This window comes from Seriola dumerili, unplaced genomic scaffold (assembly GCF_002260705.1).
Source record: "Seriola dumerili isolate Sdu_G_001 unplaced genomic scaffold, Sdu_1.0 BDQW01000723.1, whole genome shotgun sequence".
Taxonomy (NCBI): Eukaryota; Metazoa; Chordata; class Actinopteri; order Carangiformes; family Carangidae; genus Seriola; species Seriola dumerili.
The window spans coordinates 833170-960955 of NW_019174978.1; the positions used below are offsets into that span (position 1 = coordinate 833170).

Below are 127786 nucleotides of genomic sequence, written 5' to 3' on the forward strand. Positions count from 1 at the left end.
AACAAAACTATTTATTAGTAACCATCACCATATGCGTGTGTTTACTTGTTGATTCAGTTATTTGTGCAAGCGTGGCAATAGGTGAGTCAAAACAGGAAGGGGGCCCACTGTGCTGTGGCACTGATATCTCCTCCCTTTTTTCTGTTTTGTTTTGTTTTGTTTGAGTGGGGGTGAGTGGGGAGCCCTTATTTATTTTTAAATGCTATCATCCATTTTTACTGTGGTGTGCTGCACAATATTGCACTGTGCAGAGTCTCCTGTAAGGTGATGGCGGTGTACTCTACAATAAACAACCAGTAAGCAGTTAAGGAGTCATGTGCTCTGTTTGGAAATAATGTCAGACACACCTCCTTACTTCAGCCCTTTCAGTGGCTAATTGAGATCCCCTTCAATGTCTCTGGTAGAATAGACATTGTTGCTCATCACTGAACATGACTTTGATTTGCCAGTAATCTCGTTCTCTGAAGACATTTTTACATGTTGGAAAAACGTGCAAATAATAAAATGAATGGTGGCAGTTTCAAGGTGCTGGTGTTGTGCACACTGGCTCACTGTCACACTCTTAATGGTTTACTGGGATAACTGAATAGAACAGAGCCATTGTTAATGTTTTTAGTAACAAGTATGAATGTCTGCTGTGAAAAAGACTCTAGCCTGTGTCCAAAGTCACTCCCTATTTACTATTTAGTGCACTTTATTTACCCTTTTTAGAGAGTCTGCATTCTGAGTGTGAATTCTATGAGCTATATAATGTCATATATAGTACATTACTTTCTGCTAACAATCTCATATTGTATAGATGCTAAAAAGGGCATCACTACTTCTGTCAGTGATGACACAAAATGACTATGACGTATAAGTGTCCTACACTTTAATTGTGATATAAAATTACATATAGAGAAATAAAAAATATTATTCATATTTCTCTCACATAGGATCATATATAAGGAGGTTTTTTCCAGCAAAGAACAATATAATTAAGTGACTAAATAAGATATAATGTCCAGTCTGGTTTGATTTATTGTCAATTTGATTCTAACCTGCTGTTTTAGGAAAACATAAGCACAATTTTTAATTTTTTGCCTGTTGAATGGAGTCAGTCATTAGAGAGAGAACAGGCTGCAGTGGCTGCTGCAACTCTAATGCAGTATTGATGCAAGATTAAACAGTTCTCCAGCAGTGTTCACTAAAGTGCTGCTGTAGGACAGATGCAGGGCTGAAGTACTGGGCTGTAGTAGCCTGCTCATTAATTTCATCAAGAAATGCTAACAACAAGGCAAAGACTCCTTCTGTTGTAAAGTTTCTGTTCTCTGAGCTTTGTCAAGGCATTTAAGACATTTTAATAACTTGACTAACAAACATTTTTCCAGTTGAATAAAGTAGAGCCTGCAATTATGTGTGCACAAGTTTTTTTTTTCAACTGAATCTGTGATGGCAGCTACAGTATATTCAGAAAGTATTCAGACCCTTTACTCAGTACTTAGTTGAAGCACCTTTGGGAGCGATTACAGTCTTCAATCTTCTTGGGTATGCACACCTGGATTTGGGGATTTCCTGCAGTTATTCTCTGCAGATCCTCTCAAGCTCTGTCAGGTTGAATGGGGGCCATCAGTGGACGGCCATTTTCAGGTCTCTCCAGAGATGTTTGATTGGGTTCAAGTCTGGGTTCAAGTCTGGGCTCTGCCTGCGCCACTCAAGGACATTCACAGAGTTGTCCTTAAGCAACTCCCGTGTTATTTTGGCTGTGTGCTCAGGGTCATCGCCTTTTTGCAAGGTGAACCTTCAGCCCAGTCTGAGGTCCTGAGCCTCTGGACCAGATTTTCATGAAGCAATTCTCTGTGTTTTGCTCCGTTCAGCTTTCCATAAACCCTGATCAGTCTCCCTGTGCCTGTGCCACCACCATGGGATGTTTCTCCCATCTCCACACAAGATTTCTGGAGCTGAGCCAGAGTGATCAGTGACTTCTCCCGTGATTGCTCAGTTTAGCCTGGTGGCCACTTCTAGGAAGAGTCCTGGTTGTTCCAAACTTCTTCCATTTAAGAATTATGGAGGCCTCTGTGCTCTTGGGAACCTTCAAAGCAGTTTTTGTATCCTTTCCCAGATCTGTGTCTTGACAAAGTCTTGTCTCTGAGCTTTGCAGGCAGTTTCTTTGGACATCATGGCTGGGTTTTTGCTCTGATATGCATCATCAGCTTTGAGACTTTATATAGACAGATGTGTGCCTTTCCAAATCATATTCAGTCATGAATTTACCACAGGTGGAAAAGGGTAAAAAAGTCAGTACTTTCTGAATGCAGTGTATATACTGTAATGCTGCAGATGCTGGATAGGGGATTTCCAGAGAGACACAGAGGTGCATGGTTGTATGGTGTTTTTATCCCGGTTACACAGATAATCACATCAGCACCACAGTAATTCAACAGGCCTGAGCTGAACTCCAGCAACAAGAGTCCCAGTCAACAGTGTCTGTGTGATTCTGTGTGTGTGGGGGTGGATGGATGTGTGCGTGTGTGTATATAAATGTGTGTGTGTGTGTGTGTGTGTGTCAGCGCGCAAGTGGTTGGCGCTATTAAACATTCACCGGCTCACTCAGCTGCTGCTGCTGCTGCTGCTGTTAGGCTCCCAATCTGGGTCAAGTCTCCCTCCTCTCCTCCCTGAGCTACCTCTATCCCTCCATCCTCTCCTCCTCCTCTCGCTCTCTCTCTCTTGCCCACTCACTCTCTGTTTCTCTCTTTCTACTCAACTCCCTATGTGCTCTCACTCTCTGTCTCATTTCCTTTACTCCCCCCCCTTCTCTTTTCCCAAATTCTCTCCCTCCTCTCCTCTCCTCTTTCTTTCTTTCTTTCTCTGTCTGTCTGTCTCTCTCTCTCTCTCTCTCTCTCTCTCTTTCTCTCTCTCTGAGGGAGTATTTGCTTAGCTACAGAGCTCAGAGGCAGCCCCGTGTTCTCATCCGGTGTCCAAGTCAAATAAAGATGCCTATAAATTTTTGAGAGACATGATGAATAATTTCTGTTATTTTCTTGTGTGTGTGTGTGTGTGTGTGTGTGTGTGTGTGTGTGTGTGTGTGTGTGTGTGTGTGTGTGTGTGTGTGTGTGTGTGTGTGTGTGTGTGTGTGTGTGTGTGTGTGTGTGTGTGTGTGTGTGTGTGTGTGTAAGTGTAAGTAATGTAAGTAATGTAATGACCTATAATGGTGGTTTTGGTGACAGCATCACCGTGTTGGTAGTGAAGATGAACATGAAGAGAAGGAGAGGAAATGGGAGGGCATTGATGAAGCTAATGGTGATAATTTAATTTTCCCATGAACACAAAGTTAAAAGAAATTACACATCAAATTATTATTGGAAACACCATATTAGCATCATTATTTTAATCAAACAGAAGCAGCCTCAGAAACTGAGACAAGAGGAGACAAAAGCTGTTTCAATGTGCCATCTGTTTTCAGTGGTTCAGTTAGTGTTGGAATAATCAATGAAAATTCATCTGCTCTGCACATACTTTAGTTTGAATTGAGAACATCAGAGACTATAGATTTTTTTCTTTATAGGTTTCTGTAACTGAATGAAGGAAACTTCACAATAGGCCATGAAATAATAAATAAAACATATAAACGTCTCCTGTCACTGTAAGCGCAGGTACCACTGCTGCTGACACTTCAAATCTGCTGCCTGCAGTGCACCACAGAAGTATCAAATTAGGAGCTACAAATAACACAATTTATGATGTGCGTCTACATGTCTGTGTGTGGACCTTTAGTCCACCATATCCTTTTTTTTTTCTCTTTTATTTTCTCTTTTATCTTGCCTACTGAAGAATGAAATCATTTGATTGACACTATAGGACAAATAATGCGGTCTTGCTTTTTCGATTCCGTCTATTTCCCGGCCCTGCAGCCGGCCTTGGAGGGATTATGTCTTACTGCTAAAACAGTGAATCATCAGCTGTAGGTGAGCTGTATCACCTTTAGGCAAACAGTGATGAACACACATGGTTGCATGTGTGCAGAATACACACACATTTGAACACACACGTGTATATGCAATTAGAGCGTTCATACTTAAACGCATATCTTATCATATTTGGTGTCGCGGTGCCATAACTGGTAACAGACTGAAGAGAAACCAGTAACTCCACAGTACAAGCCACTGTGGCGGCTGTTGTGCATACAGCTTTGACATCTTTTAATTCATTCTTTGGCTGTTAGGTTTCTTTTCTGCAACTATGCAGATTCCTCCTGCAAATATTCTTCTGTAAAAAAAAAAAAATTTCTGTGAATGTTGTTGTTTTCTGACAACAAGTATTACTGGAATAAATGTGTGACTCTACCATCGCAGTATGTTAGCTGTCTGGAAAAAGTAAAAATGTTATCTGTTTGAGACGGTGTGTGTGAGAAAAAGAGAGTGAAAGAACAAAAGAAAGAGAAACAAAGAAAGGAATTAATTGTTCTCCAGTTGCCATCTTGTTATTATTGCAGTCAATATCATGTCTTGTAGTACATGCATATTTGCACATTTCATATTGAGCAAGCAGTCCCAGACAAATGCATTTTTCAGCTTTACATTTCATTAATTACACAATGATAAATGTTAATTGAGAGGCCAATCACTGAGAAATCTGCATGTTTATCTACCAGCTCGACATCTCTCCCCTTCATTCCACACCTGCACCTACCAGAGTTGTGAACAGCACTTGTCTTCAGCCTGTTGATATTTCTCATGACAGCTGCCATTTCTACAAATAGCATGGGATGTGGTGAGAACATTCACAGCCCTGTCCTACACTGCTTCGCTTTCAACATCATCCCCGTCTGGAGTGAGAGTAGAAGATGTGGCTACATTGATACAGATATGGTACCGTTTGTTGTTTGTCAGAAGACAAAGAAAGTTACTTTTTTAATATATGCAGTAGATGCACATACTGTTCATTTATCATAACAAGCTGGTGCAAAACCACCTTCTTCATAATGGTGGGACGAATACAATCAGGGGCCACTTTATTAGGAACACCTATAGAGTCCAATGCAATCCGATATTTCTACTAATATGTTGCCTATATTTTTCAGTTTAATTCAGACATATGTTTTAGCACTGAGGTCATAGCTTGTGATGGCATTGTACTGGACTGTGTTTAATTCAGAGGTGTGTCTTATATTCTCCACCCCTCATGTATGTAAACAGAAAACACTAATCTCAATATAATGTTGTCCAGTACAGCACCAATTTTATTTTTCCCCTTGGTTATAAGAATTTAGATTTTCAACAATGTCAGCAAAACCTGAACATTGTGAGCTTCGTAAAGACTGATGTTAGGACAGGACTGTTGTATTGAATTGCATCAGATTGTACAGGTGTACCTAATAAAGTTGGCACTGAATGTACATGCTGTCTGTGTTACTTTTAAAACTTAGGGTTTGATACAAAAATACAAATGCACGTGTTAATATTTGTTAATTGTTAATTTTAATGTTTAGATGAGGAGGAAGAGCGGTGGTGCTAAAGTGCTGTAAATCTTTCCTCCCTTGTTGTCCATAGTATATACAGTGATAAGTGGGTCTGTTCTTGTTTTCTGTTAACCTTAATTAGCAATGTATCACATTCAAAAGAGTTAGTTTTGGCTTCAGTAAAGACTGATGTTTCAATATGAGAAAATAAAGTGAATGCTATGCACAGTATCAGTACAGTAAATTGAAAACATTATTACAGAAGAATGTTTTGGTTTAATATAAATCAAATTCAAACATGTTCATTATTTAAAGCGTTGTTTAAATTGCTAGGCGCTATTCCAGCACAGCATGGCACGACTTAGCTCATAAAGCACATAATGATGCCTGCTTTAACAGATGACATCACAGAACCCAGAGGAAGCCGGACTTATTAGTGCTCTGCCTAATATAACAGAGGTTGGGTGGAAGGGGAGTGACATGAATGAGAGGAGACACAATGAGAGAGCAGGGAAGGGGAGGAAAGAGAGGGAGAGGATGAGTGATGTGCTCATTAAATTTCTGCTTTCTTAACCTGCAGAACATTTCCCACAGCTGATCACAGACAAATCTGAGGTCATCTTTATTAGCCATGACATCACTACCTCTCATTATTACACCTTTCTCAAGGAAACTTGATGTGACGGGGGACAGCCAGCTTAGCCATGGTTAAATTGCAGAGTTTTTCTTTCTTTAACTCAGGAGGATTTACAAATCCTCACTTTCATCATAAAGACACTTACACTGTGTTTATTTGGGTCTCAGTTACACTTCACTATAATCCTCTGCTGCTTCACTGATCTTTTAACTCCTTATGAGCTGCCCCTCACTCTTCTTCAGATCATCATCTGGATCTTTTCTGGTAAATTTGCAAACAACTCTCAAAAACTAAAGGCTGTCCAGGCTTTCTCCCGTCAGAAAATTACACCTTATTACACCTTACCAGAGATTTAAAATCACAGTGTTACACTTGCTTTCACAGAGTATAGAGACATCATTTTACTTTTTTTTACATGAGTTTTCCCTTTTGAAGTTTTATCACTTGAATTCATGTCTATTCCTCTCATTACAGTAAGTATCAACAAGTGCTAGCTAGTGATTAAGTAAAATGCTAATAATGAAGCGTGAGTTCGATATGATATGAGAGGAGGAGGTGAGAGTGAAAGTGCAGGAAGGGGCAGGTTTCTGTGGGACTATCAAAGCTGATCAAAATTCAAGTCAGCACGAGGTTAACTAAAGAGGCTAATGTCACACTTGTGGACACTTAAATTTTAACTGTTGAACTATTTCAACAATTAGACCTGTTAACTATTGGAAAGCAACCTTTGCTGTTTTTATTTTATTTTGCACCCTCAGCATTCCCTCGCTCCCTATTATGAGTAGTCATTCATACACACACACACACACACACACACACACACACACACAGTGTTAATTTGACTTGCCAGGAAGGAAATAGTGTGATTCGCTTGAGTAGGTCCCTGGACATGAATCTAAAGACAGCAGGGAGCGTGCAGAGCAATCAAGTGATAAAGCTTATTATCTGAGAGGAGCTATATTCTAAGACTTATTATCTACCAGGAGTTAAATGACTTTCAGGTCCTCAAAGGCCTGATGGCCTGGTTTGACTTGGCAGGAGAGAGAAAGAAGAGGTGGTTGGAGGAAAAAGGGGTGGATGAGAGAACGCAGAGAGAAGGAAGAGAGACGGGAGGAGATGGAGACAGAGGGAAGATGAGAAGAGAGGGGAGATAGGAGGACAGAGGAGAGGAGAGGAGAGAACATCTGGTGAGGACAGGGAGAGAGAACCTCCTCTCCCTGTTTTCTCACATCTGGTGAAAAGAATATGAAAAGAATATGAAAGAGAGAAGAGAAAGGTGATGAGAAGAGGAAGACAGGAGGGAGGGAGGGGAAGGTGATTCATAGGCGTGGGCAGTCACTTTTCTGTCTTTTTGCAACTGCTGTGAAACCAATTTTCTGGTTAAGGTTTGCGAGATACACTGTACTTCATAAAACTGCAGAATGCTGCATTGTGTCTTTGTTGAGGCAGTTCAGATAGTTTACTACTATAGATACTGTAGATAGTTTATTGCCTTGGATCCCACAAGTGTTGGCATAGCAACAATAGATTTGGACTGTCTTACTTGGAGCTAACAGCGAGAATCATCTAATACACCGCTAATACACCATATGAACGACAGCACTAAACGTTGGCATGGTGACGACGAAATAAAAAGAGAGGAAAAGAAAAGAGGCAACATTAGTTACAGGTTGTGTGCTTTTCCAGAAATGTAAGTGATTGTTGTAAGCCTTCTACCATGAGGCTCTCCAAAGTGCCATTCACACCAAAAGTTGTCACTTTGAGGTGAGATCCAGTTGAAACGGTGCCTAATCAGGTCACCTTTAATTCAAAGTCACTGCAAGATAAACATTAGTTGGTCAGTTTCCCACATTTTCTGCAATGTAAGAGGAAGCCCACACAGCCACAGCCCCATAGAGCACCTGTAGCACTGGATCACAACAACAATGTGACCCTCAGCCACTACACAGAAACATCATCAGGTCCTTCTCTTTTTCTGTCATCATTGATGTCTTGAGGAAAAATTTAAGTTTGAATTTCACTCTGTCATTCCAGCTCTCCATCAGTTTTTGTCAATTTCCATCTTCCTGCAAGAGGAGTATTAAATTATATCTCTGCAGCTCTTCACACTTAGAGAGAGGAAACCCTTAAAAATTGAGTTTCTAATCCTAAAATCTAGTGAACACGCAGGATTTGTGCCTCCACACATGAAAGTAATGAAGAACAAAATTTCCATTTCCAATTTCTTTTCCGTGTTATCTCATTCTTTGGCTCTGTCCATCACTTTGTTTTCAGTGAGAATGCGACTGTCTTATTATCCATTATTAGACAGCAATGATGGTGTAGGACCTCGATTTTTATCTTTGTAATTGTAAGAATTGCTTAATAACTTCATATTAAAGAAACAAATTTGATTAAAATATGAGAGAAAATCCTAAAATAGGACCGAAGAACATTATGGTGGTGAATTGAACCCTCTCGTTTGTTTCATGTTAATGGTAGTCATAATGTTATATTCACAATTTAAGGCAAAATCGGCCACTGTCTCACACATATGAGCATGTGACCTGTTGTTAGCTGCTAACTGTTGCCTAGGTAATTGCTACTGGCTTGAATGTGACGTTTTAAGGCCCTAAAACCTACTTTCTAAAGCCTCTTAACTGTAAATGTACACCTGCCTGTTCTGTTCTTATTGGTTTAATATGGGTACTTCTGACCACTAGTCAGGATTTGGAAAATTTGGATCAAAATTTGATGACAGCTGGTGACTTTTCTTATGTTACTGGCACACTGTCAACTAAACTTAAAGATACTTTTTCTGAACACTAACTTTAATTATTCCATAATTAAGTTTACAGAGAAATACAGCAGATATGAAGTTTTCAGGGCTACTTAAGCTACTTAACACTTCTAAAAGTCCAAATATGGAATTAACAAACTGCTGTATTTAGCCATCCAGGCAGCCCATTACTGGTAGATAGCTTCCAGCCTAAAGAGTGCTAATGAGCGTGCTGTGCACCAGTGTTAACCCAGTCCCTCTTTAAACATACAGTATTGACAAAGCTAATGCAAAGTGTGGACTGTTGAGTCCAGAGTGAGTGCTACTCTCTGTAAAGCACTCTTCTGACTTTAAGGTAAACTTACTTTATTTGCATGAATTAAGTTAAAAGCTGCTTAAACAGTGGAGAAATTATATGGACAAAAGGGTTTAAATGGGATGAAAAACAGGCATTACTCACTACTCAACCACAACTTAGCAGCCATGCTAGTTCGTGTGTGTTTATCATGATAGACAGAAGACAAGACACAAAACTACAACAAACTTCCTCAGTTCGTTAAGATTATTCTTTATTATGAAGTGCCACAAAATGCTTTGTGTTCATTGTGCTTACATTGTCTGAATACTGGCTCAAAAAAAACCCCAGGAGATTGTCTCTCTGCAACAGAGATCCAAACCTCCTGAGATAAGGTCTGTCAGATAATCGCTATACAGCAGTAAAAATGTATCAATCCAAAGGATTCTTTACAAACCCTCTTGCAATAAATGATTATTTAGGTTATCATCATTCTTTAACTTGGAAATACAAAAAAAGAAGAGAGGTCAAGCTAGTACAAGGTTTTTAATTCTTCTCTACCTGAATTCTAGTTAGTTTCATTGTGCTACTTTCTTTAAGGTGGAAATGACTAGAATGGAAGTGCTTAGAGAGATCAGATCTGGAGCTCACCCAGAGACAGACATTCAGACAAACAGATGCACAAACTCAGCTTTTCTGCCTTAAAACCAGTCACCGGCAATACATCAACTACTTAATCCAAATACCTTTAAGACATTTAGACTGCAGTGCAAAGATGCAAAGACTTTTAATACACAATGAAACAATCTGTGACATGTAAACCAACACCTGGAGACGTCGCAGTCAGAGATACTGTAAGCGGTATGTTTTGTACCCGTCACATTGTTATCAGTCGCTACAGTAGCAATGGTGTTTATACTGTTTTCTTTTTCAGACAAAAGTGAGGAATAATATTTTAGAATCAGTTGTTAGAATAATGGCATATTGTTATTTCCGTCTCTATCTCTGTTTTGATTATTGTGGCCAAGGCTTAAAAATCACAGATAAAAAGACAAAAACAAAAATGTAAGCCCTAACAAGTTGGAACTCTGTGACTAATCGTCTGATACAATTCAAGTAATTGCAGCTCAAATCTAGTTCACACATCAGGGAGAGAGATAAGACCTGCAGTTTGCTGACTCACATACTGATTGCTCCAGTCACAACAAAAACTCCTTCCTTATTACTGACTTGTGAGCTAAATTTTTCAAAAAAGGTTCTTTGTAAAAGACGTTAAAGATTGCATCATCTTATTATGCAAGGAAACACTTATCACAAAATTGTAGTTTTTTTTTTTTTTTTTTTTACTTCAGGACACTGTCAGATGTGGTCGCCTTTTGCTGTTGTGCACAGGTCCTATAGCTTTATCTCTCAGATGTAAATGACGTTACTACTGTTTGTCTCTATAACCCTAAATGATGTTGGGTATCAGTCAACCCCAGCTGTGACAAAGTGATGTCATGCATGAGGAAGCACTGCAGTTATCAAAACTTTGTCAGAGATCTACATCTGAATATTAAACCCATTTTCTTTTCAGTTGTTAAAAGCTTGACCGTAGACACAGATTGTGTCACCTCCAAGAGCTTGTCGGCAGGCACTGTGTTCTTGATGCAAGGTTACAATGTGGACAAACAGTATGGCATATGAACATAAACAAACGCTTAATTTTTTGTGCAGATCTGTGTGTCCTCAGTCTGTCTCTCAGGAAGCTCCATGAATCTGTAGAAAAGGTTTCTGAGCTGCAGAGAACTGGGTTCAGCAACACTGGTATTGGCCAGCTAGATCAAATGTTAAACGATCTATGCGTCCGGGATGATTAGAGTTAGCCTGTCTGTAGGTATATCACTCATAGAGTTAGCCTATGGTCGGCCCGGTGGGGATGAAAGGGGCCTACTGCAGAATAATCAGGACTCTTGTCGTGTGCATCTACAGTATGGGACTGTAACAGTTAAGCTGCAATCAGACCATCCATCTTAAGTGCATGCTTTTTTCTGTGGTTTAAGAATGCACGCTGTAGGGTTTGGAAGTGCACTGGAAGGGTAGCTGAATAATGCATTGCATTTAAAGTTGACCTCGTCCAACTTCAACAATGCACCAAACTCTGAATTGGTATTCTATTGAAAGTATACTGAGATTTTGCTAAATACTATGTAAGCTACCTATCATTTTGGGTCCGTGCACATTTCAGTGCATAATTCTCCAGTTTGATTGCTATATTAACTTAATTTTAGTTTTTGTTTGTATCAAGAGAAATATATGATGTCCCTTAGCCTTATTAAAAGGTTCTCAAAGACCTGTTGTTACATTATTTGGCTGCAGGACAGGAGGGATGTTTTCCAACATTCGAATGCTATTTTAACATCCCAAAACTTAAAAAATAACCACTGCACTGTCATGAATGGTCAATGATCCAATCTGAGTAAAATGTTGAGAGGCCTCTCCTGCTTATTGTTAGCAGGCTTATTTCATGCTGGAGTTAGCCTCAAGCAGGTCTGTCGGGGTTATAGTTATCCTACAATAGGCCTCACACCCAGCAGGCAGCTGATCCCAGCCTCTCTAGCCTACATCCTACATTAGTTCTACTCACTAAGAGGCAGGCAGTGCATAACAAGAGAGGAAAGACAGGACTTTTCTTTTTGATACTCTAACACTACATTGGCATGTTCCCTGATGTCTGTAATATTAGTATTTTTCTGTTTATGACTATAGGTGAAGTAAAACATACCTGATTTTTAAACTGCTATACAGTAGTAGGTAATACTTCATAACTTCATCATAAAATACCATGCATTAGGTGATTATTGCTTTTAAAGAGTCCTACGGAGGCTCCAAGAGAAAAAATATTGCCCTCAGGTTCTATCTATTGGATTTTGGCAAAAATCATAAGCTTTTTATGATGTTGGCATAGATTTCATTTTTTTTTTTTTTTTTTTTTTTTTTTTTTTTTTGCATGCAATAACGTTAATAAGAAAAAGGTAAACAACATAATAGGAAAAAATAGTACTCAAAAAAGTGACATATGCTTTGGCCTGTAGTGATAAAAAGAGGTTGGCAAATATCCTACATACATACACAGAAATTAAAGTGCAACAAATAAATAATGGTATCACTTCATTGTTATCAAATCAAGTATAAACTTACAATAAATTAAAAAAGAAAAAAAATGCTGAAATAAGTAAATAAATAAATAAGTAAATAAATAAATAAATAAATAGTATTTTTACCTCAGTAGTGGAGAGAATATGGTCACTTGGTGCAGCAGAACATTATTATTATCATTATTATTACTATTATTCCCCAAAAAAACAAAATCTGAAGGAAAAACTTTCACTGCATTTTAGTGCAGGGAGGAACCCAGTGGCTATAGGCTTACTATTGTCTTTGTCGTCATCCTCATCATCATCTGTGTCCCAAAATATATGGTGTCATATTGTATCTAGATGCCAGAATGAAGCCGAGTTAGTTTTATTGTCTCTATCCAGGACAACCAGAGGAAGAGGAGGTGAGGAGTTTTTTGAGGAAGTGCATGCGTAGATCAGTTAAATCCTTAAGTGGGCAAATCTCAAGGAGAAAAATTGTGCTATCTTCATCATCTTCATCATCATGAATAGGCTCCAATGGAAAGCAAGGTGGGGGGAGGAGTGAGAGAGGGGGAGGAGGGAAAGCAAGGTCATATTGTGACCAAAAAATAGATTGTTTGTGCCTGCAGTTCATTCTGTAAGGATAATGGTAATTTATGTCTGCAGTTTTGTCTGTTGTTTTATCTATGCAGGGGGTCATGCATCTAGGGGGCCAAGAGGAGAGAAGGGGCCTTTGAAGCAGGCAGACTCATAGTGCTTGTTCAGGTAACTCTTCAGCGCGAAGGTCTTGTTGCAGCGTTTACATTTGAAGTGCTTGAAGGCCGAGTGGGTCTGCATGTGAGCGCGCAGGTTTGAGCGGTCTGCGAAGGCCTTCCCGCAGTGGGCACACCCAAAAGGCTTCTCGCCTGTGTGGGAGCGCATGTGACCCTGTAAAAGCCAAGGTCGACTGAACGCTTTCCCACACACATCACACTTGTGCTTGAGGTCGTGAGTGAGCAGGTGCATGGCCATGGCAGGCATGGACACGTACACCTTTCCGCAGGTTGGACATTTCTTTGCCAGCTTGCTGTCCAGCGAGCGGTGTGTCTGTTTGTGCCGGCTCAGGTTGGAAGACGTGGCGTAAGTTTTGCCGCACTCGTTGCAGGTGTGCCTCTGAATGGTCCTGGGGCTGCCGAGGGCTTTCCTCCTCGAACGGCCATCGGTGATGAAGAAGGCATCCACTGTGTAACCCTCACTCACTGCAGCATCTCCATTGATGTAGCCGTCAGTGATTTCTGAGCCAGGGCTGTCAGGAGACTCAGAGTCAGGGGCCCCGTAGTCACTGTGGATACCATCATAGAGCGGGTCAGGAGAGGGCACCTTGATCCCACTGTCACTCTCACCATCGTACACAACAGGGCTGATGTAGTCACTGATGTAACCAGCTGATATAGAAAAAAGAAAACAGTATTAGGTTAAAGGACAGTGTGGTGGAAGTTATAATAAAAAAGGGAATTAGAGATACAGTATACAAAATCAGACAAATGGTAATTGTCCCTGCAGCAGCCACAACATGGTTTGATAGGTAGTAAAGAATGCAACTTTCATATTAAAAAAAATCTCAAGAGGCACAGAGAAGCACAGGCGCAAACATTTTCACCCACCACGCCAGAGACCGTTCATAGCAAAAGCAATGCACATGATGCACATGCAGAAGAAGTGTGTATCTATCTGACAACAGGGGAAACATTTGGATTGACACCATTAGACTGGCGTAGCCAGATGAACAGGAAGAACAGAGTGAAATCAGATAGTCCCCCTTCCTCAGCTGTATCTTTCCTCACAGAGACAATAGTGACTGAGATACAGTGTACTGACCAGCATTACACAGTCTGAATTTGTGGAATTAAATAAGTGCTTCTTCCAACTATATTAGTAAACAACTATATTAGTGAGCATCACACTATTAGTGACATACAGCCGGCATATAAAGCTGTGTGGTGTTTTTTCTGCCTCTGCATCCCACTTGAGTGCATTTATCATAATACAGACACAGAGACATAAGTATTCCAGACAGGTGGTTCATTCAAGCAGTAACTTGTTTCTAACATGTTGTTGTATGTAACGCGTTAGATCAGTATGTTGTATGTAGAAACACCATTAAGCTGTTCACTGAGTGCTACGGATGGACACAAATGCTGACATGACAGGCGGTGCTACAATGTATGTGTTGAGAAGCCAGATGCTGTATTTCCTTGAAGCTGAAAGAGCAGAAAACCAAATATGGCAACACAGTAGGTGAAACAGAAGGTTCCAGTAAGATCTGATCCTCGGTCAGCTATTTTACATGTAATTCCAGGACATCTAAACCACAACATTATCTATGGTTATATGCAGTATTTTTTTTTAATAAAATCATTTTGTTCCTCCTCTCACTCTAAATGCACTGAAAAAAATGGCATCTTTCAGTTGTAAAAGTACACAGGATATAGTGGTAGTTGCACTCCCTCAAGTACGTATCTGCCCCATAGTGATACTGCAGCAACTATAGCCACGGCCAAGTCCCATTCCGTGAGTTTGCCCCGCACAAGTGATAAGGGAAGGTTGTCATCTCACCATCAGTACTGCAGCAGCAACTACTACTTTAAACTGCAAACATACAGTATGTGAAAGACTGAATTGGCGTATTGTAGGACAGAATGTATGTTTATCTCCTGCACACCTGTTGCCCGTGTGAAAAGAGCCTGCAGTGTTAGTCCAGAGATAATTCAGCAATATAATTCCCCTCAGCCCTCAAAGGTTGCAGTTAAAACAGTTCCTCTGTGGAAGATAAATGCGTACCGGCTGACCCTGAACTTGAGAAAGCTGATTTAGCGTGTGAAAATGAGCATCAGCACCACGGACAGATCCAGTGCAGTGCAGGTCAATGGACAGTAACAGCAAGGCTGCTGTACAGGCTCAGTGTGTGCAGTCAACACTTTAGAGGTTTCTTACAGATCAGGGGGTTGGAGACTTGCACTGCAAGCCTTATGAGAAAACACAGATATCGAAACTCATTCTAAAGCAGTATAGATAAACTGTATATGAGCAGGTTGGATGATGCTACTACCTTTTGATACATGCATAGCTGACAAAATGCCAGTTATTTACAATTTAATGTGTATTTTTCATGTGAATGTGTCTACATAACAGGCTAAATACAGAAATGAATAATTACATAAAGTACAGTAATGTACTTACAGTACATACATACATTCTGACGAGCTTATGTGCAAGCACACACATTATAAGATACCTTTAGATCCAGCTGACAGACAGACAGTCTAAATACATTGTTTCTTAGTGTGGATGTACACATGTTGTTTTCTGCTCATTTACTACGTTCATAGGGACAAAGATGCAATCGGTCACACAGGCATTTTTGCTAAACACACATTTATAAACACACTGGGTAGTTTTTGTGGCAATCTATCCATAGTGTGACAACATAGGTTTGATTTGGTGATTTGAAGGAACACAAATGATTGGTTAAAAGCTTAAATACAGACTTAACTGCTCCTGAACACAGGTATCTATAAACACAACCTGTGATGCAGTACATATTAATAGTAACAAAGGCTACTTTTTTATACTTCAAATACAACTAATAAATACCCAGTGCCTACCCATTATTTACCTTAAGAAGTTACATCTCCATTGAGCCAACCCAAAAGCAACATAACAAAACAAAACATAAAAAAAGAAAGTAAGAGGATGTAAGGTCTACAAATCAAGATTATTTCTATTATGGCTATTTTTAAGTCGGCCCACTAAATGTCAGCTTCATATCAATAAGATGAAAACTTGTTGTGATCAATTGGATGTGGCATATTTTTGCAACATATTTGTCATATTAGAAGTTTTCAAGAAGACAGGTGTGATTTACTGCATGCATCGCCATCATATGCTGCAAACAGCCTGATCCTGCATCCTTTGAAATGCCTGGTATTATTATTCATCCATCCAGTCTCTCTGGGGATTTCTGAGTAAGCCGCAGACGCAACAAGCCCCATGTGACACCGCATATCTGTCTACATATGATAGGCCTAACAGCTCCTGCTAGCACATCTGCCATGGCGTCCCGTCTGAAAACACAGTCCCATTACACACAGCACAGGGAACACGAGTGGAACATGAATTATTCTAAAAGCCGGTTCGTTCAAGCAGAAAGTTGTTCCTAACATGGTGCGCTTTTGTGGTAAGAGCCAGTATTGTACTGTCTGTAGAAGCCGCATTAAGCTGTTTCCATCATATGTTAGGGATGGAGACAAAAGGTGGCCGGTGCAGGCAGCGTTGCATGGTGCTGCTGAGGCGGCAGATCGCGTGTCAAGCCGAGCAGGGCTTGTTAACCTCGACATTATGAATACACCACTGACAGCTTTTTGCTTTATGAGCAGAGAAGTACAGAGAGAGTGCACGGGATACACATGTTGATGTGCATCAACGTGTCAGTGACATTGAGGTGGAAGCAGAGCAGTGGCTTCATTTACATGACAAGGACATCTCTGGTTTTTGGTGTGGGCTAAGATGTGACGCACACAGTTGCAGGGTGTGGGGAAGTTCACAGCTTCAGAGGAGCAGAGGGCAGCACCAAACAATGAATAACACTGTCGCTTCAGGATAACTGCAATGGGACCTGCCCCGCTACGCCTAAAGACTAAATCTAGTGAAATATTATTCATTTTCAACGCTTACACCAAGACAAGACAATAAGATCCAGATCAAGACAATCAATCCCCTTGGATAGAAACTGTTACTCAGATTAAGAATCTGTTAACTTACTGTACATTCAACAGTTCATCAGTGGCCGTAAAGTCAGATAAGAATGGTCAGGCAGGTCAATTCTGTTCCTCTTTTGTATCTTAGTGATAATCATCAAAGTGTAGGCTTGTGGCTGCTGTTGTTAGCACACAGGGAGTTATACGTTTATTAAAAATCTCCTGTCTAGGTGAAGAATTGTCGTGCAAAAATCTGCTAACACTGCAGAAACACAGGACAGGCACACCTGGACACAGAGCACAGTCAAACCCCTCATGCAGAATGTGGGATAGGAGCCTGTGATGGGGGTTATTCTGTGTGCAACCAAGAAGAGCAAATCGGGAAAACACCTGTCCAATGGTGGTGACGTTTTTCATCACCGCGTTGCAGCATGAAAAATAACTAAACCGCTGCTTATTTGTGTTGCACCTGCGGGTGGACGATTTTGTCAGTGGTATGTTTAAACGATACATGAACTATTGTCCAATGTTTTATGAAATCAATGTCTGTATAAGACACCCACAGCCAGTCTATGGGATAGTGTGAGTGTCGGTTTCATGCATCATCAAAAACATCATTAGCATCACACTGACCTTGCAGACACTTGTCCACATGAGACCAGGTTTGTGAATTAATGAACATTTAGACATTGGCTGAGCTTTGCCCTGTGAAATTCCACAAAACCAAGTGAAAATGGACCAGATATTAATAACCTCTATCCAGTCTTTATCTCTTTTAACCTTACTTAGCCGGCGGGGGGGGGTGGGGGGGGTCCCTGCTGACGATGAGCCCAAATCAATGAAACATGGGACGCGCTGGATTTAGTTGATTTCTCAAGTGACCTTTCCGCTTCGGTGGCAGCTCAACTCTTACAACCGACCGACCGCTTAAAAGCAAGCCTGCTTTAGCTGTTATACTCTCAGTAAATAAAGTGCTAGATTATGTGGTGTGGTAACACTCACTGAGCAGGCAGTATTGGTTATTGAGATTGTCAGTCCTTCAGTCTTTTACCGTGTCCCTCTCATCCTGCGCTCCCCTGTGCTCTGAAGTGCACGTGTAGCTCTTACAGTCGACACTAATAATCCTTTGAAGTCATGAAGAATTGCTTATTTTGCAATGCACTGCTTAGTGCGTGGCTTTGAAGCTTTTATTACCCACGAGAAAGGGCATAACTATGTGATAACTCTCTGCTGTCAATTATAGGCTACTTATCTGCCTTGAGTACACCCACATCAGCCTACAGGTAGCACACAACCCTTAAATGCTACAGATTAATTACAGAAATATTACAGGGTATTCATAAGAACAGGTGATGCCATAGGAGATAAATGCACACATGAAAGAGGCTACGCTCATTATAAACACTGAGTGCTATTGACACAGTAAGAGTTATCCTTTATTAAGAGTTGCATGTCTGCACCGATGTGGCAGCCCCTGAATGGGGTCGATCTTAAAGAAGAGTCACAGTGAGGGAATCCTTCCTTGACACAACAGGTAAATCCACCTCATGATCACACACATACAGCCTTATTTAGGAAACAGCATCGTTATACTCCCTGCCTGTCCTCCTCCTCCTCTTAGAGACCGACTTGTGTTTGAGACACCTGTTAGTGCTCGTTGTGTAGGCAGCCTGACCTACCTTTGTCATGGAGCCGCAGGCTTAGGTCTGTCCTGTGCCGGTAGGCGTTCTCCAGATCCGCTCCGGTGGAGAAATCATCCAGTTTCACCTTTTTCACCAGGAAAGACCTTGGCATGGTGGTGCGACACCGACTCACACTCTCACAAACACAACGACACACACTCACAGAAACAGCCGATCGCCGACGGCCTGGCCAGCGTGGTGATTCGCCCGTTACACACCAACAAGACAGGCGAACCAGAGAAAGATTGTCCTCAGATTCAGAGGAAGCGAGAGCCGTGGACTGATCCTGTGAAAGACTTCTCCGTTCCACCGCCGCTTATTTATAATTTCTTCTCTGTTTGAGTCTCTGACCGTCTTCCGTCTCCCTGCTTAGGTCCTCGTGCACAGAAGAAGAGAAATGCAACTTCAGCACCGGACAGCTCCCTCCGGGGGGTGCCTCGCGCTCTCAGAGCTCGCGGGCAGGCGGCAGACCGGGGGACAGAGGCTCGTGAGCAGTCAAAAAAGAAAAGAAAAAAAAACAAAAAAAACAAAATAAGAGGCGGTGGAAGGTACCCTGCAGCGTGTGCGGTGGCTCTCGGGCCTCTTTAAAGAAGAGGAAGAAGAGATGGAGGAGGAAGAGGAGGAGGAGGAGGAGGAGGAGGGAGGGATGCGAAGAAAATAAGAGAGGGTGAAAAAAATGGAAGGACGATTTTGGAAGCTTTTCAAAATAAATGTCGGACACCTTGTCCTTCCCTCTTTGCCGCAGAAATAGTCCTTAATTCCGGTTAACAGCGACTACTCAGGTCGGTAAAAAATCACAATAAGACTCCCTGCGGCCGAATGGATCAACAGCATCCCCTCTTTCTCTTTCTGTATCCCTCTCTCTTCTCTCTCTCTTCCCCTCGGTCTCTCTCTTTCTGCAGCTTCCGCGAGGTGTTCTGTGTGCCGTCTCGCGATCAGCTGTTGGCATTTATACGGCGCAGAGAGTGAGAGAGAGAGAGAGAGAGGGAGAGAGAGAGGGAGAGAGGATGGAGGGATGGATAGACACACGAGTAGAGGGAGTGCTTAATTTAATCCATCCCACATCCCCGGGGAGCAGCGACTGGTCCGGATGATTTATTGAAGCTGTTATCACCCCCCTCTTTCTCTTTTTCTCTGTCTTTCATTCTCCTTCTCCCTCCTTCCTCCCTTTCTCTTCATATTTTGAGCGTGTGTGTGTGTGTGTGTGTGTGTGTGTGTGTGTGTGTGTGTGTGTGTGTGTGTGTGTGTGTGTTAGTTTCTCTGTGTGTGAGGCGAGGCGCCATGTTTTGGGGAGATAAGAATGGAAATTATTGTTATGTTTTTTTTTAAGTACTCATCGATTTGATTCAGCTATTGCAGCGTGTAACATGAATTTAAATATTGTCCCGTTGTGAAAGATTTTTGAGAGTCCATATACTTTTTTTGTTTTCCCACTCATTTTATCACCTGCTAAGCATATTCTGTTTTAGCTTTTTTGCGCGATGACATGGATTTTATGGGGGAATATTAACTAGCATGCTGAGAACCTCGTAATTATCATTAATGTGGCCCTGAAGGCAGATGGGTGTAGACCAAATGGAGTGTTTTACAGTGACTGCCGGATTAATATGGGACTAGAGTAATATCTGCTCCGGGGTCAAACCAGGTTCACTGACAAGTTTTACTGCAAGAACGAGGAGCGACTGTCTTTGCTCTGATATTATGTAACAACAACAAAGATCATTTGAGAGATTAATGAATCATCTGCTGACTCTTGATTTTGTTCACCTCTCTCTAAGATTCTCTTTCTGTCCCAAAGTAAAAGAGTAATAATTACATCAATTTAAAAAAGAAAAGGAAAATATGATTCTGATATGTTTGTACATGTCACAACTTAGAGGACATGTCAACAAGTTTGATTTAACTATTCCAGTAAACCTAATTTTAAAAGTCATGCACCATCTTGATATCTACATAAACTACAAACTGGGACCTAAACATGAACACTGGTGGGTTTTAAGTGCTTCATAATCTGAGGGGCCACACTTTTTCAGTTTGACACCTGGAATGAATATAAATATGTTTTAATTAGTCCCAGGGTGAGAAAGTACACATTACTGAGTCTGTGTTCTTACACTATTAAAAGTATGGCCGTGTTTTAATGAGGCAGGTGTAGTGTAGGACACACTGACTCAGGTTTGTGGGCTGTTGGAAAGTTGCTGAACATCTGTTAAAGGTTAGAGGAGACTCAGTGGATGAGTCAGATCTACAGAGAAACCACCTAAAGATTGGGTATTCACAGTAATGGGAGAGTTTGTCGTAACAACTCTGGCACTGGAGTTTATTGGAGTTAATAGAGTCTGGAGCTGCAGAGTTGTTAAGTTGATACCAGCAAACTGAACTTGGATAATGGCTCAGAATCTGTGGGAAATTAGACTGTGTGGAGAAATTATGTTGGACAAAATAAAATACATTCAACTGTGAACTGCATCATGAATAACCTCAAAGATTAAACAAGCTTTGAAATCTCATCACATATAAATACATTTATCTTTCATATAAACATTTTATTAGAATATTTAATCTTTTATAATATTTCATGACACAATTATGTTAATTTACTGTATTTGTAATATTTATCTATACATTTATTCCAAGGTGTGGACATCATATAAGTACATTCAGTGGGTCTATATTATACATCAAGCACATGGAGAGGAAAGATTGTTTTGTTTCTGTTTTCTTATTTCTTTCTGTGTGTCTCTTTCTAAGAAAATTTGCACTTGCAATATTACTATTATGTAAATGGTACTGTTAAGGTTATGTGCTTCAGAGACATTTTGGTCAAAGACCATCAGTGTGTGTTTGTGTGTTCTTGTGCTTGATTTTTCTGTGGGAAGTGACTCACAAATTAAGAATTAAGAATATTTATAAAGTTGCTGTCGTTGTCAAATGCTCATTTGGCAAAAGTAAAGGCAATTTCTGTGCCAGTCACATAGTTAGTTTTCGCTCACATTTTTCCTGAATGAGATTTTTTGTAATCTTTTAGCCTCACTGGCTAAAATAAATGAACTCTGTCTCTGTCAGTCAAAGAGATGGAGAAGGACAGTGGCGATGTCGACTTAAAGAGGCAGCATGAGGATGATTTGCAAGAGGATGAGGCTGATACTGAGTTTTACTTGCGTAGTTGACCATGATGATGAGGAAGGTGATAATGATGTAGATTGTACAAACTGAGGCATCTGGGTCATTTGAGTATGATGCATGGATATCTATGGGCCAGAAGAGTCAGATGTGTGTGTGCATTTACTATTGATTACAGGCCACGTGATTTGTATAATGTGTGTGTTCAGTGTGTTTGATGATGAATCGTGTGTGTGCGTGCATGTGTGTGTGTGCAAGCGCGCGTGCGTGCGTCCGTCTGTGTGTGCGTGTGTGTGTGTTTTGCTACCAGTCCATCTGTTGTCCTTAATCAGGGGAAGAGCAGATGAGTTCCGTCACCTGGAGACTGGCTCAGGGAGGTCCAATTAAACACACACACACACACACCCTCATGCACACACGCTCGACACGCAATGCACAACCACCTCTACAACTGTCAGTAGACTAAAATAACCTACAACATTAACAACACATTTCATCATTTCAGGCCATGTGGACACACACACACACACACCCACACACACGCAACCTAACAGCGAGGCATGGACATAAATAAACATGCACACTTGTTTACACAGACTTGACACACACACAGGTCTCAGAATACACACACACAGGCCTATACCTACACACATGTAGATGTTCATCCAGTGATGGTTTTTCAGAGCAAAGTGAAGAGCTGATCAAGTCCACACACACGTCAATTATTCTATTATTCATGCACAATATTTGAGAAACCACTCGTCTGATTTTGACTGAACAAAGGCATGACGTTTTTTTCATCGCTGACATCTGGCAATTTCAAAATTAGATCTACTGTATATATTCTACCAACAATGACTAAGTGCCAAAGTGACAGCGAGTCACTCACTGTGTCTGTACCAGACTGGGGATGTGAGAGTAATTTCTAGGGATGGAAGGGACAATATTTCACTGCAGCGCACATGAGTGTGAACTGCAGCCAAAAGTGGAAAGCTCTGGGTGTTCTCTCGTTGGTGTCATCCTCACACTTCACTAACAGCACCACACTTTATTTTTGGGAGAGATGGGAGATTTTTTATTTTGTCAGCAGGCCATGTGAGCATACCAAAAAGAACGGCAATATAAATACAGATTTGCCACTGGTGTTATTTAATATGGCCAGTTTGTCAATGTTTGAGTTGAGAAAGACAGGAAACACACATGTCAAATGTTCTCATATACAGACATGTTGCTTTTTGCAGTATGTCAACTGCAATTGTGGAAATTTTTACATGAGCAGTTATTTTTATTTTTAGTTTTGCTTCCTTTTACTCCTGATAGTGTGGACTTGAAACAAAAGTCAATCCTACTTTGTCCATCATCATCAAACTGAGCTCTCAAAGCTATACTGTGTAACAAACAATGACTGAAGAGCAAATGTAAATGAAAGACATAACATTCAGCACCTTCTACAAAACGTAAATGTGTCAGTGTCTGAATCATGCCATGAGAGTAATTATTGCAAGATTTTATGTATTTAATCTGTAGATGAAGTGTGAGATGTATGTTTGTTTAATATAGCCGGACGTTTCAACCGCTTCAGTGAAGGAAGCTTTTACAAAATAAAAATGGTGAGCTGGTGCATATGCGTGTCGTTACAAAGGTAAGTATAGTTGTATTTAATTGAATTGATGCCATAAGACCTCACAGCAACGACTCAATATTTTACAGAGCTTGAAAAAAGTTTAAGCATGATTCAGTGAACAAAGGATATCATAACTTTTTAAAGAATGTTTTATTTAACTACTTATAGAGGAAATCTAGTAAGTAATCTCTTCCCTTCCACATGTTTCTCTATTAAAGGATTTTTCCAGGGAGGGTTTCTGTGTCTGAATCGAGGGGCTGGAGTAAAGGGTGTTGTGTGCTCTACTCCTCTGTACTTAAAACTTGATTTGATACATACAATACATTGTACTCATGTTTGAGAGGAATGTGGGAGAGATGTTTATGTGCTCTGTTTGTTTGTATGTGTCTGTGCGTGTGTGTGTGTGTGTGTGTGTGTGTGTGTGTGTGTGTGTGTGTGTCTCAGATATTTCGCAGAGGTTAGCTGTGATAGATGTCCTGTTTGGTTTAATTGATGCAGCGCCCGTCGAAGGCCAACACATGTGTTGTGCACCAAACTCCGAGCTGCTGCCCAGCTGGTCTGTGCACATTTGTGTGCATGTGTGTGTAGGTGGATGTGGGTGTGTGCATGGTGCATGTGACAGGCAGGCAGCTGCTGCAGGCCCTCCTGTCTTATACCCCAATATGAACACATGCATTCACACACACACAAATGTCTGTTAGTCCACTGGAATAGCATGTAATGCTTTTAGAGTTATGACTCATTATTACACATCAGCCCTCACCCTAACCAACACACACACACACACACACACACACACACACACACACACACACACACACAGTGAGTCATTTAATTAACTTAACATGCATTGACTTAGAGGACTCATTAACTAATGTCTACAGTTTCCTATCACCTCTCTTTGTTTCTCTCTCAGGGGTGAGAACACTTGTGAGGAAATGCAGGTGGTTTTAGTGTTTGGCATGAGATTTTTTTCCTCTTACTTAAAGCAAAATGTTTCATCAAGGAGCATCAAACGTCAGAATATATGTCTGTCTCTTTCCCTCTCTCTGTCCCTCTCTTTGCCTCTCATTTCGTCTTTTCTGAAGGTGAGCCTTGTTCTGTTCTGTCCTAAAGCTGTTCTGTCGCAGTAACGCTAAATATTGCTGAGCAGCTCTTCTCATCAGGCACGCACACACACACACACACACACACACACACACACTCATGCACACATGCACACTTGCAGACACATGCAGAAGTGCTGGGCTAGGGGAGAAATGTGGCCTGTTTCTTTGCAGTTTTTGATGACTCCCGCTGTACTGGTGAAACAGAATGCAGCGTACATTAGCACAGGATAGTGTCCCAAAACAGAGGAGAGGAGAGAAGAAGAGATGAGAGGAGAGGAGAGGAGATACAAAATACATACTGCAACTGCCTTTACATCAGGAAAATAATAATAATAATAATGTCGGCTGCCTAAGATGTTTTCGTTTACAGTTTCAAGAAGATAACAAAATCAGATCTGCTGTAGGTGAACTGTAGGTGAAAGATCAGGAACCACTCACTTGTTCTGGAGCTTTTGACTGTATCACCCACCTTCATCAGCAGCTGAAGATCTCAGTTGTCATTGAACTGTAGGTGTTTAAACTTTTCATTTACTCCAAGCAGTTTTAAGACTTTTTGTCCAAATTGGTGATTAACATTTGATAACTGGCCTTAGAAACAGCAGTTAACAAAACAATCACCACTCAAGCTCCACTTACACCCATTACAGAGCTTTTGACTGTATCATGCGATACCAGCGAAGTGGACCTTGAGTGGGAAGTGTTTTGTCAACTTCAGACTCAACAGTAAAGAATGAACCATCAAGCTCAGTCAGGAACCATGTTTCTTTATCAAGTACTGTACATATAAATACAGATCACATAGAAAGAGAAACCAGTTTTGGTGGTGTAATATAGAATATGTAGTAATTGAATTGCAACTGTAAATATGTTACAATATCTTAACTATATATATTTATTTAATATGGCAAGAGGAAAATTGCCTCCTATTGTAGGAAGCCTGATCAGTTTTCATACAAATGAATATTATATATACAATATGAATTGTAATTGCTGTCATTGGATGACTCAGAGAGCATGCTACATTACTCACTGTGGGAGACACATACACATTTTTGTTGTTGTTGTTTTTTTCATTCTCAGTGTTTGGTCTTTACAGCCTGATCTAGAAAACCAATGTAATGCTTCATTAGTTAAATGAATCTAGAAGACATATGGGATTGATGAGCTCCAGTTATGAAAGTATAATGCAACTGTGTAATGTTCATAATGAATCCATAACAGAAGATTTCACAGTCTGCAAAGTAGAGTATAGATTAATGTCTTTGACATTTATTTCTGTTGTAGGAGATCATCACCACAAATATTCACTCTATGCAAACTAACAACCCTTGTGCAAACTGCTGCTCTGGTTGGAAAAGCAGCAAAGCAGCCTTTCCCCTCGTTCTCTATGTATTTCCCTAAACTCTCTCTGACCCACAATGCTATTGCGAGAGATATTTCTCTTTCTGTCTCTATCTTGGGGTAATTGTGTGAATCAGGAGAGATTGCATTTACCCAGACAGCTGAGTGGCGAGCTGGCAGGGTAATAAATGGCCCGATAACCAGCACTACTCTGATCCCTCTCAACACAGAAATAAGAACAAAAAAATCATTACCTGCCTCAGACAGGCCTTTCCTGCGATGTCACATGTGATAAAGAGAGACATATTTCGGAAACACAGAGAGGGGAAGAGGTGGGAATGAAGGATGGAAAAATGAAAAGAGGGATGAGAAACAGAGCAATGAGTTAAATAAAAGAGCTATGAAAACATTCCAGGTAACATTTTTATTTGTTTTACAGATTGGGCCATTTATTCAGTGACTTTGGAGCATAGAAGAAAAAACTGGTCGATAGAGTCAGAAAAAACAATAAACTGAAATACTGTCAGCGAATAGCGAGGTGTTATGTCTTTATCCTCAATCTCCAACACTTCAGCCATGATTTCAGAGGGCAGATGGTCGAGAAGGGTCAGAGACCATCAATTTAACCAGAGAGTTGTAACAACACATCAAAGGATGTAGAATTTAATTCATATTCTTTTTGTTTTCTGTCCATTCTGACTCTTAAAAGGTTAGATCAAGCAAATTCAACAAATAATCAAATATTTGGAAGCACATTACACCAGTGCGCGCGCGTATACACACACACACACACACACACACACACACACAGACACACATATAAAGTCTCAGCAGTGTATGCAAATGCAAGCTTTGGCTTTGAAACTGACATTACTTATTTAGCTTGCATTGAGGTACAGTACAAAGGCAGTCACTGCAGCATCAGGTTGATGTTTTTAGGTTTTGTTTGTTATAGGACTGGATCACATGATCACACAGCACGAGTGAGTTTGCCCTTCATATCAAATCAGGGCTCATCTGTCAGTAGCTCAAGATTCATCGGGAATAAAAATAGGCTTCAAATGAATCACATTCTGGACTTAAAGCTTTTATAATTCTTTTTTTTTTTTGTATTAACACTGGATCAAATTACTACCTGTACGCCTCAAACTGATGAGCCCACAGAGAGTTATTACTTGGCTCTGCAGTTATTCTCAACTTTTAGCTCATTGTTTTGGTTTTACAGCCTGAGACTATTCTGTTTTGATTTTATCCACTATACCTGCCCCAGCACCAAACTGCAGACAGACACAGATAGACACTAGCCGGTGAACATAGTGGAGCATTTAGTAGGTAAAGAGCCAGATACACATACAGGAGTTGGTGGAGAACAAAACTGAGGTAAAAATTCAGCTTCCAATCATCAGGTGGACAGAAACACAACTTCAAATGAATGCTGATGTTCTTCTGTGCCTGCTCAATGTGTAAATAGAAAAACAGAAATTGTTGACATAAAAGATAACAATATGTCAGTGATTTGTTCACAGCTTGCTTTGTTGCGCCCAGAAAATTGCAGGTTTAATTAAATATTGTAGGTTTAACTAATAATAATGCAAAGCACCACTGAAAAACAACAACCTTGCCATTTGTTAAAATATTGTTTAACGTCCTCCACTCGATGTTTAAACAATAAACTATTCACAGCTCTCAGCACGGGTAGTAAAATGAATCAGATGTTTCTCTATTGAAAGAATAGAGAGGAAGCCAGCATTGTGCAGAAAACTCCTCAGTGGATACACAGGCTCAGTGCTCTTCCTCTTCCTCCCCTCCCTCCTCCTCTTCATCTCTGACCGTTTCCAATATTATCAGAGGTTTCATTCCTTTATTCCATCCACACCACTATTGCTTCTTGGATTTTTTTTTTCATCTCACACACAAGCAATCTGTCTCTCAGACACACACACAAACACAGATACAGTTACTCACACACAGACACACACACACACACACACAGACACAGTTACTCACACACACACAGACACAGTTACTCACACACACATGTCCACACACAGATAAACATCCTCACATGATTACAGATACACATAACCACCCTGCAGGGCGCATGCACGACACAAATTCAGGCTCAAACACTCACACTCACAGCCTGTATGTACTACATGTACCCCTGAGGCAGTGCTGTAGCATCAGTAGCCGCCTGATGTTCCATCAGCAGGACAACACATTACTGATCTAACACGCCACTGTTCAAATGTTCTAATGTTTTGTCAATATTGCTAAATCAACTTTATTTGCCCCCAGAGGCCAAACAGTTTACAAACACACTTCTGTTATGAAGACATGATATGAACTTTGAATGAACCCATTACATGATCATATTTTTTTTATTCTCGTAATAATGTGTTTTTTAAAATAAGTGTTAGGCCTTTGCCCATTTTCTGAGATTATTTTTTATTATGAAACAATACAGTCAGGATAGCTTGTGCGTGAGCCTTCTGAGGCACCACAATGCTCTGTACCGCCGTATTTAACTTGACCGTGGATTTGATTCAAGTTTCACAATACAAACACATTATGTACAGCCATTGTATGTACAACCTCAGGGTGATGTGAAAAGAATTGACAGTTTAGAAATGTAAAAGGAAAAATACATTCACATAAATGAAGTGTGGAAAGCTATGAGAAGGTGAACTGTAGAGGTGAGAACTTGACTGTTTCTAATTCTGGGACACAGGCAGTCTGGTCTGTCTCCAGGGTTTCCCTGCAGTGTTTGGAGAGTGTTACGTGAAAATGTCGCAGATGTAGTGCGTTTTGTGTGGCAGTGACCTTTTATGGATCACAAAGATGCAGGAGCTCCACTGCGCAAAGGAGCAACACTATTGCAAGTAAATTCTGTTTATGTTTTATGCAGTGAAAAATGCAAACTATCCTGTATAGGTTGTTTCATATTTTCCCTCAGGAGGTCAGTGGAAAAAGATGATGTGAGTATCACTGCTTCTGTGATGGTTTATCTAGAATGTGAACAGTTCAGTGTCCTTTAGAGATGTGGAGTCACTCGGGTTGCATTGTGACTATGAGAAGACTCTAATCTCTTTGAATGAGGAGGCCTGTATGTCGTATGTCTAAAGTTCTGATATCAATCTTGTATTTTCATTTTCACATGCAAGTCCATGTTTTTGTCATATTTTTTAACTGTAAAACTGATAACATCTACAAATATTATGTTATTGAAAATGGAATTTGTAAATGTATGTTGTTGCTGGAGTGATATTTTGATAATAAAAAAGACGGATAAACTACAAACAGTGGGGCTAATTGTAGGTATCATATTGCAAAATCTATAATTTGTGATATAAATTGTGTTAATTAGATTGTATTGTTCCCTACAAACAAAAACAGCTCTCACTTGCTGTGGTGTCTAGATTAGCTTTTTTTATTTTTAAAAAAACTAAACAGTAATTGGGAATGGAACATATACTATGAATTTGCAACATGTGTGTTGTATACTCGAGAAACTGAGTCTCTAAAAGTGACTTATTAGATGCTAAAGATGAATATAGTGTGTGATCTGTGAGGGCAGCCACACTGTTGTGTGAATGCAGAAGTTAACTGGTGGTTGGACTACTCATAACATATGGAAAATTAAACAATTTAAGAAGATGTCTGAAAACTTTTTGAATGATATTGAGTGATTATTAAGACCAGGTCCTGAACAGGAAGAAGATTTCTGCTGAAATCGCTCTTTTGTATTGTTTTTTTTACTGACTCGAATGACTAAAAGTTATTTGTGAATCAACCACCACATTCTCTTGTCTGGTTTTATGCAAGCTTGTTCTCTATTTTAAAATAGTGCTAATTATAAAATGACCATATGATCATCCATATGGCTCATTCTAATTGCGTCTCTTCTCATCTGTCATTACACACTGATAATAAGCCACAGCGTTCCCTGTGTTTATACCTGTTCTTTTTCAGTCCACTGTCTCTATGCTCAAACCTCTGAGTTAATGGAGGAATCTGAGAAACAAATAAAAATATCACCTGGACTCGTTCCACCTTCCCCTCTCTGTCCCACTCCTTATCATCTATTTGCCAACTTCTCTATTATTACCTTTCTTTTTATGCTCGTTTGTTTGTTTACTTTCTGTCTTTCTTTCTGCTCCGTGTCTCTGAAGAGACAGGTAGGTTGGCTGCCAAGACATTCATGTCCCCTATAACATCACCATGAACAGATGCCAGAAAACCTGCAGAGATAAATTACAGTGTATTCTTTGCTAGCTGCCATCAGTGGGAGGGCTAACATTGCACTGCAAACTGCTTTATATACTGTATACATCTATTCTCTTTTTTCCAATGGTTCTTAGCTGGTGCCTAGAGATGGCTAGCTTAGCTTAGCATAAAGACTGCAAGTAGAGGGTAACAGCTACCCTGGCTCTGTCCACCCTCTAAATCTCACTATAAGATGATATATATGTTTAATCGTAACATAAACGATGTAAAAACAACAAATTGTGTTTGAGTTTTGTGCTCTTGTTTCTTGGTGAACAACAGCCAGGGGATGTGACTTTGCACAGTATTGCTGTCACTACCATCTCCACAACCAGTGGAGATGTTGCACAGAAGTGCTGGACCAATGGATAAACTGCACCACATACAAGAGTGCTGGCAGGTGCATTCTTAACTTTAGGACAGGCTAGCTGTTTCCCCCTTCTTACAGTCTTACAGTCTTCATGCTAAACTAAGATGAACCTGTTTCTAGCTTCATATGTAATATGAGAGACCTGAGAGTGATATCAATCTAACTCTCAGAAAGAAAGTGAACGAGCATATTTACCAAAGGTCACCGGGACTCTGAGATGCATTTGAATACTAACTTTTCGTACACTTTTCTTACTATTTGACTATTCAGCGTTTATTGTAACACACTGATTACTCTATAGTAATATTCATAATGAACTCACAATGTGCTAATAATGTGCAGATTATCTATAATATTTTATGAGTACCACTTCAAATACAGCTGCTGCAGTCGAGGAAAGCAGTAGGAATGGATAGCAGACAGAAGCTGGGTGGGCAGTTGGTTTTTACTGAATTATTAGTATTAGCAGTAAAATAACAGCCTGGCTATAAAACCACTGTAACTCCCTATTTATTTATTTAGCTGTAGCTTCAGGCAACAGCAAACTGGTCCACTGTTAGCTACAACGACCAGTGGAAAAACCTCTCGCTCTCTCTCGCTCGCTCTCTCTCTCTCTATGTGTGCGTGTGTATGGTCCGTCTGATTGTTTATAACCACACCAGACAGAAGCACAGCTAATGCAGAAGAGAGCAATAATAATTCTCCTCTACTCTCCCTCTCCTCACTTCACTCTCCACACACACACACACACACACACACACACACTAACTTTGTCCCCCTCTCTCTCTGTCTCTCAGTCTCTCTGCTGTCCTTCCCCTCTTACTCTCTCTGCACCTCTCTCACTCCCCATCTGTCGCTCCTTCTCTCTTCCCTCCTCTCACTTTGCTCGGTCAGTGAAGATGGATCACTCTGTGTCTGTCAGCAGTAGTATCACAGAATGAGAATGTATTGTCTGCTGTCTCAGATAATAAATGCTGCTATCTACGCTACTGTTCCCAGTCATAATAGATGGCCCGTATCTACACAGCTTCTGTTTATGAGATTATCACAGCCCTCTGCTGTCCCCCAAACCACCGACAGGAGAGATGGAGAAATTACTTTATCGCTAGGGGGCCTGAAAGTTATCATTTGTGAGGAATTCGTCGAGTGGGAGCTTTGTGAATTGGCAGTTACTGCCACTTCTGCTGTGGCGTCACATGTGCTCAGAGTGTGAGCACAGAAGCAGGAGAGGTTAAATTGTTCTGTGATTGCTCTTTTATGCTGCTTGAATCTGTGATGTGTTATTGAGAGAGGCCACTTGAAGGAGGGAGAAAAAGATTAGCATCAAACCAAACTCCCTCCTCTCGTCTTTATGGTACATCACCATTTATCATTTTTTTATCTTGTGTTGATTTCGGTGTGCATGTTCTTGGTTCATGTAAGTTATCACATATAGATCTCATACTGTGGGGTTTATACACTTACAAAGACCTTGGTGCTGAGTGCTTTATTGAGATGTTTGGAGCTTTTTTTCTAGCTGCGCATTGAAATCAGTGCAGATCATGTGATAAATGAAGGTCTGGGCAGCAGAGAGAATTAGTCACAGTCACTGGTCACTGTTGGACAGGGTTGCCAGTCATTAGAGTGTGTATGTGTATTCATGTGTGTATGCGGCATTTATTACTGCTGGTCACTGAGGGAGTCTGTTGACATTTGACCCCAGTCTTGACCACCTGACCCCGGCCTGACCTCTCTGTCTGGCTGCGACTGCAGAGCAGAGGGTCTCATTGGCTCAAGCTGCTGACTGATGGCTCTCCTCTTCTCTTTTGGCTAAAAGCCTCGACCTGAGCCTGTCCACAACAGGACCAGGCAGCATGAGCCAACAGGGGTAGTTCAACATGACCATCATGTACAGATACACACAGACACTGTGCACTTTGTGAGAGACTGCTGATCTACTTGTAATGTTCCTCTCTGTTGTCAGTAATAAAATGAAGTCTCAGTGGTTGGTGTGAAAAATGTCATGCTACAGTGTCACAAAGTGAACAATAAAGTAAATACAGGTTGTAAATCCTTTCACTTCTTACAGTATGTTAAGTCAAACAAAAACTTTATGTGTTCAAAGCAGAAAGCAAAAAATGCTCTGATTCGCTAATATAAATAATGAGCAGTCTAACTATGTTAAGTCCAAACCGGACTTTTCGGCTAAAAGCGCTGACCAATACTTCATACTTGCCCAGTGCTCTGACCGATGGCTCTAATTGGCCGAAGACCTGAACAAGAGCTTTAATTGGCTGTTGGCCCTGTCCGTATGAGCAGAAGGGACAGTTGGCTCTGAGCCGTGCCGCCTGCTCTGCTGCACATGGCTATTAATCTGAACCACTGTTGAGTTTTGCTTGAATTTCATCTTGACACAGAGCACAAGTCTAGTTTTTTAAAAACAAGAATTTGCACATATTACTTCTACATTCTTGTTGTAATACATATCTGATAACATTTTTTCCAGCGCTACAAGATGGGAACCAGGACCTTCATAAATTATGTCATGATGAGAAAAAGAGACAATGTTTTGGAAATCAACAATGTGTCAGAACTTTCCTGTGACAGTTTCCATGTAAAAAAAAATTACTCTTTTTCCACATGTTTATACCATTATATTATGGCCGTCCTATAAAAAAAGCTGTGTCCATAGCTCCAAAATAAGACTTCAATTATTGTCAAAAGTTACATCGGAGTTTAACTTGTAAAGGTCATCTGTGCTGCATCTGGCTTCCTGCCATGCAAATCTAAGAAGAAAGGATTCTTATCTACAGTAGATAGCAGCCAGAGAGATTATATTTAAAAATACAAACTTTTTAAGTGCTCTGTTTAATCTTTTAAAGCCCAGTGAAGATGAGTGTATAAAATTCAGATGATATAAAATATAGACAAAAAAATGTCATTTGTGTAAATGGACTACTTTATGGGACAAAGCAACATAAGGGCTTTAAAAGGAGGGATGTTTTCCCAATAAAGACCTTATATTAAGTTTCAATACAATAAGAAATAGAACCCTTTGAATGAAGAAGTTGTCTTTTGAATCAACAAGAGATGTATCAAATTTGACAAACATCAGCATTACAATCAGCCTGAGATGGAGGCTGGAAGCATTTCAGCCATATACGAACGTATCAAAAGTCATTTGATAATTATATTCTGATGCTTAAAATTGCTACATGCATCAGTTTACCATATTCCTGTGGGATGTTATTCTGCAGCCACAAATGGAGAAAAAAGCACAAGGAAATATCAAAGAAAGAAAATGAATATACACAATGGATAACATTAATAGAACATTTTAATATTGTTTAACTGCATGACTTAAAAGGGAATATTGCAGCAGCAAATTATAACAGAAGTATTATAACGAAACTAATGCATGTACAACACATCTATAAATTATTTACTGTATGTCTAAATATATATATATATATAATAGATCGCTAAATGGGCATATGAGAGAAAGTAGTATATGATATTACCGCACTCAATAAGAACTAATATTCATATTGTAAAATAGCGTTATATAATCGCGTTATATAAATAGTACTGACATGAACTGGTCTACAGTGGCTCACATATGCACTGAAGTCATCATGTCATGCATGATAAAAAAAAACCTGCTGTTTAAACTTTGTAAAGTTGCACAAGGAGCTCTCAACTTAAGAATAATTTGGAGGGCTACATAACTAGTTGTCTCCCATTTCAGAGTTTCCAGATGGAACACCATATGTAGAGGAAGAAATCCTTGTTGGTGTGGAGAAGCTCTTTTGGTAATTACGATCTGTTGTCCAGTCACAACATTCAGTAAGTTTAGTTACAAGGGGCAGTTCATCACTTGCGACTTTTCTTTGAAAGAAGTTTGTTCCCTAATAATGTCGACTTTAGATGAAGTGTTTATTTTCACTTATATTCTAAGTTCAATCATTGATTTTTGTGTCTAATTGGCCAACTGTTCACATCAGAGCACAGATTCAAGCTTCAGAAAGGCCAACATTTTCAATACTTACCTCAGCCAAAACAAACTTTTGCAAAACAGATTGCAGTTAAGACATACATGTGAAGTAATTCCATTTTGTGTGACAAAATATACACTTAACCCTGTACTTCTCAATTTTTCCTTTTGTCATCTTGATCTGTATTTCCTCATTGCTTAAACAGTCCAGAAAGGTCAAAGTATTCAGTTATGAGGTTGAGTCAGGATTTTCAGAAGCTTTTAACCTCATCTTTTAAAGAGCGGAACAGTGTGCTGATATGGTCCAAAAAATATAGTTCCCCAGTTGCACATCTCCTGCTTTCGAGGATAAAAACATCCCTGTTCCGGAGATCTTATTTGTAGACCTCGATAAATGTCAGACCAGGACGGGTTCAAAGCAGACAGCTTTACATTGTCATCTACTGTATATATTTGTTTACACAGGAGAAAACACAACAATGAAATGGCACCACATGTTCTGACACATGGTCATTCAGCTCTGTTCAGTCATCGTATGTTTTGACTGTGTGTGTAGAAATCAGCTGGTGTTTGAGGGGAACATCCATCTAACTGTCACACTGCAGTCCATAGGGAGAGACAGGCCAACAGTGGGACTAGACACACACACACACACACACATGCACACACACACCTTATCTCTGTCTGGCAGACCATTGGTTACTCATTAGATACAGAGGGTAAAGAGACAGACTGGAGACAAAGAGCGGCTATGCTAATGCTCTTTGATTTTTGTCTCCCCTCTCCTTTCTTAGCAGCTTGAAAATCTATTCTTCTCCTTTATCTATATCACTTTCATTTTTACACTCTGTACACTTGATTGTATAGTATTGAAACAGTATGAAAGACAAAATTTATGTGATGTATTAACATCAGTCTTTGTTGTTACTGACAAACTTAAAATATTAAGTTTATATCACATTGCGTGCCCCAAATCAAGACATTAACAACAACTCCATAGCACTTTTGGCACTGAGTCACTTCGTGTGTTAGTCAGGTTTTGATGTAATGCAAATATTGTGTGGATTAATGTACTGGACATTTATTACCTATTTGACAGCAAGTCAAATAATCAGCCACTGTTGCATCTGGTATTGTAGATGAAAAAAAAAGACATTTTTCAGCCACTTGAGATATGGATCCCTACACTCTTCACATCTTATGGACTATTTGATGTTAGCAGTTCAGAGTGCGAACAACCTCAGTATAATTTTTGACTATGAGTTGCTCATGCAACTTCTGATGAAGAGAATATTAGTAATGAAAAGAGCACTTAGAAATAATGGTGACTTTTAATTATGCCAGAAACGGCCTATATTTTGATGATTCTAATTAGGCGCCTGTGGCAGGCAACATAGCGAATATTCATCTACTGATGCTAGTCCTGTCTAATATACTGTAATTGGTTGACCTTACCAGTGCACCTGCCTTTATTAAAGCACTAATTAAGAATCCAGTTAGGATCTGGGAGTTTTCCAATTAATAGGACCTTGAAATACAAAGATCTATGAGATGAAGACGATGATGGCAAAGAAAAGGTAGATTAGTATTTCACTACATTACTTTAAGTCTTGAACCATTTTGAAGAACCAAACATCATCAGAACTGCGGGAGGAATCTTTTGGACAGTATCCTGCTGATGTGCGTGAAATACCTGTTATCATTATTTGATCCATCGCTCAATGCAACCATAAAACTGCTTCCTATATGGAATGATATATGTATATGTAAAGTTAAGTATCAGACCTATCACCAGACAAGACCATTGTTAGTGGACGATTCTGCATGACAAGGTTATTTAAATTGCAGCCTTGTGATGGGATGTGAACTTTGACCTCCATAAAAGTCAAATCATAAAATTCAGAAGTGCTACACTTCTTCGTGCTACAGTGCTTCGTGATCTGACACTTAATACTGGCCCTGGACATAAAATTGTGAGGTGCAGAAACATCCAATATGGGCACTCGGTCACTGGGATGAAAGCACCCATGTTTACCATCTTGTTGTTTACCTGCGCAGTGTTTAAATCTGTTATTTGCAACTTGTATATTGTTAATGTGTTTGATCCAGTTACAGTTTATGCACAACACAATCAGACTTCATTCACCTCCACTCATAAAAGTTTACTTGAGTGTAGTGTTAAGTAAAGTTGATGAGAGAAAAATAAGTCAGGATGTGAGAATTTATAGATCTGCCACAGGCATAGCACTGAGTCAACCAGTCTAAAACCAGATGAATGAACATGGGATATTTTTCATTTATCTTTTTATGTCAGTGTTGCGAGACTCACCTTCAGCCAAGAGCACAAGAAAAAACTATCTCCAGTCCGGATGGCAGTTCCACTTCAGATCACTAAATTCTACCAGTCACTTAAATCTGACCTTCGTGTTTCCAAAGAGCACAGAGTCCTGCATCTTGTCTTGCTCGACATGTCTCTACTTCTTTGTTTTTCTTCGGCCCTCGTGTCATATCCGTTCCACGTGCTGCAGTGCACCTGTCTGCCTTCCTCATAAATCCTACAACATCTCACCATATTCTCTCTCCAGTTTACAGTCAGAGCTAGCCTCGGGGCAGACGAGCTAAACTGATATAGTGGCCGGTGAGACTGTCCTGTTTAGTGTTTCCTTTAGTGACAAGATTTCTAATAAAAATGAAAAACAAGCACAAAACCAGGCACACACCTTGTGCTTGATGTAGCCAGTTTACTTCCTGTATCATTAAACTGAATGGGGGCTACAATTGTGTGTCGTCACCTCTGTATTCAGTGATTGTGTTATAATAATATCACTGTTTAACCAACAGGTTGGATTTACTGTATTTGAACTTAATTTACATATAATGACCAGATTACACAAGATGCCGACAACATGAGAAATCTGCATTCAGGTGCATCATGTATACATCAAGACAAGCACTGTCTATGTGCTTTGTGATTGGACGAACGCTGTTCACCTACAGTCCATGAGTGAGTCAGCTGGGGGTTGATCTGAAGGCTTGTGCAGTAGTGGGATATGCAATGGCCTGATTTTATATTATTTTGCCCCTCTCGCAAATACTCATGTTGGCTGGTTGACAAAGGAAGGAAACTTGTTTTGTTTTCACCAGGAAACTGTTACTTGGACTATACCATTTTATGATTTGCTGAAATGTATTGTTTTTAGTGAGATGGTTCTTCATTAACACTTGAGTCATTCAGTGACAATTTATTAATTGATGCATTGAATAAAATCTAATCAATGCACTGATCTGATTAATGTGTATGAATATTATTAATTCATATGTAGAATTAAATATTTTTTTATTTGTATTTAGAAGTTTCGGTTTTTCATATCAACTCAATATTTTGTTTAGGTTTTAACTAGTTTGAACTATTTTTTATTTTAATCTGATTATATTATATGGATAACTATAAAGGGTCTCATTAAATTACATTAAGTCAATATCAAAACTAGTTGTTTTTTATTAATAATATTGCTTCTAATCTGTTGCCTCAATTTTAGACATGGTGTTGCTTTTGTTACAGTGAATTCTACTAGGGTTTGCGTTTGTAAAATCTGATGCATTTTACTACATTTTGCACTAAACAAGAAAATGTCTAGCCTGTGTTTTGAGTTGGAATTTTACTTTGGCCATGATATAGTGTATGCTGTGTAAGTCACAAATGTTGTTTAAAAACAGGCAGGTATTCAAATTAAGGATTTTAGAACTTGGAGATTCTTGTCGTCACATCAATTTTATGATATTATATAAAGTACTATAACCAAAGACTTTGAAATTTATTTTGAAAATGGTTTAAAAATAATAAGCAATCCTCATATCTTAAATCAAACTAAAAGTGAAACCGACCTTCACACCAGCATGCGAATAAAATCATTTTGGTTAAAATAATCACTTACTTGTTTGTTTGTTTTTTAAAAGGATCAACGCTTGGATATGATATATTGCCTTTGTTGCTTCAGACTACTGAAAAAATTATATGAATGACTAACTGGTTTATTATTTCTTTAATATCAGTTTCATTGTATTTAAATGAGTGGATTGCCTTCAGCAGGATCACTGGTATAATTGAGAGACTACAGGGGGTCAAACACAATGGCAAGACATACATAGACCTTCTGCTCTGAACCACACACACGCACACACACACACACACATACACACAAACACACTCAACCCATGTGGAGGTTTAAGGAGGTTTGGTGAATGGAAATTGTGGGATTAACATGTAAACAATAGTGTGGAAAATGCTATATTCACACATGAGCACGTGTGCACATACACAAAAACACACTCACTCATGAACACATTGAAACCAATCTGTTTGTGTGTGTGCGTCTGAATGTGCATGTGTATGCTTTTTCAGGAGGAACAATGTGGTGCCCCTCTCATTTTCATGTAGATGACGAAAGGCAACCCCCCCACCCCCAACCACACATACACGCACATTTGCAGTCCATTATTGCCCAGCAAAGAGGAGAATGTGATACTGTGCATTAACTAAGGTCAAGATCAGCATGTATAAGAACTGATTACTTATGTTTCTTGTTCAGCTACAACTGGTAAAATGCTATCAAGAGTCATTTAATTTATGTGAATTAATTTAATAACTCCATCAATGCACAATTTAGTGTTTCTATGCCCTTTGTGACTCTATTCATACCCTGACTATGGATGTCTACTTGTCTAGCCTTCTGCATGTATCAGGCTCTCATCACAGTCATCTCACTAGTCATCCTTAAAGTATAAGCATCTGTTTCACCTCCTAGTATAAGTCGGATCTGGTATTGATTTTAAAAGCAAACATCCCAGCTGTGGCCCTTTCTCTTGAAAGTGCTCCCGAACAAGTCTCTGGATTATAGTAATGTCATTACTGAGTGTACAAGGGAACCCCTGCCTCTAGGCTGCCACTGGTGCATCCTCCTGTGTTTCTTTGTGCGTCCTGAAAAATGTTCTTTCAAACATAAATCACACTTCCAAGCCGTGATGAATTCTGAAGTGCTCTCATGATCAAGGTTATTGTCCTCGAGTGTCTATGCTGCCTCAGACTGTGTCCTTCTATAAGCTAAGCCCTCTCTTGCCTTGGGACTTCACTAAATTAAAGGCATGCTGGCATCTCTTTCAAGACCTCAGATCTCTGTGAGTACCGCTGAGCAAACTTTCAGTGTCTGTACAGCTCCTGTGAATTACAATTTTTTTCATGATCCTGCGCATACTGCCAGACATCCATTAACTTTTTGTTTGTCTGTGAAGATACTGTTGTCAGAGGGCTTTCAAATGCCAGAGGAAAAGAAAAATTGTATGATGAGTGTATGATTTGATTGATTTGACCATGAGTCTACGGAGAGAGGGTAAAATGTTAAGCACTTCAAGATAGATTTGTGATAAACCTGTAATTTTGGGCTATATAAATAAAATTGAGGTAGGTTATCAATAGCATGCCCAATTTCTTCTTCATTAATTTCTTGTTCCAGATCTTTTTTATTCATTTGGGATATGTGGTGTAGGTAGTTCATCTAAGAACCTATTTAGGTTTTGTAAATAATTAAATTTTTTGTATCATATAATTGTGTACAGTAGTGTGTAAAGGCATTATTAATTTCTGTATGATCCACAACAACATCACCATTGGATATAGTGGTTGTGATTGATGTTTCAGTGTCTTATTGTTTAATCTGCCATGTTATTAATTTACCCAATTTATCGCCTTGTTCATAAAATGTTTGCTTTAGTCTGGATAGAGGCCACTCTGACAGCAGACAACTGATCATATTCAGCTTGTTATTATATTATTACTATAAAAATACATTTTTCAGCGGCATCTGTATGGTCTAGTGGTCTAAGGGATGTAAATATAACCATGACTCCCCTGGTTTCAGACCTTTCTTGCATGTCATCACAGTTTCATGCCTGTCTCTCAACTATTGAATAAAGGCCAAAAGTGAAAGAAAAATAGAAGAAAAAAAAAAACAATGAAAAAATAGATTTAGCAGTTGTGTCTTACAAAAACCACAAAGTGAGAGTGTTTGTTTGTGGTTCTGAAACCTACAAACACACATACTGTACATTGACACACACCCCCAAGCATGTAACAGAGCTGAGAACACAGGTGTGAGATGTAGGCTATGATTATGGTTAGTAATGAACAAATAAATCTGTGTGTGTGTGTGTGTGTGTTTGTGTGTGTGTGTTCCTTGGGGTCCACTATACTTGTGGGGTCCGTGGTGCTTCATGGGGACCTAAATGCTGGACCCTACAAGACTGTTTGAGAGATAGGACTTGGTTTTAGGGTTAGAATTAGAATAAGTTATAGGTTAGAGATTGGGTAGGGGTTGAGGCATTTAGGCATTTAGTTGCGATGGTTAAGGTTAGAGTTAAGGGCCAGGGAATGCATAATGTCAATGACGGGTCCCCACAAAGATAGCTGTACTAACGTGAGTGTGTGTTGCTGCTTGAGGGGGATGTTAGAATGTGTCTGTGTTTTCGGAGGACCCCCTCTGTGTCGCAACATGCTCGTGCACACTCTCCTATACTCCAGATGGTGTAGGTGACTCTCTCTCTCTCTCTCTCTCTCTCTCTCACACACACACACACACACACACACACACACACACACACACCAAACACACACCCACACACACACATTCAAACTGCCAGACAGACATATAGTAAGTAGCGGAGATGTAAATGATTACAGATTGGTGACAGGATTTGATTAATTACTCCTGATAGAGGGTGAGTGTGCACTGATGTTCAGCAAAATGCATAATGATCCACATTATAGGCAAAGACACACATACTTCTGCTCATATGCAAATATTGAACACACAAACCTAGTCTGAGAGCCGCAGTGAGGCTTCACTTATTAAAGTGTTCCTGTGGATTTGTGTGTGTTTCTGTGAGTGTTTTGTGATACTCGCTCATTATGCCCCCGGGGCAATTGGTGGAAAGAAAAAGAGAAATAGAAAAGAATAACAAAAATGTAAAAACATTTATATTGGAAGATGATGACAACAAAGGCCGTGGTAGATGAAGAGAGTACATCTGAATAAGTTAATGAGAAAGAAAGGCTTTAGAGAGTATTTTAAACAAATGGTTCAACATGTTGGGAAATACACCTGTTTGCTGTGTTTCCAAGAGTTAGATGAGAGACCGATACCTCTCTCATATTTGTGGGTGAAGTATGGAAATAGAGCTATACTAGAGCTAAAGAAATAATCTTAATTCGGTTTTGGTGTTTGTTTTGTTTGTTTTGGTGCTTTTTTTTTTAAATCTTTGGACTGATCCAACCTATTTGTTTCCCCCAGGTTTTATGCTAAGCTAGGCTAATTGCCTCTTGGCTTCAGCTCAGGCATGAGAGTGGTATGGTGGAAAGAAGGCACATCAGCCTATTTTAGAAAATGTCTAACTTTACAAGTAATAGGCATGTATCCAAAAGAGAAAGGTATTATTCTGATTTCCTACAATAAATGATCTTGTTTCATAATTTCTGATGAAATATTTGACTCTTACTAATCCTAAATTGTCTCATTGTGAGTTACAGTTACTAAGGGGAAAAAATGCTTCATTAGCTGAGGAAAGCAGCTGTGCCAATCAGAGTTGGTGTATTTATTTGACATATTTAGCCCATTAAAGTTTTCTTAATCTTAATCAATGTCTTGACTGCCAGGAATTACATTTTTATAATGTACCATTCTGCTGATGGACATATAGGCATCTTTTTCCTATAAAGTAAACATCTGGGGATAAATGAACTTTAAATGCGGAAATGTTTTCCCTCATTGTGCCCCGTGAATGAAAGCAACCAATCTTAGATTGAAAATGCCAACATATCCCTTTAACAAGGCAGATGCAATCACACTTCGTGTACACTTCGTGTTCAGCAGAGCAGACATTAGGGATTCCTGAGGATTACATGAAAGGCCACAGAGTGGGAACTCTAATCACGTCGCTCCAAGAACTTCAACTACAACTCTCCACAATGCTGAAAATCCAACAAATGTGCACAAAGAAAGAACTTCTGTGGCCTTGATTTGTTGGATTGAGTGAGTAAATGGGTCCCTTAAGGCCGAGCTATGTGACCATCGAGACAATGGGGTATTTTACAACTCCCTCCAGCCATTTAGGCGGCTATTTCTAAAGCAGTGGCAGCCACTTTAGCCGGGGTCCCACATGGTGCTGTGGGCGGATATGGATGGACAGGGCAATTACACTGGATTTTTCATACACACACACACACACACACACACACACACACACACACACACACACATACTTACATGCACTTCTAATAGCACTGTGATTCCAAACACCTTGGGAGGTGACTGTGAGACACACACACTCACACACCCGGCTGCCCTTTGTCTCAGCTGTAAACCTTCTTGTGTCATCTAATGTGGTAATCTATGGCATCATTAACAGCGGTAATTAACATATGTTATCCATGAACATCTGATACCAAAAATTAACCAATCAGTCTGTCTCTGTCTCCCTCTCTCTTTGTCTCTCTCTGCCTGTTTCTCCTTTAATCATTTAAGAACATTAGACTTTAGCATCAATCCCACCTCTTTAGCAGCTCAACGCCTCCTCAGGAATATACAGTTTAATCTGAAAACTCCTAAATCCTGATTCTACTTCCCTGGGTCATAGGAAGAAAATCTGAGATTGAGTGGTATGCCACTTAAAAAATTGCAGCTAAAGATAGCACTGTAGCTGGCAGGACCTTCCTCTGTGCGTATCTGTGGGTGGTTTAGAGGCTCCTTTGAACCCCTGCTGTTACTCTGTAAAGAACCGAACAACCTGCAGCCCGATAATGGCTCAGCTGAATTGCTGCATGATTATACCTCCCCCCTTCTGCATTTTTGTCTGCATTGCTCCTCTTTGTCTATTTCTCTCTTTCAGCTTTTATTCCTATTATTTTCTCCCTTTCTCTGTTGCTTCTTCCTCTTTTTATTGTCTGTGCTCCAGCCCCTCTTCTTCCTTATTGACAGAGTCTAGAGTTCATTACCCACAGATTTTACCAGCTCCACCTCTCTGTATTTCTACAGCATTCTGGTAAACACAGATGCTAAAGTAGTGGAAGAGGCATGACTTTGTTATAGAGCCACAAAACCTTGTAGTGTAGAGGCCAGGGTGAAAGGAGGGGTTAACATACTGTAACTTGCAAACATAACGCTCTGTGTTCTTTTTTCCATTTTTCACACACAGTCATGGTTGTTTTGTTGTTGATTTTTTTTAATATGAATGGGATCATTTCATAATTCTAACCCAGTAGATTTTTTTATTTCACCTAAACCATGATCTTTTTCCTCTCCAAGTATTTCATGCTAACTGTGCAATCTCTCACAGTTGGCCGGGGGTGCAGATTCTCTCGAGCTTTCTTTTTTCACTCTTCATGTATGCAAACAAGTGCAACATTATAAATGAAGAACTATCGGAAACTGTGCACCCTTATGCCGTTACTTGAACAACTGTAACCAATTCTACCTTATACATGATCTGACGACAAGTTTCGTAGACTGGATCAATTCAAGCATACCCCTGCCTTTAAAATAAATCAAAAAAAAAATCGAAGTCTTTTTTGTAGTGGTCATATATAACAGTTCTCAAAGACACTGACAAATTATCTTGTTCTATGAGGCCAATGTGTTAATGTTCAGTTTTGTAGATTTTTTAGTTGACCTTCTTGTAGCATGTGAGGAAATGACATGTCCTTTGCCAGATAACCTTGTGAGTGTGAGTGTGTGTGTGTGTGTGTGTGTGTGTGTGTGTGTGTGTGTGTGTGTGTGTGTGTGTGTGTGTGTGTGTGTGTGTGTGTGTGTGTGTGTGTGTGTGTTTGTGTGTGATTGCTGCATCAGTGCCTGCTGTAACTAATGCATGCTGCTACACACTCTGTTAAACCCCTCACCTGGTACAGCCTCCATCCTCCCTCTGTCAGTGTCTTCAGTAACCTTCTATTGTCTCTCTCTGCATCATCTGCTAATGCATGCTCCTACACACCACCGCCACATACATCAACACACAGGTCCCTACACACCACCTACACACACACACACACACACACACACACACACACACACACACACACAGAACAGTCACGGGCCTTAACGTACACTTCTGTTCATTGCACACTCACACACATATGCATCCAGTCCTCTAACACACTCTCATAATGCATGCTATGGCATTATTATAACTTAATGCTAATCTTACAGCATCGCATTATTAGCTGTTAATGTATTCTGGGACACTATTAGCTGCTAACACTAATGCTAGGGCACTATTAATGCTTAATGCTAATGCGGTAACAGTGAGAGTCCTGAGCCAGCCCGCCCATCCAGGATTATGTGGAGCTTTATAATCCCTTGTTAGCTAGCAGCGGAGGCAGACATCACACCTCCAAGCTGATCTGAGCGCTGTGACAGCTATACACCTCGGCATGTCCTCATCTACTCCCATAATCTACTCCTTCTGGGATAGTCGCTCCATCAGCTACTTTGGTGATGATATGTACACACCACAATTGTTAGGACCATCTCCCTTCAGTCTAAAGCAAACTACAGAATTATTGTACAAACTATAAAGTGTGTGTCCTGGTACTAGCCATTTTCCCATTGCCAGAGGGGGTCAAAAGCTGTTATGGGTACAATATCCACTTGATGTTATGTTGTATAATATTTGGAGTTTCTCTAGTATTTAAATGTCTCTGGAAAATGGGAGTTCAGACAAACCTTGTGTGACTCAGTGGATGGATGGTTATTTCCTCCTTTCACTCTCAGATCTGTTCTCTATTATTGTCAAAGTCGCCCCCGTTAGGAGAACCAAGTGCTTGAGTTGAGTTACATACTAATGTAGACAGGTGAAACACGGCTCAAGGCCATTATTCTCAATGGAAAAAGCTGTTGTTCTTTCAGCTGTGCGAGCTGTATAGCAGCATGTACTACACTGATTTTCCAGCAGGTTTTTCTTCGAGGAGATAATATGCATCCAATAGGATTCTGGACGCGTTGGGTTAGACAGCAAAAGCTTTACTGTAGTTTTAAAAAATGTAGCTTTACTTTCTGGGATTTCAGTGGAAAAAAAAAATCTCCAGCATAGCAGAAAATATTAGCAAAGAGGAGGATACCAGTTTAGAAAATTCATCTTGTGATTTCCTTTATCCTGATGCAGTTCTTAGCATCCTAGCTCTGTGCTGTTCTTCACTTTGCGCTCTGCCTCGCACTAAACTAATATGCTTTGCATTAAAACCACCACAAGGCTGTGTTCAAAACTGATGTTAGCACTGCGTAGCTCTCTCATATACTTTAATGAGGATACAGTGCTGGCACAAAGAGAGAGCTCTGCCAAAATAATGCAGGACTGAACCTGGCTCAACTTTTGAAATGTTGCTTCATCCATCAATGCCGTCGAATCCCTGAGTCAATATGTGAAAGAACACACTGATGGTAGATTGCCTTGTAACATGTAACATGAATTAATTGTGGAACTTCTTCATTTGCAATACAATCGTTGAGGAGGAGGATAACATGAAAAATCAATGTGATAAACCTCCAAGGTCGTAAATCCTCTCTCATAGTATTATAAACTACTGCGCAGTATTTTTATATCTGATAAGGCTTCAAACTCGTTGGTCTATTACTTTAACTGGTCCTTCTGACTGGATCACAGCCGCTTGCATAATACTGTTTTTGGTGTGAATGCCCATGTGGGACAGCCTGCTTGGTTGGCTGTGTCGTCTCTGTGGGAAAAAAAAATCCAAATTATAGCCATTTGCAAAAATTTTGTCTACATCATTTTAGCTTTGGAAACATTTCCTAAAAGAGCCAGTTTAGTTTAATTTGATCTAAGTTTTAGTTTTGTCCGTTCTGGCAAAATTCAACAACCCAGACGGTTTCTCTCTTCCGTAGAAAAATGATGGTGGGTTCTGTCATACATTTCTCCCATATTGGTGCAGCAGAGATGTAGTAGGGAGATCCAGCCATCCATCTATTTTCTGTACTCGCTTATCCTGTTCAGGGTCGAGGGGGTCTGGAACCTATCCCAGCATGTGCTGAGCAAGAGGCAGGGTACACTCTGCACCAAACTATTACAGTCTATCATATGGACATAGTCTGGCAGCTGGAGATTAAGACAAACCAAAGACATCTCAGTCCAGTCAAACTAAAACCAAAATTAAGATAAATATTTGCTTGTCTGGACTTCTGCTCTTTCCCTTGCCCTCTGTTTGGTCAAACACTGTTTAATTTTTTTTATCTCTTCATACTGTAAGTGCTATATTAAAGTTGCTGTCTCACTCGTATGACTGGCAGATAAACAGATAGACAATGTATCTCGATAGCCAGACGTTCAGGTAGGCAACATACATACTTAATAATGCCCTTTTCTCTTCTGGTTATCACACCATGATAAGAAAACAGTGGATGGAGAGCTGAGAAGCATGATAGGAGGGGAGGAAGAACAGAGGGGGTGGAGGAGAGAAAGGGGGGTAAAGACAGGCAACGGAGGGGAGAAAAGAGAGGTGAAAGAGGGGCGATAGGGATGAGAGGAAGACCAGGAGGCAAAAAAAAGGGGGGAGAGGGGGACAGGAGAGGAGTGGGGAGATAATGTACTGTAGCCTGATTAATGTCAAAGGCGCTGAGTCCTGAATACTTATGAAGCAGATGTCAATGGAGCTTTACCCTGCAAGGTTACACAGAGGGAGGGGTGAGATGGGAAGGCGAAGGGGGGTCAGAATCACAGGCGGTAGAAGGAGATGAGGAAATGAAGGTGAGAATGAAACAGAGGAAAAAGTTGAATGAGAAAGAAAAGAGAAACAAACAAAGCAGGGATTGTGACAAGCAGGGAGGTGATAGAGGCCATGTCCACAATTTGAAAACGCCACTCAAAAGTTTTCCAACTGCACAAGCCGTTTTAGATTTTTTTTTTTTTTTTCTGAAAAAGTTTTTCGTCTACAAAGAAACTTCAAGACAGCAGAAAAACACTCTTCTTCTTGTTGGGTATGTACGGGCCACTTGAGCCAGCAACCATACACCATCTGCATGCTAGCAGCTTTCTGCGCTCTCTCAAGCTTTGTTTGTTGTTTAAGGAGCGAACATGAAGAGCAGATTGCGCCAAAGAGCCATTTTGGATGTGTGGTTGGACCGTGGATCACATGATAATCAGTCACCTCAGATTAAATGACACTCATACGTCAGCATATTTGAAAAGCCCTGTTTCTCCAGCCACATAAAAAAGGCAAAATCAGCTTTTTCAGAATTATTCATCTTGAGGAACATTTTTGAAAAGATTTGTGTTCGATGGATGGGATGCCAAAAAATAAGAAGAAACAGGATTATTCATGGAGGACATGAGGCAGTGAAAGCAAGTGATCCAGACAGTAAAGATGTGTATTTACCCAGGTGTATACTGTATGTGTGTGTTTGTGTGAGCCTGTGCAAAACAAGAAACCTGTGGACTGAATCTGCAAAGCCTGTATGCATGGCCTGAAAAAGCTACCACATCTGACTGAACTCCACAAAGCGAACATTCATCTTAAGCGAGTGGATTCAACAGTAAAAGGGCAACACATAGTGCAGCTGTAGTGCATAATGTATTCTGCATTTAAAAAAACTGTCACACGCAAACAAACAGAAGCTGAGCTACTGATGTGCCTCTGTGGGACCAGACCCCTCCATCTCTACCTGTCACTACTTGTAGACAACAATAGACCTTACACCCTGTTTGTTATTGATGACAGAGCAGTGACCTTTGACCTCTGACCCTCCAGGAGCAGCCTTGACCTCAGGTTTGACCTCTTGGGACAGTTGTAATGATACTGGGATACATCTAATGACGCCTGGGCAGGAGAGAGGTCATTGATGAAAGGTCAAGAGCAGATGTCGCACAGCCACGGTGACCTCAAGAAGGGACTGGACCTACTGATTAACTGACTGGACAGTCAATTGAGGGAAAGAGAAGCAGCACAAGGAGGAATAACTGGGGGTCTGTGATCAAAGATATCAGGCTGGCGCTGAACCCTTTGTGTCTGACAGAGGCTTTGCCCTCCCCAACACTATAGCATATTATCCAGGTTTAATAGTAAAAGCCTTAGACTACTAGACCATAGTAACACCCCCTGAGTGCAAGAGGTGTGGAAGCAAGAAAAAAAAATTCTATTCCTTGTTTGTTTTTTTGGTGTTTTTTTCAATTACTCATTTATCATAGTATACTATCTATTACTGTGCATGCTAACCGTCATCTTTGTTCTTAAAACATGAATCATGATACTTATATCATATCTAGGACAACTGGCTTGTTGTCCTAGGTTTCAGGGAGAGATGCTGTTAGGTTGCAGCAGGACATGGATAAAAGTGTTCAGGCAAAAATAAACTGCTCTGAGATGTTTGCCAGCTCTGTGCTTTGGACCTATGAGCAGGGCAACTACCAGGCGCGACGACAAAAAGATGCATGAAAGGGTTTAACCATCACACTTCTGAAAGCTCCAGTAAGTTTAACTTTGCTGCCACAGGTGTGACACGGGAGAGGTTCCTCTCGTGTTCGGCCAAATGCGGAGGTAGAATGTGGCTCTGCTGACATTACTATTCCTCTCTCATCTCCTTCTTCCTCCTCTTCTCTTTCATATCTCTCCTCTACTGTCCTCTCCTCCACTCTTCTAATCTCTCTCTCTATTAGTAGTCTATTTACAGCGTATTCAGTCTGGAGTCTGCCAACACTTACCACTCTCCAGAGCTTTATCAAACCACTGATAAACTCCACGCACACACATTTACATACAGACACACGTGCATGCACACGATTTTATGGAGAGATTTTATGGAGTGTGAGTGTGTGTGTGTGTGTTTGTGTGTGTGTGTGTGTGTCTGTGTCTGTGTGTCTGTGTGTGTTTGCAGGCATGCATTTACAGCACATTCATGTTTGTGTGTGAGTGTGTACGTGAATTTGTAGATCTATGTGTGGAGCCTGACTGTCTCTGCATTGTGGTTATATATGTAAACGTGTGCATATGTGTGTTTGTATACGTCCATTTTGCGTGTGTCCGTGCACGTGTGTATATGTTATCAGCAGTGTCCCAGTGTGCTCGCCGAGGGCCAGTCTATTTAGTGTTCATAACAAAGCCTTTTACTGAGGCTCCAATCAGGATTAAACCCTTATCAGCACACACAGACCACAGGACACAGCCAGCGAGCGTGTGTGTGTGTGTGTGTGTGTGTGTGTGTGTATGTCTGTGTGAGGGAGACAGTGGAGTGGGAGGGGGGGTAAAGGGGATTATTTGCACAAGTGTGTATTGTGTGTGTGTACGTGTGTGTATCTGCATGTGTGTTTAATTTATACATGAAGCATCTGATGTGTGTGTCTGCTTCTGTAGTTCTGTGTGTGTGTATACAGGTATGTTTGTGTTTTCGAGCTCACGGATGAATCTGTGTCTGACTGGGATTTTGTGTGCAATTGTGTGTGTGTGTTTTTATGTGTCTGTAGTAAATATGAAACTTTGAAACCAGATTCAAATCTAGCAACCCCCCCTTTGGGCTAGACGATTATCTTCAGTGTGTGTGTGTGTGTGTGTGTGTGTGTGTGTGTGTGTGTGTGTGTGTGTGTGTGTGTGTGAGGGGTCGGGGGGGGTTCTAGACAAAATGATAGTGATGGAGATGGCACAGAGTAAGAAAGAAAGAAAGAAAGAAAGAAAGAAGTTAATTAGTATAAAAAAATTCTTACTGAAGCACATACTCTAAGAATTGTATTACAATCTGCCCCATGCAACAGTTCTTCTGTAACACACTATGTATACAGTATATTTTAACATTTATGTTTATAGAGAAAAGCTCAGCTCAAAGACAACTTTGTGTCCTGCGTACAGAGACAATAAAGTTTCGTGCGTCTGCGCCTCTCGTTGCCCACAGCTGCAGATCCAAAGAGGGATCTTGGCAAACAGTCATCTTTGTTCTTTTCTGGGTCAAAGCTCAAAGATTTGATCTGAGGTCTAGGATCCTTTTAGAGATACAATATACTGTAGGCCTTTATTATTATGATAACACTGCATCTAATTATGCAGATTTACACCATTGATATTCATGAGCTACGCTGCCGCCAGGGAGGGGCCTGCAACAGACACAACAATGAGCCGGCAAAATTGGAGTAAACTGAATCTATGAATAAAAATGGCAGGCCGCAGAGGATTATTTACACCCGTCTGTCTGCTTACTGTGCTACTGTACAATGAAGCTACGTGAGCCACTATTAAAAACACTAAAAAGTGTTAAATCTCTGTAGCTCGCTTGGCATATTTTATGTCTTTTAATTTTCATTTAATGGAATTTATAGATCAATTTAAGTCACACTAAATCATTTCATCCTTGTTGTCTCTCTTTTGTCTCTTTGTGGATTTTATTCTAAACTAGAGATACTGTATATTAATCTTATATTTTAAACTGTCCTTCTTGTGCTTATTATACATCTGTGTTAGTGTTTTGCTGCTACACTGAGGCACAACAGGAGCTTTAAAAAAAATTCCACTGAGGACAATTTAATATTGTCTATCTCCTTTTGAATCTACTGTATACCAAAAGTGTGTTTACCTCTAATTAATTAAAACAGAAAAAATAAAAACTTGAGAGAATCCCCGAAGAAGACAATCACTCAATTTAAAAATCCTCCCCAAGGCTTTTGCTTTAAATAAGGAATAGTTTATAGTGAACTTGCTTGATTGACTAAGCACTAAATTTCAGAAAAGTCTAAAAAGAAAAACACAAGATAGAGTGTCTTTCTCTTTCTATCTAAAGCTGTAGAAACAGTCCCATTTATAATTATTCATAGATCACAATCTATGAGTTTTGTATTGCTCTAAAGTTTAAAAAAATTATAAATCAAATTGTACATAAAGTGAAAGATAAACACACCTTGTATAAAATGGAACAGTTAAAAGTTGTAATTCTTCATGGTGGGAAATATTATTATATTCAGGAGATCAGTGATGAACTGAATCTATCAATATCTCAGTCTCAACAAAAATCACCATGTTCTTCATGTTTTTCTGCACATAAATACATCTGTACAATAAAGCAAGAAGCTTCAATTCTAAAACGATGATGAGGATTTAATATGACACTTTCTGTCTGCGTGCTGTGCCTGATATACAGTAAAGGTACATCAAAACACAGTAAAAATTGGGTGGGCCATCATGGTGCATTTGGATATAGGAACAGCATTAGGCTGAAGTGAATCCATGAATAAATATCAGAGTCCTTAGAGGATCATTAACACCTGTCTGCCTGCTCATTTCCACTATTGTATGCTAATGCACTGTACATTTATGACCTGCTGGTATCTTTTAAATGGAGAATAATGAAACTCAGGTGTATTGTGAAGATGCACAGACTGGATCAAAAGTCTGAAGAATATTTCTAGTCACATTCAGTCATAAGATGATAGCCAAAAATCCTTATCACATTAAACATTGATGAAGTGAATCTATGAATAAATATATCTGCCTCTGTGGAGAATAATGCTCATGTCTTCCTCTGTGCTCACTGTTGCTATTGTGTTGTAAAGAGCCTGTATATTTAGAACAAATGAAGTACTTGACTAAAATTGTGCTTTTTAGAAAAAAAACAACAACCTATGTCTTGTATACTGTACAAAGAAAAAAATGCTTGTATCTCTTTAACCTAGAATACAAGGTCAGTGACAGAAGAGAAGATTAAACTTTTATAATCTCCATGGAGAAAAACTGGGACATTGCAGCACCAATTGTAACAAAACATAACACATTTTACCAAAGAAATAATATGAAAATAAGCACAAATATTCCTCCGGGACATATTTATATCACAATTAAACCAACAATTTCAGCAGGAGAAGCGTTGTTGAAAAGTGTGAATCAAAAGTATGAAAAATGAATTAACGACGCAGAAAGCAAACAATATGTGTCAAATTATATTAATTCTTCTGGGAGCCACAGTTGTGAGTTGTGGGTGTGAGAGTTAAAGAGGTGGTTCTACCAAACACCCTGTCTGATTATTGGTTGTAAATTTCTGGTAATAATCACAAAATAAACATCAAACCAAACATCAAACTCATCAAAACAGTTTCACAAAACAGTTTAAACTTATTCTCCACACACTGTCCATGTCACACTTTGTCAAAAGACAGCTTGGTATTCACATTTTATTATTTTTTTGTTTTTAGCAGGAAGTATAAATCCTTAATGAATTGGGTTTTAAGATGAAAATGTGTGCTCTTAAAGGCATGAGTGATTCTTCATTCTCATCTGAACAGCTTCAAGAGACCTAACACTCAAAGACAGAGAGAAGGCTGAACCATTGAAGTGAGGAAACCATCAAGTTATTGGCTCTGCGTGTGTGTGCTTGTTTGTGCGCGTGCATGTGTGCTTGTTTGTTCTAATGAGCATCTGTCAGTACAGACCTGATAACCATGGTAACACCCAGGGTGATTTTCTGCCCATGTTCACAGCAGCTCTAAGGCTCTACAGCGAGGTCAACATCTGGGCTGAAAGAACAACCCTCACACCCTGCAACACTTTTATCACTGCTGTCATAAAATGTTGTAACAGAGCTGCACCCGTATGATCTGTAGCACTGCTCAACCATGTCTCCTAGAAATTACACTTATAGGGTTTAGCCAAATGCATTTTGCAGGAAATGTATTTGCTGGATGAATTATGTTCATTTGTTTTTCTAGTATCACACGGAAGTTGTACAGAGATGGTCAGGGTGGACGGTAGCTGTACAAATCATAGGACTTTGACACCAGAGACTAGGGTCCTGCATGTGGCCTGTTTGTGGTCAGGTTTTAGGCAACTAAAACTGGTCTGGTACTTCAAGTCGGCATTAACTCTTTCAATATTTACCCAAGGTAACAATCTTTGCCTCTTTTAATTACATTTTGTTATGAACTATTTTTCTGCAATGGTTTAGTGGCATTCAAGCTGTTTATCTTGAAAACCCAATTCCTGACATTCGCGTAACAGTAGTGGATGGAAATGCGCATGAACTCACATTTTCTTTTGCCTATTTTCTTGAACTTCGGTTAAAATTTGCATTAAATTTCGAGTAAAACCTGACTATTATAGAAAAACAAATAAAATACTGTACATTGTCACAGAATGTTCCATGAATCGTTCTTTACGAACATCATGCAACTTTGCAGGTACCTACATTAAACCTGCAGTGCAGGAATACTTGAGAGTGGTGAGAGTAATTACACAAACTATTGTTCAAACTATTGTTCTTTTTTAGAGTGTAATTTAGACTATAGTATGTCCTCTGAACACCAAGTTTCTTTTGTATCTGGAGCATCCAAAACATTTCTTGGACACTTCCTAGGTTTTTCCCCTATACACTCCACCATACTCCTAGTTGTTCTAGCTCTGTCGCCGTGGCTACAGCTCATTTGGCAAGGGCTTGAATGTAATAGATCTTCATTAAAAAAGTCCCACACATCTTTAAAAACATTCCAAAAAGATTTTGCTGTTTCAGATTAGTAGTATAAAAACATTTTTTCATTGCTTTCATGTCTCTGAATGCTGATCACTAACCCAACATGGAATTTGAGCATTTTGCTTTAAAAGCTGTGCTAATGAAGAATAGTGTCAGTTCAGGCAGAGCACTGAAGTCACCCTTGCATTAGCTGACTGGCAGCAGCTGTCTCATTAAAGCAATATCCAATCATCTTTACTCAGGTGTGCAGCACAGCAACTATAACCTGACACTTCTCACTATTACTTTGCTAATACACTCAATGCTGTTTGCTACCACAATAATGGGGTATTTTATTACTACATTCAATTAAACTACATACATACCATACTAATAAATATACAAAATCAGCTTTTGCACTTTTCACACAAATGAACACAGTCATTCAAAAAATACTAAATTTTGGATGTACGACATATTTAACACAGTGTACCAATGGCAGAAAACAGTACAGATAATATAGTACAGATGCACAGATGATAAATGATTGTATTGCCTAGTGAGTAATGCACAAGGTGTTCTCATCATTAGATTAAACGGTGCTGAACTGTACTTTCAGCGCATACAGGTCTGAAAAAGTCATACTTTTGAGTTAAGATGTGTGTGTGAGTGTGTGTATGTGTGTGTGTGGGTGTGTGTGTGTGTGTGTGGGTGTGTGTGTGTGTGTGTGTGTGTGTGTGCGCGCGTACAGTTCATGTAAAATCTGTATGAGTGTGGATTCTCCAGTGGAAGGTGGCTGTCTTTATTTGGACACCTGTGTGACCAGCACTAGCTAAAGCCCCTGGAGATGGAAATGGATGCGTGTGTGTAGGACCGTGTGTGTGTTGGGAAGGTAATATGTAGTGGTTTTGTATGTGTTCATGTGTGTAAATGTGGTAGTTTGTGTTTCTATTGGTCCATTAAAGTGAACAACACAGGATGTCTGTCAGTTTGAAACATTGCAGGGGACAGAGTGTGTTATCCTGAGGCCGCAAAGGTATGTGCGTGTATTTGTGTAAGTGTGTGTGTGTGTTTGTCTGTGTGTGTGGTGCACAGAAGCGTGACTGAGCCAGAGGCAAAGGAAGGTCACCTCACGTGCACGGCTCAGTGGAACAGCGCCTGGCGACTGTGCACGAGAAGCCAAGCACCAGCAGTCTCCCAAGGACAACAAAGTGCTTATCCAGGGGAAAAAAAAAGAAGAAGGCTGTAGAGCTCTTTGATCACACACACACACACACACACACAAACCTCGGTATTCAGTATATACTATACGCTTGTGCTTGCATCTTGTTTAAATCTCTCTTTGTCTCAAAATATCTGTCATTCTGTCTCTGTCACTCACACATTTACTGCATTTACTTCATCTCACTATTTAAAAATATAATCTACCTGTGCTATGTGTCTCTGCTGCAATGTCAACAACACAATTACTTTGTACATTCAATACAATTAAAATGATTTTGATGAAGGTCCATTACAGATTCACGGGACATTTCAAATAAATAAAGTAAAAAATATTGTAAAATTAACAATGGCTCAGTTCCATTTATCTGCTTTAGTTCAGGGTCCTGGTGCTGTTCAAGTTGGCTCACTGTCACACTGTACCACTGTTACATCTTATTAGGACACTTGAACTGAGAACTGAGCCATTGTTAATGTTGTTAGTAACATCTGTGCTTTTCCTATAATGACAAGTCAAAATGTCTGTTGTGGAAAAGGTCTATTGACTCAAGGCTACCATTTCTTTGCTTGCAGCGTTAGTCTTCCAACTGTTTCCTTCTTATCCTTTACTTTTTCATTATTAAAAGTTCACACATAACAGAAATACATGCATTTCTTGTAATATTTTCAGCGTTTGAACACCATTAATCTCCAGCCTATCGACACACAGCAATATCTCAACAAATAAATAAATAATACAAATAATAATGGGTATATATTAATTAATTAAATTAGAAAAGAAAACAGATGCTTTACTGCGTGAAATAAAACCATAGATGCATCATCTGTTTGTTTTATTATAAGTAAAAACAGTGCTGACCTAAAAGTAGCAAAACTTCAATATTCAATATCATCATGTTTTTGTTTTCCTGTTCACTGTAGGATATAAACTCCACACAGGTTGCTGAACCCCCAAATTCTGTGTCCTTGACAGTAACAGGTCCTGTGACTCTAAATATAACTTGTTCATAACTGGCGATATCAGAGTTGGGGAACCCCGGCAGCTCTCAAATGACGAAGGTGTAACTGATTTCAATTGTCCCACAATATTTCTGTCTTATTAGCTTTTCCACATGGCTCTGAAGTTTGTTAAAATGATGCATCAGTAAATTGTCGGTTATAAATTTGCCAGGTTTTTTGTCAGGGACTCATTACACATGTTATTTCCATACCTTTTTCTGTAAGTACAGGTATCATATAGCAACTTTCTGTTTCCATGCAGAACCTTGTTTTGTACAGTAAGTGGAGCTGTCCATTGCCTGCAACCCTCAACACTCTCCTCTCTGCCATCGGTGGTTCAGCTGTTGTTTCTCATTATAAAAACCACCTTATTGTGTTTCTTATTATCCCAAGCTGCTCCAAGCAACCAGTATACTCTGCATCAGTGTGTGTGTGTGTGTGTGTGAGTGAGTGTGTGTGAGTGCAAGTGTGTGTGTGTGTGTATACAGTAGCTGCCAAATGGAGTCTTTATTTGCCTCCAACCTTCTCTCTCTCTCGTTCTCTACTCAGGTGTTTGTCTCTTCTGTCCCCTCATTATAAAAATCACCTCACCCCCATCTCCCCCCTCTCTCCTTCCCATCTCTTTTCTTTCTCTCCTGCCACCCTTTCCTACCCCTCCCTCCCCCTTTCTCTTTACCTTTCTCTCACTCATTATCCAACAGCTTGAAGCAACCAGTCAGCCATATGTGAGTGAAAACTGCCACCTCACACTGTTAGCTTGTATTATATCGAGTCTGCACTTAGCCTTAAACTTTGCCCTAAACCTTTGGCTATTTCTGTTCTTTTTAACAGTCAAACTAATTAAGCGGGCAGCTCATAGCCAGCATCCAGCCATATGTGAATCTATCTCACAATTCAAGCTGGTTTTGAATTCATGTTTGCCTTAAAATATTTTCTAACATGTTTTTTTCTCAGCTAACTGTAACTAATTAGTGAAGGAGCTCACCATCAGCCATGTGTGAAGCTTGTTTGATAGCCTTGTTTGTACTAAAACCATGATAGCCATAAGCTGATCTCTTCTCTCCTTCATTAAGGGATTTTAAATTATGCATTCTAACATTTAAGCACATTTCATTTTTATTTCTCTTAAAGTTGCTCTAATCAGTATTTATGTGTTTTGATTTTCTAAACATAGTGGAGCATTAAGTGACTAAAGTGCAAATGATTTCTGTAAGGAGTTGGTGGACAGCAAAAGCAGAGATAAAACGAGGGTGTCTCTGTGTCTGTGTGTATGTTGTCATGTTCCCCATAAGAACTTTATGAGGTGGTAATATATCAGTGTCCCCAAGTCCCCAAAAATCATCATGCAAATTGAACAATATATTTCTAGTATTAAATATGTCAAATATTACACTATTTTGTCTCTTCATGCTTCTTAATGTGGCAGTGCATTGGCAGTGCCGTGCTTTACCCTGAAAGCTGATTTTATGTACTGGAAAACACCATTGTGTCAGCTCTCAATCAGCCATTTAGGAATTGTCGACAAAAACAGACTTCTATACAATTGATTGCTGTTTAATTCAGATTTGACAGTTTGTCCTCTGACAGAGTCACTCAAGTGAAACTGTCATTCACTTCACTTCTATGCAGGTTAACAAGATGGTTCTATTTCTTAAACAAGCAAGTCAGCAGTCTTTGTGAAAGTCCTCTCCACAACGATGACAACGCTATAATTCACTTCCTGTGTCCCAGAGGGTCAAGCGTGACTCGATCCAATCAGAACCATGCCAATTAGACGCCTCAACTGGCACTTAATTACCACTCCGAAGAGGCTGATGGACCATTAATTAGCAGGACATTAACAGGGCTGATTGTTCATTAACAGCAGAGCATATTAGAGGAGATAAGACCTGATTGTAATGGACTCTGGTGGTGGAGAGAAAGGCTAAAGCTGCTTCCAGTAGAATTAGGTGACCTGCTACAGCAGTCAAGTCTGGGATAATAATGTTAACAATGGCCATTAAAGGGGAATACCACTTACTTTTAATGTAGGAGTATGTCACTCATATGGCTGAGGTCCGATCCCAGCGGACAATTCCAGGGTGACTCATTTTTCCCCACTGCACTGCTACACTGGATCCTAGGGTTCCCCCAACTGCCAAATCACACTTTAACCCCTTGATACAACCCATAGGAACATCTCCTGAATCAGCACCTCAAAATTTGAAAAATAACCAACTATATAACTAATAATGTGACAATGCTAAAGTAAAGGTGTGGTTAGGTTTAAGCGCAAAAACAACTTTATTAGATTTAGGGAAAGATCATTTGGGTTAAAGTAAATACTTCTTTAAGGTTAGAGGATCTTCGGTCCACAGTCAGTGACCAAACAGCAGTCTCTCCCGTGTTTAAGTACAGTGTTTTGTTGACCTATCCATTCACCCAACCTTCTTCCTATGCGGACTTTGTCGCTCTATAATGACATCAGCTGACTTACTCCTTCACTTCTGTCCATGACACTGGCCTGAATCTCTGGAAATCTGAGGTTATTTTCCCAAGTCCACCCTCATCTGCCTGTCATGTCCAGCACATGACAAGGAAGCCTGCTTTGGCTTTCAGTTGGAGATTTGGATGTTCTCCAGCTCTCACAATCGTGATTCTGTGTGGTGGTCTGAGACACTTAATTTGGTTAATGGTGCTACAGATGAACTCACTGATTACCTTCAGCACTTGGTTGTGGTAACAGCAATAGTGACTCTCCCCTAGTGCTTTAGGAGGGCTGCCAAGGATATGCCAAAGTGTTCCTCTTCCTTGCCACAAGGGACATGTTGGTGCTTCAACCTTGTCCCAACAAAAGAGGTTAGATGGGCTCGACAGAATATCATACCTAGACTGGATGAGAAGTTTGATGTGAAATGGTTCCGTCCTCCACAACTTGGACCATGAAATCTTTCAGTCCATTGCTTGTTCCGATCTTTTCAATGCACCCTGTTGCCCCATCTGCTACAATCTGGCTTGCATGTAGCTCCTCAACCCCAGCTCTTACTTGCTTCTGGACTAGATCCCATCCCTCTTTGCCCCTGAATTTGTTGAAGTGGATTGTTGGAATGCTGCCTAAACCTCCTCCGCCAACTGCCCCAGATCCCACCAGTGCTCTGAGTTTTACGGACGATGCTGCTCAAGCTTCTTGGTAGTCCCAACCACCTACAGAGATGACAGCTTATCCTCCTTTCAAACCCCTGGACAGCGGGAATTCATACACCAGCAGTGGCCAAAAGCCCCAAAGGACCCATCTGCTTCATGGGACTGACATTGTTGTAACTGTCAGGTCATCCATAAAGGCTCTGATGAAGGGCTGCTGGACTCCAGACCTGGTTATTGGGCTTCTACACTCCACCTTGGCTGACTTGACCCGCATGTTAATGGCCACGGCAAAAAGGGTCACTGAGATGGTGCATCCAGTGATGAAACCTTTCAACTGACTGGCACAGATGTCCTTGATGTTACTGGGGACATGATGCCACTCTAATGCCTTTCCCACCAGATCATGGGTATGGAACCATTGCATTGGTTGAGCTGATCAGCTGTGTTATCCGTCAACTGTTATCTAGGCATCCAAGCAATCCCTGGGAGTTCTCCTCCCTTGGAACCTATACACCTTCTGCAAATCTCCATTGTTGGGCTACCTTACCCTTCCTCCAGATCACCCTCAGGATTTTCCAGTCAGTGCATGAGCTTGGGACACCTCTTGTACACCAGGTAAGGCACCCCACAACAGATTGAATTTCTTTCCAACTCCAAAGTCTCCCCCTTGTGCTGAATCACTATAGGTGTTTTGAAGATGGTTGTCTATCTCCCCTTTCACTTAGCCAACTTAATCCACAGGTGGTGCTGTGCAATGCATGGTTCTTAGGCTTCTGGAGCTTGTAGGCTCTGGACACTGTGGGGCAACTCATGCTCTGGTTCCTCTTGCATCTCACCAAGGTTGCTCCATCTGCATTGCTCCAGCTCCTCCCCCACCAAACATTTCATCTTAGCCTTGTAGATCTTCAGGCCCTGCAGATTTTTTCAGGTCTTGCATGTGGAAAGCCATATTGCCCTCGTCATTGATTGTCCAAATACATGGGTCGTTGCCTGTTTGTCTTGGGTTCCTCCTCACAAAAGATGCACAGTTATGCTGCTGGCCCTTCCTGTCCCAATTGTCATCTTTCCAAGCCAGGTTCACATGATAGTTATATACAACTAGTGATTCACTTGGACACGTCATCAGTGATAGAAATAGCAACTGTTAAGAAGTCACAGTCACAAAGGGTTTTGGAAATTTGAAAAATGTCACACTGTTCCCACCAGGGGGCATTCTGATTCAGTGAGATTGAAGGTTTGGTTTTGGCTGTCCTGATCTATCTTGGCCTGGTCTGTGTCAGTCCGCTGTACAGGTTCCCTGGGGAAGGAACGTTCTCTGACTCTTCATTTCACGCTTCATTTACCATCACACTCTCCCAAAACACTAACTGTGCATCAGAGTGTGAGTTTGTGTATGTGCATGCTCCAGGTCGTTCTTCCTGTTCATATATGTCTCTTTGTCTTGCTTTTCTATTACACATGCACACGCACATATGCATATACAAACACAAAGCATATACACAGATAGTGATAGTGTGTGAGACCTGCTGGAGTCAATGGATGCTGTATTGTTCTCCAAGGGCAAGCAGAACATAAGGCAGAATGGGAATGGACTAGTACTCTTATGCACAGTGATATGGATGGATGAAAGGTTTAAACACACACTGCACAAACACGCACACACTAAGCCTGTAACTGTTGTTTTACTTCTAAAGTCAATCCAATTACCTCTTTACTCTCTCTGAGGTGTATCCAGTGTATGAATATGGCTTAGAAACATGAAAGTGTGTGTGTGTGTGTGTGTGTGTGTGTGTGTGTGTGTGTGTGTGTATGTGTGTGTGTGTGTGTGTGTGTGTGTGTGTGTGTGTGTGTGTGTGTGTGTGTTTGATGTTTGTGTGTGTGTGTGTGTGTGTGTGTGTGTGTGTGTGTGAGTGAGAGGGGGGAGTAGTTATTGGAGACACTGTAGCTCATAAAGCCTCTGCAGTATCAATATAAACTTTCTCTACAGCTACAGGGTGGAGGAATTTATAGCAAAGCGTTGACTTTTATTTTCATTTTGCAAAACTACTCTTACTTTTGCAATATATAAATAAAAAAGGGGAGTTGTGACGGTCCCGTTTATGTATTGCTGTAATGTGTGGATTCATTTAAAATGTTATGGTTTCAAAATCAGCATTATACACTCCCAGGGGAAACAGAACATTTACAAGTTCATTCAAAGTCATCCAAGATTATTTCTCCAGTCTGCGATTGAAATTCACACAACAGCCATCAGACAGTAAATTGGCTTTTGGAGCAGAGCTGGTGATAAAACATCAGGTCTTAGACACAGGTCCAAAGATACACACACACACACACACACACACACACACACACACACACACACACCTGAATGCACACAAATCCAGTCCTGACATGTAATAGCTTTTAAGCACAGTGAAGCATTGAGTTGCTTCACCAGCAGCAGTGTGAATGGATGGGCACTATCATTACACACACACACACACACACACACACACACACACACACACACACACAAACAAACACACTATGGTAGGTAGGTATGAATAGATGGTCTGTCTCGAATTGGTGAGATTGGTTCCATCTGACATGGAGAGGGTTGCAGGGTCACATCCCTCCTATTACCTCTCTCTCTGTCCAATGACACTTTATTCACCTGAATGTAGGTCCGCAATGGATGGAGCTAATCTGAGCAACAGAGAGAGACACTGGGGCAAGTAAAAGTAGGAGATCATATAGATAGATAGATAGATAGATAGATAGATAGATAGATAGATAGATAGATAGATAGATAGATAGATTTTTCACTCCCCTGTTGATATAATGTGTTTGTGTGGAAAAAAAACACATCCAATTTATCATTGTTAGATTTTTTAATACTATCAAATATTGATATATAAGTTAAGTATGAAATATGATGCTGCTCTATTACAAAAAAAAGTCAAACCATGTAGTAGAATTAATCTAACCCAAATACTATACATAAAATAGAATTCAATTCTAACTCAATTCATAAACTTGGCAGTTTAATGTTGCCTTGCTACAGTAGGTGGTAAAATTGCTTTTCTGACCTTTTCTGAAAGATCTGATAAATTTGTCCTATTTAATCCAGTTATCCAGTTCATAAAACTGCTTGTAACAGTCTTTTAACTGGCCATTTAATTGCTGTACATATTTAAAGTGAATGTTGTTTCCTGAGGGTATTAGCCCCAGGCTACATGTGGTTCCAGAAATATAGTATGAATGTGCCAGGGAAAGAACTTTCTGAACCTCAAACAGGCTTAGCTGAAGCTCAATAGATAATTTTTTATATTCACACGGCAGTCACAGTACATGACAGACTTTCACACATAGAAACAGGCCTGATCCAGTACTTCTACTTCTGCTCTCTACAGATATACAGCATGTATGTGAGTGATGGGCAAAGAGAGAGGACAGGGGATGATACAAACATACAAGGTGAGAGATAGATAGACAGGGAGAGATAGACTGACAGAAGACTTATCAATCAAAGACCAAAGCAGAGTGCTAATCCTCTAGCCAGAAGAGACACAAGGAAAGCCAGGTGAGGAGAGAGAAGACAGGAAAGGAGAGGAGGGGAGATAGGAGCAGACAGGACAGGAAACCGAAGAGAAGGACGGAGAGGAGACGGTGAATGTAGCCCGTTGAAGGACAATCATTGTCTATCAACATGAAGAATTACCTTTCTCTCTGTCCCTTATGCCTTCATATGGGCGCACATACACACACGGAGGAACAAGCTGACCTGTAAGGGAACACTGATTGAATCTTCAGTGGGATTAACAGGGATTTAGCCCAGTGTAATGATATCTGAATGAGTTGATTAGCTATCTGATGACACTTTGCTGTTTGACCTCTAAAGCCCAATAACAACTGGTAACCCGTCAAATTTTCTCAGGCTGCATTTAAACTAGGAGAGAAATAAACTAATATGCAACCTCCTTGAGGCAGCGGTCGGTGTTTTTTCTCAGCGAAATGAACCATGAAACTGTGTGACTGTGTGGGCAGCCACAGCATGATCAGTTATGGTTAAAAATCGGTTTTCACATGGTTTGTCCCTGTTAAGAGAGTGACAAATCTCACAAGCAGTGACAAAGTGCAACCATGAAGGCAATGAAGGGCAAAGGTTTCCCAAGAAGGCAAAAATACGAGAACAAATATAGCTGCAAGCAGCGATTAAAGATAGCCACACACACACACATGAAGAAATTGTGATGATGTTGAACGAAAAAGAGGCAGGAAAGGAGTTTTGGGAGAAATAGCTGCCTAAGCACCACTGGTGCCTGGCCTCATAATACAGTACAAGGAAGAGAAAACCTTTAAAGGAATAGTTTGACATTTGGGAAATAGACTTGCATCCTTGCTGAGAGTTAAATCAGAAGATCAATACCACACTCTTAGCAGCTGGTTAGTTTAGCTTAGCATAAAGACTGGAAACAGCTAACCTGGCTCTCTCCAAAGGTAACAAAATCTGCCCACAAGCACCTTTAAAGCTCAGTGTTTCTTAAAAGTTTTAGTTTTTGTCAGGGGTCATGTACCAGACTGACTTTTGGCTGGGCACCGTAACTCCCCAGAGTCTCTGCTGGTCAACTGGCAACTTCAAGGTGACCAAAGTATTCCTTTAATGGAAGAAGGAAAACATGCTATATTGATAATAAAACAATTTAAAGACAGTACAGATTGTGAAAATGGTTATCCACTGCATGTAGTATATTTTGATTTGTAGCTTTGCTATGCCTGAGGGGTTAGGGTTAGTTTTGCAGCACGTTAAAATACAGATCACACAAAAACATAACGAAATACACAGGTGTTATAAATGTATTAAAAATGCTGAAACCTGTATGTATGTAAAATGACAGCATATAAAACCTGGAGTATATCAAGCCTTCACCATACATATAACACTGACAGCATGAGAGATTAAAGAATGGTTTGCCCTGCTAGACCAGCCTTTAGTATTCTAAATCCACATCCAGAGGGGAGAGGCTGTCCCTGCTGTGTGAAACTTAGAATCAGAGTAAATATAGTCTGAACAAGTTCTAACAAAGTGAATTATAAAGTGGAAGCAGTCCTTGGTACAAGAGATCCATAAACAGAACTACAGAAGTTAAAATATTCATATTACACGGATAGTCCAGTGGTTGCCACAGTTCCTGGTGTGAGTTGAAGACCAGCTGTGATTCAGAAACATGGAGTGGGGTTGCCGGGAGGTTCTTTCTGTCGTCTCTAGATAGTTGTTAAGAAGTTGATTCAGATTTCAGCTGTGTTCCTCCCACCTCTAACAGAGAGGTTATGTGAGGACTGTGGAGACTTGAGTTTGAGAGCACTTGGAGATCTGCCCACTTTTCACATCTACCTGCACATTGCCATTTGCTGCAAAAAAGGAATGTGACTGGTGTGGCAGCTGGTTTCAGGAAGTTACAAAAACATGAGAAGCTGGACTTTTTTTGTCACTTTCTGACTGTCCACACTTCAGTGGAAGTGTTGTGCTATAGTTCTCTTTGGTGTCTTTGCCTGGAGAGAAATTAAAGTTCCAAATCTGATCATTCCAAATATGTCTAAAGCTGATCCCTGTCTTTGACTTGGTGTTCAGTGTCATGTTGAAGCTTCTGCAGAGCTGGAGTCCATCATAAACATTGTGCCTCAACCGCTGTAGAAAAAAAATTCATACAATGAAGTAGCATCCAACAGATTCATAGTGTTATATCTTTGTTAACAGGCAGTAAAGAAGTTCACTGTGCTACTTGTGCTGTTCCAATAGGTCAAAAACATAAATATGAAAGTTCCCCTGCTGGCTCAGCAGGCACTGAAGCTGGTCTATCGATCAGCTTACCAGAGCTGGTGGTGCAGTCCATTTCTCCGACCTGACATTTTAGAGTAGTTCTCATTTTTCTTTTCATGTAAGACATGTCAGATGTGTAATACAAGATGGATTCTGTCAATGGTGTTTCCCCAACGTGTTGTCAAAGTAGCTGCTTCTCCCTGGCTGTGATGGCACACCAAGCCATGTTGGATAATGAAATCATGGATTTGATCTGGTCATTTAGCAAAAACTTTAATCAAAACCGAATGTGCATCAAATATGACCTGCTTGTCCCCCAAATACCTCTGCAAAAGTTAAATTTGTCATATATTCATAAGTCCAGGGACACAGGTGAAAGCAGTCCTGGAAGAACTGCATGTACTGGGAAGTGAGAGAAGCTATATAATTACTGTCTGTAGGCATTATACAGCACAGATGCCATCTCCATCATCACTAAAATGTGACAGTGACAAAAACCCGAGGGCAGACAGGACCTGAATGAGCACCAAGATGACATTTGTTCACAGAGTGCATCTCCCTGGTGTAGCAGAAACTTGCCAGCAGAAGTTCTGCAAAGTATAAACATGAAAACAAAATCAACAGAGGAGCCACTCGTTGATTTCAGCTATTGGTGTGCGCGCCCGCTGAAAACACACATCCTGTGCAATGCTGCAGGTGCCAAATCCTCCATCAAAGGAAAATGAGTCATTTTATGCACACCACAATCAATTTCTTAATGATGGTTATTATATGATTGAGCTGTAGTCCTAAATTGCTTACATCCATTTCCGTGCCCATACTAAAATTAGTAATGATTGTCATCAGCCTGTTTAAATCAGTGTGCTCATGTTTTTATTATTGTTTATTATGAATACTATATTCACTGCTATCAGTATGCACTGTCACTTCTATGAATGTTTAACTGTAGCAGTAATATTCATAATATTTATGATGTCATTTATATTAATCATATTACTATTTGGTGTGCTTACCTGATTTATGGCAGCCTTTCACTCGTTGGTAGTATTTGGCAGTCTGACCTGTGATTGAATAAGTATAAGTTCTCCTGCATCAGTACATGTTTATAAATCCTAGACTGTGAACAGAAATGGACACACTTGTGTGATCTCACTGACTCATGGTAGGACACCAAACACATTCAGCAAGGCTGGATGGCAGAATGAGCAGAGCTCTGCCGCTCCCAAGTGGTGATAAAGTGTGACTGCAAAAGACAGGTGTACCTGCAGGATTTGTGGGCTGCATGTTGGCACCAAGTGAAAAACAACTCATATACTGTATGTTCCTCTATTTTTCCATTTCTATTTTCATAGCCCTAAACAAACAGATAAACTGACACTACTACTTTCTTGGGTGGACACAAGGCAGAGAGGTCCAAAAATGTGAAAGCACATACTGTATACACACATGCTTGCAGACGCTCACACACACACACAAACACTCTATTGGATCGTGTGCTTGGGTAGCAGAAAGCCCTGGTGCTGTTCATTAATCACAATGTTGAGGTTTTGATGCCACAGCAGGAATGGAAATGCTGGTGTGACTCTCATAGATATACTATACTGCCTTCATCAGCTTCACTGAAGTCCAGAGCTGGGAGAAGTTACACTCAGACATGAGTAAGAGTGGTCATTTGTAGAAATGCTAATAATTCTATATTTCTGGAACCATGTGTAACTGTGTCACTCATTTATGCTTCTGAAAAACAATGGAGGTCTTGAGGAATAACATATATCAGGCTTCGGCCATACTTGTGAGTATGATCAATTCATTGATAGTTTTTAGCTTACATTTCATGGCATTTGTTGGTATGAAGACAAATATAGAATATTACCAGGCTTATTCTTAAATGCTAACACATTGCGTTATTATCCTTTATTGCAACGTGTATCCACAGGCCTATGTAAACTGTGTTCAATTATTATGTAGATTGATGAGTCACCAACTCAACAGGTAAGGACTTATAGCTCAGTGGTTAGAGCAGGGGACTTAAAAGGGTTGCAAGTTTGATTTTCTTCTAAGGGCTTTTGTCATTTTCACAAGCCTTGATCCCCAGTGACTGTGCAGGTGCCTTTATTCTTAGTATTTGCATAATAGGGATCATTCACATGAGAAATACATTCAACCTCATTTGTCAAGTTTTTGAAAAATAGCATGAAATATACCATGGGAATGATCCTGGATACCTGCCATGTGTGATGAATGAGACATCCTCACTCTACCAGTTGGATAGCAAATCATACATCAAATGTAGCTGTGGAATTAAAACCATGTGGAACCAATTCTACATTTACATATGACATATGTTAAATTAGGCCTGCTTGCTGAATCTTGGCTTATGAAAAGACAGTCTTGGCTCTGCTACATTTGCATAGCTTACATACATGCAGGCTGCTGCATAAAACAGAAGAGCCAAGGTGCAGCTAAGTACCGTAGCAGGTGTGGATGTTTCGGTTAAGGCTCATTATAAAGAGTGTATAAAAGTGTTTTATATCAATGTCCAACAAGTGTGATTACAGATTGTCATATAAGCAAAATAGGAAACAACCAAGTTAAGTCACAAATTTAGTCTATCTCCATTTTCCACTGAAAAATTTACACAAATGATGGAAAAGAGACGCACTCACTTTTAATAGGTACATTATAGAAAAGTAACTGACAGTCAGTCTAAAATGGACGAACTCCTTCCAACAGCTGTGCAACATCTTTGTCTACAAGTTTTCTCTACACCAATCAGATTGAACTTCCACTAATAGATATTCACATTTTTTGTGTAGAAGACATAAGAAACTTGCACCACTGGAAACAGATGTTCTACCACAAGGGGGCAGACAGCATCCTAGCCAGTGATGCTTTTTATTCAGTACTTGTTCCACAGTGATTTAGAAGGTCCAAACTTGCTCAAGGGTTTGTAGAACACTTAATTAGAAAATATATTCCAGGACTCTGAGAAATACAATTTTACAAATAAGCAAAATAATAGCCTATTCTCTCTTTTCAGTTATATTTAACTATGTATTAAATTTCTTAACTTTAAGGAATAAAACATATCCAGTTTTGTCCATTTCAGAATTGTCCAGTTCACTGGATGTTCTCTGATAGTGACATTATAACTTCCAGCTATTGATAACAACACTATCCAATAGAAACACGTCTCACAAACAGAGCAATAAGGCAAATCATTTAAAGTTTTTTCTTCTTTCTAAATGGAAAAAAAAAATCACACTTTTTCAATTTATTTTGTCATAGTAACATTTATGATTGAGATCACCTTCTTAATAACAGCAGTGCAGATGTTTTTTTTAGAGGTCAGCAAAAACGTTTGCAGTGGTATTCACATCTGGGTTGCCTCTCTGTGAGCTCTCAGAGTCTCCTGGCCTCCCCAAAAGGCTACTACACTGACATGAGTTCAGTTCTGGTTTGAAACCGTCTCAGGTTCCAGGTATCTCTCTGCTGTCAAGGTACGATGCATGTTGCCTTTCGAAGGGCCAAGTAGCCCGTTACAACATCAGTGGGGAGGAGACGGATGTAGGAGAACTCTTCAGAGGATGTGAAGCGTAGTTTTGTCTGAGGGTCTGTGTAGTTTGCCTGAGGAAAGACAACAGATTATTCAGTGTTTTCAGTGTTTTACACAAGACTTAGCGAAAGTCATGCTGTTTCTTGTTCGATCACATTTTTAGCAGACTAATTACTCACTGGGAGTCCAGAGATGTCAGAGTATTTCTTAGCTGGCTTCAGGGAGGGAGGGGCGTCGATGTTGTAGTCTGTAAACACAGAAAAATCATGCATTAAAATATTATTAAATATATTATATATATTAAATACGTTATCTAATACTATGAGATATGTTATATTATTAAAACTGTACCATTATGGCTATTTCTTCTGACTTATCACTGCAGGCTTATGTTTAATATAATAATATACTACAGCTTAAACATACAGTATACTATAAAGAACAGCAAAGAGAAAAATTTAAGCCTCTTTTTGCACAAAACTCAATTTCAAACTCATTTTGAAACTAAACTAACTTTTAAAACTAGCTAACTTTACCTAAGCAAACTAAACATATAAGTCTCTTGACCCAACTTGCTATTAATGAGATTCAGTTCCTAAATGTACCTCGGTAGAATAAAGACAAATGGCAAGAATACCTTAAAAAATTATAAATGTTAGGTAAAAAGGATTCGTGTCTTAGCCATTATTCTGTATTAATATAAAAATAGAAGTGGTAGAATTTTGAATAAACAAATAGGACCCTAATTATTTAGAGCTAAGAAATATACAACATGTAGCAGGTAAAATAAGATACAAACACTCACAATTGGGATCATTGAGCTTCCAGGGTAACGTCCGCTCCAATGCCAGAATCTGTTTGAGATTCTTCCAGGTCCGGTTCTTTTTGCCTGCTGCCGCTCCACCAATCCCAGAATGCTGCCAAGATTGAAACAGGGAAAAAAGGACAGAAATTGAGGAAGAAGCAACAGAAGCAGATAAACTTAAACCAAGACAGGCACAGACACTCACCATAAATGAGGGGTCTTTGAATGGTGGAGGCTTTGCTGTGGACTCTGCGGTGGCCGTTGGACCGCTGTCTACTGATCCCGCCGGCTTCACCTCTGACACCGTCTCTACCACTGTCATCTAAAGATACATGAAGCAGTACTCACATTTGATTTCAAGCTACTAGTTTACATGTTTTGAATGTAAACAAAGTTTCAGGTGGGTAGTGTAACCCGAAACCTAAAGATATATTTAACTGTTATCTATACCTAAGATGAAACTTAATTAGCATTTGAAAATTGTTATATAAAAACCATGTGTACAACTCTAATCATGTCATTGTGTGTATTTGCACTAAGAATGCAAACGACACACACTATAGTAGACCTATATACATACTTATATTGCACTGTGTGTGTGTGTTTGTGTGTGTGTGTGTGCGTGTGTGTGTGTCTGTGTCTGTGTCTGTGTCTGTGTGTCTACCGTCACCTGTGTCTGTGCTGTCGGTGTCGCTGTCTGCGGGGCTTTCTTCTTCTTGCTGCCGCTCCCGGTGGCCTGCTGGACGGCTGACACCGCCGGACTCCCGGCACGTTTCTTCCCCCGGAGAGCGGCAGAGCTGGCGGCTGTCGGTTGAGCCCTGATGGTTATTGGGATCTGAGATGCCATTTATAGCGATACGGCATCAAGGTCGTTGTGATATACGAAGTAAATGCAACCTTCTCGCTCGACATTAGCCGTCCATCATCCGGCTTGTAAACATCACTCCACCCGGATGTGGAATTGTTTCACTTCCGGTATATCAATCGTGTGAAATTATTTTAGAAATCTTCGAAATAATATGTATTAATCATATATTATCTTTATTAAAATGTGTTACTATAATCAAAATAAAAACTCAAAGTCATTTGAAGTCATTTTTGAGTGAAAACTCATATCCAAAACCTTAAAGAAATTGAACTGAGTAGCCTATATTACACGCACAGCATGTGTTATGGTTTGATCTATAAACCACTGGAATCAAAGCCACAGGTAAATATTTCATATATCATTTTTTATGAGAAGCATGAGCTCTGAAATCAAAACATTGATGCATTATTTACAGTAAGTGCAGTTATTGTTTATTGCATTTTGGCTCACTTGGCCAGCTTTCCATGGACCCTGAAGCCGTACAGACAGGAGTAGACAGGATGGCCCCAGTTGCTCTCAACTTGCAGCTTTATGTAGTTAAAGACACCTTGTTTGTTATCCTTAGGGAAGAGAAGAGAAATGAGCAGAGAGAGTTAGTTGAGTGGTCAAAAATGAGTGTCCCTAAAAAAGATAAAATGCCATCAGGGATATAGTGAATACAGCAAGGAAGGCAAACTGCAACCCCTTGTATTAGCTTGTGGGTGAAATTTAAAAATACATGTGCATATGTTTGGTGGTGGTCATGGTGTAATACTCACAGATGTTTTGAAAGTCTGAACTGGATCCAAATCCTGATCATAAAGAAAAGTTCCTAGATGGGTTCCCTCGTCGTCTAAATTTTCCATTCCCTGATAGAAAGAAAGATATAGACATCCAGTTGAACACCTTGTTGTTCTCTATGTATGTAACAGTTTTAAATCAAATTGAGTGGATGTCTGTATTGTAACAATGATAATTTTGTGAACTTACGTAGATGGTAAACTCCTTGGGGGCACTGGTGATGGTGCCAGTTGGGGCCACACTCTTTGAAATGTGTTCCAGTGTCACATGACTGATGGTGACTGGGTGGGAGAGGGCGATGAGCAAGTGACCCTTCCCACCTGCAAATGCCCAGCAGCGACCTGGAAGAGGCGAGTGTCCCTGAGGAGAGAAAGCGTGAAAAGCAGTGTGTTGCATGTATGAAAAAGAACAGGCAGTAAAAAAAAAAAAATCACAACTATAACATCATAGTCATACTGTATAGCATTCTGTTTCGTGTGTGTATGCCCCACCTGAATAACAGTCCTTTGGTGAACGGGTGGTCGCATTAAAGGTATTCCGAGGAGTGTTGTGAATGTCTCTTTTGTCTGGTGCGCTTCAGATGAGAGATGGAGTACAACTTTTGCTCCTGCACACAACAACACACACACACAAAGAAAGTGAGACAGCAGTCTCTTTTTTTTTTTAAGTACATGCGTGAATTACAATCTGGCAAATGAAGATAATGAAGATGGTTTAGATGTCTCACCTAGCGATTCTAGAGCAAAGTTGGGTAAACTGTCTGCTGTTAGAAAATGAGAATTAATCTCCTGCTTTAACCTCAGCAGTTCGTTACGCAGCTCTCTCACTTGCTCCTCCATCTCCTTGCATCGTGCAGTTGGGTCCTATTGGTGAGAATAGATTAATTTAACATTGCATGTTGACAGATTTGAGATATTGAAATGCCTACATCAATATGTGTTTTGCACAAAGACAAGAATATCTTTGCTTGTGTGCAGGAAGAATAAAACAAAGTTTCTATTCAAAAGAGAAAGTCAAGCTGCTTTTGTGGGTCAGACCGTCGTATTGATTATAGGTGAGATGGGTGATTCCAAAACTCCTGGATTCAGGAAGTTGCTGTTCAGTGTAATAATTGAGTATGCTAATCCTGATGGATGGAGAAACACAATCAGCAGGTCAGGGTTGTTTTATCCAAAAGACAGACACTCTACAAAAACCACAGGCTTCAGTACTAGGTTTAATTGTTTATGGAAGAAGAGGTCACTTACCAAAACACAGGGGGAGTATGAGGAATATAAAGTGTCTGTTGCCATTCCTATTGCTGCTGGTCTCTATTGCTTCAGGCTGAATATGGCGATTAGTCTTACGCCTTCTGAAAATCCTGGATGTTATGAAAATGCGAAAAGAGCTTTGAAGATATATGAAGAAGAACAGGTCACTGTGTTAAACACATACATACTGTGGTTACCATGTGTGCATATACAGCATGACAGTGACACACACAAATACACACACATACACTCCAACGTACCTGTGCAGGGTCTCCCTATATGAAATTAACGGTTCTCTGTCAATGCCGTAGTATCCTGAGTCCTCCAGCCGAGAGCTTCGTCGTGACATGACTGTTAACCAAAAGAGAAATGAGGTCGGTCATTTTCTGACACAAGGCATGTCATGCACTTATTCTAACTGTTACTATAACTAACCTGTTAATATTTAAGGGCTTGCATTCCTTTATCTTTATCCCTGTCATTCCAGTGGCAGTTTACAAAAGGAGTTCTGACTCTTGTGTCAACAGTATAGTTTTGCGCTGAATTCACTGTGCGTTCAGGTAATGAAGCCAGAAGTGAGATCTAAACCACACTTGATGTGATTGTTGCGTTAACGTTCTATTCGCGTCATGACTGTAGAGCAAGAGGCAGAATGTTAGACACACACCCACGTGCACGCGCACGCACACACACAAGCACACGCAAACACAAACACACACAAAGCCTGGTTTATGGCTTTAAGGTGAATCGAAAGTGCTTTACATAAGGCACAGAGATGTACTAAAACGGCATTAAAGAGAAAAATCAATGAATAAAAAAATAAAACAAAATTGTGTACAAAAAATGAAAAAATATAAAAATCAACACTATAAAAGTGATAATACAGTAACCATAATCTTCAGGCTCAGCATGACACAGAAACACATTCCTAACAGTGGAGTGTTGCTGCCACCATGTGTTTGAGTACGGTTTCTGCACACAGAAATCTGTGAACACTCTACTGTTCAAATAAACAAAACAGGAGGGGGAGGGGGTCATATAATGGATGAGCCCTCAAACTGGAGACAATTAGCTCCTTAGTGGACTTAAATGATAAAGCTGCTAACATTCCTCTAAAGATACATAGTGCACTTGAGTTTTTAATTACCTGATTGCATTTTGTTTGCTGCCTGTTATTGATCGCCTATATAACTTATTAAAGAAATAACTAAGGGGAAAATTTCTTTCCAATTCTCTTCAGTCCAAGTTTTAGCCTTAAAATTTATAGCTAAATATAGCAGCTACAGGCACTTAGCTGCTTCTGAGGCCTTATTGGATTGATGGTAGCCTATTTTTGTAAGTAGTGACCCATAAAACAGGCTACAGTTATGGCCCTCTGTTCCAGTTCCAGTTGTGCTTTGGGATTTATACATGCTGTATATCAACACAATATTTCCAATTATCTTAAATTAATAACTTGTAACTAACCACAACCTTATACACAAAAATGAAGTATACTGTCAGAAATTCATTTTTTGTTCTGTCTGTATGATAAGGTTTTGTTACAAAGATTTCTGTCAGACGACTGATTTAACTCTATTTCCACAAATAAAAGATGTATAATCAGAACTATGTTCTCCTTGTTGCTTTAGTCACAAAAGAAAAATAACATGAAAACAAATAGAACTGTAAGAAGTGCATTTAAACGAAACACACAATATATACAATACAACATACAATACAATATTGACTTGTCTAAACACCAAAGGACAATTTGGTGAAAATATTTCAGAGGTACATCCCACCTCCTGTTTCCTGCAACCTTCATTTCAGCCTAATCTTCTTTGACAAATGATGATAGAAGTGAAATGTGAAACTATTCACTCACTCCTGTAAGAGCTTCTTCAGATGACTTGCACTGCGACTCAGAAGCAGGTCAGTTATTGTAAACTCTCCCTTCAGAGTACAGTGAAAATTATCCACCATCCAATGGCTTGCAACCTGTTATCCTAAGATTGTAGATCCAGTCTTTTTAACCAAAATCAGATTTTCCCCTGTTAACCTTAAATATTTTTTTTATCTTAATCTGAAAGTGTTAGAGCCCTAAAGAGAAAAAAAACTGTCTGGTATTTTATCCAGTTCAGAGAGTTGTCAATTGCAGGGCCAAAACCCCCAGGTGAGGAAGCGCTGCAGTAGAATATTAGTTAGCCTGTATGTGATCATGACCAAATACTGTTAAGATAAAGATAAAGTCCTATTTCAGCGAGCAAAGAAACTTAGTTGGTCCTGACGTGGAAGTGAAAAACCTTCTCTTACAGGAGCCTGTAAAGTAGTTCAGGTAAAATTAAACAAGCTTAGGTGTCAGCATAACTCTGCAGGCTGAAGTGGCCTGCGGTTATCTGATGGCTGATTAGAGTAGGATGCCATGCCTTGGGAGGTACATGGTTATTCTCTTGTCCCTAAGTCACAGTGTTTCGCACAAACACCTTTGAGGGGAGAGTGCCTCCAGCATATCCATCAATCTATGCAGGCCCACCAGGGAGGGCCCTGTCAGCATCCACACATCTCCACACAACAAAGACATATCATATCCAAATTCAACACACTGCCCTCTGAGCTGCCGCGGAGACCATGATGAACTGAGGGATGCTGATGTAATACTTGTATGTGCGGAGATGTATTTGAGACACACACAGGGAAGCTTTACTGCTACTTTTCTGTCCTTGTCCCATCTTATAGTGACTAGAGGACCACACTCGCAGGGGAAATGCTGATTCAGAGGAAGGTCTTTCCAAATGTCTCATTCATATTTCAGCACCGGCATACTGCTGCTGCCAGCTACATGAATAAAGTATATCTAGAGACTCTGTGTGAGCTCAATTGCAAACAGATATGAATGTTTTATGGGTGAAGTTAAACTATGAGCTGTAACTGTGGGGCATTGGACCCACACACCCGATTTCTTATGAACACATCACCTATACTGTATGAGCCAGACAGCAGGCTGGAGCAGCATGCTGGAACCAGCAACATCAAAGTAAAAGATTTTGCACCAGCTGGACTCAAACTTATAGTCTAAACACACCTGTGCTACACAGAGCTCTTCTGTCAAACAAGAGAAGCTGTTCTCAGCTGTCTGTTACGCTCTTGAAATTGTCCTGTTGCTACAAAAACCATAGAAAAAGCATTTTCACCATGAAGTTGATTTTCAAGTTGACACACGGATATACAGTATGAATATATGCTCCTAGGGATCTAATTTAAAAGCATATTGCGTAAGCTGTTTTCTGCTCTAGTGATTCTGGGTGGTATGGAAGCCAAACATGTAAGCCACAGCCTGAAGCACCACTTATTGATCAGCAGGCCATTGACTGGTGCTGGATATGTGACAATGTTTGTAATGGGAATGGATAGCTCTCACGTGTGTGAATGCATGCATGTGTGTGTAGGCATATCCTGCCTAGTTTGAGGACATTTGTATACATGGAAAGATTGTTTGAATATGTATGAGTCTGTGTGGTGAATAAGAGCAAATGTACACGAGAAACAGTGTGCTTGTAATCTTTTGGCTGTAGTAACATTTGAAATACTTCAAGCTTATGCAAACTATATATTTGCAATTGTAAATACAGTTATCAACAGAAAGATAAGTGGTATTTTTCAGTTTAGCCTTACATCACAGTTAAACACATTTGTATGGCTCTGATAAATTATGGGATGTCTAGTGCCTTGCTCAAGGGTGTATCAGTGGTGGTTTGGCAAGGAGGACAGAGCCCTCCCTTTGTCCTACCTGGTCTGTGTTTAAAACTACAACTTTTCAATCCCAAGCCTGTGTCTTTAATCTATATTCATTCAAAAGATAAATATTTATTTTGAAAGAATAACAGAAATCAAACTGCTTTATCAAATTAAAGCCCTCGCAGCTTTAAAGAGGATTTGATGCAGCTGACAGTAGGTTTTCTCTTCCAAATGAAAGACATAATTAGAGATGACAAAAAAAAAACCCAGGTTGTGAGTGCCTTTTGCAGATGTATAATGACTAATACAAGATGGCAAGCTTGTTGAGGGAGAATGCAAATAAGCTGTGTGTATCACATATTTAATCATTCACTGCACTGAATCTCGCTTCCTGAATACATTCTGCATGACCTGACCTAGAAGTGAAGCTGTATTGCTATTCACATCTCATCAAGTCCAAGCAGAATGTTTTGTGTCTGTGCAGGTAGAACGTTGAGTCATAAAAATGAGACACGGCTCCTCACTGACTTCATTATGTGCAACAAGAGTTTGGCGGCGATGCTGATGCAAACCAATTTGCACATGTAACTCTGAGAAAGTGGGCCGACACCATATCTTGCCCATCATATATTGGCCACTCAGAATTACATCTTTCTCAGAATTACACCCAGGACTGCATTGCCAATCAGAAACAGAATTTACCATCCCTGTGAAAGAGCAGTCCATAAATTGGTATCAACTGAAGAAAATGAACTCACTGAGTCAGGCTGCTAGCTCTGCCTGGCACTGGCAACTGTCTGAGCACTCCCAAGTGCTTCTCTTATTCTGGTAATAAATTGTGACGAAAAAAAGGTTACGCCTGCAGTGAAGACATTTAAACACTCCCTTGATGGAACAGGTAATAGTGAGCAATACTGTTGACATCTTATTTATAGCGTCTTGTAACCCAGAGTATCCCATTTGCCATAAACAGTTCTCCTTTCCCTTGTAGTGGAAAACAGGTGACAGTTTTCTTTTTCTACTCTCTTTTCTCTGTTTTTTTTTTTTCTTGTTCAGATAGTAGTATGACAAGCCCTTAACTGCATCAGAGGTCTCACTGGATATATTGTATGTTTGCAAGTAGGGGGCAATAAAAACAGGCAAACATTGTAGTGTTTATTATTTTGACATATTCCACCACACAGATCAGCCTATATTTTAAATGAAACATAAATGCTTATAGGAACATGCGTACATCTTCCTGTTGGAGCTAACAGGCAAATGTTTCTGTAAACAATGTTGAAGTCTCCCAAGTAATTAAGATGTAAAACTTTTCAAAATTACCAAGGATGTATCATCTAATGATGTGATAAGGATTTTGGGAGGCAGCTTTGATTAAAACAGTTATAAGTTCAGGAGATGGATAGCTGGATCACTAAGAGTAGAAAAAAAAAATAGGACTAGGATGTTGGATACAGGAGCCACTTTTTCATATCCTGTATTTGTAGGCAGTGAAATATTCCACTTTCTCCAAAATGTGAGTTGCCATGACCTCAAATTTAGAAAGAAGCCTCCATTTCAAAAACAGACATTTAACGCATACATTTTTGGATAAAACAGGATAAAATAGGCCTTCTGGCCACTATATAATCCAATGGACGTCTTTACTAATACTTACTACTGACTGACTCATGGATCTTTGTTTCACTTGGATATAGCTACGCTTTGCTCACCACTTAGGCCAGATCACTATCATTTTGAACAGTGATTCTGTCTACACTTTCTTTCTTTTTCTCATATCTGAAAATGCTAGTTGAAATTCCTGTCTTGTAAATGTGGAGCAGCAGCTTCCCTGAGGGTCATATGGTATGGCTGCAACTGAAGCTGTTCCCACTTAGATAAACTATGAGGTTTACCCTCTGATGAATTACAATGTGTGATTTATAAGTAGGTCTATATATATTCTGACTTGGCCCTTGGTATGATTTGTGTTTAGTTATTAGCCCATATATTACTGTTATTCGTGCAGTTCATCTGCAGCTACATCACTCTCCTCTTGTACAGCTTTTCTGTCAAATAGTTTAATGAATCAAATAATGTATAAATACATATGTTTATTGTGCTCTGTGGCTCCTTCGATATCCTGGAATTCAGTTGGCCAAGAGTAATTTATCTTGGAGCACGATGCAGCTCTAGACACTTTTGAATGCAGTTGTAACACTTCTAGACTATGTATGGGATCAGTTATAGTATTTCTTCCGGGTTGAGGTAGTGACGGGAGGGATGAGCAGTGATGCTGCCTGTGTTTGCTCCGCACATCAGCAGCCAACCTCCTCTCCCTCAGTCAGACAGACCGAGGCAGAGGCAGCACGTCCGTCGGTAAAGAGGGAGCTCAAACGGCATAGCGTTGCTGCCGACTGAACCGACAGTCATATTCACGGTCTTTCCAAATGGATGACTCCTCTCACACAGCCTTTTGACACCGGACAATGCTCTTGTAGCCGCGTTCAACGTGAGAAAAACCTCATTCCCGTCTCGGTTTTTAAGGTAACTGGTTTGTTTCGACGACACGGAGAGGACCACACTCCCCCCACCACCACCACCACCATCACCGTTAGCTCGCTAAGCTAGCTAGCCTGCTAACTTAGCTGTGACACTTTGAACCGTTCGGCGTCAGTTTTCTGCCTCGCAGCTAGCCTGCGGTCTCTTGCGCCACAGCGGCGGATTGAGGTGACCTGTCTCTCTAGGTAAGCGAATATTATGTGAAAAACCTTGTATCATTGTTGTTTTTTTCTGGCCACATTTTCAACCGCAGGCTTGTTTCTGGCCGGTGAAGCAGTAACGTTATCTAGGAGCAGCGGACTGGCGCTATGGCAGAGTGGTTCTTGTTGACAGAAGCAGCCAAGCAACGGAGATGTGATGCGACTCTGTTAAACACACAAATTGTCACTTTACGTCGCAGCTAACTGGCCGGCAATTGCTGTTTCACAACCACTCTGCAACACGCTTGAGGAAAGAATAGCTGTTTTTTCGATAAGGAAGCCCTTAAATACTTTTCACCAAATGTTAGCGTTCACTCTTGACTGTCGATTTGTGGTGAATGGGCCACTGCCAGATTAACATTATCTTACACTTGCCGCATTTGACTGCAGCCAGTTTTCCTAATGGTTTATTTAAATTGAGAGTGTGTTCAGACAGTTAACAGATAGCCTGCCTTGACTTAACGGTCAGGATATCACCAATGCAAAGAATTATAAAGCAGTTGATGTTTAAAGTTGGCCCTAATTTTCATAAGGGACTGTAGATGTAGACTTCCTCATTTCTCTCCACACATTTCACAACCTGGAAAGATGAGCTGTACACTAGGAATTTAACCCCTGGTTCGTACTTGTCTCCTGTGTCCTGATAGAGGTCAGATGATTTAGTTTAGCTTGATACAAACAGGGAGAAAAAAAGGCTGGTGACCACAATTAACCCCTTCCCTTCCTCTGGTGGACTGCAGATTTTTACCCCACCACCCCCCCACCCCCCCCCCACCACCACACCCCCCACGTTTACACCGGATATACGTTTCACCTAATTCAATCAATAAGAGACATTTTATAGGGTTTGTTTGAAGCATGTGGTGCCTGACCTGTGTGTGTCTGTCTGCGGAGGAGGAGAGACTCACTGAGTGAGTGAAAGAAGAGAGAATGAGCATGCATGAGTGAGCATGCATTAAGAATGCTGTAATTATCTCCAGTGATAAGAAAATGGATTCACTATCAATCCTGCAAGAGGCGGCAGTTGCTGAGCAGAGCAGATGAAGATGTAGGATCGACAGAGAACCAGTTCAATTTATCTGTCATGTTCCTTAAAGGGAGAGAAAAGAGGAGCATGTATTATTTATCGTGTGTGTGTATGTGTGTGTGTGTGTGTGTTGCGTTGCTTGTGTGTTTGCAGTAGGAGAATAAGTTGCTGTACCTTTGTGCTACCTGTAGCATTGGTTCTTCGGTGCCTGAACCTGAGTTGATGACCTTGGTCATGTTTTGAGCATGAATACCTGTGGTACAGCTGAACCACATAAAAGGAGAACTGACATGACCATGTAGGACAGTATGGCAAAATATGAATAATATAATATTTGCATTCAGTACATGTGGCTTCTCAGCACATGCAGTTTTCTGACCTGTGTTGTATGTGTCATGTTTAGGACCTTGCCTCAAAGCTATATTTCTGAACTCAGCCCTGTGTTAAGGCATGACTGTCTACCACTGAAAGGAAATGAATCATGTTCCTCATTTCAAGGCCGTGGATTTGGCATGATGCATTTCCTGACCTGTGTGTTGAATGTGTGTTCAGGCCTCAGCAGATGTGCCTGCTTTTGTGAATGTGTACCTCATTTTCTATATTTGTGAGGGCTGATTTAAGATATTTGTAAACTGGAAACATTTTGGCCACCCTTCAGGATCATTTTATTAGTGTTGAATATTTGGACTATGATAAAATTAGGTTATTTGTCTAAGAAGTGAATGACATAAATCAGGGCTGTCAACATATATAATGATAAAAAATTGCATGTGTGTGTATTGGTAATACAGGTGGTAATAATCATAATAATAGCATGCTTTGGAATGTAATTAGTCTAATATTTACAAAACTCCAATTTATAAAGCATGTGCTCAAACGCAACCAAAAGGTTTTACCATTCTCTGTGTTTTAAATCGTGGTAAGAAATTTGACTGTTTTTTTCGCTTGATTTTGCTGATCACTATGTGAAATTGAAAGTGAAAGATATTCACTCTGTTTGTAAGTGTATTGGTATTTGTGAGTGTCTGTGTTTGTCATGGAGGGTGGCTGTGGTGCATTTATTGCTCTGAGCTGGTCTGGAACAATAGCTCTATTCTGGCCCATGTCTCCGGAGGGAGCCAGCAGCATTCGGCGTTCTCGGCACTCTGTGTGCCAGCAAGGCTTGGTTTGGGATTGGGTTTCCACAGCCACCTGGAGCTCAGAGCACAGGAATGCCATTGTTCCTCTTTCCAGACTACGGCCAGATCAGGCACACATGCAGACACACATTCACATAAACAAACACATGCATGTACACACATTAATTACACAATATGCAAGAGGAGCTCATACCAGCTTTCCTGTCCCTCAAAACTAAGGTCACCCTGATTTCTTACATTGTCATTGCTTACATGACTAGACAGTGACCTGTGCCAGCACACCCTCTGAGAGCTGATATTAGCAGCAGAGCAATATGCTTGTCTGCATGGCTGGTTAGTATTTTTAGCTGCAAAGCACAGTAAATATGAGCTGAACATATTGTAGTTCCACTTTTTGTTCTGTTGATATACTCACTTGATAATCTACACCCTGCTTAAGACTTATCACAGGCATGTGAAGTGAGTGAGTTGCTGAAAATGTCACTTGTGTTAATTAATTAATCAACAGCAAAGATGAAAAGAAGTTAATTGGTTTAGTACTTTATCAAGCTAAAATGGCAAACAAAGTTTTGGTTGTTTTCCAGACAAAACAAGTAATTTGAAAACCTCACCTTGGGTGATGTAAATTTTTAATGAACAATTTTCACTGTTTTCTACACCAAACATTTAACTGATTAATCAAAAAGATCATGAACAAAAAATAATTGATCATGAAAATAATAGTTGCTTGCAGACAAAGTGCAGCCAAACATGAAGAACTATGACCTTGAAATTAAATTTTAACTTGGTAATATGGATACATATTGTCATAGAGCCTAGAGCAAGCTTGGCGACACCTCTGCTGTTCTAGATGGTGAAATGTCAATTTGACTTTATTTACTTCAAAGTCATCTCTTTAATCAAATCCCCCTCTCTCAAGAAAACATTGATGAGTGATTACTTTCCAGACACATCAGACAGACTTATCTCCACACTTTGCATCAATTTGTTGTTATAATGTGGCAGTGTAGAAGAAAGCAGATTTGCTTCTCACAGATCCACCCATTACAAAGTTTCTTTCTCACTAATTATGATAATCTCAACAATCAAGAGCCACATTAACATAAATATACTCTGTTTGTGTAGAGTAGTGGAACAAGCATCTTGTGTGAGTGGTCTCATTTTTAGTTAAAATTTCATGTCTTAACAAAATCGTAAAGTATTTTTGGGGCAAGAAAGGCTTTTGGTGGACTCGAACCAGGGACACTGTTATTAGTTAAATTTATAAGCCCTGTTTATCTTCTTTGTTTTAAATTGAAGTGGCTTGTAGGTGCAACCTGTTTATCTTGCTTTTAGTGTTATTAAATCAACTTAAGATCAGACATACAGAAAATCACTCTAGATGTTGTAGCTACTTTTGCAAGATCAGATAGTGGTAACCCTAAATGGTTGATCTTCAGACAAAGTGAGAGTAAAAGAAAATGAAGGATGAGAAGGAGAGAGATAGCCATCAGGAGCATTTAGCGTTTTTTTCTTTCTGCCTCTCAGTTCTCTAGGGTTTGGAGCCAGGCAGTTTCAGTTGTATGTGTGTATGTGTGTGTGCGTGTCCTCTGGCTTTCCAACGGGTCACATTAGGGATAGAGTTGCACAGAAGTGGGTCAGCCAGTGCCACCAGGGAGTCTTGCCAGCTCCCTGCTCGCTCTCAGGCTGGAACCAACTAGAGGCCAACACAAACATGTGAACCTTAGTTGTGTGCATGTGTGTTCAGTATATGTGTATGCATTGTTTGCGAGTATTAATTATTGGTGTGTGTTTATATGCAGAGTCACAGACGCAGAGTATGTGAGAGAGAGAGTGGTCGTCACAGGGTGGTTTGTCATTCATTGACATAACATGTTCCTGCCTAGTCCACTGTACTTTGACTCCTCATAAACAGCTTTGCTGGAAAAGGAAATATTGTAAAGCTCTGAAGGCAAAAAGAACAGCCAGCCTAAGCTATGGCGCAGTATGTTTAGACTGCATACAGGGCCTCTACAGATGATTCAGAGCCTGTCACAATCAGTGTGTCTCAGCTGGATGGACACAGTGTTTCTGTCGCCATAATTATAAGAAAATAGGATTAAGCCCAGTATTCAGAATTAGTTCTTGCAACGTGTTGTCCGACCACATTGGACAACACTGTGTTGATGAAAAGGCGACCTTCACAGAGAGGGGGAAGACACAGTATTGTTTAAATATTGGGATAGAATTAGTTCTAGCTAAAAGGAGTGTGAATGTTTGACATAATGACGTTGATCAGCGATAACTACACACATTAAAAAGATCAGATGCAGGTGAAATACTGAGACACTGTACATGTGAGATGAGTGCCTATTTTGGAGATATTATTATCATGAGAGTGAGTAAAATGCATGTAAATCTGCCTTTTGTGAGGGAAAAGACAAAGGAGTTTTAAATGTGTATACAGGACACATGTCAATGTTGAACACTGCTGTCATTCATATCATCAGGATAACATGCAAATCCCATTCTTTCACTTTTCAGTTACACCTGGACATGTCAGTGCAACTTCGTAAGCTTGAACAAAATCCAAATGGATGTGCAATTGCAACTGACGTGTTGTTGCAAGTCTAGTTGGCTTTGGCATACTGTTGTACTCCCATGGTTTACTTCATAATCAGATCTTGTCCTTGGGTAGTACAGAGCTTTCAGAGTCACCTTCAACACCTGAATAGAGTGAAATAATATGGATGTCAACAGCTTACCTGGAAGCTTTAAGCAACACTGTACACTGTGTTTAGCTTAGCTCCAACAATTACCTTCTTTGTAAGAGTGTGCTGTTGATGCGTCTGTATGTTGCTCACAGCATCTGTTTAAATCTGAGATATGACCTGACAGGAAAAGACATAGTTTCCATGGAGACAGCCGTGCTCCTTGCCCACCTCCCAACACCCCCGCCATAGGAGGAAGTGGAATATGTCCAATTTCTGCTGACTCATGGAGAAACAATTGTGTGACACACACTTACACACAGATGTCTCTCCTCACTCTGGCCTGGAGTAATTGTTTGTGTGCCTTTTTTACATGTTTCACAGTTTGCTAGTGTATGTTGGCTTCTCCGTCCAGCTCGAATGCTGGCTTCAATGAAAAATAAAATAAATACCATTTTCCTGACTCTTTGTTTTCGATAAGTAAGTAGCAAAAAGAATAGTACTTTATGTAGTAGCTGTGAGTAAAAGGAAGGCTATTTTGTGTGTGCAAGGTGGTTTACCTAAGTTACACTTCATCTATGCAGGGATACTACTCTGCATTTGAGTCAACCTTACTGTCCAGGAGCAGCAGGCAGCCACAGTACAGTGCATAAGCATTACCTCCAGTTCTGAATCCATTGCCTTGTACTAGGAGTACTACTGTACTACTGTACTGTACTACTCTAGCATGCTTGTCACCACTGGCCAGCCCTAGTAGTAGGCTAGTAGAAGGGTTCAAACCTAGGCTCTTTTTGATTTCAGGCAACACTACTAGACACTGAGCCACTGTATCCACAGAGCTGTCAAATCTGGAAAAGCCCAGAGAGGATTTATAGAGATTTAAGACTCAATTCTCTCTGCTTTCATCCAAAAAAGAGTACCTGGATGACAGCTCTTAATGGGTCTTTGTTCACGGTACTTTCACATGGAGGCCTTTACTACTTAAAGCACTGTTACAAGAAGTACCTTGAGTCTTGAATGATGCTTATTAGTAGTAGTGTCCTTGATAAAGATTTTTAAGCCAAACCCATAATCAGCTGATAAAAAACAAATATTACTTACCAGATACGCAGTCTAGGTAGGGGATGAAGTGAAAGGACTTTGAAGGTCATCAAAGAAAGTACCATATGGATAATAGATGACACCCAGGGCTTATATGATAAGTGAATGACAAACGAGTGCATGTGATTTATGGTGAGCTTATGTATTATGCTGCAGAAATCAACATTGATGAAAATTGACTGTCAAATATACTTTCTATGTTGGTGCTGCACACTCTATCACTTATGTCAATCTATATGGAATATGGTAATACATACCATGAGGCAATATAACCCTCAGAGATTTTCACTACTGTTTATACTTTGGTATCTATCCCTTCAACATTTCTTTGCATATAAGGGCATTGTGATTACTGTATTTTACTACTGAGCAGGACTGTTAAATGGAAAGAAAACTTAATGGTACAAAAATGGTTGAATGGCTTAGAAAACCTTTGAAAAAACTTTCAGTACATTAAGTTTTGTTTGATTGAATTTCAGATCAAATAGTTAATAGTTAAATAGTTAATATGTTTGCCTTTTTAACTTCTTCTAAGAATGATACAACTCACTTGTTGTCTCTGTTTTCAGATTGTGGTTGCTTAAAAAATGACTGTAAACAAAGTTGATCAAATACTGATATTCATTTTCAGCTTTTTCTTCATGCATTCTTGGCACCAATGAAAGTAAATTGTGGTGAAGACCAAAACCAAATTGGCAACCAATTCAGTTTTAATTTGATCTCACCCTATCAAAACAGATGATGATGAGATTATGAAGTTTTTGTTTACTTGTCCAGGGTTTCTTCTAATTCTGAACCCAAACTATGAACCCAAAAAATTCAGTAGTGTAAGATGTTTCCACAAAGAAAGGAAATCAGAATGTGACCACACTATCAAAGGTGAGACTGCACTCTGAAGGTTTTTTTTGATAATTAAATGTTCTGAACATGGCTGTAGTATGTGTCTGTAACTTTTTTATACAGAGGAAAAAGAGCACTAGAGTAGGGCAGAAAGGACAGTCCCCTACTGTGGCAGCTCTGTGCTCAATCTTAGTTGTGTGACAGAGCAACCTATCTGCCCCAGGCTCACCCTGACCAAGGTACAGCTCTCCCCTCTGGGCTTACATACACACAACCATCCATCTCTGGCTCTTATCAGCTACCGGGCTGCTACTCTGAGTGCCTGTGTGCAAGCGTGTGGGTCTGAGGACTCTTTGAGTGGAGTTGTTCTAGCCTCGTCACACTGATAGCCATATCAACAGTTACTCCTAGCTGATGAACTGCAGAACAAAAGGCCTATTGTTTATCTGAGTGTGTGTTCATGTGTGTATATGGTAAGCCACCAGAAATTGCATTTCTACAAGACACAAATATCAAGCACACTGCGCTCTTGTTTCGTGTGTGGTGTGTGTGTGTGTGTGTGTGTGTGTGTGTGTGTGTGCGCGCCTCTGGCAGTGTAATCTGCCAGAGGCTGAGATGTGGGTCAGTGTGGTTTCAGCTCTGCGGGAAGAGACAGCAGCAGGATACTGCCTCTATGCTTACTGTAGGGGGACTTGCACTTGCCTGGCTAAACAAGTGCTTCACAACAATTCCAAGTGAAGCAGGGGCTAGTCTGCACTTGAGAATTGACTTTTTAAATTGTGCATTTTTCGTGAATTTTCATATATATGCATATGCTTTGGATATTTTAGTAATTCTAGCCTTTTCTGTGTGCTTAGATAGATGTGCTCACACTATGAAACATGGGCATTTGAAACTGTGTGGAACTGGCCTTATTAGCATAGGATCTACAGAGGCATAGAGATAGAAATAGAGATGAAAATCTGTGTGACTTCTTGATAAGGCTAGATTGGAAAGAGGATGGACAGATTAGTCATGCCTGGGGCTCATAGTGGATTTTACCTGCAGTCATTAAGCCAAAATTATTGCTGAACATTTCGAACCCACAATGAAGCTTATTGGAGGTTATGTAGTATGACTGTGTGTGTGTGTGTGTGTGTGTGTGTGTGTGTGTGTGTGTGTGTGTGTGTGCGCGCGCGCGCGTGCGTGCGTGCGTGCGTGCGTGCGTGTGTCTAGAGGCTATTGACCTCATGGCGGAGCTGCTTAAATGAAATATTGATAGCATTAGCTTGGTTAGGAAATGTGTGTGTATATGCAAGTAAGTTATATGTATATTTAGAGCTTTGGCCAGTGATTGAGTGTCCATTTGTAGGGAAAAAAATGGTCACATAGACCAAACCACTTGAACTGGTCCAGTAGTGTTAAATAGCAGGATTAATGAGGATAGAGCGTGCAGACAGACAGGTATAGGTCTGTTACATGATACTGCTGACTGCCAATGACAAACAGCAGCTAATTGAGGGTGTCGTCATTTGTTGATAAGTTACTTTTAGTGGCACTGTGTGAACAGTGAAAAGAAAAATGTCCCTCTCACACGTAAAAGAACAATAGATTTGCTTTTTATTAGAGGCTGAAGCAATGGATACCATACACACCTGCAGTGACTCAGCACACTTAGCTTGCCAGTTATATTATATGGGGTCTCAAGATGCCTGCTACACATGTATCATGTCGTCCAAGCTTTGCGCCTTGTGACAGTGTATTACATGCAGCCAGTTCACTTCCTGTGAAGTATTGAAGTATCAGTCAGAGCTTATTTTCAGTTTCTGTGTTTCTCCCAACAATCTCCATTAAACAATTGAAAATTAAAAACTTGCCACAGTTTTCCAGCTTTTAAAAATGACATCAATTTATTTCTTGCAAGATATAAAGGTGCTAAGCGCATGACAGTTCCTCAGAAAAGCCACTGGATAGTCAGTAAATTCTAGTCACAGGGTTCACAGAAGAACAGTGCAAAATCCTGGTTGAACTGATTAAGGAGGTAAGTTTCTCACTAGTAAGGAGATGAGATGATTTTGAAGGCAAGCTCTCCTTTTTATGTTGTCTTTGTCTGAGCACTTAAAAATGTTTTCTGCTGTTAAAATCTAATCCAGTCCCCTGAGTCCTGCATTTGGGTCTAACTCCATGTTACAGTTTGCGATCTTCCTGATTTTATTTATTTTTGAAAGGGAAAAAATTGTTTTCCCTGTGGTATAGCTATAAACTGACTGAAAGATTTAAGGGGAGAAGAACTTATTATTTTATGGTATGAGCGATATCTGTCATACCTGCCTCTTGTATTCAGTGGTCTTGAATTTATGCAATTACTTCCGCCGAGGAGATTTATGTTTTCACCTGTGCCCATTTGTTGTTTTGTTTGTTTGTCAGCAGGATTATGCAAAAACTACTGAACCAATTTCCACCGAACTTGGTGGAGGGATGAGACATGAGCCAGGGAAGAACCCATGCAATTGGCCAGATCCAAATTATTTACTATGAATTTGAATTTTTTCTCTGATGTCTTGTGTATGTTGTTTGACATTTGCTTTGGCAGAGGTCTGCACTTCTAGTTGTTTTGATTTTACTCCCCTTTTGCCTTTATTTTTGTTTGTGTTCTATGTGTTCACTTCTTTTTAAATGGGTTCTGAAGATGTTTTTGTAGAAATTGTCTCCTTATATGTACAATGGGGTCCAAAGGTCTGAGACTATTTAAACTGGTCTCACACTTTTTATGTATTTTTTTCTCTCCTTTGTTTTATGTAGATTTTAAAGCTTTTACATACCCTGCTTTTTGTTAAGTGCTACATGGAAAATTAACTTTAAGATCATTAATGTTATTGCAGCTAAAATAGCTTCTCTTTTACACAGAATGTGTTGAATCCACTCTTTGCCACAACACAAAAAGAGAGGGGGATTGCATGCTGCGTAGAATTGCTAGGAAGTCTATCCTGGATTGGGAATGTTGCCGGGAGCGTTTGAACACACAGCTGGGGGCATGCACGCACTTAAGCTTGATCCTGTTAACACGGCTGCTGGTCAGCAGGAAGACATGGAACCAAGAACAAATTGCAAATCTCCAGATGTCGCCAGGACACACAGATAGATGGGAAAGTTTTGAGCTAAATCTGTGTGGTGTAATCACTCAGGACACAGAAGAGGGAAGGTAGTGAGTATGTGCGTGTCTGTGTGGTGTGTGTATTGTCATCACTGTCATTCCCGTTAACAGGGGACTAGCAGCCTGCTGTTCTGTTTCCTGTGCTCTCTACTCTCCATAAACAGGAAGCAGATCTCTCTCTGTGGCTCTCTCCTTTTATCTGTCGTTTTCTGTCTGTTCTCTGGTCCCTCTTTCTTCCTCTTCCTACCCCTGCCTCCCTCTGTGAATACATACAGTGTATCTAGAAAGTGACATGCTCCCAGAGCACGTCCTTATTATGGAAAGCAAAACAGGCTGTTGTGGGGGCTGTTTCATCCAGGACAAGTGTGACATAGTGGCATGTCCAGGGACGTTGCACCAGCTGCTTCTTACCTATTCTCTCCTTGCTCTATTCCTGGCATTCCTGTTTTTCCTCCCTGTGCTTCCCCTGGAAAGCTGTCAAAAATGGTGAGCTACGGCCACAGATGCTTGTGATACTGTTGTTGTCATCTTTTGTTGCCTTTCCTCTAGTCTCTATTTAGCATGGATTTGGTGTTTGTGTGTGCACGAGGTGCTGCAGGCCCTTCAGGGCCTTCCTTTCCCACACCACTGGAGACATGAGCAGGAGGTCGAAGAGAGGGCTTGAAGGAGGTGGATGGGAGGTGCAGTTGGCACAGGATTGGCACAGCACTGTTTGTTGTTGCTATGACCAAAGATGTCATCTTTGGACTCCCTCTGGTACAACATACGCTACAAACAGACTCACATAACACATACGAAACTCTGGCGAGTAACCAAACACACACACACATTGCACACACATGCTTATAGCAAGCTATCACACCGTCTCATGAAAAGAGACCTTTCTTCCTGTCTTACCCAGTTTCAGCTCTTTTTAGTGTCTTTCTCTGGCAGTCTTTAGAGAGAGAGCGGAACAGTTAGGTTTAATGCTTGGCCATGGCTGGTTGGTCACAGTGTGTTCTCTCTGAGCTTGGGGAATTGTGAAGGACTGATTTGACTGTCTGTTAGTCTTAGCTCAGCCCACACCACCCTCTAAATTGTCTGGAACAAAGGTCGTTTCAGAGCTCCTCAACCTTGTTTGGCTCCAGTCCTGCTTTGAAGCCTCAGAGCCCTCAGGTTTTATCAAAACAACTTTAGCTCGGAAGGTGTTATGTGGGTGCAGACATGCATAAACCACAGGCTGTGTGTTAAGTGATTTATACTCGCTGAAAGACTTGTGTTTGCTAGCAGAGATTTCTTCATCAGTCCACCCATGAGCTCATCCTAACCTCTGCATTTGTTAGACTGGCTCAGTCACTGGACTTTTGGATTTATGACAGGAATTACCTCGGCCCAGACTGAATGGAAAGAGGTCTGTGTGGGAGAAGACAGTAAGACTTTGCAGATTATTCACAGGGAGTGTTCAGTAGGGTCAGAGATACAGGCAAGAGTAGAGTGGGATGATGAGGACCCAGCCTTTTGGCTGCCGTGCTGCATTCTCTGCGTTGATTCTCGGCTGGTCACAGTTGGAACGAAGACAAGTAGCTAAGGAGGGATAACAAGGACTGTAAGAAGCAGAAAACTTTTTTTCTCTCTGATAGCTAAACTCAGGGTATTAAAATCAATATATCACTGCCTCACTGTCTTACTGGAAGTGTGGATGTCCATTTTTTGTGCATGTTTTAACTAGGGGTGGGAAAGTCACAATACTATCACAATACGTTCCCCACGATACTGATGGTATCACAATACAGCGATTCTGTGACACTCGATATATTGCCAGAAAATACATCACGATATCTGTGTAAGTGAAGAAGAAAAATACCCCTAAAAAGGCAAAAAGCAGGAATCGTATTTATTCACTTCATTGTGGTGTCAGTTTCACAGAATTTGACAACTGAGATGAAATAATGCACAACAAACTGCACAGTCTTAGTGCCTCTTTAACACACACACACACACACACACACACACACACACACACACACTGACTGCAACTTGTCCATGTCCATGTGTGCCTTCACTCTAATGTGAAATAGCCTTTGACTGGAAAAAGGCCTAATTGCCAGAAAACACACATAACACACATAAAAATACACATTCAGTGCTTAACAAACATAATCAGCTTGTTTTATGTAAAACTGGAAACATTTCTATCACATTGCAGTATTCAAACTTGCAGACTGCAGTCTCTCACTTTCCAGCTATAATTCAGATGACAGAAAAATGGCTAGTGTGTAGGTGTTTGTGTATCTGTGTGCACATTCAGTCTCATTAACATCAGACTGCTGACCAGTCCACTGCTCATCATGATGCCTGCGTGTGTTTATGCCCAGGTGTGTGTCGGTGTGTGAGAGTGGCTGTTGACACAGTGCTGAGTAGTTAAAGTGTATGCATGTGTGTTTGTGTACAGGACAGCGGCTCTTGTCTGGCAGTGTGCATGTGTGAGAGGGGCATTAATGTCACATTGTCTTTATCGATGTTATTTTTGCAATACGTGTTGTAAATGCCAAAGTGGGCCCAGACTTTCAACTTGAAAGAATACAGTACCCCTGTGATTTGTTTTCTCCAGCTGTCTGTGCTGTCTGTCCAGTGAGTTTTTTTTTTCTTCTTCACCTCAAGTTTACTGTCATTCATTTGATAGGCACGACCATAAGGAGGCATGAAGGAGTGACTGATAGGTCAAATTTAAATCTGTAGTATCAAAGTATAGGTATTAGGTATAGGTATCCCGGATCGATATATGGTCCCACCCCTAGTTTTAATAATATTCTTCCAGACTGCGTATGAGATTTTATACTTACTATGCGTCAACACAAGTTAAATTTGACCACATCGTGACTTGAGGGCGTAAAGCATCAAAATGAGCTCACTGCAGCAAATATATGGAGCAGACAGAAAACTCTGTTTAATGTGGATCAGTCACGTCTGGCTAACATCTGATCCCCTTAATAAGGTTAGTATTGGTACACACTAATACCTAATTCCTGCAGAGAACAGGTGTTTTGGGATTGAAGAAGAGAGAACTATAAGAACTGGTAAGAGTGGTGATCATCATAGGACTGATTCAGGTGTTTTTGTAATAGTCGTTTGAGAGTTACTGGCCCTCACAGCAACACCTGTCCTCTTAAACTGCATCAAAGTGGACACACATGGAGTAGATTTCTGTCTCTGGTAAATGGACACTTGTGTCAGTGTGGTGTTGGCCGACATAATGTCATGTTCCACTAGCACAGCTCACTGTTTGGACAGGTCCACCTCTGCTCACTTGCTCTGCATTACACATCTGACTAAGTGTCCATCTGTTAGCCTAACCACTGAGACATCACATCTTGATGTACTAGGGGCATGAGCTGTGTGCGTTTTTGGGTTTGACAGCCAGCAAACTTGTGAAATCAGGTCTGTCTCAGAGCAGCAGTAGCTATTATAGCATGTTTTTGTGTTTTTAACAGTATGAGGTCAGGGTTTACATTTTATAAGAGAACAATTCATGCCCAGGTGTAGGAAAAGCTGAGGTAGCTGCATATGTTGGAAGACCTCCCAACTTTGCTGCACTGCTGGACAGGAGCCCAGTTACACACAGACATTTAGTCTCTCTCATTCAAACTTTCAAATTCAAATTTGGTTCAATAGCACAGCAATAATTAAGTACAATATTGTCAAACCATGTTGTGCAGTGTTCACTTACTCATTCTCCAGAGACAGACAATACAGATTGCCTCTATTGTCAAGATAGAGACTGCCTGTCTTGTTCTTTGTGGTTGTTCTCTTGGTCTGTTTCTTTCTCAACATACGCCACTCATGGAAGGACTAGGACACAAAATGGGCAGAGGAAGAGGTTTGCTCTGCAGTCACATGGAGAGATGGGTTGCTATTTGCACTGAGGTGTTGTGTGTGTGTGTGTGTGTGTGTGTGTGTGTGTGTGTGTGTGTGTGTGTGTGTGTGTGTGTGTGTTAGGTCTGTAGGTTTGTTTTGTGATTGTCAGGGGAATCTGATGAGTATTTATAGAAGCTCTTGCTTGTCCTGATACCAATTTGCAGATGGATTACATTCCACTCAAACTGAGGAATTGCATGATTGATAAAGGGACAGAAAAGAGAGATGGCATGAAAAACAGTTTGCAACATCATTGTGTAAGAGAGGAAGAGAAGGAGAGAGAGAGCGAGAGTAAGAAAAGCAGGGAGGAGATGAGGAATGATGACTCACCCAGGAGGAGACAGAAAGACACCTTTGGTGGCCACGACCCTTCACATACTGAAGCATACCTGCACTGCAGTACAGCTCCTCACACTCACTAACGCAGGATTGTGTGGGCTGGCAGGAAGAGATTTATGGTATAGCTTCTCTTGTAATACAAACTCTTAATACACACACATACACTGGCTGGCAATATGAAGTCCCACTGGACCAGAATGATGACTTGGCTTTAAAGTAGGCCAAGGACCGGATTGAAGGACACACAGACACACAAACACGTACACATACACCCACACTGAGTCATATTCAGTCTCATCTTCATTCTCTGCGGATTTTTCAAAAATAGCAGATTAATCCAGTGAAATGAGCAGTTCTGAGAATCCGTCAGTTGTCCATCCCTATTTCTCTTCCCCCTTCATCCCTCTGTCTTCTCCCTCCCTCTCTTTTTATCCTGCTCCAAGGCTGGCAGAGTGCCTTTAGCTATGTTTAACCTTTGGGTGGGTGTGGAAGGCGGTAGGATGATGGATTTATAACACAATACAGAGAGATACACAGCTATGCCGACAACTTTGTAAGTGAGTGACAGCATTCCCAAGTCTGCTTTTCAGACACGTTTGATGATGCATTTCCACTAATGCCAGGAAGTGTTGGCACAACTGGAAACCTGCCTGGTGACATTGTGACTCTGACTGTGATTATATGAGAGGGATGACTGTTGTTATTGTGTGTGCACAGCCAGGAAGTGTGTTTGAGTGAGTTGAGTGACATCTTCTCTCTCGTCTTCCTGTGGTTGTGTTTTCAGGTTTTGGTCCCCAAGGTGTGATAAGAACGCTCTGTCTCCTTTCCAAGCAGTTTGGAAAAATCACAATCCACACCCGATTTAATGTAACTGGAATACATGAGAGAGAAATAAACAAAGAGACACCTTTCATGTAGAGTATTCTTGACTTAGATCTTTCAGATGACACAAGAGTGATACATATCTCTCCAACTGCTTAGTGCACATGCTGCTTTTTCACATCTGTAGTTAAACAAATGTTTTTTTTCTGTTCGTTTCTCTGTTGTCTCTTCAAGGAGCATGTGTGAGTGACGAGCGAAGGAGGAAGTGGGATCTCTGACGCTCCGCCCCCTCTGCTGGTGGAGCACCTTGCACATCTGAGCAGAGACCCCTTTTGTCACTTGGACAGGTATGTGTCCAGGAACGAAATGAATGTTATTTGCATCATCTGTTCTGCTATCAGTTGTATCTCTCATGCCTCAGTATCAGTAGCTCATTGACGCACCAGATAAACAGCTTACATATAAGTATAGAGGGCAACTTTTATGAGTTGAGCTGAGTCAAAGGATAGGTTCATGTCTCTTTGAAGTCTATCTTAAAACAATGCTCACATGCCCATATGTATGAGTCATGGTTATTGTTCCTTCCGTTCATACTGTCCGTGAGGAGAAACCTTCCTAACAAAATTCTGTCCTTGTTCTGAGCAATACTGAACTCTGAAGTTCACCTGAAGATAATATGAGGTTTCAGCAGTGACATGAACCAAAGGAGTATTTTCTGAAGTGCTGCATGATAATGGCCAAAATGATAATCCCAATTATTTTGATCAATATTGAGATCACGCTTATGTGTGTTACTTTGCGGCACAGACACAAGACTCATGCACTCTGTGCATATGATTTGTTCTTGTATAACATCACTTGACCTTAATCCGAAATACACCAGATAATGATCCATTGCGAAGGACTAGTTCTGCTTCAGACATTTGATTTTCATTTTGCCCGTCTGCTCTCTGTTGTTACTCTTCTACTTTAAACTGCCGCTTCAGGGTGCGTGCACAGCAGCATGACGGCTCCACTATCCCAAACTTCTCCTTTTGTGTTGGAGATTTTATTATTGTTGAAATAGCTGATACTGTTTATGTATGTTTAAAGCCATCTCTGAATTCTATATGGTTCACGTGTTGTTAGGTGGTGGGTGGGGATTACTTCTCTCAGCAGAGTCATCACTACTGTTCAGATGCTTGATTGGCTCCCTTACAGAGCAGATGTTCTTTGATTACTAATGGTTCATTGCATGGAAGATAGACTCAGTATAATCATTGTTAATGCTGTGGCTGGATTTTCAAAATGATTAAAATGTGATATACAGTGCAAACCAGATCCATAGTTGGTGATTGGTTTTGCTCCAGCACATTGCAGGTGCTTGCTGACCAATGTCTTGAATGTGGGGCCTTTAGTTTAAGGATCATCTCTGTTCCCATTTTGCTGCCCTGCTAGTTGAGAATGAAACTCTTGATGATGTCCGGCTTGCACCAGCCTGTCTGGTTAGGGTTTATAGATTACTCAATAGTTGCAGTTGTTGGACTGTGTTAATCAGGTGTGTTCTTTTAGTTCTTACAGTAGGTAAGTAAGTGTACACAACAAATACTATGGTTTTTGGATATTGTTTAGAAGGCCCAAACAAGGAGACAACATGTTCAAGAAACAGATAATCATTGGTGAGAGTAGATGAAATAACATTGCCAGGGTCAGGGTTCGATTTTCAAAGAACCACCAATGCAAAACATGACTGTATTAAGACAGATTTGGATAAAATCCGATGTGGGTGGTTGTGGGTGGCATACTTATATAAACTCATTGTTCTGTTATGATTTATCATTGTATAATGATTTAGATTAACAACAGTGTAAGAAAACTTGGCTCCTGAACAGTTACAATTTTAATGCAAGGAACTGTCGAAACCATATTATCCTTTTAGTAATGTCCATGGTTTGGTTATTGTGCATTTTTCCTGGGTTTAGGTGTTAAAGGGTCTTGCGTAACGTTCATACTGTATTAAAATTAATGTTAACCAATGGCTGCCTGGAAAGCAAAACATTTTTTCTAGTGGCCCATAGCTGTCTATTTGTTCTCTCCTCGAAGCATTTCCAGTACAAGTAATGCTAAACAATTCAGGACTAAAACTTTTTAAAATAAAATTACTTGAGATTTTAAAAAATACTGCATTTAGAGAGAGGAACATTGCCATTATTTGCTCATGGTACTGTAAAAAGATTGATTTGAATAGCCACAAAACACTATGGTTTTATGTTTAGAAAAAAAAAATCAAAGTAGACTGTTAAAGTGGTTAGTAGGCAGGGAAACCCTGCTGTGATGCCAGAGCCTCGTAAATCCTGCCTGGTTGGCATGAGCAGTTGTAGAAGGAGCAAAGATGAAATACAGCAGAGGCCAGACACAGAAACCTGCTCGGTCAAACAGGTCAGACTGTACGTATTGTGATTTTAACTGCATGTGCACACACAGACCAAGGCAGATGATGCTGTGTTTTGAGCGTTCTTATGTCTTATTTTATTTTTACACATATGTCGTGTACCTGTGTGAGTATCTGGTGTAGCCAGGCAGCTGTGCTCTCTCCACCCGTCAAAGGAACACCCTCTGTGACAGTAATGTGTATTGATTTTGGCTGAAAATGCAGAGTGATTGGAGATTGAAGTGTTTAATTCCACTTTGTGCCTGTGCCAAACTTTGCATTGGTAATCAATTTCAACTGGGACTTTTACGCTGCCATGGGCAGTCCTATCTGTTTTACTCTTTGCCTTTTTTTATACTGAGTTTTTAAACTTTGTTTTCTTCTTCTCCACCTGTCTCTCTCTTTCTGACAGAAAATGGAATTAACATGGTAGCAAAGAGAGTACAAGTGTATCAAGTCCAACCAGTACTTGATGTTTGAGGCCATTACCAATATCTGTGTTTGAGTTTAAAAAATATGATTATGATATATAAATTGACCGACATTCACTTTTTTAACATAAAGACAAAGCACTTTTGAGAAGCATCCCTTAAGTTTTAAAATATATGTTAGTCAGTTAGTGAAAATGCAGCCAATAAAACTTTGGTTTATTATTGACCTTGGAAAATTACTTTGTCAAGTGAGTAATTTACACAAATCAGGGGTTCCCCCCATGAAGATATTTCGCCAAGATGGTAAGCCACAGAGATCTTGGCTTGTGGTTTACTGCCTTGGCTTGGGATTGATTTAGTCACAGATTACATCTTAAACAATAGCCAGACTCATCTCTTGCAATCACTAAAAGTTAACGTGTTAAATTATAATAACTTTTGTGATGTTAGTGGGGGTGGTGGTGGTGGTGGTGGTGGGGGGGGGGGGGGTTAGGTTTTTCTCTCTGTCTTTCTCTGTCAAGTCCTTGTCTCAATGTCCTCCTCTATGGGACCAGTCTATGTTCTGCAGTCAAGGTTATGACCTGGAAATGAAGTAACCCCAGCCTTTTTGCCAGGAGCAACTGTGTACCTCCGCTACTCCACAGAGAGCAACGGAGATGGGGCTTCAGGCCACCTTGTTCTGTTTCGCTTCCCTAATATTAGCCTGTGCCGTGTTCTGCTCCAGTTGAGAGAGGCATTACAACCGTTGAGACCCCCCCCCCCCATCACAATGTCATGCAAACTGTTGAGCTTATCAAGCCCACATAACCCAAGGACACCATGATGGTTTTTCCCATTGCAGATGTGTCAAGCAGCAACGTGCTTAGACGCTTGTTTATGACAGAGGAAGTGGTCAGAGGAAAAGCCATCTTGTTTTGTAGAATAAAGAACGAGGCTGTACAGAGAGCAAACAAATAGACTATGATAGTAGTTTATTATATGAATTAGCAGCACAAACTTTGTGTTGATTAACGACACGCAAATCCTTCTCTCTCATTGGCACTCTCTCACATAAATACTATCTCCCTCTCTTCCTCTTAATTTTCTTTCACAGACATAAACATAAAATCCCCAGAAGGGAGACTCCTCGCTCTCAGTTATAAATTGTGAAGCGAGTGAAGCCCTGGATCCTCTTCCTTTGCGGAGTTTTTCCAAGTGGTTGTGAGAAACAGTGGTTGTGCAATCTCTAAAGGGGGATTAAGCCTGTGGAGAAGAGGAGAGGAGGGGATATGAAGAGAGACACAGAGAAGGATGTGAAGGGGGAAATTGTGTTCTTGTAGAGAAGTAGTGATGGCAACCGCTCTTGAAAGGAGACGACATCCCTAAGAGACGAACAGGGGAGTGGGGGTTGGGTGGCTGAGAGAAAAAGAATGAGATGCCCAGGATGGAGATATAAAAGAAAGATGGAGGGAACGTGATATGTTAATGGATTAGGGAGAGAGCACAGAGATGTAGGGATGGAGAACTGTGTCTGTTTAATGTCATAGGCAGCCAGGCTGTTTAAAAGAGACTTCAAAGAGACTAGCAACCAACATAAACTAAACTGACGCACACTCACACATATGCAACACACACAGAGAAGCAGTGCCCGGGGCTGCCGTGAGCACAGAGGAGACCTGAGGTGTCCTCTGCCATGCCCGATTAGAAATACAGTGAGTGGAGAGGCATGGCTGAAAGACAGCAGTGGGAAGGTGTGTGTGTGTATGTTTGCATTTAGTCAATGTACATGCATATAAATCTTCTCAGCTGCTGCTGGGAGCGCCGCTGTCTACTTCTTTTACGTTCACTGTGATCAAATTGCATTCGGGAAAACCAGTTGACATCCCTCTGACAGCATTTTAACACGACTTTGTGAGCAAGAATATATGTGTGTGTCTCTCTGACAGAGTGCTTCCATGTCGGTGTCTGTCTCTGCCTTAGTGCGCTGTTACATGTTTGGCATATGTGCCTAGCTCTGTCTGTGCACCAGGAAAGATGAAAAGAGAGATGTATACAAGCTTCTGCTGTGTTATCAGGTTGTGTCATGTTACTGTGTGGAGGTCAAACGAGGCCAGTACAATCCTGCAGCGGTCAGAAAAACAGAGAGGAGAGGGATTGGAGAGCGAGGACTGAATATCAGGCTTCCCACTGGTCCTGGAATTTCAAGAATTTTGAGAGGAGTGATACAAACAGTGAGACAAGCAATTTGATGAAATCTTTGAGGATATCTTGGAGGATCTTTTCTTCTCTTTTCCAAACAGTTACCTTACAGGAATATATGAAAGTGGGTTTTGTAACTACTCTGTTGTGTTGATTCTGTTTTATATTGGTTTTTGGCTGTTTTCCTGGCTGTCTTTGAATTTCAAGCATGTCAGGGATGAGGTGGGAACCCTGAAAAATGGATAAACCTAGGTGCTTTACTGAGGCTTCCAAAAAAATACAGAGGTTATCAAAGAAAGTAGATGTAGAAAAAAGCAAGGGTGAGAGCTATGAAGAGATACAGTAACATTCAGCATAGCCTGGCATTTTGTTACAGCACTCAGACATCACCCATGTGCTCTCTCTACACTTACTGCAATAGGAGTAACACCTGTGTGTGTGTGAACCATAACCACAGAAGGTGGTGTGAACAGGCTGCACAGATAACACCATAGACAACAACAGCAACACTGCAGAACCTAGGGAACCATTTCCTCTCCCACACACAACTATAAACAGGATGCCAAGTGTCGAAATCATCACCAATTCAAAATGAAATTCTCGTGAAATGATAAATAAATGCATGTTACATATTTACAACTGCTTAAAACTAACCTTTATTGTAGTGATTTGATTAATCTGATGGTAACTCAAACAAATGAACTATTTTTTTGAAGAAAAAAGGACAATTTTTTAAAACATGAATACAACCCAACATTTAAATTTCTCAAAATATGCTACAAATATGATAGTGATAGAGATAAAATAACATTGATATGAATGCAAAACATGTATTCGTGTGAAGTTGTACATTAGAAAGTGTATTGTGTATCATAAGAGCATCTTAAATTTGTAGTTGATGAAATAAGCTTGACTCAAGATCCACTTGCCATCTTTTTCTCTGTGTTTTCATTCCCAGTTTCTCTGAACCAATTTCCCCATTTTTTTTCAACTGGTAGTAAAAAGGTATTTTAAACAGGTGTAAGTTGCTTTTTGAACCATTTTGCGTTTCAGTGTGTCAGAGATTGTTTAGGAGGTAGTTCCAGAGGTTAAATACTGATAAAGTGAAAGAGGTCAGTGTCAAATGATCTGTCATGGATGGTTCCTCATGTAGGTGCCAGATCACCAAGAGACTTGTTAACCAATGGTCAGATGTTAAATTCCATTCAATCTACTGCTTACTACTTACCAGGGTGGGGATTTGTAAATTGATATTACATTATGCAATTGCATGCTTACACCCCTCATTGCATGTTACTATAGTGTAATTGATTTGATTATTTTCTTCCAAGGAGGGACTGGAGATCACAGTAGTGACACAGTTGAGGTCAGCTTTGCATTTGAGACCAGAATTTTCTTTTCTTTTTTTTTTTATCAAACTGCAGCTGCTGTAACCTAGTTACATAACAGTGTTCATTGTTATTGGCTGTTTTCTTGCAGCATTCACCTGTCATTAAAAGTAGCATGATTATTAGCAATTTGTGGTAGAGCCCCATTAAGTATTATGTTTGCCTATTTTTTTTTAAATATCTCTGCCCAGAGATAACGCATAACTGTATAAACATAACTGCTGGTGTGGCCTTCATGCTCTGCTGCAAACTAGATGCGTAAAGTACATAGATTTAATTAGTCAAACTACCGTATTGTCAGGATATTGAAACTATTTGGCTCTGCAGGCACAAAAGTCTGAAAAAGGACAAACTTTGAGACAACAGACAGATCCTCACTCTTGTTTTCTGCTGCTCACGGCACTTTATGCTACCAGAATCCTATCAGGTGGAATTTAGAAATGCTGCTCTGCAGTTCTCCCTCCTGTGTGGCTGCTAAGCAAAGCTAAGCTAAGCTAAGCTAAGCTAAGCTAAACTAGCTATGCACAAGCACCTTTTTTTTCCTCCCAGGGGCACGAGAGAAATCACCATGGCCAAATTAATTTTCTCCCTTCTGCTGCTGCAACCTGAGGGATCATTGAGGCAGAGAATCGGAGGGAGAGAGGAGAGAGGAGAGACAGTGCTGGAGGAGAGAAGGAAAGGGGAGCAGAGGAATTTTAATGTGTCTGTCTCTCGCTGCCTGCCAAAGAAAAGCAATTACTATCACAGCTCCTCTTGCTACTCTGTGTGTGTGTGTGTGTGTGTGTGTGTGTGTGTGTGCGTGTGCGTGTGCGCGTGCGCGTGCGTGCGTGCGTGCGTGTGTGTGTGTGTGTGTGCGTGTGCGTGTGCGTGTGTGCGTGTGTGTGTGTGGGCGCACTCGGTGTGTGTGTGTGTGTGTGTGTGTGTGTGTGACTGCACTTAAGCACACAGGGATTTGGTATGTTAAATGTACAAAGGGCAGATTGGTTTGTACACTGCAGGGTATTTGGGAACTCTGATACAGTAGATGTCTATTTCTGCCGTGTAACTTTGCTTGACACTTGAAAGCAGCTAAAGCACTGCTTAGATACCATAAAACATCCATTCCAATGCACAGATGTTCAATGTTTTTATAATGGCGCCAGACGCTAACCAACTGATAAACTTTTACAAATGCCATCATAGATTTACTGTTTTTCTTCTGGAGGGATATAACACAGAAAATCAACAATGCACAGTGTCCATTTTGAGGCTCTCTCTGAGTGTGGAGGTGACCATTTGGAGAGGCGCTGACAAACAGCCGACAGATAAGAGCCAAGAGTCAGACAGACAGAAAGACAGGCAGGCAGAAGGACAGATGGAGGTGTTGAGAAGATGCTCAGGCACAGAGCTGTGGGAGAGGTGGAGGTTGAATGGAGTGAGGAAAAAAGGAAGGGAGATATGAGAAGAAATGGAGAGTGATCTCTGCAGAGCTTTCGAAAAGGCTGTGATTGCGTGTGCAGCTCACCATCACTCCTCACCTCAGGCAGAGCTTTAATATTTTTGTCCTCCTTTCCTTTCATTACATTTTTAGGATGCGGAGGTTTGCCTACTGTAAGGTGGTTTTAGCCACCTCTCTGGTGTGGGTGATGCTGGACATGTTCATTCTGCTCTACTTCAGCGAGTGCAACAAGTGTGACGACAAGAAGGAGAGAGGACTTCCTGGGAGAGACGGTGAGTGTATATTGACACACCCATACATGTGATCACAGGGCCACACTCTCACATCCTATAGCACCCTCCCTGATCAACTGTGTGTGTGTGTGTGTGTGTGTGTGTGTGTGTGTGTGTGTGTGTGTGTGTGTGTGTGTGTGTGTCTATTGTAGACGCCCTCACCAGGCCGCGGGACGGGCCCGGTGAAGGGGGAAAGCCTGTGGTGATACCTAAGGAGAACCAGGAGAAGATGAAGGAGATGTTTAAGATCAACCAGTTCAACCTCATGGCCTCTGAGATGATTGCTCTCAATCGTTCACTGCCTGATGTCCGCCTGGAAGGGTAGGCAGCATCCCTACAGCTAATCATCTGTCCTGTCACTTAGTCCTCAAAAGGCTGTCACACTGGCCCAAAGCCTGCACGACCAGTCACACAGTGAGCCACGGTTAAAGTTAGTAATTAATAACGACATGAAGAGAGACACATGTATGGATACATAAGTCAGGATAGAGAGTATTACCAACAACAACAATTATAATTACATTTTATACCTATATTAATCTGTGACTGATTTATTAAAGGACATGAAATATATACAGTATATAGAAATAGGATTAGGAAACGTTCAGATTTACAACATAAATGTGCATCTTTAAAAATGGCACTATTGGTAAGACTATAGAAATGAAACAAGTATATTTTAAGAAGTGATTAAACTGTCATACTCAGTAGACAGTGAATCAGACAGGGTGTGGTGGCCTTGAACTTACTGAAAAATAAGTCTTAACTCTACACTACGTATATACTAATTGTACACAGTATGTACAAAATACTGTTAGTATACTAATAAAGATATCTTTACATTTTTTTACTCTACTAACATGAAATAATACAATGCATGCGTATCAGTCTAGCTTCAATTTTGAAATACCCACTGCCAATTAAACTTCACACATAGACAGCATAATCTTTTCCAAAGATTTAATAGATTTTGTTTTGTTTTCTGTTGCCTTTCACACAGCTGTCTCACTATCATCCCCGATTTGTTTTAATTTTTTCCAGCTATGAGCAGCTCTTCCATTTCCTTTTTGCAATGCATTTTTGGACAGTACAGTCCATGAACAGCACATTTTTTGGGTGCTTTCATACTGGTTAAAAAGAACTCTGGTGCATTTGCCCTTTAAGTGCAATTTGTTCGGGCTGGTGTGAAAGCTGTCAATTATACTCTGGTGTGGACTGAAATACCTGACCTAGACACCTGCAAAGGAGGGCCTGGTGTGCTCTGTGGACTCTGGTACAGTTTGTTTGTGGTCTGAAAGAAAACCACTCAACCACAAGATTAGTACATGTAGTTGTAGTGTGATTTCAAAAACTAAAAAGATACTAACAAAAAAGATACTATTAAATGCACTTGCTGTTTGAGAAATATTCATTTCTTATGTTCTTATAATAAGCAACCTGTATATGCAGTATATATATTAATGTAAATCATTTGTTAAACATGGTAACACATGCTCATCAGGGATTTCCCTGATTAGTCAGACAGACAAAATGTATCCCGATTGCATCCTACTCTGTGTACTCTAGTAGTTCATTAAGTCCATTTAAAAAGTGTGACTTATGCATCCATAGTAAGTACTGTTCTTTGTGACACCAGAAAACATAAATTAACACATAAGAACATTAAAGTGAATTTCCCCATATGGCTCCATATAGCTCTGATAATTACCCGTCAGTCCGTATAACTTCATGTTAATAGCTCTTCGTTCATTTTGAAAATCAGTTTGAACACAAAGCACACCAGAACTGAAAGGCAACCAAGCATCATTTTCATCCCTTGTTCTGGACCAAATGAACAAAACTACAGGTTTGAAAGTCCTCTTTGTATGCATATTGATTGTTATTAATATGTCATTATTTTGCTACAGACTGAAAACTTGCTTAGTATTAGTATATGCTATGGAACTGGGACACAGCTAGCTGGTAGATTTATATGTGGTGACCTCATGCTGCATCAGTGGGTGTTGCAAAAAGGTCCAACCAATAAAATGATGACAGATTTTTCAACAATTCCACCTTTCTGTCCGTCCCAACAAGTCAAACTGCCTTTCTCTCCATAACTAACAGCACATTGGTTCACCCTAAAGATTTATCCCTCACTTTCCTGTTTTAACAGGAAATACATTACATTAAGGAAGTAATGACACCATTTCACAAGACCTTGAGGCTAACAACACACATTGACCTCTGGTATTCCATGCCTTAGGCTAACTGCAGTTTTACTAAGATGTAAAGAAAATCAAAACCAAAAAGTATTGATATTTTTCAGTTTTAAGGATAATGGTGAGAAAGTAGTTTATTTTGTTTTAACAATACTAGGTTATATATGCAATTCAGAGGTCCTTCTCGTCTGTAATGAGGATTTTAGTGTTACTTAAGTGTCTGTCAGTGCCAGTGGTTGCAGGTTGTTAAGTCTTAACGCAGGGTGGCAGTCGGTGCAGCAGATAGACATGCATCTGGCCAGCAGCATGGAAGACATGTCAAGGTTAGTTCAAGCAGGTGGAAACCAGCTCAGCCTTCCATCCTCCTGCCCCTTTTTTCGCTTCAGTAGAGGAACATGCAAAGATCAGTAACGAAGGTTTTGAGAGAGACGGACAGAAAGACTGACTGACTGACAGATGCAAGACTGACAGGCAGGGGCACATGCACACTAGACGGGCAGGAAAGAAAGAGGACATTGATCCGTGAAATGGGTTTTAGTCTTTGAGCGAGAGTTGATTACTAGGTGTGTTTTCACTCAGCCTTCCCTCCGTCTATCTGCTTTTCCAATTAGGAGATAAGAAAGAGTCAATATCGAGCAAGGGAATGTGCGCCTGTGTGCAGAGGCACACATACGTTTGTGTTTATTTCTGTGTATGCATGTTTGTGTGTGTGTGTGTGTGTGTGTGTGTGTGTGTGTGTGTGTGTGCTGCAGGTTTTTAGGGAAACTATGAATGAATTCATCATAGCCAAGCAGGTTGCCACTAGCTGAAACTTTGAAGCGGAAACTCAAGGATGGTTTATTTTCATCATTGTTAGCAGTAAAGCTGTTGAGTGTAAACGTCTGCGTTTTTTTGTGTGTGTCTCTGTGTGTCTCTGTGTGTGTACATGTGGTTGGGTGGATCTGCAGTATATGAAAACACTTTCAAGGACCACACCTTTCATAAAACTTGACATTTTCTCCTTTTTTTAGATCCTGACTTCAGCATTATTGGAACATGCTGTATATGTATACGCATGTGTCTGTGCATGTTTGTAATGTTGCAAAAGTGACGCTGTTTAATCAGAACCAGTCTGCCCGCCCATCCCAAGTATCCCCACATATCCCCATCCCCATCCACTGGCTGTAGACACCAGGCCTTTAGCTCATTACCCTGTTTTGCTGTTGCCAAATGTTGATCCACCACCCCAACTGTTTGGATACACAGGACTCACAAAAAGTCCTCAGTTTTTAAAATCCACATCATGTGACATACTGTGTGTGTGTGCGTGTCAACACATGTTGGTTTGGTGGAAACACAGAGGTCTTGTTTTCCATCAGCTGCACAGCAAAGATCATGTGCAGAGAGTGGAAAGTCTTGGTTGTTTTTTTTGTGCTTGTGAAACAGAGGAGCGAGTAATAATGAACTGACGTGAATACATTTTGAAAGACTCCAAGGGTGTCTCTGTTTTTACAGTGAATCATCTTGTGCGCTCATCAACCTCCCTTCCTTACAGAGGGTATTAGCATGCACACCGCAGCCTGAGAATCACTGTGTGTGTTATTTAACATGCTCCAGAAGCAGCTGCAGGATGGAGTATATGCTTGACCTCCTCTACTCTGTCGCTGTTACATTCCTTCTGTCAGAGTCAGCAGCAGAAAAAGAGGAAGCGTTCTAGTGCTCTGGAAGATCACAGGGAGGGAGGGCGTTATGAGGATGGAGGAAGAGAGATCATATTCCATTTGGCTATTGTGTGAGAGTCAGAGGGAGGAAGTCACAGGCTGGTTTCAGTTTTGTCATCAAGAGATAACAGGTTGGCTGTGAGGCAATGAAATATCAGACAGCTTGAATGCAGGTATCATTGCAGGCTGCAGTGCTTCTTGAACAACAGAGGTGATCCTCTGTCTCCTGTCACAATGTGTGTTCTCCAGTAAAATTTAGTTTTTTTTTTTTTTTTAAGAATAACATTTAACATTCATTTGGATGTGTCCATATTTTGTGCCATCTGTTGTGCAAATAAATTCATCTGTAATATCTGTGTTATTCTCAATGATTAGAGCATGCTTTTGAAGCTGTTTCCTAAAAAAAATAATTGTTTATTTTGGTTGATGAGATGACTCATACCTTAAGGTGGATATGATGTGACAAACTTTTGTAAATCCTTGGCAAAATGGCAATGTAAGCAATTGGAGTATAGCAGTGTATTATATGAATGTGCACTAATCTCTACAGCATCTACTGTAGTCTGCATAACACTGAAATAAAACTACCCATAATGTCATCAATCACTCTTTAGAAGGAAGCCACAAATTGAAAGATTGTCTTTCTTGTAACCTCAGCCTACTAATAAAAGTGTTTACAAGCAGCAAGCTAGGGAAGGGCATCAAGGATAAAATCTTCTGTTACAGTGTATGAGGATTCCCAAATGCAGTAAATGTTATAAAATACAGATGCAGATGTTCTGGAAATTCCCCTCACTAATGCATTTATAGATAAAACAACCAGACTGGGATGAGCACTGCATTAGCGTAAGAAAGTGACAGACCTCTCTTGAAAAAATAAAGCCAAGGACTGTGAAGGTTAACTATGTTAGCCTAGGCCAGCTACGTCAAGCAAGTTTCACGCTGATTTTCCTGCTAAAATAAAATAAACATTAATCAATGGCTATCTCAAAGGTAGAAAATGAACCTTAAAGCCCTAACTATGCCCTAGGAAGTGGTCAGGTGTAAGCCAAAATACTTGAACTTTGTGCTTAATGGCCTAAGTGATGTGAAATTACTAGTTTACTTTAAATGATCATTTAAAACAAAGTATTTCTCAGGGAATAGTTTGGAGAACTATTAAATATGTCTGTGACCCACTCTTCATTTCATAATATCCTTCTTCTCTTGTCTCTCCACTCATGCCTGCTCTCCTCTGTGAGACATTTACATCCTTCTCTGTCTCTCAATAACAGAGTTTGATATGTGTGCTCTACACTGCTTTCATAATGACTCACACTCTAATTAGCATCACTATTCAACTGTCATCATGCTGACCCACTATTTCTGTGTATGTTTCTAAATTTGGGGATTTTTGCTCAGTTGCTCACTCATTATTCACCCTCAGTTTTCTTTGTTGGAAGTTGATAAAAATATGATTTTTCACAAGGCCATAAATGATGAGTTAATTAACGCAGTGATTCCATGACTGACTAATGAGGTTTAGTTGATATTAAAGTCCCAACAGTTTCCCTCCTGTTCAGCTCTCTCTTGTGTAGACTCACTTTAGCTGCAGCTCTGTCTGTAGCAGTCTCTTATAATCAGACAGAGGCTGGATTGTGATGTCTCTACTAGAGTGTTTTTCTCTTTTCTCCCTCTGTCTCTGTCAGCTCAGTTTTGTCTGGGTTCAAAGTCTACATCTTTACTTATTGCCAGTGTGGCTGTCTTTTTCTAACCAGTTTCTTGCTGTACCTTGTGTACTTTTCATTTTAGTATTGGAACAATCAGCTGTACAGTTGCATTTAATATCTTTGTATCATTCTGCATTGAAAGCTGATTTTTGTCATTAAAGACTTTATTCTGATTGTTATATATTCTCCCCATAGGTGCAAGAACAAGTTATACCCTGATAATCTCCCTCGTACCAGCGTGGTGATTGTATTTCACAATGAGGCGTGGAGCACACTGCTGCGAACCGTCCACTCCGTCATTGACCGCTCTCCACACACACTGCTAGAGGAAATTGTCCTGGTGGACGATGCCAGTGAGAGAGGTGTGTACACACACACACACACACACACACACACACACACACACACACACACACACACACACAAAACAAACTGCAGATAATTCCTCCAGTGCCTCTTGTTTGAGGCTTAGCCTATTTTTGTTTAGAGAGCTGCTGTATGATTTTGCTGTGTTTGTGTGTGTGTGTGTGTGTGTGTGTGTGAGTGTGTGTGTGTGTGTGAGTGTGTGTGTGTGTGTGAGTGTGTGTGTGTGTGTGAGTGTGTGTGTGTGTGTGAGTGTGTGTGTGTGTGTGTGTGTGTGTGTGAGAGCAACAGCCAGCCAGTATATATGTGGTGTGTGTGCGACTCTACCCTGTGCAATGCTGTTAATCCCTGTTTGGGGGAGATTAGGTCTTTAATTTGCCAGCCGCAGGGATTACACTCTGTTATTACCCTCAATCTCCCCCCAGCCACCACCACACAGCACCATTACACCCAATGAGACCTTAGGTTTGATGGTGCAAGTCAGAGTGTGTGTCTGTGTATATGTTGGTGAGTGTAGGGAGGGGAGCTCTCTGCAGGTAGAAGGGATGTTGGCAAGCATGCTAAGGCACCTGCACACAAGCAAAAGTATAGCACACACTTACCTTTGATCTCTGCTGGTACAAAATGAATAGGTTGGAGGAACGGCTTGTAAACCAGCCACTGCTGTGTGTGTTTTTGTCAGTCTAGTGTGTGGGTTTATTTGTATGTATTTTATCCTTTTTAATGCATCTGTGGTTGTTTGTATGTTTCAGATTTCCTAAAGCGGCCATTGGAGCAGTACGTCAGACGGCTTGAAGTCCCCGTCAGAGTTGTGAGGATGGAGCAGCGGTCCGGACTTATCCGTGCTCGTCTCAAAGGAGCATCCATCTCCACTGGCCAGGTGTGTGTGTGGGCATGTGTTTGTGTGGGTGTACATGCACATACGTGACATCCAATACCCAGTGACCTGTTCTCCATATGGTGTGTGCACTGTGGGGTTTGTCTAATGTTTTCCCTCCATGTTTCTAGGTTATAACCTTTCTGGATGCTCATTGTGAATGCACAACGGGGTGGCTGGAGCCTCTGCTCGCTCGCATCAAGCAAGACAAGTGAGACACACACAAACGCAAAAGACGCACACACCATTGGCAAGCATAAAAAAAATCAATAAACTATTGTTGAGCCTGCAGGGGGCTTGTCCTTGTGTTTATTTGATACTTAATTACTCATTCTCTGTTTACTGCTTCCCACAAGCAGGTACACACACACACACACACACACACACACACACACACACACACACACACACACACAGAAAACACATAAGGTGTAATGAGTAATGAATGATGGCTGATGGAAAGTCACAGCATGCACTGTAGTTGAAATGCATTGGATTTTGGAGATGCCACACCTTGCAGATGAGCACTTAGTCATGATTGATGACCACCCAAGGTTATGAACAGCAGGCTGATGTACTGTGTGTGTGTGTGTGTGTGTGTGTGTGTGTGTACGTTTGTATGTCTGTGCTGTTGTTTGTGTTTGCTTTAGGAAAACTGTGGTGTGCCCCATTATCGACGTGATTAGCGATGACACGTTCGAGTACATGGCAGGATCCGACATGACTTACGGAGGCTTCAACTGGAAGCTCAATTTCCGCTGGTACCCTGTACCCCAGAGAGAGATGGACCGCCGCAAAGGAGATCGCACACTGCCTGTCAGGTGGGTGATGCAGCGGGACAAACTAGAAATTGAATCATCTTGGTTTGACCCGCAGTATTTAACTTCATCAAGTTGTTCAATCTCTACCAGCTCAAGGGCTGCTATTGCTCAGCTGACCCTGACCTTTGACCTCTCTTCTGGGTCCACCAAAAAGAGGATTTCACTACAGGGGCCAGGCCTGAGTCATATCAGTATTATAACCAACTACCTTTGTCAGTGAGCTACTATATGTAGAAGAACCTATGCTTCGAGCTTTAGCAGCACTGATAGGCATTCACAATTGATATATGCAGCGTAATCATACTTGATCATTTAATTTTCAACAGTTTATAATCATAAAATGTTCTGGAGGCAGGAATACTGAAAGAATACAGTGAACTTTCCTCTGTAGTTATAGTCAAGATGTTTATGTAAGACTCTGTGTAATTCTGTTTCCTTGTACCGTTTCTCATGACCCAGGCCTTGGAAGTAAAATCAAGATCTTTTCTGCCTGTCTATCATCTCTTCTTCCTGCTCTTGTTTCGAAGCATGCTTGACGCCATTATCCAAGGTCACACACATAATATATCTTATGTAACACTCTTTGCCCCTGTTTTCAGTTGTTTTTCACAGCTCTGAGTGACAAAATTTTCCTAAGGGTGTCTTGTGAGTGGCCTAAAAAACAAAAAGTGGGTTGTAGTGGTAGTGCAGGAAATTAAGAAGTACTTTACACTAATGACACAATTTACATAAACGCTGTCCTGTTACAAAGCAGTCACACATTGGGAGAACTTGAAAGCTATTGCACATAAACAACAAAGATTTAATTGGTTACTGGCTTTCAATCGAGCACCAATATAGCTCACATAGAAGAGGATGTGGCAGCGGGAAATCATTATACTACACTGTGTGATTTCAACTTGTCAAATTGCATTTGGTGTTAAATGGCTGTTATTATGGTTATCAATGGGATTGCTCTTCAGTAGCCAGTGCATCGCAAGCTGCGGGCCTGTTGCTGTCACACACTGAGAGGCCTCAAAGAGTGACCGTACACGAGCAAACCTCAGCAGCTAAACCGGTTGTTACGGACTCTTCTACCTTGTAATTTACTGTACTGTGCAAAAGTCTGAGGTCACTTAGAAAGGTTCTCTTTACAGCTATAGGACAGAAAAAACACACCAAAATTATCCAAGGTCAAAGGAAGGCTTACGAAAAATCCTCTGAACATATTAAATGACGTTGTGTCAATTAGACGCTCTAAATCCTCCAGAAAAAAAGGGGAGAGAATTTACCACAGGACGAGCTGAACAAAAAACACAGTAGACTGTGATGGAAAACTCCTCCTCATGTTCTCAGTACAAATTGCTAGTCTTTTATTCATAGTTTTTCTTCCTTTCTTTATTTATTGTAGCAGTTTTAGTCTTTATCTCAATGTCATTGTGTGTTTTTAGATAATAAACAGTGTTTTAAGTGGTAAACACTCACTGTTTATATAAATGGCTTTAATTAGAAATTGTTTTTGCTACACTGCACATGTCAAAGATTCACTGTAAATTAGTAGGTTTTGTTTGCTTTACTGCAATGTTTTTGAGTCTGAGCTGAGTTAGAGAGCTTTGATATCTTACAGTAAAAAGAAAAACATGCACACATGTATAATTAATATTGCCATAATTTACTACTTTTAGTTCTACTGTTGTTATCTGTGTTGCTTAGCAAGGGGGTATTTGTTTATCTTTACTTCTGCGATGCTTATTATTTCCCGCTTTCAGCTAAATGCTGCAAACAAACCCGTGCCCCATGTGCTCTCAGATATTTTGTGTTGATAAGTGAACTTGCATGTTAAATGAAAGCAATAACAGACAGCAAGAAAAATTAGCCTGATTTACAAAGGAGGAAGCCATTCTGTGAGGGGGAGAAATAGGAGCCGAGCCTTGAGGCCATTAAACACTGACATGGCCATCACAACAACAGAGAAGTGAGCAGAAAAGCAGAAAATGGACAAACAGGAAAATGGCAAAGAACGGGGTTAGAACAGTGAAATATAAAACTCTGATGGGATCCGTAGATACTGTGTGACCTTTAGAAAGCAGGCCTTAAGTGGATTAAGTGGCACTGACTTACCTCACTCTTAATTTACCCTGTTCTCCTGCCTCTCTCTAGGACTCCCACCATGGCAGGCGGCTTGTTCTCCATAGACAGAGATTATTTCCAGGAGATCGGCACATATGACGCAGGCATGGACATCTGGGGTGGAGAGAACCTGGAAATCTCTTTCAGGGTGAGTGAACACACCCGCAGCCAATTGACATGACTGTATTCTTCCATCCACTGGCAGGCATTCAGGAGTGTCTGCTCAGGTTCAGAGACACACACACATACTTAACTACTCTGACTAAATTGTCGACTTGACTAATACTTTGTCAGGCGTCATCCTGACTGACTTTCAATCAAACTTATTCAGTCACAACACAGACATGACCAAGCTGCATCATGTATCTCCCAGCAGAGTTTGCTCATTCAGTGATGAGGCCTTGCAGTGTGTGTCTTCTTCACAGTATACTGTACGTGTGTGTGTGTGTGTGTGTGTGTGTGTGTGTGTGTTGGTCTTCACAGATCTGGCAGTGCGGTGGGACTCTAGAAATTGTCACATGCTCTCATGTGGGTCACGTGTTCAGAAAGGCAACGCCTTACACGTTCCCCGGAGGAACGGGACAGATCATCAACAAAAACAACCGACGCCTGGCAGAAGTGTGGATGGATGAATTCAAAAACTTCTTCTATATCATCTCTCCTGGTGAGTTGGACCATGTGTGTTTGTGTTTCTGTGTGTATTTGTGTGTGTGAGCATTTGTATTTGTGTGTGTGTGTGTGTGTGTGCTCACGCAAGTATACATGTATGTGCTCATGTGTGGAGGTTAATCTCTGTGGCAGGTGTGATCTATCCATTAACCCAGTGACAGTGTGATATTGCAGTTGCGACCCAGCAGTGCAGGACAGGGGGGGCGGCAAGTAATTTCACGCTACGAAGCCCTTATTAACTCACACAAACACACTTGCGCGCGCACACACACACAGACTCACACACACTCGCACACACAAGCTGGCAAAGGAGAGACAACCAAAAGTAAAGCAAAACTCCCTTAACAATACTAATATTTTCAGATGTTAGTAATTACTTCTCAAACTCAGTTTACACCTGCAGATGTAAATATGTTGATATCGCCACCTCCAGGCAAAGAAAGTAACAGCTGCTGCAATTTTAACACTTAACCACCTGCTTACAGTGACTTTTACAGTTACAGCATGTATTGTGATAGTTTGACTGTACTGTCATTTCCTTTTTACATTATTATTTGGTGTGATGGCGTAGGAGTGGTAAAGTGTTTCTTTGCCATTTTCAGTTTGACAGGGATATCATTTTGTTAGTAGTAACTGATTTATCCGTTCTGTCATTTTATTGTCAGTTGACACAGAAGAAGCTATTGGAGTTAACAAATCAAGTAAAGAGGCTGCATCACTTACCGATTTTTAAAGCAAAACTTATCTTTTAGAAATTGCTTTTACCCACAAACTTTGATAATAAACTTTGAATATTTGAATAACCTTACTTACAATATTAATTGTCATATTATTTATTATTAATTTTGTTTTTAAATCTCTTAGCTTTGTCTCAAGAGAAAATCATCTTGCATCTGTCTTTTTAATGCGTTTGGGGTTTTTTTTTTTTTTCGTATTTTGTGAAGCACATTTTATTGCATCTTTTTGCATGAAATAAGCTGTATAAATAAAGTTTTATTATGCTACTATTATCATTCATGTGAGTGGACTTATAACAACGTGTATAGCTTGTGGCCATTTTTATCCGTTTCTCTGAATCTGGCGAGGACAAATTATGTCGTCATTCTTAATCACGCCTACAAAGCTCTGCTTGGCTTTGTTGCTTTTCCAAACAGGCAAAACAGTCATCAGTGAGGACAACACCAGAGTGCCTGTTTCTCACTCAGTGGCTTGTAAGACTGGTTTGAAACATTCAGACTTTATTGTCTTTACTGGAATCTTTTGTAATCCATGCCCCCACTGCTGTCCGCAAAGGAACCATGTCCACCTAATCTAAAGGTGATTTGATACTCAACAAATACATTTGTGTTGGAGTGGCCCTTCAACATTGGGCTTTTTTCAAGCACTTGACTGTCTGACAAGTGAGCTCTGCAATTCAATGATACTGGGTGTGTGTTTGGGTGTGGCCTTGTTCTGCTTTACCAATGACTCCATTAAAATTATGCGTGGATGGAAAAATGCCTTTAAAAGCCGTTCAACAACAAACCCAGGATTATGTGAATGTAGTTTGGTGCCATAGTTACTGACCTTTACGTTAATGTCTGTGTGTGTCCAGGTGTGACCAAAGTTGACTACGGTGACATCACGTCTCGCACTGCTCTGAGACAAAAGCTTCAATGTAAACCCTTCAGTTGGTACTTGGAGAACGTCTACCCTGACTCCCAGATCCCCAGGCACTATTACTCCCTGGGAGAGGTACACATGTACACACACACACACACACACACACACACACAAACACACACACACACACACACACCTCACTATCTGAGTCACAACATTTTAGAGACCATCAGTCACGAGACAGACAGGCACAGATGCATCTGCGATTCACTGTGTTTCATTTGAAATCTAAGAGGATATAAAGCATCTAAATGAAAAGGTGTAGTTTTACGTTCAGGGAACAGTGTTGCTTACTGTGATTTCTGTGTGTATTTGACTCAGATACGCAATGTGGAGACCAACCAGTGCCTGGACAACATGGCCCGCAAGGAGAATGAGAAGGTCGGCATTTTCAACTGCCACGGCATGGGAGGCAACCAGGTAACAGAAGACTGAGACAGAGCAAAAGACATCATAAAGAAACAAATACTGAGACGAAATGAGAAATGAACTAAGTTTATGTAAACAGTGAACACTTAGCTGCAGTCACATTGTAGTCATTCTTGGAAGTAATCAATCAAGTGCTAGTGAAAATGTTAAGGAGGAGAAAAATGAAAAAGATTTGTTTTAAAAGCTTGAATCTGTCCATGTGACATGGCAGGTTTTCTCCTACACGGCCAATAAGGAGATCAGGACAGACGACTTGTGTCTAGATGTGTCCAAGCTAAACGGACCCGTCATGATGCTCAAGTGCCACCACCTCAAAGGCAACCAGCTCTGGGAGTACGACCCTGTGGTGAGTGGCAGATATTATGAAAATGTACATGTATTGGTGTATGGGAGGAAATAATAAACATACAGATTTACTGGTACAGGAAATGTACAGATGATAAGATACACAGCGGGTTCTCATTGAGATCTTGACAGGTACAGAAAATGCAGTTGTTAATTTACCCCATGAAAGTCTGGAAAGTTATAAAAAAACAAAAAACAATAACACTGGTGAAATGAAAACAATAAAGGAGAAAATGCAAAAAAAAAAGTCAAAACAAAAGAACAAACAAACAAACAAAAGAAGCAGGTTTTTGTCAGTAAAAGTAAAAGTTCTTCCTGCAATGAGCACAGCTTTTTTTTTTCTTTTTTTTTTTCTTTTACAGTTTTCAAATGTTCCTTCATAAATAAAAAGGAAAACAAATTAATTCCCAGATTTCTTTTTAAACTGAAAATAATGAGCCGTGTGTATTCCCAGTACACAAACAGAATGACAGCACATATTTCAGACCAGCTGTCATTTCAGTCAGTGGGATATTTATTGTGCTCAGTTTTAGGGTAATATATCCTAGTTGACACATTACCCAGCCCAGCCACAGCATGCCTCACTGAGAGCCAAAACTAAATTGTGCCTCAAAATTAAGGTCTAAAAAAAAGTAATTTTGAGATAGAAAATTAAACTACGAAACTTGTGTGCAGATGTAGTATTTGAATAAAGATTTATTTACATGTGGATGTGAATTCTAATGAATCAGTTGAAAATCAGATGCATCCTCTCAAACACACACACCCACTCTGTGTTTCTCTGCTGTGCAGAAGCTGACTCTGGTCCACGTCAACAGTAACCAGTGTCTGGACAAGGCCAGCGAGGAGGACAGCCAGGTGCCCAGCGTCAGGGACTGCACACACACACGCTCTCAACAGTGGCTGCTCCGCAACGTCACACTACCAGAGGTCTTCTGACCACACTCCGCACACTCACAAACACACACACTCACACACACAGCGGCCCAGAGTAAGCAATGAGGGGAATGGACGTGTTTATGACGATTGGGCACCGGGAAAGGAAAGACTTCCCATGAAGGGACTCGGGAAGAGAGTAGGACGGATTGGACGGTACTACCTCTGCCAGAGATCAGAGGAAGGAGTGTGTTCGACCCTCCTCAGAGCGGGAAGAGAGAAAAGACTCCCTCTGGGGGAATATGGCTGTTGTTTAATGTTTGTTTTGTTTTTTTAAAAAGAGATTTTAACCACGCCGAGTGACTCGCTCTTGGGCGTGAATATGAGACTGGCTGGTGGAGTCGAGGTTCTGCACTCACAGCTTCCCTGGACTAAGCAGTCCACCCCTCAGCTCATCACTTAAGGTTTACTGACTGCCTCTTATGAGAGAGTGTGTGCACTTATGTGTGTGTGTGTGTGTGTGTGTATGTGTGTGTGTCACATCCTGTATGTATGCTTTGAGAAGGGGGCTGAATTCCTTGTTGATTTCTTTTTCTTTTCTTTTTTTTTTTATTTAATTTTGTAATGGATTTTGAAAATGAACTCTGGTGAACTCTATGAAGAAGGGTGCATGAGTATGTGAGCAAGTGTGTGTATGTGTGAGACTGTCATGTATGCATGTGTCAGAGCCCCTCCTACAGTCTTGCAGCAGTATATGTCTCCCTCTGGTGTTACTCCTCGGCATTTCATCCTACAGACTGAAGTCTCCTCGCTGAGGGATTTTGCAAGGGACTGCACATAAAAAAAACAAGAGGACCGAACACGAGGACCCTACGTCTGCCGTCAGCAGAGATCTAGTGATAGAGAAAAATGATGTTTGTGATATCTTGAGATTTCTATGTCCAGTTTTTACATGGCTTTGTCTGTTTCTACAGTCCTGTGAGAGTGCCACAGAGCAGTAACCCTAGTCTCTATGTCTGTCTCTGTTGTCTTTAAAGATGTTTAACATAGAGCTAACACACACACACGCACACATGCACACAGGACTCTGCATATGTAACTGATGTTCACTGCCTAATGTAGTGTTCAACCATAGGGAACTCTCCCATAAGGCACTGCATAGTCACACGCACACACACACACACACACACACACATCCTGTATTTATATAGGAAAAGGCTGCATTAGCCTGATACTTAAATCCATTTTGGCATATCTTCTTCTCAATGACCTCTTAAAAAATACACTCCAAGGGCTTCTTTCCTCCAGTGGAGTGTGTGGATGGATGCGTTAGTGTGGGTGTGAGCGTGTGTCTTCAGTACTAATCCCAGTTCATAAATTCCCTGTTTACTAGAACAAACAGCTCTCAGAATCCTTGCTGTTGGACAACCAAGAGCCCGTAGCATAGACTGACAGCAGATCAGCGTATTCCTGCTTCCGTTGTACAAAAAGAGCAAAAGCTGCTTTTATTTGCTGAACAGAGCCGAGCCTCCGCACTCTCCTGAGGACATATCTACAGTAGGAAACGATGCCTGGAAAGTGTTTGTTAGAATATCAAAGAGACACCGCTGAGGTGTGTTTTGGAGAATTAATCAGGGACAGAACAATAATTGTAGAGAGCAGAAGGGGGAGGGAAAAGGGTTGAACTGTGGATTACAAAGAGCACAGCAGCAGCAGATGACATATCTTAATCCATAACCACATATCTCACTTTACAAGCTCACCTGCAATATTTCACTATTCGTATCTCAGTGAGCGAAACAGGCTGAACAGTTACATCAGTGTCTCATTTCCACAATCATGCTTTCTTTATACTTTTTTTGTATCACTCCTGTGGCTGCGAGTCAGGGCAGGAGAGGTGATTTCATAAAGGTTTTAACCATTTCAGCTTCCTCCAGTGGAGGAAGGGTTTACACATAGGACACGTCATTGGTTCATCTTTGTTGTGGACACAGTAGTGGGAGGAGGCCGTCGACTTTTTATTTTTATTTTTTCATGTCTGAGCGAGTGACTGTGTTGAAGATGTGAACGTTTTTTGATTGTGAGACAGAGGGGGTGTATCGATTGTTCTGATTTTGGGGGGGCGGGGGTTTGCAGTTGACTGACATGTCCAGGCTTCCACACTGAGCTGATCCAAATGTAGAAAATAAAGGTGAAAAAGTTTACAGAACAATACAAAGTTAGTGTTGATTTCTGCCTCTGTCTGCACACATGCTCACAAAACACACTTTCTCTTCAGTCACAAACAGTAACAGTGTACGAAGGTCACTGACGATCGCTCTAATGTAGGAAGATAGTTATATGAGTTAACTTTGATTTTAACTTGATGACTAAATACATAGCCCAACCAATATCAGTATTTGAGATTTTAATAAATATTAAATCAGGACTGTATATCTGCTGACATTTTACATAAACAAATGGGAATTGTTGAATTGGAGGTTAGGGTTGGTTTCTTAAAAACAGCAGTTGACCACTTAAACTCTGGCGTTTTCTTGTAAACAAACAAAAGTTGTGTTCAGATTAGATTAGATAGCCTTTCTAGCCAAAAGGAACTATGTTTGTCCTTGAGACCTGACAAATAAATGCTTGTTTACTTGCTTGCAGTCCTGTTTTCCACTGCCTTGTCAGTGGCTTAGTGTGAAACCAACTGTAAGGCAGTTTTTTTGAGAGCATGCAACATACAAACAAAATGAGGACCCACTTGTAAAAATATTAATTCATTGTCAACTAGTGTTACCACAGGGTACCTTTAAGGTCCACTTACTTGATTCATTGTGTGTAAGTGGACCTTCAAGGGAGATTTTCTTTTTTTTGTCAACTGCTGCTTCAAAAGTTGAAAATAAAACTTCAAGCTCAATTTTTAAGCCAACATGGACAAGAAGTCGTAAAAGTGCCCCCATCACAACTGAGCAAAACTTTATCTGTTGATGAGAAGAGTGCTAGACTCAAAAGCTCCAGAACAAACAAGTAAGTAGACCTTGAGTCGAGATTGTTTTTTCTCATTTCTTAAATTTGTTGTTTTAAGAATGGTGATTTACACTGAGCAGGAGATTTTATAGTTGATGTTGCTGCTTGAAGAGTTCAGCTTTTAAAACAAAGAGCAAGATTGATACTAAGTGGTAACCGCACAGTCATGAGGTGTGAACTGTGACCACTGCTGCATGAGGCAACCATGGGTGTAAAAAAGATTAATCTCTCTCTTATCTCCCCACAGTGAGAGGCACAGTGCTGCAGAGGAGTTGAGTCTGGGCAGAAACAAGATAAGTCTTGTGGGGAACTGGGACTGTTCTGTGTTTTTAATCATCAGCAGTCTGAAGGTAGTGGAGTCGGGCTGCAGTCTGAGTACATGTTTTGTGGAGAGTGGATTATTCAAACTCCTTGACTTGATCTGTTGAATTATTCATTCGTCAGGATTAGGCCCACAGAGAGCCATCAGGAAGACATATTAGACAACATCGTTTTGCATACAGATCTTTGATATTACATATTGATGTGTCTGCATTTGTTTTCTGAAAGCATCTCCTGTATGGTAAATTGGGATGTTTATATACTAACACAGCTTCTCACTGCACATTACCAATGATTCCAGCTGAAATAAGACTAAAAACTGATGTGTCCGGCTCTCTTGCTTAGTCATACTGAGGAGTCAGAAAGGCAGAGAGCTCAGATGTCAAAGTGTAAATCTGTGTGAACTTGATCCTGGTCCTCTGCTTTCTTCTGGTCCTCAGTAAAGATTAATCTGCTGTGTAGATTCAAGAAAAGTTCTCTTCAAGCAGACACCTCACTCTGTTCCTCTGTGTGAATGAAATGCATGATTCTGCCGTTAAGGAGATTTAGAGCTGCGTGAGCTCAGGAACACGTCGCTCTGGTTTATGTGCTGCAGACTTCTGAAGAACTATGTTGGAGTCTTTGATCTGAAGAAATGGATCAAAGCCGAATCAGACAGCGGCCCACGGGGAAACTTGGATGTGTGTGTCCATCTAATTTGTTTGTTTTAGTGTTTTATTGATCCTTGTTTGTGGATTAAGCTTTACACTTTATTATTCAGACTCTGAGCCAACTCATTAAATTCTCATCTGTGGTTTGGTGGAAGTGTTCATATGTTGAATGTTTTCTCACAAAGAATTAAGTTATAAATTGTAGATTATGTCATAACAGATTAGTCATTTACTTTGCTGAATATTGAGTACAAATGCAATCTTTTGTAAGAAAAAGACAACAAAAAATGTCATTACATCATTAGTTGAAAACCAACCAATAATATTAATTGTTTATTTCTTTAATGGGGAATTCATTGCTTTGACAGATCTAATTTAATATTTACCTGCTCAGAGAGAGATGCTGTCATGTTGGTTAAGCTGTGAAGTTATCAGATGTTACAGAGACCTTAAAATCTGGACACTTTATTTTATAAATATGACCTATTGTCTCATTATTGCGAGAAAAGATCTCACGATTATTATGAGAAAAGGTTTGAGACAGTGGGAGACATTAATGTCACTTAGCTATGTGCATAGTATTATTATTGTTAGGCTATATCTGGAATATATTTGGAAAATGAAGTACACTGAATTACAGAATTGGCTATTAATTAAGAATTCATACGCTAATTAAGGAAACAATTTAACACTGATGTTTAATAGGATAAAACGATGAAGTGTTGACATTCCAAATGGTCAAAGGTGAACTTCACCGTGACATAATGTTCTTAACAAACACTTCTGGCCATCATTCAATGTTGTAACTCAGTGATGAGTTCAAACTCAGATTTAACAAAAAAAAAAAAAAAAGAGGGGGAGACTTTTTCAAAGAAGGAAAAGAGTCGGAAAACTCGAACTCCGGGAATAAGTTTCACTTTCAGTTACCGACGAAGTATTAAATGCGCGCACCGCTGTGTTCAGGGAAAAATAAATCACAGAAAGGTGAAACACCTGTGTGTGTCTCGGCAGAGAAAGACATCAACGCTCAGCTCGTGGTACGACTTAAAGACGCTACTGGTATGGATTAAATGAACATTATCAACCAGAAGCAATGCATTTAGTTTAGGTGTAGACGTGTTATATAATTTTGATAAATATTAAATGATTGATCTGTTATGTTGAGCAGCATGTAGTCTATGGCATAGTTTGATTTGATTAAGTTCTGGATGTTTGTTGCTCTTACTTGATTATGGGGATGTGAATATTATTTAAAATGATTTAAGCATAATGCTGCAAACAAAAAATGTGAGTGTATGGTTAATTGTTCATGAAATATAAACGAATGTACTGTTTTAAAAAAAAAAATTAGTTAAGTAAGAGGTGAATAATAGGTAAATGAGGAAATTTCAAATTTAAAGAGAGGATGTGTTTTATATTGAGAATAATGGATTTTGTGTACAATTTTCTTTTGTTTCTTAGAGGTTTCTTATCAAATTAAAAAACAACTCAGTATCAAAACAAACTGGACTGAGAATAAAAGTAAGAAAAGTAAAGTGAGTTGTCCTGTGTGTCCATGTAACCAAGCCATTTTCAAGATTGGGCAGGAGCTGAACAAAAATCTGGTATAACTTGACACTCAGGAAGGGGAGATTGTGACATTTCCTGCAACGTGGCTGGTTGGCAGAGGCATAAAACTAATTCTAGTTTTATTAGACATTTAACAGGAAAAGATGGCTGGCTTCACCAGCAGCCGCACTGTAGATTTCCAGGGATTTGATATATATATATATAGATATATAGATAGATATATATATGTTCTGTCCATCTGTCCAGAGCCTTGCTGACACATTAACAATCTGTAAAGCCTTCACAGAACAGATGATGCCATCTGACTCAACTCACACAAACATAGAGGGAGGCTTTAACTTGAATTCATCCAGGGAAAGTAAGATTTTGAATGCTTGATTTTTCTTAATTTTGTGGCCTGCTTTATATTAACACAGGTCAACAATATCTGCCTGGTGAGCTGCTTGCTGCTCCTTACTCGCTCGCCCACCGCAGGCCACTTAGTGGTTTCAGAAGGGGTTACAATAATACTTTTCCATTTGTAAACCCTTTCTCTTTATTCCAGAGCCAGAACTGAGTCATTACCCATGATAAGCTCTCATGTTCATTTGACACAGTACAATATTCTGCTCTGTGATTCTAATCTTATACATTACTTTAAAGTCTACTGAAATATATTAGCAGTTTAGTAGCAGTTAAGATGTTTTGCTTGTCAACGTTTTTCCTTCGTATCACTGAGTAAACACTCAAATCTCCAGACCAACCTGTTCAGGGTATACATGGACTAACTGATTTTGTAGCTTTTTTTTTTTTAAATAAAAGTAGTTAAACAACAAATCATCTGTATTTCAAATAATAATGTTTATTGTGTCAGTGCATAATCAGTAAATGAAAAAAACTAAAAAAAAAAAAATTAGTTAAACGGTGTTTAACTAAAATTGTTTTTAGTTAAACACCGCTAAACCACACACTTGTTCCAACCCAGACCACATCACCACACTCTCACCCTCCAGTAGCTAACACAGTAGCCATAATGATCAGTGTGTCACATTACATACACAGTTCACCTGTACAGCTGTTTTATTAAAGCTTCAAGCAATGTAAACTACTTCATACTCTCCTTTCAGAAAAGTGCTCTGATTATAAAGTATGGGGTGGACAAGTGCAAGAGCAGAGGAGGTGAGTAAAAATTATATGTATACAAGACATTGCTAAGGGATGTGAGGTGTTTGAGGTCTGAACTGCTGATAAAATTATGTGATGGGGATGTAAGTCACAGCCATACCAAAAGTTGAAAAGTGCTCACAAAATATTCAGTCAGACTTATCAAGGTCCTCTGAGTATAAACATCCTTCAATACTGGCAGATCAGCTAAGTGGGTTAAAAATGAAAAGCTTGGTTGCAGTTGCACTCACAGTGTGTTACATAACAATCTTTGAGCTTGAAATAAATGAAAAATGTAGAAAACAGAATCTGTCAGATTTCAGACTCAGACCAGATTCCCTGAACGCACAGAGCGCAGGGCTAAAACCTTAGTCTAAACCTTTAGCCATTAACAAAATACTAAAAAGCCTGGTTCAGGCCAGCAGGAGTACATCTTTGTTAAAGCAGAAAACTAGTGATGCAGACTCACAGCTACCACTGAAATGTGAATAACACATTAAGTGAAACTACAGACAGTCAATAACTTGTTCTCTTGAGCCAGGCGTGAAGACTTTTGTGGCCAGCTTTCACTACAAACTCTACTTGAGCCTCCATGAGGAGAGAGGTAGGGAGTACAATACTAAACAACCATATACTGTTGTTTAACCATAGGGTGTGCAGGGTATACTAGGGGCCGTGTAGAAAAAATATATCATCTTACAATTCACAAATCACATGAAAATTTTAGTTGTTTGTCAGCATCACAAAATCAATTTAAGCACTGAGTTCTGAAAGATAATTTGATTAGAAGGAATGTATCCATCCATATTTGTGACTTTTTATGCCTCACTAAACTATGTTTTTATGGCTTTTAATGCCCTACAATATTATGATGTTTTTATACCACTATACTGTGTCATTTTTATGACTTTTTATGCCTTACTATATTGTAACGTTTTTATGCCTTTGACATTTTTATGAAGTTTTTACACCTTACTATACACTATGTCGTTTTAATCACTTTTCATGCCTTACTATACTGTGACGTTTTTGGTGAGTTTTTGTGCCTTATTATACTATGTCTTTTTATGACTTTTTATACCTAACTAAACTGTGATATTTAAAAACGTTTTATGCGTGAATATACTATGATGTTTTTATGCCTTATTGTACTTTGAATTTTCCAGGAGTTTTTTTTTGCCTTACTATACTTTCTCGTTTTTATGACTTTTTATGCCTTACTGTACCTTGACGTTTTTTTTTTACTTTTTATACCTTACTGTACGATGACATTAAATGATTTTTTGTGATTTACAATACAATTCTATGTCCTTTGTTTTTACTTTTGATGCCTTACTATATTGTGTCGTTTTTATGACTTTTTATATCTTACTGTACTGTGCCGTTTTTATAGATTTTTATGCCTTACTGTACTATGTCGTTTTTAGGACGTTTTCTACCTTACTATACTTTGATGATTATATGAGTCGTCGTTTTTTTGACTTTGTAAGCCTATGATGTTTTTATGCCCTGCTATATTTTGAGGTTTTTGAGTTTTTATAACTCACTATACTTTCTAATTTTTATGAATTTTTATGCCTTACTGTACTATGTACTTTTTTTAATTTTTATGCCTTGCTATATTATGTCTTTTTCATGACTTTTTATGCCTTACTATACTATATGTTTTGATTTTTTATGTCTTATTGTACTAGCATGTTTTTATGAATTTTTATGCCTTACTCAACAATATTTTTGAATTTTTATGGCTCTTTATGATTTACAATGATATAATGTTTTTTATGCCATATTATACTTTGTCATTTCTGTTACTTTGTATGCCTTCCTATCCTAAGTCGTTTTCATGAGTTTTTATGCTTTACTATACTGAAGTGTTTTTATGCCATACTATACTGTGTCGTTTTGATTACTTTTTGTTCTTAACTGTAATATGAAGTTTGTATGACTTTTAATAAACTATGACATTTTTATGCCTTCAAATACTTTGTCATTTTAAATACTTTTTATGTCTTAATATTTTATATCGTTTTTAGTACATTTTATGCCTTACTATACTATATTGTTTTTATGCCTTACTACACTTTGATATTTTTATGAATTTTTATGCCTTACTATACTATGTAGTTTTTGAGATTTTTTTTCCCTTACTATACTATATCGTTTTCATGAATTTTTATACCTTACCATAGTATGTTGTTTGTATGACTTTTTATGGCTTACTATACTCGTTTTTGTAATTTTTTATGCCTTATGCCTTACTATACTTTAATGTTTTTAAGAATTTTTATGCCTTATTGTATTATGTCGTTTTCATGATTTTTTATGCCTTACTTTACTAAGTATTTTTTATGTCTTTTTATACCTTAGTATACTATGTCTATTTATGCCTTACTGTATTTTGATGTATTTGACTTTTTACGCCTTACCATACTATGTTGTTTTTATGACTTTTTTGCCTTACTCTAATATGTCGTTTTTTTGAGTTTTTATGCCTTATATACTTTGTCATTTTCATGTCTTACTATACTTTGATGTTCTTATGAGTTTTAACGACTTACTATACTATGTTGTTTTTATACCTTATAATTCTGTCATTTTTGTAACTTTTTATGCCTTACGATATGATGTCGTTTTCATCACTTTTTATGCCTTACTGTACTATGTCGTTTTTATGACTTTTTTGCCTTGTCGTTTTTATGACTTTTTAAGCCGAACTATGACGTTTTTATGCCTGACTATATTTTGAGGTTTTCATGAGTTTTTATGCCTTATTATACTATGTCATTTTCATCACTTTTTTTACCTTACGGTACTATGTCATTTTTCTGACTTTTTATGGCTTAGTATACAATGTCGTTTTTCTGATTTTTAAGCTGAATTATGGCGTTTTTATGCCCGAATATATTTTGAGGATTTCATGACTTTTTAATGCCTTACTATACTATGTCGTTCTTATGACTTTTTGTGCCTTACTATACTATGTTGTTTTTATAAAGTTTTATGGCTTATGATACTATGATGTTTTTATGACTTTTTATTCTGTCATTTTTGTAACTTTTTATACTTGCCTATACTTAATCGTTTTCATGACTTTTCATGCCTTGCTATACTTTGATGTTTTTATGAGTTTTTAGGCCTCATTATACTATGTCGGTTTTTTGCTATACTATAATATGGCATTTTTGTGACGTTTTATGCCTTACTATACTATGTCGTTTTTATTCCTTACTATTCTTTGATGGTTTTAGGAGTTTTTAATGCCTTACTATACTTTGTCGTTTTTATGACTTTTTATGCCTCACTATATTTAGTCATTCTTATGACTTTTTATGCCTTACTAAACTATGTGGTTTTGGTGACTTTTTATGCCTAACTATACTATGTCCTTTTTATGACATTTTATGCCTTACGATACTATGATGTTTTTATTATATTTTATGACTTTTTATACCATATTATACAGTGTCCTTTTTATGAGTTTTTATGCCTTAATCTACTATTTCATTTTCATCACTCTTTATTCCTTACTGTACAATGTCGTTTTCATGATTTTTTATGCCTTACTATACTGTCTTTTTTACGACTTTTTATAACTTACTATAGTATGTCTATTTATACCTTACGGTATTTTTATGTTTTTGAATTTTTTATCCCTAAAATACTGTGTCGTTTTATGACTTTTTGTGCGTTATTATACTATGTTGTTCTTCTGAATTTTTATGCCTTACTGTATTATGTGTTTTTTTTTTTACTTTTTATGCTTTATTATACTGTCGGTTTTTTGCCTTACTATACTTTGATAATTATATAACTTTTAATGCCTTCCTATACGCTCTCGTTTTCATGACTTTTTATACCATAATATACTTTGATGTTTTTATGAGTTTTTATGCCTTACTATACTATGTCATTTTTGTGACTTTATATGCCTTACTATACTATGTCGTTCTTATACCTTATTGTACTATGACGATTTCATAATTTTTTATGCTTTATTGTAATATGACATTTTCATGAGTTTTTATGCCTTACGATAGTATGTCCTTTTTTTGAGTTTTTATGCCTTACTATACTATGTGGTTTTGGTGACTTTTTATGCCTTACTTTACTTTGATGTTTTTATGACTTTTTGTGCCTTAATATACTGTGTTGTTTTTATTACTTTTTATACCTTACTTATACTATCAAGTTTTTATGCCTTATTATTCTATGTGGTTTTGGTGACTTTTTATGACTAACTATACTATGTAATTCTTATGACTTTTTATGCCTAACTATACTGTGTCCTTTCTTTGACTTTTTATGCGTTATTGTATTAACATGTTTTAATGACTTTATGTGCATTACTCAACGATTATATTTTTTAATTTTTATGAATTTTTATGATTTACAATGATATGTTTTTGTGAAATATTATGTTTTGTCGTTTTTATGACTTTGACTGCTTTCTATCCCATTTCATTTTCAAGAGTTTTTATGCCGGACTATACTGAGATGATTTTATGCCTTACTATACTGTTTCGTTTTTATGACTTTTTGTGCTTTACTGTGATATAAAGTTTATATGACTTTTAATAAACTATGACATGTAATTCCTTCCTATACTTTTCATTTTTATTACTTTTTATGCCTTAATATTTTATGTTGTTTTAAGTACATGTTATGCCTATCTATACTATGTTGTTTTTGTGCCTTACTATACTTTGATGTTTTTATGAGTTTTTATGCCTTACTATACTATCTCGTTTTCATGACTTTTTATACCTTATTGTACTGTGACAGTTTCATGACGTTTTATGCCATACTATACTATGATGTTTTTATGCCTTACTATAGTATGACGTTTTTATCACTTTTTATGCCTTAAAATACTGTGTTGTTTTTATGACTTTTTATGCTTTAGTATACTATGATATCTTTATGCCTTACTATACTATGACATTTTTATGACATTTTTATGCCTTACTATACTATGAAATTTTTATGACTTTTTATGCCTTACAAGACTATGACTTTTTATGCCATACAATACTATGACATTTTTATGACTTTTTATGCCTTACTATACTATGACATTTTTATGACTTTTTATGCCTTATTATACTATGACTTTTTATGCCTTACTATACTATGACGTTTTCTTTGACTTTTTATGCCTTACTATACGATGACTTTTTATGCCATACAATACTATGACGATTTTGACTTTTTATGCCTTACTATACTATGACTTTTTATGCCATACAATACTATGCAATTTTTATGACTTTTTATGACTTACTATACTATGACTTTTTATGCCTTACTATACTATGACGTTTTTATGAATTTTTATTCCCTACTATACTATGACTTTTTATGCCATACTATACTATGACGTTTGTATGACATTCTTATGCCTTACTATACTATAACATTTTTATGACGTTTTA

General features: G+C 39.8%; 3 protein-coding genes across 4 annotated transcripts; 1 reads left to right on the plus strand and 2 right to left on the minus strand.

Moving 5' to 3' along the window:
* Window positions 1–12942: 12942 nt before the first annotated feature.
* scrt1 (scratch family transcriptional repressor 1) lies at window positions 12943–18776 on the minus strand. The gene is made up of 2 exons (XM_022765687.1): window positions 18662–18776; window positions 12943–13670 (listed from the first exon to the last, which is right to left on the minus strand). Exons 1-2 carry the CDS (start codon window positions 18774–18776, stop codon window positions 12943–12945), a joined length of 843 nt encoding a protein of 280 aa, XP_022621408.1.
* Window positions 18777–67725: 48949 nt separating this feature from the next.
* On the minus strand, window positions 67726–70387 carry ino80c (INO80 complex subunit C). The gene is made up of 5 exons (XM_022765672.1): window positions 70114–70387; window positions 69649–69765; window positions 69444–69555; window positions 68818–68885; window positions 67726–68709 (listed from the first exon to the last, which is right to left on the minus strand). The coding sequence occupies exons 1-5, from the start codon at window positions 70288–70290 to the stop codon at window positions 68578–68580; spliced, it is 606 nt and encodes a 201-aa protein (XP_022621393.1). The 5' UTR covers window positions 70291–70387; the 3' UTR covers window positions 67726–68577.
* Window positions 70388–78396: 8009 nt separating this feature from the next.
* On the plus strand, window positions 78397–116194 carry galnt1 (polypeptide N-acetylgalactosaminyltransferase 1). Of its 2 annotated transcripts, XM_022765627.1 has the most exons (14): window positions 78397–78784; window positions 94019–94131; window positions 101762–101901; window positions 102054–102222; window positions 107707–107873; window positions 108627–108754; window positions 108883–108962; window positions 109402–109572; window positions 111712–111829; window positions 112165–112345; window positions 113945–114084; window positions 114334–114432; window positions 114653–114787; window positions 115579–116194. In XM_022765627.1, the coding sequence occupies exons 3-14, from the start codon at window positions 101763–101765 to the stop codon at window positions 115723–115725; spliced, it is 1674 nt and encodes a 557-aa protein (XP_022621348.1). In that variant the 5' UTR covers window positions 78397–78784; window positions 94019–94131; window position 101762; the 3' UTR covers window positions 115726–116194. The 2 variants fall into 2 exon arrangements, with proteins under 2 accessions (XP_022621348.1, XP_022621349.1); XM_022765628.1 differs by lacking the exons at window positions 78397–78784; window positions 94019–94131 and having other exon boundaries at window positions 101874–101901; window positions 102067–102222.
* Window positions 116195–127786: the final 11592 nt, after the last annotated feature.

Excerpts from the sequence above, each read along its gene's own strand:
- ino80c (XM_022765672.1), bottom strand. The coding sequence starts at position 70,290 with ATGGCATCTCAGATCCCAATAACCATCAGGGCTCAACCGACAGCCGCC. Across the intron at positions 69,766-70,113 it reads CACCGACAGCACAGACACAG|ATGACAGTGGTAGAGACGGT; the intron begins GTGACGGTAGAC and ends ATGTATCTTTAG. Across the intron at positions 68,710-68,817 it reads CTGACATCTCTGGACTCCCA|GCAAACTACACAGACCCTCA; the intron begins GTGAGTAATTAG and ends GTCTTTCCTCAG.
- scrt1 (XM_022765687.1), bottom strand. The coding sequence starts at position 18,776 with ATGCCAAGGTCTTTCCTGGTGAAAAAGGTGAAACTGGATGATTTCTCC. Across the intron at positions 13,671-18,661 it reads CCTGCGGCTCCATGACAAAG|CTGGTTACATCAGTGACTAC; the intron begins GTAGGTCAGGCT and ends TTTCTATATCAG.
- galnt1 (XM_022765627.1), top strand. The coding sequence starts at position 101,763 with ATGCGGAGGTTTGCCTACTGTAAGGTGGTTTTAGCCACCTCTCTGGTG. Across the intron at positions 101,902-102,053 it reads AGGACTTCCTGGGAGAGACG|ACGCCCTCACCAGGCCGCGG; the intron begins GTGAGTGTATAT and ends TGTCTATTGTAG. Across the intron at positions 107,874-108,626 it reads GGACGATGCCAGTGAGAGAG|ATTTCCTAAAGCGGCCATTG; the intron begins GTGTGTACACAC and ends TGTATGTTTCAG.